This window comes from Lynx rufus, unplaced genomic scaffold, assembly GCF_022079265.1.
Source record: "Lynx rufus isolate CCGP_SWC_20201006 ecotype Redwood Valley unplaced genomic scaffold, mLynRuf1.p SCAF_22, whole genome shotgun sequence".
Taxonomy (NCBI): Eukaryota; Metazoa; Chordata; class Mammalia; order Carnivora; family Felidae; genus Lynx; species Lynx rufus.
In genome coordinates, this window is record NW_025814837.1 from 21,067,171 (window position 1) to 21,211,349 (window position 144,179).

Genomic DNA, 144,179 nt, shown 5'->3' on the forward strand with positions numbered 1-144,179 from the left:
CGCACTCTCCCCCTTTCTCTTTCTGTCTCTGTTCTCTCTCCACGAAAATGGCTTCCTACCGTCCACAATTTTTCTTTCCCCCAATTCACCTCTGTGCTGCATACCTACTGAATTTTGTGGCTCAAGTTATGCAGATTGTTGTGTTAATCCCCAGATCAATTTCTTAGGTGTTCAAAATGGTTTGGTGTTGATCTAGCTGCATTTCAGGGATGAGAAAAACTCAGGATCCCCATGCTGCTCTGCTGTCTTAACTCCTACCCCTGCAGAAGCTTTTTAGTTTAATGTAGGCCCACTTGTCTATATTTGTTTTTATTGCATATCGTTTTGGTATCATATTTGTGAAATCATTGCAAAGACAATGTCGAGAAGCTTTTTCCCTATGTTTTCTTCTAGACGTTTTGTAGTTTGATGTCTTACATTAAGTCTTTAATACATTATGAGTTGAATTTTGTGTATGCTGTAAGACAAACATCCAATTTCATTCTTCTGCATGTGGATATACGGTTTTTCTAACAGCATTTGTTGGGGGACTAATCTTTTTTCATTATGTATTTTTTGCAGCCTTGCCAAAGATTTGTTGACTATACATGCAGGGTTTTATTTTTGGACTATATATTCTGTTTCATTATTTAATTTTTTTAATGTTTATTTATTTTTGAGACAGAGAGAGACAGAGAATGAACAGGGGAGGGGCAGAGAGAGAGGGAGACACAGAATATGAAACAGGCTCCAGGCTCTGAGCTGTCAGCACACAGCCCGACGCGGGGCTTGAACTCACGGACCGTGAGATCATGACCTGAGCCGAAGTTGGACGCTTAACCGACTGAGCCACCCAGGCGCCCCTCATTATTTAATTTTTAAATTTTTATTTTTTTATTTTTAGAGAGGGAAGGGGAGGGGCAGAGAAAGAGAAGGAGAGAGAGAATCCCAAGCAGGCCTTGTGCTGTCAGCACAGAGCCCTATGCAGGGCTTGAGCTCATGAGCTGTGAGATCATGATCTGAGCCAAAATCAAGAGTGGGATGTTTAACTGACCAAGCCACCCAGTAGCCCCTCATTATCCATTTTTATGCCAACGCCATACTGTTTGGATTACTTTATGTTTACAATATAATTCGTAATCAGGATGTATAACACCTTCAGCTTTGTTCTTCTTTCTCATGATTGCTTTGGTTGTGCTAGCTCCTTTTTGAATGGTTTCATATGAATTTTAGAATTGTTTCTTCTATTTCTGGGAAAGTTTTATTGGAATTTGAATGGAGATTGCATTGAATCTATGGGTCACGTTGGGTAGTATGGACATTTAAACAATGTTAAATCTTGTAGTCTATGGGTGGTTGCTAGTCTTACCATTGGGCTTCAGAAATGAAGGTGTGGGAGGTGAGGAAAAGAATGTTTAGGACTGAAGATAGGTTCAAAAACTGAAAAAAGAGCAAGGATTAGGCAAAAGTGGGAACATTAAGAATGAGCCAATGATGCAAAGGATTGGCAACCTGAGAGATACTCATGTGGAGTAAGTGGGATAGTGAAGGACAGTTGAAGGCAGAATAGGGAAGATCTGAAGCTAGTGTGGGACAAACCCATGAATTGAGAGAAGGCTAAAGCCTCTCTGCTCACATCTACATTTTGAGAATTGACCAAAAACAGAGCCAACAAGTTTTGATTATTTCCAGTAAAAAAGAAGAAAATCTAAATAACCAATTATATATTTTAGATAAAATTAAAAATATAGTTTTGCAAAGTCTCAAGTTATAGGTATTTTTCAAGTTTATATTTAACCTTCGTTTATAGATTACTGAAAAAGAACCTGGTTTAAAACAGCATGGAGGGAAAGATCAGATTCTATTTAATAAAGAAGGAGGTGAATACATAATGCAATATATGGTTCCTAAAGGAAATATTATCAGTGGAAAAATAATCACATTTTTGTTTAAAATAAGTTGAAGAGTTCCCCCCACCTCCCAGCTCCCTTTGAGTTCTCTATTGAAAAGACATTAATAAGTAGAGTGGGATTCTCCTATAAGTTGGTCAGGAATTAATAAAACAAATCAGCCGAAAGCATTCAAAACTATCCTGGTCCAGATGGAGGTGTCAGTGGGTTCTGTAGTAGTTTATCCATGATAATTTGCATGTAGAAGGGGAGAACATTGCTGTTTTACATCTCCCAAGAATCAAAAGGGATAATGTAAATGTTCTTTCAGTTAGGATAATCTTGCCATAGTAAAATAAACAAACTATTGATCAACATCCTCACTGGGCTAATAAGTAAGAAATTTTCTTCCTAGCATATGAAGAATACACTTTATTAAAAAGCTCAAAAAAGAAAGTAGAGACTATCACCAAAAACCTGTTGGGATTTGTATGCTGGCAAGACCAAAGGGTCAGCCAAAATTCAAAGAAATTTTAACTGCATGTTTTTTAGATGAAGTGGATATTGGATTGTGATTAAATTAGAGAGCAACTGAGTTGCTTGCTGATTCATTATTTTAAAAAATTAAATCTGTAACACATAATAAATGATTTGATTAATAATTAGTAGTGACTAATAATTGTGGATATGCTTTTTTGCTCATTTCAGTGAAGAATCACTTTTTAAAGTTTTTATTCTTATTAGTGAACTTATGGCCTCATAGTGGTATTAGATACTATAAGAATAATAGTAATTGATAAATAATAAAAAGAAGAAATAAAACTAGATGTATTTGAGATCCCAAAGCAATCATCAATCAACCAACCAATCAGTTAATTGATCTTTTATTTGTTTAAATAAGATTTGTACATATTTGAGGTCAACAACATGATGATGTGATACGTATACCTAATGGAATGATAATGACAGTCAAGCTAATTAACGTACCCACTTGGGGAATTTGGGCTTCTTATCCCTGCAACTCTTGGCATTGTGTATCTGGAAGTCCTGGTTCCCAGAGGCAAAAACCTTCTGTCCTGGTGCAAGAGTGCTATTTTATGTAAGCTTAAATCTCATAAATTGATGCCTGGTCAGTTTGAGCTCCTGTGGCCAAGGGATCCATGGGCAAGGGAAAGATTCCCCATTTTAAGAAGGTAACTAACCTTGATATCAGGAGGAGGTAGGACTGCTGTACATAACACAGGCTAGCACTGGGCTATCTTTTGACATTCCTTGGCCAGTTTTGGCGGTAAATGGACAAGTGCCCTAGACAAGGCCTGAGAAAGGCATGATGACGTGGGGTTTAGATCTTTCAGGTTTGAGGGTCTAGTTTAGTAGATGTGCTGGCTAAAGATAAGGAGGATCTATAAAGAATTGTTGAGGTGGGTAGTGTGTGTCAATTGTGGCTTTGAGTCCAGCTTCAGTAGTAGCGACCACAGTTTGTTTTAATAACCTTCCTCTTGTACGTTTCCTCAAGGATAGTGAACAACCAAAATGCCAGAGAGCTCATCTCTCAGGGGTGGACTTGCTCTGTAAGGCACATGGATTGGCGTGGCACACAGGGTGGGCTGTAGTGAAGGCTGTGGTCCTCTCTCCAGCACAGAGACTTACTTTATCATCTGTGTAGAAGACTGGCTGCTGACAGCCCACATCTGAGTGCCTGTCTTAGAATTGTCCTTGGCTCATGGGAACTGTCTTGTCTGATATCCATTCCCCTCCCCAGGGCAGTTTATGTCCAGTGACTAGTGAATTTGTATAACAAAGGGGCTCCTGATCTCAGTTTGGTATCATGTGAAAGGTCCATCCAAGATTTAGATCTCTCAACTACATTGCTCTTTCATTCTCCACTCCACCAATCTGCTTCCCTCACTCTCTTACAGGTATTGTTTCAGAGAACAAACCAGTAAATCTTCTGTATGGAAATTTTCATCTCAGAGTCTGTTTTCCAGAAAATCAGATTTGAGACAGTAGATATGTAAATGGATTGTATATCCATAGAAATAGCTCAGATTTTACCAAGACTTGTCTTGGGTGATAGGACTTTGGAAACTTTTAAGTTTCTACTTTATACTGTTCTACTTTCATAAGTGTTTCTACATTGGCCATATATTGTTGTCATAATTAGAATAAAGCAATAATTGTTACAAAGTAAAACAAACTAAGAAAGAATACTGTATTTGAAGCCAGAAAATTTGGGTTCCATGGCTAAAATACTGGCTGTGTGGCTTTTGTCAATTCAGTTAGCACTTTTTCTTCTGTAATTCAGTTTTGTCTTCTGCAAGATGTGGATGGTCATTATTATACTGCCTGGATTTGTTTTGAAGAGGTACATAATGAATATGAAACACTTAGAAAAACTGTAATGTACCTAGAGATATTATTTGTTTGTGATTTTATTATCTCTTAGAACTGTTTCCTACTGTTTTTACTTTCATAGGTTTGTGCCAAGTGAGAGTGATACTGGGTTAAATGACTAAGAGGATCACTATTTACTTTTTATTTGCCTTTTAAGTAGAGATTAGGGCTGGGCCAGTTCCCTTAATCAGACTTTCCCCTGATCAGACATCCTTTATAGGGTAAAGGAAATCAATATCTTGTTTGAGTTCTGCAACAATTCTGCATATCAGGTCTATGGTTACCTCTGAGACTCAAAGCCAGAACACTCAATGCCTCCAAAATCATTGCCAAGGTATTTCTTTAACTCTTAGGAAATAATAAGTGAATGCTCTTTGAAGAATACTGCTTTTAGTCAACTTCCAGAAAGAATTCTACTTGCTGTAAGATCTAGTAAGATTGGGACACTTTGGATCTCATTTAAAGGAGTGTTTAAATTGTCCCTAGGCAGCAGTACAGGTACATGCAGTTATGACAATCCTGTCTGCCTCTAATGTGGAAAGCAGCTGTTCACCACTGTTGAGGAATCCTTTGCAAATGAAATTTACGGTAATCACCTGTAAAGTCAACAATCTTCTGTAGCTAAATTAGTCTGGTTTTGGTCAAAACTAATTTTAAAAGATAGCATGCATTTATATATCTAGTACTTGACTAAATAGTTTTCCCCTCTGTGGTAAGTAATAAAAGAAGAGAGCATATCTAATAAAAGGCTTAATTGTGACTAAAGCTGATGAGGCTCTATCTTTATACTAGTTAGTCATTACATGCAGTTGGGATTTGTGTTCACTGAGAACTATGACAAATTTAGAAGAAGCATTACCCTTGTATAAGCACATGTTTTGAGCAAGTGTGCAGTGTCCAAAAGTCTATATCTTAGGAATTACTACTGGGAAAAATTTCACGTAGAGAAAGCTAAGTAAGAATTCTTAGACAAAAGAAGTTATAGCTTTGTTGCTGGAGTTTTCTTCTTAGGGAAACTTTTAGAATGGGAAAAACAAATATCCCTTCTCAGATTGGCAAACAGTCAAGGCAAAGATGCTAAGAAACAACCTTTGTGGGTTTGTATTATTCTAAAATTAAATAGAGATGTAATGGCTCAACACAATGGAGTCATGGCTTTTAGGGTGTGGCCCTAGGACTCCTGGGAATTGCTGAGACCCTTTGAGAAGTCTATGAGGTCAAAATTAGTTTTCTATTGATACTAAAGACATTATTCATATTTCTCAATCTCATCCTTTCAAGAGTTACAGAGTTTTACAGAGAGTACATAAAATATGCTGTTACAACAGATTGAATGCAGAAGTAGATAGAGGAATCCAGCTATCTTCTATTAAACCAGACTTAAAGAGATTTGCAAAAATGTGTAAATTGTACTCAATAATTTTGGGGGGAAAATTACTTTTCCTAAAAATTTGAAATTAATGTTAACATGTAATTGGTTTATTATTGTTTTTTATATGACTTAATTCTTATTCTTAAATTTTTTAATGAAAATGTCCAATATGGTAAATATTGACAAAGTACATATAAACAAAAACTCTTCAGGGTTTTCAATACTTTTTAAGAGTGCAAAGGGAATGTGAGATCAAAGAGCTGGTGAAACATTGCAATGGAGGCTTTTTAGCACTCAGATAACAATCTTAGGTGGATTTTTCTGGTTAGTGGGTAGCTTTTATCTATGAAATCATTCAGCAACCCAAGCTTCTTTCCTGTTGTAGCTTCTATATGCTCTAGGGCCTCCTCATGGCATATATCTAGCCAGAAAAATGAGAAAGAAATATTAGGGGACAATTCTTAAAAGTCTTGTCAGGAAAGTAATAAACACTATTTTTACTCACATTCTGTTGTTAAGAATTTAATATGTGACCCACTCAGGTGCAAGTGGGCTGAGTCTGGCGAATGTAGTATCTAGAGGGGCAGCCATTTCCCTGGTACAGAGGTATTTTATGGAAGAGGAAAATGGATTTTGGTGAATCAGTAGCAGGGTTGTGGCTTAAATAGTACTATTTTATATTATTTTATTGAATAGAAAATCCAACCTGTGAAATTTATTGAACATTTTAATGGCAGAGGTAATGAGTTATTCATCTTTCAATCTCCTAAATGCCTTACTTGGTAGAGTAGGTGCTAATGATGTTTGTGAAATGAGTGACTGACCCACTGATGGATGAAAGGATTAAAAGAGGCTAACTTTATTGCAATACAACTTATAAAAAGATAGTATGAGTAAACTTTCTTTTCGACATTTCTTCCCTCTGGAGAAGTATCTTCAAACTAGAAAGTGTTAAATTTTTGGATGATAAAATTGGGAACAAAAGGTAAGATACTGAATAATATCTTTTCCCCAAAATTGGAAGGAAAATTTGATGAATTGAATTTATCCCATGAAATTGATAAGCTATTCAATCAAAACCCATAAAATCTTGCTTTTGTGTTTGAACAACTTAACTGCAAAGAGAGTAAAGAGACAAATTTTAACACTGGTTCCAGAAAAATTTACTTAGCTAAATTAGTCTGTCACAAGTCCAGTTTGAGTTGAGGTATGAAATGGTTGATAAAAGAGATACTACAGGTGTAGGTGGTGTTATTATAGGCAAAGGTCAAACTAGGAAATAAGTGGTTCTCTACATGGTGTAATTTCTGACTCCTTCTGCTGCATTAAGTGTTTCTGGGCCCAAAATGTAAAGAGCAAATGTGACAAATAGAACAGGTTGGTTGACAGGTACAAAAGGAAATAATGCTCCTAGGAGGGACAGTTTTAGAGTGGGGAATATTTATCACTGAAAAGTGAAGACACAGGATGAAACAAGATAACTTTAACAAATATTTGAAAGGTGTTGATGAGAAGAGGGATTAGATTTATTCTCTAGGTAGATTTTTAGGGTGGATCAGAATTTTTAACCTCTGCACTATACACATTTTTGCCTGGATAATCCTTTGATGTTGGGAGTGCTCTCCTGTGCCTTGCAAGATGTTTAGCAGCATCTCTGACTTGTGTCCACGGAGTGCTGATAACACCTCTGGACAACCAAAAATATGTCCAGAATTGCCAAATGTTTCCTGGTAGGCAAATCTATCCTCTTCCAGCTCAGGTTAAGAACCAGTGGGCTGGAGTAACGAATAAATATCCATGTGTGGCCTTAAGTATTAGTTTATCGTCAATGTACAGAAGAACTTTTTCTGAATTAGAACTCTCCATAATGGCATTCTCTGTCTTGGTAGCAGTTGAGCATCTCTTTACTGGATCCGTTTTAGCAGAAGCCTCTTGATTATGTATCAAGTATATCATTGAGAGAATTTATATATATATATATAATTATATAATATATAATAATTATAATATTAAATATTATTAAATATGTATTAAATGTTAAATATATATCAAATATTAGATATACTACTGTATTTTTTTTTTAACGTTTATTTATTTTTGGGACAGAGAGAGACAGAGCATGAACGGGGGAGGGGCAGAGAGAGAGGGAGACACAGAATCGGAAACAGGCTCCAGGCTCTGAGCCATCAGCCCAGAGCCTGACGCGGGGCTCGAACTCACGGACTGCGAGATGGTGACCTGGCTGAAGTCGGACGCTTAACCGACTGCGCCACCCAGGCGCCCCACTACTGTATTTTTTTTAATGTTTATTTCTGAGACAGAGAAAGAGCACGAGTGTGAGTGGGGGAGGGGGCAGAGAGAGAGTGGCACAGAGGATCCAAAGTGGGCTCTGTGCTGACAGAAGAGAGCCCAATACAGGGCTTGAACTCAGAAACTGTGAGATCATGACCTGAACCGAAGTTGGACGCTTAACTGACTGAGCCACACAGGCACCCTGAGGGATTTTATATATTTGATGTGGCATTGGATTAATTTAATTAAAAGTTCCCATTCAACTCTAGAGTCTGTGATTTCATGACTCAGTATAGATTATTATCTGCCTCTTGGATATTTCCCACTGGTTATCATACTTTGGATTTAGTATCACATATAGATGCTGAATATCTTTAAGTATTTTAAGAAAATCATAACCATTACATTTTATTCTATATAAAAAACATGGAATAAATATAAAAGTGTGGAGTCAGAGGACCCTTGAATTGTGAGAGTTTGTATTTTGTCCTGCTTCTGTGACCCTGGGCATTTTCCTCCACTCTCAGTGTCTGAATTCCTCATTATTACATAGGAAAATAGTGTAGGTCCTCAGTACTTGTCAATCTTTTTTTGAGAGTTAAGTGAGATAACATATGTGAAAACACTTGGAGACACTTTCAGTGGTGTATAAAATCATTAAAATGATTCCATTGCTTCTGTTATTTTGCTCAATACTTATTTGAAATTTTTACTTCTGAGTAATAAATGTCAGAGAGAATCAGAAACTATTCTATTTCTATTTATATGAAACTAAAATAGTTTTCATATACATTTAAAAATGATTATTCTAATACACAATATTGTGCTATAGTGAACCTATTATTCATGAATTGAGTAAGACGGAAATTGGAGATTCTGAGGACACTGTTAATGGTCCCTGGGCTTATTACATCCTGCAGATTTGCACCCATTTACTTTGTTGCCACCCAGGTCTAAGGAAATGCATGGCAGTGTCAGCCCTAGGAAGGCCAGATGGCACACAGGTGTTTACATTGACAATCTAATTGCGTTGGCCTTGAGGTGGTCAGCATGTTCCAGACCTTGATCTTAACTGACCTCTGGGAAAGAACATTCTTGTTCTGTCTGGTTACAAATTTTTCCATTGGTTAAAAATCACTGCTATTGTGCAAGAAAAAATAGGCTTTCTTATTTGGCTCTGCCTGTCCTTTCCCTTACTGATCTTTATGTTTGAGAGACATGTAGAATTTTATTGGGGTAAAGACAGGAACTACAGATAGATAAGTTGTTAGGGTTAGTATATAAAAATGCTTGCAGAGGTCTGACTGATAATATCTTCTAGCCCAAGCCATGTTCTTCAGTAAATTGTCTAGAATTTACATGTGAAAGATCTCTTTGAGATCAGTTTTCCATCCATGACCTGACAGCTTGTAGATGAACATTTAGTGTTTTTAAAGAGCCATCATTTTACATTTGACACATGTGTATGTCAAATGAAAGCACAACCTTTTCATTCTCTAATCTCCTGTAAGCTCTCCTTACGAATGGATAATTATAGGAGTTCTTTGTGGCATCTGCTGTGTAAGAGGGGTGATGTTCATTACTGAAGATCACTTAAAAGACTTTGCCATTTGTTGATTATTTACTTAACAATTGTAGTATTTATTAGGTATGTGTGGGTGTCTGTCCCTCTGTCTCTTTGTATCTCATCTTCAAGTTTCTCCATAATCCTTCTGTCTGAAGGGTGTATGATTTTTGCCTGTACTAGGAAGTAAATAAGCATTTTTGAATTGTGGAGATAGGACAATTCATTTTATATTCGGTTCTTTTGGACATAGCAGTTCATACTGTGAATTTATTTTGTTGTTATTATTTGGGGTAATCATCAGTTTGAACTTCTTTTAGAAATGGTAAAAATGTAATACTCTAAGTTTAACATTCTCCAAGAAAATATACTTGATAGATTTATTTCATTGTTAATGTTTTAATTAATGTCTTTTGAACTCATCATAAAAAATTCTTTTAAAAGCTTATGTTTCTGAGGTTTGCAATTTTTACATTCATTTTGTCACTAATCCATTATATTCTTTGCTTGTTTTACAAAACTTTCATGTGTTCACATTAAAGTCAATTTTTAAAAGAAAAACATCTCACAATTTTAATAATGGAACACAACTTTTAAAAAATATTATTTCTAGGGCCATCTGGGTGGCTCAGTCTGTTAAGTGTCTGACTTCAGCTCAGGTCATGATCTCACAGTTGGTGAGTTCAAGCCTGGCATTAGGCTGTCTGCTGTCAGTGCAGAGCCCGCTTTGGATTCTCTGTCTCCTTCTCCCTGTCCCTCCCCACTCATGCTTGCTCGCATTCTCTCTCTCTCTCAAAAAAAAAAAATTAAAAAAATAAATTATTCTTTCTAGTCTTTTTTTTGTGAATATACTTTTACAATTATGAATTTGCATTTTTAAAAATATTCCTACATTTAAAAAAAGTATATTTATTTAAGGGTGCCTGGGTGGTTTAGTTGGTTAAACATCCAACCTCCGCTCAGGTCATGATCTTGCGGTTCACAGGTTGGGGCCCGCGTTGGGCTCTGTGCTGACAGCTCAGAGCCTGGAGCTTGCTTCAGATTCTGTGTCTCCCTCTTTCTTCCCCTCCACCACTCACACTCTGTCTTTCCCTCAAAAATAAATAAACATTTAAAAAAAATAAAAATAAAGTTTATTTATTTATTTTGTGTATGTGAGAGAGAGAGTGATGAAGGAGGAGAGAGTATCCTAAGCAGTCTCCATGCTATCAACACAGAGCCCGATGTAGAGCTCAAACCCTGAGATCATGACCTGAGCCAAAACCAAGAGTCCCACGCTCAACTGACTGAGCCACCGAGGTGCTCCTCCTACATCAAGTATTTTTAACGTTTCTACAATTATTGTCAATAACTGCATACTGTTCTGTTAGATATTTCACTGTGAATTTATTTAACTATTTCTTTTCATCCTTTTATTGATTTTTTTTTTTTTACTATTTCTGATAATGCTGTAATGAATATTTCTGCTAGGATAGCTATTCTTTCTCTGCTGAATTAATTACTTATGAATATTTTATGACTTTTGAATATTATTATCATTTTGCAGCCAGGAACAGGCAGGGACACAATTGTACAGTTTTACAATTGTATAAAAATATATTAGTTTTACCACATCTGCAAAATTTGGTGTTAATAATTTAATTTTTGTCATTTCAACAGATATAATAGACATAACAGATTTTGATTTCTTTGTATCAAACTTAGACAAGATTCTTCAAAATTTTGGAAACTTTTGTATTCTTTCTTTTGTGAATTGTCTCTGGGATCTTGGATGTTCTTGGGGCATTTACATAGACTATTTTGTGTATGTGTTGATACTTTGTCATACTTAATCAAGTACTTTCTAAAACTGGTTTTCTCTGGTATTTTATTTTTCTTATTTTCGAATATTGTATGGATGTTTTGGTAGCCAAATGTGTCAGTCTTCCCTTTGTGATACTGTTATCGCAAAGCACTTTTACATTTTAGAAATGAATTTTCTATGGTAGATCTTAGAGCAGAGAATAAATTCACATTAAAAAGTTCCAACTCCTTGTCTATGCAGTTAGAATCAAATTTATTCAGGATGGCTTCCATCAATGAACTGGCAATTTTGGAAACAGAATAATCTATTTTGTGATGGATATTTATGAGCTATTTGAGGAAAGTCAGAGCTATTCTTGGGATGGGTGTTTTGTTTTTTGTTTTTGTTTTGTTTGTTTTTTTGGTTAAAAGCGGTAGAAATTGATTCATTTACCTAAATAAAAGGTAAATTACTGGAAACATATGAAAGGCTCACTGAATGGAAGAGAAGTCAGAGGCCCCAGATTAGAAATTGCTTAGGAACAAGGGAGACAGCACCAGGCACCACTGCTGAGTTCAACCACCATAACAGTCTGGTCCACTGCTGCTATGAGAGTATGGGTGAGGTCTTCCTGATGAGAACTGACTCCAGACTACATAACACGAAGAATTTCCCAAGGTGGAGATCAGAATGCCTAGAGGAAGGGAGCTTTGGATGTTGGATGGTGCTGAAAAAGTGTTTACAATAGCACTTTTGCTGATTCAGCTCTGCCTATCCCTAGATTCCAGCTTATTGCTCTAGAAAGTTCTCTTCAACTGAAATCCACTAATGAAATGCCACAGAAGCCAGGTTTTTCTCTCCATTCCTATATTTTCCATACATTTTGAATAAAATGTAAAAACAGCTTAAGAATGCTGACCAGGCATCTATTCCACGTCTTCCCTTTTATATCAACATATTACTCCAAATAACTATTAGATGTTTAGTCTGGTGCAGTTGGTATTAAGAGAAAATGGAAGATAATGATTTTAGGGGTCATTTTATTCTGTTCCCATTAACACTTGGAACTTTATTGTTTTTTACTCGTTTTGTATTTTTATTCAGAGGTTGCACCTTGCCTGTTGTAAGCTTTTTTTTTTAAGTTTCACGTAAGGTGTCTCTTTTATTTGCTCATAGAACTATAGGCTTATGCTGAGATGGTTTCCTTTTTTGAACTATGCCAGGTTTAACATTTATTTTGTTTTTGAGGCAATGAATAATTGGAATTTTTGAATTTTGTTGTTCACTTAGTTTAGCTAAAATTTGTGTGACTTTTTAATTGATAGTCATACCACTTCAGTATATTAATTTCAAGTTAGGCCTAAGAATTATTAGGAATTTGTATGGGTATACAATTTTTAGCAATATTACAGTTGTTTGAATATCATTAAATTATTAGAATTATTACTTTTAAGAGAGTATATAAGTATGTCAAGCGTTTTCAACAAAGTTATACAATCTAAACATTAAACAGTGCTTTTTTTAACCATAAAAATATACTCCTGGGAAAATGTGCTAAAGAAGGAACAGGTAATAATTGTTTCATACTTTGCATATCTTTGTACAGGTTCAGGTACCACTATTATCCAGGTATCAGGAGCCACTATAATTTCAAGGCCCAATCAAGCTAAACCAAGTAAAATCTGCATCTAGCCCTATTTTGTCAATTAATCCTTTAAACACTATTTCTTATACGTTTACCATGAACCAGACACTATGACAGACAATTGGTATTTACAGAATGGACATTATCAAGAAGTTTATAGTCAAGAAGTTTACAGCTCAAAATGCTATTAGTATAATAAATTCAGCAATTTATAACCTCTGCACTGCCTATTTTTGCCATAGAAAACCTAGATTATGGTTGTAATGCCTGTCCTGTAGTACTGCTTAGTCACTGATGCACATTACCATTATTATGCCACTACATTTGCACCCCAAATATAGTGGCATAATAAACAGTTATAAATAGTTGTTTGTCATTATTATCTGTCAGTTGTCTGGGACTGGACTGATCTCAGCTAGACAGCCCTCACTGGGGTTCTTTTCTTTAGTGGCTCTCAGATGGGGCTGGGGCTGGAGTCATCTTAGAGACTTCATCACCTATATGTCTGTTAGTTAATGCTTGTTAGTAGATAGGACCTCAGTTGTGGCTGTTGGCCAGAATACATCCATGTGGCCTCTCTATGTAGGTTGGCTTCCTTACAGCATAGAGGCTGAGTTCTAAGAGCAAGCATCCTGAGAGAGAGAGAGAGGGGGAGAGCGCACCAGGTGGAAGCTATATCACCTTGTAAGACCAAGACTTTGACATCAATAGTGTCACTTCCACTGTACTCTGTTGGTTGGGGCAATCACAACACATCATGTAGTAACAAGAACAATTTGGAGATATTGTTACAAGCCATCTTTGAAAAATAACAACTACCATAACTATTTAATTAGTTTAATTAATATCTATGGTATAGGCTGACAGTGAATTTACAGAGATTAATTTGGTAGCCACACATTAGATTAATAGGAAATAGAAATGGGCAGGAGGGCACCCTGGTGTCTCAGTTGGTTAAGCCTCTGACTCTTGATTTTGGGAGCCTGCTTAAGATTCCCTCTCTCCCTCTCCTTCTGCCTCTCCCCTGCTTGTGTGCACACATGTGCGTGCATGCTCTCTCTCTCTCTCAAAAACAAAAAAAAACAAAAACAAAGAAAAAAGAAAAGAAAAGAAAGGAAAAGAAAAGAAAGGGGGAATGAAAGACTAGAAAACAATTTAGGAATAAGTGAATGATAAAAGGGAATTGAAAGCTTGTATCTAAGAAACATTTTGTTAGGAAAATAAGCAGAAGAGGGCTGCCTGGGTGGCTCAGTTGGTTAAGCCTACAACTTCAGTTCAGGTCATGATCTCACAGTCTGTGAGTTTGAGCCCCACGTCAGGCTCTGTGCTGACAGCTCAGAGCCTGGAGCCTACTTCAGATTCTGTGTCTCCCTCTCTCTCTCTCTCTCTCTCTCTCTGCCCCTCCCCTGCTCGTACTCTGTCTCTCTCTCAAAAATAAAATAAAAAAAACCATAAAAACATTAAAAAAAGAAAAACACGCAGAACTTAAACACTATTAAATACAAATTAGAATATGTAAAAATACTCTGGAACACCTGGGTGCCTTAGTCGGTTAGGCATCTGACTTTGGCTGAGGTCATGAGCTTGTGGTCCTTGGGTTTGAGTCCTACATTGGCCTCTCTGCTAGCACTTCAGAGCCTGGAATCTGCTTCAGATTCTGTCTCCCTCTCTCTCTGCCTCTCTCCCACTCACACTCTGTCTGTCTCTCTCTATCAAAAATGAAAAAATTTAAAAAATTGCTAAAATATTCTAAGACATTAATTCTAGCTTACTGTAATAATAATTGTGACAATAACATAAGTGGGAATATTAAAAAGTGCATATAGTTTTATGGGATTCACATAGGCATTCATTTCACATACTTGAAGTTTGGCATGATGTTTGAGCTTTTAAATATAGATGTCTTGTATAACATTGAAATACAGGGTGAACATAGCATAACATCAAAATGCCCTGGATGAAATATATAGGGGATGGAAGTATATATTTGAGATTATGGGTATAGGAAGGAGAATTAAAACCATAAAATAGAATATTTTATCTGAGGGAATAATACAAAAAGACATGACTCAGCCTATGGACTAAATCAGGGACTTTCTGTAGTTAGATGTGCAGATAAATAGTTTGTGTTTCATTGGAAAACTATGCACTGTCTGTGGCATGCACTCTCAGGGAATCAGATTCTAGCCCTCCCTGTTCACTCTCTTTGAGGTATTTTGCAACTGTTCATAAGTTGTAGATAAGTGGTAGATATGTAAATGCTAACCTGTGATTTTAACTTACCCTCTTGATTATGGGCATATCAATTTTGTCTTCATTTGCAATTCATTTCAACATTCCTTTATAAAAATTTGTACTGTTTGACTTTCCCTTTGAATCTGTTATATCATCGACCTTGGGCCTTCATATCATATGAGTAAAAAAATTCCTTAAAATGTGTTCATGTTTATATTTGTATGTTATTAAAGACAAAATTATTCTGACACTTGTTAAAACAGGTGTCAAGACTATCACAATAGGAGAGAGAGATGAGGCCCAACTTGAAAACAAGGAAAAGCAGGGATCTGTAGCTAAGGAGCGGGTTGAAAGGGCTAAGTGTATAGAAAATTCCTAATAGGAGATATCAAGGGTAGGGAAAATTCTTGTTAAATTGGCCTATCAGAGTTCTTGCTGAAGCCAGGGCCAGGGTGACCAGATAACACATGGGGGATGGTGTGGGATGAAGAATTTGATCAGATGTTATAGATGATCCAATATCATAGGTGGGGGATTCTCTCTAAACTGGCTTAGCAGGATTTTTGCCACAACAGGGCCAGGCAGACTTGAGAGCAAAGCCCAAGGCCCAGAGCTAGTTGAGAATAGTGCTCAGAGGCACCCAACTTATTTGCTCAAGGAGAGAGTCTCTGTCAATGTGTATCATAATTTCACATTGTTCTGAAAATTATCTTGGCAAATGGTAGAAGGATAATCTGAGTGGCAAAAGAAAACCCTAAAATTGTAGTGTAATAGTGAGCAAGTTGGGTCTGGAGTGAAACAAAGAAAAAGCCAGAACATAAAACAGTTCATGCATGTCCTGACTCAACAATTTATAATTCTCTCAGCCCCTGCTTCTTATTAGTTGGGTTAGGAGGTAATAATAATGCCTACTTTACAAGGCCATATGCAGCTTCATTTGTTAGTTATAATGTGGGAGATACTGTTTCCTAAATCAGTGTGGGTTCTGCTAGCATGAAGCTATGACTACATTCCAGAAGTCCAGGAGTAGAATATTTCATAAAGAGCTGTGGAGTAGGAACATGGCAGAGGTTTCTAGCTCCCTCCTAATAACCATTTTGTCTTTTCTCTGTTGTAGAACTTTCGCTTTTAGCTGAATGAATTATTGCCCACTCATAGTCTACATCTCCCAGCATCTTTGATCACCTAATTTGGCTGTGGGATTGAGTTATGTTCATAAGAATTGAGCAGAACAAGTGTGGGGTATGGTTTTACGTGTTTTCTTCCAAACCTCATCTAGAAGCTGAACTTATTTTGTAGTTCAGCTACTTTTGTCAAAAGTGCTCTGTATTCACATAAACTATGCGTTTCAGATTTTTTCTCCCAGTACAGGTTGTTATTGAAAATTTCATAGCTGTTTTTTCTTGGTTTGTACTTCTGATTTTTGTTTCACATTTCTGTTATCAATTGGCCTGTCTCCTGTAACCAGGGATGTTTGAAAGAACATGCAATGTCAAGGGAAGAAAAACAGAGGATTTTATCTTGGAGTCACAATTTGCTCTAAAATCCTGAAATTTGCTCTAAAATCTTTAAATTTTGAGATAACATGGCAAAACTGCACAAAAATTAATTTTCAACTTTGTTACTTTAACATGCTTCTGTAAAAGGTCCTGAACTTTATTTATTTATTATTTTTTAGATTTTTTCTTTTCTTTTTTATTTTTTTAATTCTATTTTTTTAAATTTACATCCAAATTAGTTATCATATAGTGCAACAATGATTTCAGGAGTAGATTCCTTAATGCCCCTTGCCCATTTAGCCCATCCCCCTTCCCACAATCCCTCTAATAACCCTCTGTTCTCCAGATTTAAGAGTCTCTTATGTTTTGTCCCCCCTCCATGTTTTTATATTATTTTTCTTCCCTTCACTTCCCTTATGTTTATGTGTTCTGTTTCTTAAAGTCCTCATATGAGTGAAGTCATATGATATTTGTCTTTCTCTGACTGACTAATTTCGCTTAGTATAATACCCTCTAGTTCCATCCATGTAGTTGCAAATAGCAAGGTTTTATTCTTTTGGATTGCCGAGTAATACTCCATTGTATACACCACATCTTCTTTATCCATTCATCCATCGATGGACATTTGGACTCTTTCCATACTTTGGCTATTGTTCATAGTGCTGCTATAAACATTGGGATGCCTGTGCCCCTTCAAAACAGCATAACTGTACCCCTTGGATAAATACCTAGTAGTGCAATTGCTGGGTGGTAGGGTAGTTCTATTTTTAATTTTTTGAGGAACCTCCATACTGTTTTCCAGAGTGGCTGCTCCAGTTTGCATTCCCACCAGCAGTGCAAAAGAGATCCTCTTTCTCCATCTCCTTGCCAACATCTGTTGTTGCCTGAGTTGTTAATGTTAGCCATACTGACAGGTGTGAGGTGGTATCTCATTGTGGTTTTGACTTGTATTTCCCTGATGATGAGCGATGTTGAGCATTTTTTCATGTGTCGGTTGGCCATCTGGATGTCTTCTTTGGAGAAGTGTCTATTCATGTCTTTTGCCCATGTCTTCACTGGATTATTTGTTTTTTTGGGTGTTGAGTTTGATAATTCTTTCTAGATTTTGGATCCTAACCCTTTATCTGATATGTCATTGGCTAATATCTTCTCCCATTCTGTCGGTTGTTTTAGTTTTGCTGATTGTTTCCTTTGTTGTGCAGAAGCTTTTTATTATGATGAAGTCCCAATAGTTCATTTTTGCTTTTGTTTCCCTTGCCTCTGGAGACGTGTTGAGTAAGAAGTTGCTGCGGCCAAGATCACAGAGGTTTTTGCCTTCTTTCTCCTCAAGGATTTTGATGGTTTCCTGCCTTACATTTAGGTCTTTCCTCCATTTTGAGTTTATATTTGTGTATGATGTAGGAAAGTGGTCCAGGTTCATTCTTTTGCATGTTGCTGTCCAGTTTTCCCAGCACCACTTGCTGAAGAGACTGTCTTTATTCTAGTGGATATTCTTTCCTGCTTTGTCAAAGATTAGTTGGCCATACGTTTGTGGGTCCGTTTCTGGGTTCTCTATTCTGTTCCATCGATCTGGGTGTCTGTTTTTGTGCCAGTACCATACTGTCCTGATGATTACAGCTTTGTAGTATAGCTTAAAGTCCGGGATTGTGATGCCTCTTGCTTTGGTTTTCTTTTTCAGGATTGCTTTGGCTATTTGGGGTCTTTTCTGGTTCCATAAAAATTTTAGGATTGTTTGTTCTAGCTCTGTGAAGAGTGCTGGTGTTATTTTGATAGGGATTGCATTGAATATGTATAGTGCTTTGGATAGTATCGACATTTTAACAATATTTGTTCTTCCTATCTAGGACCATGGAATATTTTTCTGTTTCTTTGTGTCTTCTTCAATTTCTTTCATAAGCTTTCTATAGTTTTCAGTGTATAGATTTTTCACCTCTTTGGTTACATTCATTCCTAGGTATTTTATGGTTTTTGCTGCAACTGTAAATGGGATCAATTCCTTGATTTCTCTTTCTGTCGCTTTATTGTTGATGTATAGGAATGAAACTGATTGATGTGCGTTGATTTTCTATCCTGCAACTTTGCTGAATTCATGGATCAGTTCTAGCAGTTTTTTTGGTGGAATCTTTTGGGTTTTCCATATAGAGTACCATGTCATCTGCAAAGAGCAAGAGTTTGACCTCCTCCTGGCCGATTTGGATACCTTTTATTTCTTTGTGTTGTCTGATTGCAGAGGCTAAGACTTCCAATACTATGTTGGATAACAGTGGCAAGAGTGGACATCCCTGTCTTGTTCCTGCCGTTCAGGAGAAAGCTGTCGGTTTTTCCCCATTGAAGATGATATTAACGTTGGGTCTTTCATGTAGGGCTTTTATGATCTCGAGGTATGCTCTTTCTTATCCCTACTTTCTTGAGGATTTTTGTCAAGACAGGATGCTGTATTTTATCAAATGCTTTCTCTGCACCTGTTGGGAGGATCATATGGCTCTTGTCCCTTCTTTTATTGATGTGATGAATCACGTTAATTGTTTTGCGTATATTGAACCAGCCCTGCATCCCAGGTATAAATCCCACTTGGTCGTGGTGAATAATTTTTTTAATGTATTGCTGGATCCGGTTGGCTAAAATCTTGTTGAGGATTTTTGCATCCATGTTCATGAGGGAAATTGGTCTATAGTTCTCCTTTTTAGTGGGGTCTCTGTCTGGTTTTGGAATCAAGGTAACGCTGGCTTCATAGAAAGAGTTTGGAAGTGTTCCTTCCATTTCTATTTTTGGGAACAGTTTCAAGAGAATAGGTGTTAACACTTCGTTAAATGTTTCATAGAATTTCCTTGGAAAGCCATCTGACCTTGGACTCTTTTGGGGAGATTTTTGATTGCTAATTCGATTTCTTTACTGGTTATGGGTCTGTTCAAGTTTCTATTTCTTCCTGTTTCAGTTTTGGTAGTGTATTTGTTTCTAGGAATTTGTCCATTTCTTCCAGATTGCCCATTTTATTGGCATATAATTGCTCATACTATTCTCTTATTATTGTTTTTATTTCTGCTGTGCTGGTTGTGATCTCTCCTCTTTCATTCTTGATTTTATTTATTTGGGTTCTTTCTTTTTTCTTTGTGCTCAAACTGGCTAGTGGTTTATCAATTTTGTTAATTCTTTCAAAGAACCAGCTCCTGGTTTCATTGATCTCTTCTGCTGTTGGTTTTTTTTGTTTGTTTGTTTTTGGTTTTTTTTTTTTTTTTTGGTTTCAATAGCATTCACTTCTGCTCTTTGTTATTGCCTGTCTTGTGCTGGTTTTGGGTTTTATTTGCGGTTTTTTTTCCAGCTCTTTAAGGTGTAAGGTTAGGTTGTGTATCTGAGATCTTTCTTCCTTCTTTAGGAAGTCTGGATTGCTAAATACTTTCCTCTTAGGACCACTTTTTCTGTGTCCCAGAGGTTTTAGGTTTTGGTGTTATAATTTTCATTGGTTTCCATGAACTTTATAATTTTCTCTTTAACTTCTTGGTTAGCCCATTCATTCTTTAGTAGGATGTTCTTTAGTCTCCAAGTATTTGTTACCTTTCCAAACTTTTTCCTGTGGTTGGTTTCAAGTTTTATAGCATTGTGCTCTGAAAATATGCACGGTATGATCTCAATCTTTTTGTACTTGTTGAGGGCTGATTTGTGTCCCAGTATGTAGTCTATTCTGGACAACGTTCCATGTGCCCAGGAGAATAATGTATATTGTGTTGTTTTAGGATGAAATGTTCTGAATATATCTGTTAAGGTCCCCCTGATCCAGTGTGTCATTCAAAGCCATTGTTTCCTTGTTGAATTTTTGATTAGATGATCTGTTCACTGCTGTGAGTGGGGCATTGAAGTCCCCTACTATTATGGTATTAGTACCAATGAGTTTCTTTATGTTTGTGATTAATTGATTTGTATATTTGGGTGCTCAGGCATTTGGCACATAAATGTTTACAATTGTTAGGTATTCTTGGTGGATAGACCCCTTGATTATGGTATAATGCCCTTCTGCATCTCTTGATGCAGTCTTTATTTTAATGTCTAGATTGTCTGATATAAGTATGTCTACTCTGGCTTTCTCTTGTTGACCATTAGTATGATAGATGATTCTACATCCCCTTACTTTCAATCTGAAGGTGTCTTTAGGTCTAAAGTGGGTGTCTTGTAAACAGCATCTAGATGGATCTTGTTTTCTTATCCATTCTGTTACCCTATGTCTTTTGATTAGAGCATTGAGTCCATTGATATTTAGAGTGAGTACTGAAAGATATGAATTTATTGCCATTACGATGCTTGTAGAGTTGGAGTTTCTGGTGGTGTTCTCTGGTCCTTTCAAGTCTTTGTTGATTTTGGTATGTATATATGTACGTATGTACTTATTTTCATCTTTTCTCCCTTCAGAGAGTCCCCCTTAAAATTTCTTGCAGGGCTGGTTTAGTGGTCACAAACTCCTCTAATTTTTGTTTGTCTGGGAAACTTTTTATCTCTCCTTCTATTTTGAATGACAGCCTTGCTTCATAAAGAATTCTTGGCTGCATATATTTCTGATTCATCATAGTGAATATATCCTGCCTCTCCTTTCTGGCCTGCCAAGTTTCTGTGGATAGGTCTGCTGCAAACCTTATCTGTTTTCCCTTGTAGGTTAAGGACTTTTTTCCCTTGCTGCTTTGTGATTCTCTCCCTGCCTGAGTATTTTGTGAATTTGACTTCCATATGCCTTGTTGATGGTCGGTTTTTGTTGAATCTAATGGGAGTCCTCTGTGCTTCCTGGATTTTGATGTCTATGTCTTTCCCCAGGTTAGGAAAGTTTTCTGCTATGATTTGCTCACATAACCCTTCTACTCCTATTTCTCTCTCTTCCTCTTCTGTGACCCCTATGATTCTGATATTGTTCCTTTTTAATGAGTCACTGATTTCTCGTGCTCTTTTGTCTCAAACTCCCTCTTTTTTTCTGCTTAATTATTCTCCATAAGTTTGTCCTCTATATCACTGATTTTTTGTTCTGTCTCATCTATCCTTTCTCCCATGGCATCCTTTCGAGATTGCAGCTCAGTTACCATATTTTTTATTTCATCCTGGCTAGATTTTACTTCTTTTATCTCCACAGAAAGGGATTGTAATCTATTTTTGACTCCACAGTATTCTTATTATCATGATTCAAAATTTTGGTTCAGACATCTTGCCTGTATCTGTGTTGGTTAAGTCCCTGCCTGTTGTTTCTTCCTGTTGTTTCTTCCTGCTCTGTCTTTTGGGTTGGATTCCTTCGTTTTGTCATTTTGAAGAGATAAAAGGAATTAATGAGGTAAAAAAATTAAAATTAAAAAAAATATTAAAATTAAAATATTAAAAACAAACACACACACACACAATCAAATAAATGAAGCTAGATTCTATGTGTGTTTTGGTCTGGGTGTTGAAAGGGGCTTGATAGATTAGAGAAAAAAGGGGAAAGAAAAAAAAGGAAATCATTTGAAAATTTGAAAAAATGAATACACTGAAGTAGACTAAAATGAAATGATGGAAGTTGAAAAATAGAATTTAAAAAAACTTACACAAAAGTCAAAAATATTATAGAAAAAAATTAAAGAAAAATATTTTTAATAAAAATAGAAAATAAAAATCAATGTGTTTTCTTTCTCTATTCAAGAAAAAGAAAAGTAACAAAAAAGAAAAAAGGAAAAAGAAAAAAAAAGAAAGAAAAAAATTCAATAGATGAACTGGCAAACAGACTGAAATATGACTGAAATTCTTCGTTTTCCCCTAAAAGTCAAACTATGAAGTGCTCTATAGTCCATCAAATAAACTGGCGGAGAGACTTATGTTCCTGAAAAGCGAGGTTGGCCCAGTTGAGCGGTGCTTAGTGTAATGACTCCGTTCTCCACTCGATGGTGCTGCTTAACTTACTGGGGTGGATTGTTGTGGTGCTTGTAGGTGCATATGCGCATGCATGGGAGTGGTGAAAACAGCGTCACCCAGCTCCCCAGTCTCTAGTATGGGAACCCTGTTCTCCCTGATCAGTAATCGCACACCTGTCCTTTGTCTTCAGTTTCTGTCCACTCCCCACTTTTAGACAGTCCGTGACCAAGCCCCAGGCAGCACCTCCCTCCTACGTTTTGTCTCAGATGCAGCTCTTTTTCCTGACCCCTTACTTCTGAGGGACTGCAGCTTTGACCCATTCTGCCCCTCTGTGGGAGGGTCTCACTGAGCAATGGCCAGGTGCTGGCCACACCCAGGAACATTTGCAGGACCATGCTGCTGCTGATTCCCAGAGACTGTGGCCAGGTGCCATCCCACCCCAGGAAAGTTTGCAACATAGTGTAGCAGCAGCGTTTCAGGGACTGTGGAAAATCACAACACACATCTGGCACCAGGCTTCACCCTTAACGACCTTGTTCCAGCACCAGGGAATGTGGTTGTTCTCCTGGGTCCACTGGGGCCTTGCCTTTGGGGGACTCACACAGCCTCTACCAGTTGTCCTCCCAGAAGGGGAACTACCTCTCCCCATGTGGCCTGAAGAACCCTGGGCTCCACTCTGCTTCTGGGGATTTGCCTTTCTTACCAGAACACCACCACGTATTGAGCTGTGAAGTTTCAGACTCTGCACTCCCCCTGTTTATAGTCTTAATGGAATTTAAACCCTATCCTTTCTCTTTTCTCATTTCTTCCTTTTTAGTTCAGTCCCTGTGGCTGTTTACACTTTTCCACTTTGTCTCCAGCTGCTTTTGGTGGGCTGCTTTTCCTGTATTCTTCCTCCTTCTCTATCCTGTCTCCGCATGCAAAAGTGGCTCCCTGCCCTCCGTGGCTTCTTTCTCCCCCAGTTCACCTCTCTGCTGTGTACCTGCTGAATTCTGTGGTTCAGGTTGTACAGATTGTTGTGTTAATCCTCAGATCAGTTTTCTAGGTGTGCAGGATGGTTTAGTTTTGGTCTGGCTGTATTTTATGGATGTGAGACACACAAAAAACTTCCATGTTGTTCTTCCATCTTGGTTCCTACTGAACTTTATTGTTAATTAGCTTGAACGTATCAGAGTGAATATGAGTAATGTCAGTGATTCAATCAAATCTCCATTTGGGGCCCAGAATTATCCACAGAGTTTTCATAAAGGCCCAGATAACAGTGCAATAACATACTCATTCATATTAGAGATTTTTAAAAAATCTTAAGGAAACAGGCCTTGGACCTTTCTTATAGACAAATGATTAAATCAAAACCATCTGGTTCCTTTCATTCTCTTAGCCATGGTTGAGAAAATTTTACTGAATCTTTCTACCCTTACCAAAGTAAATTTCTCCTCGAGATGCCTTAATTTTATAGATGTAGGTAGGTAGTATTATATTTATTTATTTATAAAATTTTTATCCTTTTGATATTTTTGTTTTTGCTGGTATATGCAAATTAAGAAAGAATCTCAGATTCTGTGTTTCCATGAAAAAGCCAGTGTTAAAATCACATGAAAGAGGAATTTGGTTGGTTTTTGTAACATTCTAATTAACTGAAATATATTTGATTTCTTCACCAGCACTTGCGTTTTACCTATAAATTCATTGAGACTTATCTTAAAAGGATTTTATTTTCCTTCTTCATAGTTGCTCTTCCTGAAAGGGATTATAGATGTCTGAGCCAGATACCACTTCTGAAAATGCTTCTGAAAATTTACTTTTAATACCCATTAGTATATAAACTCATTTCAACTCAGGGAATATATTAGAGGAAAGCAATATGGACTCATTTATAATATTTTCCTTGCTTTAGGAAATCATTAATTTTGGAAATAGTTCAATTAGGGTGACTGCATTTCTCTTTAAAAAAGGCAAGTTCGGGAGATTTTAGGGCTGGTTAAAAGATACTAGTTCCAAAGGGCAGAGGACACAAGTGGTTTAATATATTCATGATTAGATCATAAAACAGGAAGGGACTCAAAGCTAGTCATCCAAGGCTTTTTTCAGGTACCACAATGTGTTTTACTTGCACAAACACACAAATTTAAAAATCTGAGTTCTCACACTTTCTTCTAATTCTGACCAATTCCCTTGATTATGACATTGATTATGACATATTTGTGGTTTCTTCATGGACTTTTTGCTGCACTTCATTTACCTTCTTAGGAGATAGCACCTGTGAGTTGTCCTGGCCACCTGCTTATAATATAAGCAGGATTCTTTTCAAAATTCTAGTTGTCTTGTCAGCCTTGGTGAGCTGGACTGGGTAATATATAACAAGTGTTAAGGTGCCACGTGCACCAAACACCTTTAAAGGGAGGAAGTCCTAAGTAAGTCCCCCTGGTTTTTCTGTGCCAGTTTTGGCTTCTGTAGTGCCACTCGACCCTGGTCACGTGAGGTCAGTCACCCCAGGGATCAAAAGGCTCCCAAGTATTTGAAGCAATTTGTAGGATGGTCCCTAGTACAAAAGGTCATTAACCCTTGAATTCAGTGGCAGGAACGCTGCACTATGAGAAGTAATATTTTCAGGCAGTGCAGGCAGAAGAGGAAATTGTCTGCCAATTCTGTTCTATTTTTTCTACTTTCTAATGTTCGTTATGACTAAATTGTATGCTTCTTATTATTTTGCTTATTTGTCCATGAGTAGTTTGAGATGAGAGTAAGTGTATTTATTTGTTAGGCACCCACGTCAGAAGGAGAGCAGCAGAACTTGAGACTTTCTGAGTAGCCATACAGAACTAATGCAGAAGGTCATTATGGTAAGCACTCTGAAACATTCTACTTTGCATTGTGAAATTGTGGCTTTTCTGAGCTAGAGGTGGAGTTTATTTTACTACTAATTTGAATCTGGGCCAACTTTATGACTTACTTTAGCCAATAGAGTAGTAGAAATGACATTGTAGGGGCGCCTGGGTGGCGCAGTCGGTTAAGCGTCCGACTTCAGCCAGGTCACGATCTCGCAGTCCGTGAGTTCGAGCCCCGCGTCGGGCTCTGGGCTGATGGCTCAGAGCCTGGAGCCTGTTTCCGATTCTGTGTCTCCCTCTCTCTCTGCCCTTCCCCGTTCATGCTCTATCTCTCTCTGTCCCCAAAATAAATAAACGTTGAAAAAAAAATTAAAAAAAAAAAAAAAAGAAATGACATTGTATGAGTTCTAAAGCCTAGGCTGTCTGAAGCCTTGCGGCTTCTGCTCCTATCCCCTCTTGGAACCTCCCCATTATCAGAAAGCCTGGGTAGACTACTGAATGATGGGACTTGTGGTGAGAGGTCTCTAGCTGAGACCCAGCACCAAAGTCCCAGATGTGAAAATGAAGGTATTTTAGACCCTCTAGTCTCATTCTAGTAAACAATTATTGAAGATGCTTCAGTGACCAGGTGAGACCAACAGAAGAACCAACCAGCTGAGCCCAACTAATCCACAGAACTGTGAAACAAAATACAATGTTGTTTTGCAAGCCCTTGACTATAGAGGATATGTGTGCAATGCATCAGTAGATAACTGACACACTGGACCAGAGTTGACTGGGCTTAACAGAGATGGGACTGGAAGACAGTGTCATGAAGGTCTGGATGTATTTAGCAGGGACCCAATTTAGGCAAGAGCATTTGAGGTCAAGAATTTAGTCCCAGGAATGAGTTGGAGGCTGAAGAGGACAGATATGGAAGTAAAAAAGGGAGTTAAACACAGTGGTGGTAATAAAGATCTGGCTATTTAACCTGATATGTAAGGTGAGGATAAGAAGATTACTAATGTGAATTATTATTGATTTGAAGACATGCTGCATACTGGACTAGGTTCTTAATTTTCCAGGTCAAGATTACAATTGGTTTCAGACTCAGGTAGGCAGCACAGCCAAAATATCCAGTGGCTCTAAGACAGTGAACTCTTTTTTAAATATTGTTTTAGGAAAGATTTAATTACATCATTTTGTTAAGAAAAATAATGTAAGTAGTCTTCGTTATCTGGCAACTAGTCTTCATGTATTGATTTATCAAATGTTCCTTGAGAACAGACACAGGAGAAGGCTCCTTCTCTCCAGCAGCTTATGGTCTGATTGTAGGGATAGGAGTTAGTTATGGGGCAAGAAAGGCAGGATGCAGTTAAGGGATACATGTGTGACAGGATGGAGCTGAGTGGATTTGGGCATATGGGATCTCAGTGAGAGGAACTGAGAAGAAAAGAGGAAGTAATGTGGTGAGGACTATTTGATGAGCAAGTCTAGGAGGATGGGGGTAAGCCTTTGCTGGTCCAGGGCCAGAGAAGAGAGGATCTTGACTGGAAACACAAGGGAAGAGTGGGGAGGAGGAAGTAATTATGTCAGGTTACATAAGTCTGATGGACCTATTTCCCAGTTCTCACTCTAAACCAACCCACAGTACTGTCCCAAGGTGATAACACTAGCACAAAGTAAAATAAAGTTTGTTGTGAGCCACAGTCACCCAGAAGGAGGAACTGGGTGCTGGCTATTTCAGGGAGGAGATGGTCCATGCTGTGGTACCTGCTCTCTGACATTCCCGGAAGGCATATTTGTGATATGGCTCTATGAAGTTTCAGTTGCTGTGGTGGGTTTTAAATTGTGCCATGATATGAGATTTTTAAATAAGAGTTTTTGATGTAAGGTTCTTTTTTCAAGAAGAGTGAAATATAAATAAATTTGGCACTCGGTAGAAGTAAACAGTTAATAAAATGGTGGTATTTTAAAATGTCTTAATGAGTTAGTAGATACCAGCAGATATTTACCAGTAGGTAAAGTGAACTAAAAAGTTTCAGATTAGTGATTGTCTTAAACATAAAATGTAATGGGAGCCATACACTAACCTGACAAAAGAATCTGGCCCACATCATGTAAGTCTTTCTGTGTGTCTGTGAAAGGGTGTTTTCAATATTATGAACATAAATGGTAAAAGAGTTTATCTCCAAGGGATCAAAATAAAACTCAGAATATTCTTACATCAGTGTAACAAGCAGGACCAAATATTGTTTGGAGGATATAGGTAACTAAGCAAATGCCTGGCACCAAATCAAAGGCATTTTTTTTTTCAAATAGTTGATGGAGAATTAAAATAATTTAACCTACATTGTAACTTTATTAGTTATAAATGTACAGAGACAATAATTAGGAGACAATCCAAAGGTCAATAAGAAAGTCAGGATAAAGATTACTGCACTAATTTCATTTGCTTCAAAAGAAGTCAAGGGTGAGAGCTTTTATATCAGCTTCTAAAATAAAATATGAAAGACTAATATAAAACAGAAACTAGTGTGATGTTGTACATCATGGTTAAAATAAAGCCTAAATAAAGACTTATATGGAGATAATGTGGAATGGTGGTTCTGAGTGAATTACGTGTGATTACGTGTAATCATCACCCACCTATCTGGGTGTGTTTTATGAGGTTTACCGGGGATGGTATATCTAAAACTATGTGCACAAGAAATCATAGTAAATAGTCAAAATTATTAAAGAAAGATAATATATGATTCTGAAAATATGGTCCTTGGAGGCTAGCATAAATTCCATACAAGATAAACCCACAGTTTAGATGAGTTTGAACAAATGTATGCACTCATTAACCACAAACCCAGTCAAGTAAACATTTGCATCACTCCTCAATTTCCTTCATGCTCTTTTGGAGTTAGTTCCTCAACCCTTCCCTTGCCCATGACATCTGCTGATTTGCTTTCTGACACTGTAGTTTGATTTCAAATTTTTAAGAGTTCCGTTTAAAGTAGGATCATACACTGTGGATTTTTGTGTCTGGTTTCTTTCACTCCCCATATTTTTGTGACTCATCCGTTTTGTGTATCAGTGTTTTGTTCCCCTCTATTGCCAGGTTGTATTCCCTTTTATGAATATGCCAGTTTTTTCCCCTTTCCAATTAATGTCAGTGGGCATTTTAGTTGTTTCTATGTTACATTTTTTTGTAAACATATGTTTTCCCTTCTCTTGGTCAAAGGTCAAAAGATCAAGGGGTGGAATTTGTGGGTTTCACTTTATAGGAATGCTTCACTTGATAAGAAAAGTTTCATTTTTGGTCAAACTCTTTTTTTTCCCCATAATGTGTAATATCATTTTTCACTCCTACTATCAGTGTATGAAGGCCCCAGCTGCTCCATATCCTTGTGAGTCCTTGGTGTGGTCAGTTATTTTGATTCTAGTCATTCAACTGGGTATAGAGTGGTATCTCATTATGATCTTTTCTATTTCCCTGATGACTAATGATATTTAGTATATTTATCATATAATGATTTGCAAGCCATATATTTTTTTAGTACAGTGTCTATTTAAAAATTTTGTGCAGGATTCAAACCACATAACCCAGGGTCTGTAACTTGGCTTGACATGGTTTGGCTTCATTTGCCCCCTAGGTGAAACCATCTGTATTCTTCCATGATGGAGGGAATTTCTATAAAGAGTAACATGAAGCAAAGATAAATCTAAAGTCCCATCAATAAGTAGGAGCTTATCAAATTTTACTGATGCTGAGAACAGTGATTAAAGGCTAAACTATAATGGTATCTGGGAAAGATTTGACATTGATTCTTTTATAATGTCATGTTTGACTATGATAACACAAAATATAGACTTGGGGACTCCTTCATAAACACATTCTGTTGTAAAGTCTTGTGATTTTCTTTTTCTGTTTTAAAAGAAAATTTATTTTGAGAGAGAGAGAGAGAGAGAGAGAGAGAGAGAGAGAGAGAGAAAGAAAGAATCCCAAGCAGGCTCCAGCTCATCACAGAGCCTAACATCCGGCTTGATCTCATGAACCATGAGATTGTGACCTGAGCTGAAATCAAGAGTTGGACATTTAATCAACTGAGCCACCCAGGTGTCCCTAAAGTCTTGTGACTTTCACATGAGACCCGTGAGAAATTTTGGTCATGTAACTACCCACAGGAAGTGTCAGGATTAAATAGAACAAAGCTTGTGAGGAAAAAGAATCCATGGCTTACATTCTCTTCTCCCTCCATTCCTTCTATTTCCCCTGCAGCTCCTCCTCTTCATCCTCCTCCCTTCTCTTGACCTCCCTACTGAGGTGTGGTTAGGGAAAATCTATTAGAGCACTACAGTTAATGACTGACCTTCCCATTTTTCTCAACTGTGATTAACACAGGTTTTTTTGTTTTGCTTTTGGTTAGCTTTACATCCAAAGAGGCTATTTTTTAGTAGACAGTACTGTTTCCTGCGTGTGATAAAATTGACAAATGACAGCTGTGCAAAGCACTATATTGGCTGTTCTATTTCTGTGAAGGCATTAAAGCAAGTGCACGTATTTTCCTGGGAATGCTAAAATGTCAGCTCTGAGTGCTTTCTTCAGTATTTATGCTTACCCAGGTGTATCTGTGCCACAAAAAATGTGAGAAGAGATGCATGCATTGTTTTCAGTTTGATCATTACAACTGCTTTTGCATCTGAGGGAAAATATATTCTTTAGGTAGAAACTTAGCTACTTCTCACCTATGGTGGCCTCAGTTGTGGTGACGAGTGAAGTTAGAGCTAGTTAAAGGAGAACTAATTCTCATTATGTTACAGCTGCTCTGCTAAGTCAGAGACTGCTGAAGGGATGGGGTCACATGGGGGCTTTGTCACTGCTGCTTGGGCTGGGGGAGCTTGAGAACCACTGGTCCATTTGGAAACTTTAATTATGCAACAGTTAACTGGTCTAAAAATTACATTGACTAATTCTATCCCCAGAGAAATATATTCTGTATTAAACCACTTTTAACTGAGTCAAGCCTCATTCTCATCCTCCTCCCTAACAAATTCTAGTTACCTACTCCTGTGTTTGTTTTACTTTATATAAAAAATACTTATATAGGTAAATGAGTTAAAGTATTTGGCGTTTAAGTCTGACATACAAAGTATAGCTCAAGATCCTACTTAAAGGCTGATTTATAACATACGCAAGGATATCAAGAGAATATGAGGAAAATGAAAATACAGAAAATTACATGACATTTTCCATTGTCTTTGTCAGAAAAATTAAGTCCCAGTTGAAATTACCTATACAAAAACTGATTTTTGAAAATGGCTTTGGATACAGATTGGTTGTAATATGAATATGAAAAATATGAATAGAGGAATTTTAATATTTTATGAAAATAGAACCACAAAATATTCTAGGTTGAGTATGACTTTAAAACAAAGGGTCTAGAATTTTTTTATTGGCAACTTTATTTTGAATTGTTTTTCCTAAGAATTGAAGGTGTATTCTACTTGAGAGAGAAAAATCTGGTATGTGCTAGGGAGCTCATATTGACAGCTCTCCTGAAATGTTTTGGTTTTAACTATTTATGGGTTGGGGAAAAAAAAAAAAACCACTCTGCCAGAAATTGGTGTTATAATGGTGGAGAAGTAGCAGCTCATTTCCCTGTGAACTACGTCTCCTAGATTTTCAGGAGCTTTCTGGGTTTGCAGTTAGGAAGGAACGCTTGTTACTCATCTTCCTCAGTATGCCACTCATGTGTCTAAGTCTGGATTTGCTTTATTTTTGACCCCTGATTCCTGGCTATAATCTGTGTCTTTTCATCTCAATTGAAGATCAAGACATGGACAGGACAATGGCTGGCTCTTTACTTATTCATACCAGTTATATGACATGAATTGTATTTTGGGAAATAATATTTCAAATGCTAGCCATTCCTACATATCTGACAGATATTAGGCTTTTAGACAATTGGTGCTATTTGATGTTTTATAAAGGTTTTTATTTTGAACATACTTCAGAATTTTCAAGTGCAGGGCAGCCTGGGTGGCTCAGTCAGTTAAGCGTCAGACTCTTGGTTTTGGCTCAGGTCATGATTTTACAGTTTGTGGGTTCAAGTCCTGTGTCGGGCTATTCACTGGTAGCATGGAGCTCTCCCTCTCTCTTAAAATCAATAAACATTAAAAATAAAATAAAATAAAATAAAATTTTCAAGTTCAGTATTAGGCAAAATGATAGATGTCTGGGATTTACTTCAGAATACTGTACTTCAGTGTGCCAACAAAGGCTTGTTTGACTCTAATCTATTTTCCTACCTTCCCCAGGTTTTCTCTCTGTTAAGAAAGTACATTTCCCTGGCTCTCTTTAACTCTGGCTTCCAGGAAGGTTTGTTCAATATGGCATACTGGTGGAAGATGGGAAGATGAGAGGACAGGAGAAGCCAGGGCATTCTGCTCCAAATCATTCTGCCACTTCTTGTAACATCTCTGGCTGTGAATGATCTTGTCTGTAGCTCGAAGTCTGATGGAACAATTCCCACCATGATCCCAGAGGTGCATCTTCTGATGTTCTAGCTCTTACCAGAGAGCCCTGACATCTGGGCTCTGCTAACATCTCTTTCTACTGTCCTTGCAGTCCTAGGGGTGGCAGCAGCTTTTAGCTGTTGTCAATCTCTGTGTCAATTTGCCATCTCTCCCCGCACCCCCCCCCACCAGACCTTTCATCACCTGTGAAGCCAATCCACTTATATTTAAAGGCCTTGTGTTTGAAAAAAAAAAAAGAACCAAAACGGTTCTTATTTCTTGGCTGGACCTTACTAACATTTCCACAAACAGAAAGTTGGGAGGAGCATCCAGTTCTGGTTTGGTGGTCTCAGCCCATGTCAGCCAGATCCCTGATGACACATAGACACTCAGAACAAAATAAACAAAAAACAATATGAAAACTGAAAAATAATTTAAAGCAGAGTATTGTGGAGAGGGATCACAACTAGGAGAACCAAATGCTTGGGAGAAGGGTTTACTGCTTATTTTCCATTCACTGTTTTACCCCAAGGGCATGCCCCATCCATGGAGTTGCACAGTGGCACCTGCTGCTAAAACTGATAGAAATTTCATCTTTCTGAACAGAGGAATCAGAAAAGGAAGCCTCATTTGGTCAGAGAGTCTGGGGGAAATCCTGTAAGAGAAATAAAGCCGGAACAGGGTTCTCCTAATTCTACATAGTAACCGTAACTAGTCTCAGACTAAGTCCCTGAAAAATCCATGCATGGGACACAACGAAAGAATTCTAACTAAGGCTGAGGGAGATCAACTGAAATTTGAACACCTGAACAAGTCTCCTGACTAACACATGCATGAAACAGGGTCAAAGCAATGTAGCAAAGGTCTAAAGAGCTAAATGGAAATTTGAACTACCCTACGGGGGGTAAACAGACCTTAAGTTATGAACCTAATCAGGTTGAATAACTTCTAAAATAGAAACATCAACATTCTCAAGAGGATTATAATTGGACCTGGAGCCTATGCAGCATAAAATTCATAATGTTTAGAATGCAATCCAAAATTACCCAAAATGCAAAGATACACACACACACACACACACACACACACACACACCATGAGATGACCCAATGCTGCAAGTTTCAGACAATAATTTTAAAGCAGCTATTGTAACTATGCTCCATGAGGTAAAGGAAAGTACACTTGATATCACATAGTGATTGTACATAATTGGTATGGGAGCAGTGGCAATTATCAGGATTATAGTTTTGAGTTGCTGCTTTTTTATTGTGATAAAATATACCTCATGCAAAATTTACCATTGTAACTATGTGTAGACATACAGTTCTGTGTCATTAAGTACATTCACATTGCTGTGCAACCATTACTACTATCCATCTCCAAAACATTTTAATCAACCCAAACTGAAACTCTATACTTATTAAACAATAACTCCCCATTTCCACCTTCCTCCATCTTATGAAATTGTAGAAAACGGGTGGAGGTACACAACTGCAAGAGGAAGGGTAAACATAACAGCCATACTAGGCAGAAAGGCTGGAATGAAGAAAAAGATGCCTTGAATGGTAGAAAGCTATGATGTTAGCTTATACACCATGGAGGTTTTAGCAATGCGTAGATGGGCAGCTACAGTAAAGTATTTCTCTAGTTGTATAAAAATAGGGGTGCCTGGGTGGCTTAATCAGTTAAGCATCCAACTTCAGCTCTGTTCATGTTCTCATGGCTCATGGGTTCAAGCCCCACATAGGGCTCTGTGGCAGCTCAGAGCCTGGAGCCTGCTTCAAATGCTCTGTCTCCCTCTCTCTCTGCCCCTCCCCTGCCTACACTCTGTCTCTCTCTCAAAAATAAATAAACATTAAAAAAATTTTTTAAATAAAAAAATTAAAAAGCTGATAAGTAGAAGGTTGGTATCAACTCTTGCAATGGAAAACTGTGGCTCTTTATTCAATTTTCAAATCTAAGTTTACAGATGCTGAGCCCATTGATTTCAGGTGAGTTCTAGAAAAATAATTTTTCAATGCCATTAGAAGTATATAAAATACATACTCTTTTGATCCTCTATTAAACAGGCTTGAGGCCATTTACTGGGATTATTTTGTAGTGAGTAAACAGGATTGCTAGTAACAAAGTACGAATTTATATCAATACTAGGGCACCTAAAACACAATTTCACATTTTCACATTTCATAGCATACTGTACTGGTCTTTGGGTCCATTTTCAGTTACTTCCTTGGATCTTGAATGTGTAATTTGGATACATACAATTTTCAACTGGCAGGAACTTCTGACTTGTATGTGTTCTATGAAGTAATGGCCATTATAATCAAAGGGTTAGTTGAAGCCCGTGAAAATGTCCTTCACTGTCCTGACCATGATGGTTAATGTGAAGGGCTTGGGGAAAGGATTAGTCTTCCAAGCAGAATAAACAGCCAGTCTGAGGCTCTGAGAAGGGAATAAGATCAATATTTTTAAGAGACAAAAAGGAAGACATTGTGCCTGAAGGGTAAGGAGAAGAGAAAGTAGTAGAAAAAGGTAAAATTGTAAAAGAGTAAGATGATGCAAGGAGTTCTTGGACCCTAAAAGATAATGTGCATTTTATTTTCAGTGTTATTTATTAGTAGACAAAAGAAGTGCAAGGCACAGGTCGTTAATATGCGTGGCAGGGTTAAGATACAGTCAAGAAGTATTTAGGGGGCTAGTAAAATGCAAAAGCTCTGGATATTCATCGAATATGGTCCTGAAGGTGGAGGATCCTAAGATGATTATTGGATTCCTGGTTTGGATGACTGTGCTTTTGTCATGGTAATACCTGAAAAGAAAGGAGTAAGAACAAGTTTGAGGGGGACAGAGTAATAGCAAGATTTGAACATGCTGTATTTGAAGGGAATGTACAAGTGATATTTGACAGTAAATGTGAATATGTAAATATTTAACTGAAAATAACAGTGATTTAAACAAAACAGAAGTTATATCTTCTTTTTAAAAAATCTTTATTTAAATTCCAGTTAGTTAACAGACAGTGTAATATTAGTTTCAGGTGTACAATAATTCAGCACTTACATACCACTCCCGGTACTCATCACAGTGTACTCCTTAATCCACATCACCTATTTAACTCATCCCCACCCTCTGGTTCCTCTGGTAATAATCAGTTTGTTCTCTATAGTTAAGTCTGTTTCTTGATTTGCCTCTAGCTCATTTTTTCCTTTGGTCCTTTGTTTCATTTCTTAAATTCCACCCGTGAGTCAAATCATATATTTTATGATATTTGTCTTTCTCTGATTTATCTCACTCAGCATAATACTCTCTAGCTCCATCTGTGTTGTTGCAAATGGCAATATTTCATTCTTTTTTATGGCTGAATAATATTGCATTGTGTGTGTGTGTGGGGGGGGGCACATCTTCCTCATCCATTCATCAGTTGATGGACTCTTGGGCTGTTTCCATAATTTGGCCATTGTAGATAATGCTGCTATAAAGATTAGGATGCATGTATTCCTTTGATTAGTATTTCTGTATTCTTTGGGTAAATACCTAGTTGTGCAATCGCTTATCTTTTATATTAATAAAGTTTAGAGATAAAAGAGTCCAGGGCTGATTTGTGTGGGGGGTCTTAATTTATAAAGGTGATTGACAGGGAGAGGTGAATGCCATTGAAAGATAAGTTTATTGTTACTTACAGCTCCACTAGAAACGAGAGGCATGGCATGCTGTGCAGGGCCGCCTGGAAGCACCAACGTGGGTCAAGAGGCGAAAGCAGGAGTGAAAGTAAAGCATAGGTCACAGAGTTTTCTTGGGTTTCTGTGGCAAACACAATGCAGGGCTGCATTCACAGCTTAGGATCGGCTAGTTTTAATAAGTCTGGTGGGCTTTGGGACAAAGATGTCCTTCGTTATCTGGTACCTGTCCCTGGGGTCGATTTTGAGGAGAAAAATCAGTTTGCTGTGTACTTGAGGATGTGGGCTCTGCATTGGTTGATTTGCATATGAAATTCATGTCAGCAAGTTGTTTATTATTGCTAGGAATTAGTTAGCCCTGGGAGGTTCAGTCTTCTCAGCCAGCAAGTTCCCCTCAAGATGTCAAAATATTATAAAATAAACAGCATGATTAATACAAGGGTGGCAAGCAGCTACATTGTTATCAATGTCCTCCTATCTTGTTAATCCTCTCCTCCCAACTCATGGACCAGCCACAGGGGTCAAGATGGCTTAATGACCTCCAGATTTCACAGTTGGCTGGTGGCAAGGAGGTGAAGATGAACACATCCCAATCCTTTAAGGATGTTCCTGGAAGTATCATAAGCCAATTCTTTGTGTCCCATTGGTAAACATCTGAGGAAAAGTCTGTGAGAGAAAGCAGTCAGAATTGACCTGGAATAAGAGCTTAAGAGCGGGGGCATGGAAGCCAAGCAAGTGGAGACTTTAAGAAAGGAGCAAGGGATCAACAGTGCATAATATAGCAGAGAGTGCCCAGTGTTCTTTGAATAGTTCACGTGGGGGATGACTACCATCACTATAGCAATTTTAAGGGAGGAGTAAGAAGTGAATAAAAGAGAAGCAAAGACAGAGACAAGGCAGCAAGCATGGATTGCTCTTTCCTGAGGGTTGACTGATATGGAAATTGGAGGACACGTAGGATTTAAGGGATTTGTGTTGTAGTTGTTAGGTTGACAGTTGTTAATGTGATATACCTAGCAAAGGTAATAATGCATTTAGAAATAACAGAGATGGGCTGGTAAATAAAAGCAGAAATATTCAAATAGGTGAAAGCTGTTCTCGTGGAGGTGTATTGAAATGTATGGTAGCTTATAATGCCCTGGAATAAGCTCAAATACTGAATGGTTTACATGCACGTAATTGAAGGCTCACATTTATTTCTGCAGGCTAAGCTGACTGCTGGGTTGGTGTAAACCGAAAAGGAAGACTAAGTTATTTGCCTTAAATTTGGTCATAGAAACAACTACCTTTTTTCTTTTTTTAATGTTTTTATTTATCTTTGAGAGAGAAAGGGAGACAAAATGTGAGTGAGGGAGACACAGGGAGAGAGGGAGACACAGAATCCCAGGTAGGATCCAGGCTCCAAGCTGTCAGCACAGAGCCTGATGCAGGGCTGGAACCCACAAACCACGAGATCATGACTTGAGCCGAAGTTGGACACTTAACTGACTGAGCCACCCAGGCACCCCGACTACATTTTTTTCCTTAATGAGGTGGTTTTATAAATATCAATTTAGTGGGATGTTTTCCTGTACTTTGTGTGTTCTCCCAGGGGAAACATTTAACATGGGATTTTATTTAGAAAGGTAGTGAAAAATCAGGGTGATGTATTACGGAAGAGAGTGTGAGTGCCACCTCTAAATAAAAGTTTTTAAGGAAGGGTTCTTTGGGACTACTTTATTATGTAACCTGTGAGACAGTCTCAGTGCCAAATAGGCAGAGTTTAAAGACCATTAAGAGACTTAAATATTTATATGACTTTTCCTTTCATGGACAACCAGATTATTGGCATTCAACTAGCATTTCTTACTCCTTATCAGAAACAAACAAACAAACAAACAAACACACCCTCTCATTTTCCTTCCAATCCTCTACAGTGTTCTTAATTATGTCACTGATCTTGCTACAACAGCCATACCTGACATCTAATAAATCTGATGCTAAATTGGTTTGTAGTCGAATTTTGAAAAGGATCAATAGATTCATTTATGTTGATTCTAGCTGTGTTACCAAAACGTGCCTGTACATGCAAAGAATGAGATTATCAGATTTGATTCACAACCTCTTGGCTGTCTCAGAAACAGCAGTACACCTGGAATACTGTATAACAAATGAATTAAATTAGGAGGACTGATCAGTCCTGACATTGTCATCTGTGCTTAATCTACAGCAACAAGTAGATGAGAAGTTGATTTTTCCTACCAATAGAAAACACCCTTGTTTGGGTTTTCAAGCCTCAAAAATAAGCCCTTCACTACCACCATTGCCCATAATGGTAATAATATTGATTATGTCAAATCAAATGCCATGTTATTTACATGGTTGTAACTTCAAATGGGAAAAAACTATCAGAAGATTATCCTGTTCAATTTAGCTTGAATAACTTAAAGGGAAACTGATTAAGAAAATTATATGTCTATGGAACCCATTACAGATTTATTTGCTGTTTATTGGAGTGAATTATTATATTCAGTTAAAAGGTTATTGAAAGGATATACTATAGCATTGTGTGTTGTTTGGTGGTGGATAAAAATGCATATAGGATAGACTCGATTTTTCCAAGCAACTTCTAATTTAGTATATAGAAAAGAGGTGTGGTACAAGACAGAATAAAAGATTTGCTCTAATTAAAGTCCCAATACTCTACAATGATTTTACCAAGAAGGTACCATTTAATTCCAGAAGGGGATTTTGGAGTTGGCTTATATGCAGGTGGAGGATATTTAAGCTGTTTTTGAGGGACAGGTAAATGTCCAATAAGCAGAGAAAGTAGGATGGTGTCTTAAGATAAAGATATAATTATAATAAAAATATGTAACATGAAATGACATATCATGCTTGGGAAGAGCTCCAGCATACTGGAGTAAAATGTAGAAGATGAGGTGGGAAAGGGTGTAGTTAGATTGTGGGGACTTTTGGATGCCAAGACCGAAAATTGAATTTAACTTCAGGTGAACAGAATGCGAGGGCCAGAATTTTATGCAAAATAATCAGAATCAACATGATTAATTAATGACATAAATTAATATCAAATTGTTCTGAACATTGTCAAAGTTATTAGATAAACTTTATATTCTATATGAATCCAGTGTTAATATCACTGTACTTTTTGGTCCAAATCTCTGCAATCAGAAGACCCAAGTCCTACTTCTGGCTCTCCCAGTGATTAATCTTATGACTTGAGAAGTCATTTCACTTCTGAGTCTCAGCTTTCTTACATGGGAAGTGGAAATAGGAATTTCTGAGGATTATATGAGGTTATAAATAGCACCAGTTGTTTATATAAAAAAGCAGTAGGTGGGAATAAATACACCTCCAAAATTCAAGTGTATAAAAATAAATTTTTATAATGAAATATTTAATGTTTATCTATAAAATATAAAAATACATAAATAATAATATAAAATTTTATACATGTAAATAAAAATACAAATGTTTATGCATAGCTTAAAGAATAATAATAAAATGACTACCTACATCCTCACAACCAGACTTTAGAAACAGATAGCTGAGGTCCCCAATTATATCTCCTTGCTCACTTCTGGATAAAAGTCTTTCCTCTTAAAAAAAGTTTTTTATTTAAAAATTTTTGTTTCTGATCTTTATATAAGCTAAACCATGTTTTATCTATTCTTTTGATTTTTTTCTTGAGTATAATATTGCCCTCTTAAGATTCAGCCACATATTTAATTTTATTTCACTCAGTCTCTCATAAAATAGCTATTGAGCCCATTGTCTGCCAAGCCTATTGGTAGGTAATGGGAGTCAACAGTGAATGAGAAAGACAAAGGTTCTTGACCTTACTGAACTTATATTCAAGTGGGATGATATAGTAAATAAAAATCCTAAATGAATGAATGAATAAGTAAATAATCTGGTTTGGTAAGAATTGATATGATAAAAATAGAGCAGGATAAAGGAAAGCAAGAATGCTTAATAGGGAGTGCTGTAATTTTTAATTGAGTAGTCAGAGTAGGCAACACTGATAAAGAGCCATTCAAGCAAAAACTGAATGAGTTGGAAGTCTTAGCCACATGGGTAAACAGGAGAGAGTATTTGGGGAATAGAGAACAGCAAGAGGAAAAGCCCTCAGGTTCTCACATGTCTGACATATTTGAAGAACAGCATGGAGGCCAGTGTAATGGAAGAGGAGTCAGAGTGATGGTTAAAACTGGTAGAAGATGAAGTCAGAGAAGTAATGAAGTATGTAGGATCTTTGAAACAATTTTAAGGATTGTAGCTTTTATTTTTCAATGGGTAAAGACTGTAAGGTATTGAGTAAAGAAGAGATATGATCTGATTTAGCATTAAAAAACATCCATCTAGTTGCTATGGTGCCATAGGAGGCAACTGTGGAAGCAAAACGAAACAAAACCCAAGTTTGGAAGTTATTGCAGTAAAATTTCACAAAAATTATGGCAATATGTCTAAGGTGATAGCACTGGAGGTGATGAGAAGGGATGGATTTGTATATATATTCAACCCAAGTTGAATTGGGTGAGAGAGAATAACAGACATCAAAGATGTATCTAAGAATTTTCTCTGAACAACAGACAAGACGGAATCATCATTAACTGAGATGGGGAAGATTGGGAAGGGTGTAGATTTTTGTAGAATATCAGAAGTTTATTTCTGGATATTTAAATTTGAGCTGTCTCTCAGATATCCAATTGGAAGTATCAAATGAGAAGCTGGAGATGATCTGAGTCTGGAATTCAGGAGGGGGGGTGTCTCAGCTGAAGACATAAGTTTAGATAAGTTGATGTATTGATGGCATCTAAAGTAATGAGACTGGATAATATCACCAATGAAGAGAAGAAATGGTAGCCAAATACTGAGCCCTAGAATATTCCAACATTAAGATTTTGGAAGGAAGAGATCTCCACAGGAGACTGAGGAGAGACCAATGAGGCAGGAAGAAAACCAAGAGTGGTTATCTTTGGGGCCAAACAATGAAAGTATCAAGGAAGACAAAATAATCAACTGAGTAGCTCATTGGCAAAATAAGATGTAAATTGAGAACTAACACTGAATTTAGAAATACATACATCATAAATTACCTTGAAAAGGGTAGTTTTAAAGTAGTGATGGTGGGGAAGTGAGTATCTGATTAGAATGGATATAAAAGTGACTATGAGAAGAATTGGAGAAAGTCAGTATAACCAAATCTTCTGAGGGATTTTTCTGTAAAGGGAAGCAGAGAAACAGGGTGGTGGATATTGGAGGAGTCTAGGGAATTTCTAGGACAGGAGAGTTAACAGCATGTTCATATGTTGATGGAAATATTCCATCAGAGAAAGGAAAAATTGAGAATATAAGAGAGGCAAGCTTGCTTATGTGACATCCATGAGCAGATTAAAGGAAATGGAATTTAGCATATAAATAGTTTTATGAAGGTGTATGGGCAGTGTTTCTAAATAGGAAAGAAGGTAATGGAAAGAGCACTGATGCTGATAGCTAAATAGATGGGGTTGAGAAAATCTGTGGAAGCATTCCTCTGATGGCTTCAGTTTTCTTGGTGAAATAGATAGATCATCAACTAAGAGTGGGAATGAGGTGGGGTTATTGATTTCATGATAGAGGAGGAATTTATCTCAAAGAGTGTGGGAGATAATGGATAAAGGAAATATATAACTTGTGGGCAGCATTAAGTTTATGACTGTGAATTTAAGATCAAAGCTCTAGTATGGTTGTGTTTTCTCCTAGTTATGTTCATCTGGAAGAGTATTAAAAGATATGTTTTTAAAGCATAATTGTGATCATTCTGATCATTTAAAAACATAATTATGATCATAATTCTGATCATTGTAAGAGGTGAACTACCTCTTAAAATCCTTCAATGGTTTACCCATTGAATACCAATGAATAAAATCCAAATTCTTTTTTTAGACTAAAATACAAACTCTTATTTAAATGTTTATTTATGTATTTTTTTGAGAGAGAGAGAGTGAGGGAGGGGCAGAGAGAGGGGGAGACAGAGAATCCCAAGCAGGCTCTACACTGCCAGAACAGAGCCCAGAGCAGGGCTGGAACCCAGGACCCATGAGATCATGACCTGAGCCGAAATCAAGAGTCTGACGCTTAACCAACTGAGCCACCCAGGCACCCCCTAGAATAAAATACAAATTCTTTACTAGAGCCCTTAACTCTAATATCACTCTCCCCTTATTCACAATACTCTAGCCTTGGCCTTTTCCTAAACTGCTGCAATCCCATGTCTTCACCCCATCAATGGGACTTTTGATAAAATGTCAGTTCCCAGAGAGGCCTTCAATTATCATTCTGGCCACAATAGTCTTTTCCTAAACATTTTCTTTCTGTAATGTTTTGTTTTCTTCATAGCATTTATCACTGTTTGAAATGAACTTACATCTTTATGTGATTCTTTAAAAATCCCTTTTCTCTAGTTCAAATATAATGAGAGCATGGGTTGGATCTATATTTTTCCCAGCTGAATCCCCAGTAACCCTATATAGGTGCTCAGTAAATATTGGTTGAATGAATGATTTTTACCTGGATGCAACCTGGTGAAATGTCAGAAGAGTAAGGATGGAGATAATTCCTTAATATTAACAGGACAGAAAAAATAAAAATAATTTTTCACAAAACAATGAAATAGATACATAAAAATCAACCTAGAATGGATCAAAGACTTAAAGGTAAGACCTGAAACTCCAAAAACTCCTGGAAGAGGGGGAAAGCTGCTTGGTAGTGTTTTTGGCAATAAATCTTTGGATATGATAACAAAATTACAGAAAACAAAGGCAAAACTAAATAAGTGGAGCTACATCAAACTAAAAAGATTCTGCATAGGAAAGGAAACAATCAACAAATGAAAAGGCAACCTATGGAATGGAGAAAACATTTGCAACTCATATATCTTATAAGAGGTTAACATCTAAAATAGACAAGAAACTTATACAATTCAGTGAAAAAAACCAAATAACTCCATTAAAAGATACGTAAACGGCCTGAGGAGATAGTTTTTAAAGACGATATAAAAACAGTCAGCAGGTATCAGAAGAGATACTCAATATCACTAATCAACAGGCAAATGCAAATTACAACCATAATGAGATATCTCCTCAAATCTGTTAGAATGGCATATATATATATATATATATATATAGAGAGAGAGAGAGAGAGAGAGAGAGAGACAAGAGATAACAAATACTGTTGAGGGTGTGAAGAAAAGGGAGCTTAAAAAATTAAAAATAGAACTATCATAGGATCCAGCAATCTCACTTCTAGGTATATATCCAAAAGAAATAAAATCATTATCTTGAAGAGATATCTGCACTTCCACATTCATTGCAACATTATTTACAATAGCTGAGATATGGGATCAACCTAAGAGTACATCAGTGGGTAAGTGGATAAAGAAAATGTGATATATGATATTATATACATATATATGTATGTGTGTGTTTATATATATATATATATATATATATACATATGTACATATATAGACACACACATACATATATATGTAATTTTTTTTAGCCATGAAAAAGAAGGAAATCCTGATATTTGTAACAACATGGATAGACTGGGAAGTCATTATATTAAGCAAAATAAGCCATGGATAGAAGAATTTTTAATGTGGACTCTAGATAATAGAGATGATAGTACTTTTTTTTTGCTCAAAATTAGTATCTGTTAAGGTTCACTTGGGAACTTACCTTTTGGGAACTTATCACTTGGGAACTTATCACTTACTAAAATATTTAGTAATGACATATTATGCGCATGTAACTATTCTAGGTGTAGGGGATAGATACAGCAAAGACAATAGCTTGTCTCTGCCATGCTAGAGTACAGAGCCAGTCTTAAATATTTAATCTAAATGGTCTTCTTGCTGTCCAGCCTGATTGCACTATTTTGTTAGTTCTGTGCCTGGGGAAAGCAAATATTTGTGCAAGCAAAACAATCTGGAAAGTAAATCTTTCTCCCCAAATCTGAAAATGAATTCCAGAAAGCAAAGGGAACTTGTTTTTCTCTAGGGATATCTATAAATTTTCTCTGTTGTCATTAAAAGAGGTCGACACTGTGTTTACATGTGTGTCTGTGAGCCTGTGCGTACATATGCTCACCCCATCTGGGTGCATTTGTATGTATATTTCAGATATATAAAATTTTAATATAAGCACAACTGTTCAGGGATGAGTCAGTAAATAAGCTTAATCAAACTGAGCACTTTCCCATCTTGGCTTCTTTTGCTAGCTGTGGGGTACATGGCAATCTGCTTCCAGGCTTGCAGGGGGGAAGAAAATGCTCTTTCCAAGGTTCTTCTTCATTGAACTAAGCAAAGATGATTCATTCACTTGGAGCTGATGAACTTTGGGATGGATGACTGATGAAGACTCCCAATAAAAGTCCTTATGGCTACTATACAAAAGGCTTGTCTTTGGAACACACCTGGGTGAAGGGATTCCTTAATAGTTTCCAGGTATAACCTTTTTAAAAATTATTCTCCATGGGGATATTCAGATTTGGCCATCTTGATTATTCATTAAGTTCTAGGTGATAGGAAGTATTGTATTCTTTTTCTCAGTACTCACAACAGCTCTCTGAGGAGGGTACATTACTGCCCCAGTCGGATATGAGGAAACTGAGGTTCCAAGATGCTCAGTGATTAAGCTAAGTTGGTACAACCAGTAAATGGGGGAACCAGGTTTAGAATACAGATTTGGTTTGACCTGATGACTTATGATTTTGATGAATAACATTATCATATGGTCTTCCCAGTTATCTTCAACTCTTTATCTTTTATCTTCAGCTCTGTTTTGTTTTTCTTTTTTATTGCTATCATTTGCTAGTAGATACTAGAATAGTGATAAAAACTCCTTGGTCAGAAGCCTGATGAACTAAGCGATAGCTCTAAATATGACACGCAAGGTAATTTTAAGTTACTGTCTAATAAGATAACTTATTAATATTAATAATGATTTATTAAGACTTACTAATTAGATTTAAAAACCTATCTTGCATTGAGTCAAATAAAATCAACAGGAGGTAATGATTCATATTTCAAGCAATTTGCCTTCTAGATGGTAGATAAAGGACACGTGGTCGAATGGAAAGAGCACTGGAATAAGAATCAGAAGTCTTGGGTTTGAATTCATTTTAGCTAACAACCAGTCTGACAAATTAGAGCTTCTCAGAGGGACCAGTGTAATTTCATATGTAATTATATATATGTAACATGATATATAATATGTAATGATACTTAAAAATCAAATTAGGCTATCCATAACATTAATTGAAGTCTTTAAACAGCAGACTATGCAGTGAAGGGATTGAAATTGTAGATTTCATGTTGTTGCTGACTAAATTTATCCATAGGCTTCAATCTTAAAAGTTTTCAAGTTAGGTAATGGGTGAAAAAAAGTGGTGGTGGAGGTGAGGCTAATTGTTACTTCCAAAGATAATTCAGTTTCTGTGTTCTGAAACAGAGCATTTGCTCATGCACCATATTGCAGTGGATGAATGGAGAAGACTCTGGGCCAAACTGCTGTCAGGGCATCTGCGTCTCTTTCTGGAGTTAGTAGTAGAAGAGAACACTGGTACAAGAACATCATTTGGTTTTCCTACATTCTCCCTTCCAATTAAGTGGAACATGAGGGCTAGAGGATGTGTGTGGGATATGGAAATGCGTAGGGGAGGAAATAATTCAGATGCCAGAGCCTAGAATAGGAAATATATTCAAATCCTACACTTTAGGAAAGATAAAAATATATTAATACATAAATGTTGCTTCTATTCTTGATACTATCATTTTAATTCATTTTTATACAAATAGAAGAGGAAAACTTTGCTTCTATAATCTTAGCTCAGAATGGTATTTCTGCCAGGCTTAAAAAAAGTTTCTTTAAATCATATGACTTAGTGTGATGAATATATTCTGAAATAAAAATGAGTTACTGGATGAAGTCTGAATAGGACACACTGTGCTCAGATTTTATCATCTCACCAGTGGTGTAAATATTGTGAACTAAAGCCAGGAACATATGGCTTAAAACTCAATAATGCAGGCAATGAGGCAAAATATCCCTGTATCTATGTGCTACCCAAATTTAGAAGTTAGTTTTCTATCCTTCCCTGAAGAGAACATATTTCTGATGACTTTGATGAAATTTATGAGGAAATAGAGCTGATTTTTGGCGATTTTTACTTACAATGTATACATATACCTACTTTGTGAATTGAGCACATGTAGAGAGTGCAAAGGCAACAGGGATGTGGCTTCCTACATATGTCTTCTCAATAAAAGATATTTGCTGGAGCAAAAAGCAACTCTGTTTGTGCCAGAAGTCTGATGGAAAAAAATCACCCATGTTTCCTATGAGTTACTTTAACATTTACTCTCATGTTAGAAACATACATTTTTCTCCTCTATCAGTGGATAAAACATACCAAAGATTTGAATAAGTGATTCACAGAAAGAAAAAAAAAACAGGTTTTTATTTTATTTATATCAGCACAGTAGCCAAACTAAACAAAATTATGTACTTTAAATTAAAAAGTACATTTTTTTTAAGAAAGAAACTTTCTCTGTAAAGCTCAGGATTTGAATTGAGTTAAGAATTCCTTTTAGCATGAAATAGTGTTCCCATGGTCAAGCAAAACCAAAAGAAATCAGTATTTATTTCCTATGATTAAAAGAAAATTACTTCAAGAGCTCCTGGGTGGTTCAATTCTCTAAGTGTCTAACTCTTGATTTCAGCTCAGGTCATGATCTCCTGGTAATGGGATTGAGCCCCACATTGGGCTCTGCACTGACAGCACAGACCCTGCTTGGGATTCTCTCTCTCCCCCTCTCTCTGACCTTCTCCCACTTACATGCATGTATACATTCTCTCTCTCTCTCTCTCTCTCTCTCTCTCTCTCTCTCAAAATAAATAAATAAATAAACATTTAAAAAAGAAAGAAAGAAATTACTTCTTAAAGACCATCTTGTAGCATTCTTTCCTTAAAGATACTACCTGTGGGTGCTCTGTTAATGAAGTGGTTAGGATGTTCATTATGTTACAATCTAAATCACATTTATCTGTGAACAAAGGTGAAACACACAGACTAGAGAGAATTATACAGATGCACTGTAAGTCTGTTTCCTTTGCACCATCAGTCCCTACACATACTCTCTTTTTACCCTTTCAGCTTTCTTATCCTCTTTTCCATACTGCTTTTTCTTGCCATTCTTTTTCCTTTCTCTCCTGATTCTTTTTATCTTTTTCTGTATTTGCTTTTAGATTTTTATGCTTTCAACTCACCTCTTGACTCCTCATCCCTTTATATTTCCCATGTATCTTCTGTTCTTAATTTTTCTTGTTTGAAAATATCCCCTCCTAATTTTGTTTTATATTTTATTTCACTTCCTACCGAGTCTCATCAGTTCTTCCTCCATTAAGTTTTTCACTGTTCCTCCTCCCTTGGTGCCTCTGTCTCCCACTTTCTGCACTGAATAGTAGGAAGAAAAACATTTCTTTCCACAAGTTAATAGCCCTCTGCCCTAGTGTGATTGAGGTTTGCAACTGTGAACATATCTTCTTATTGGGTGTAACATTTCACTAGTTCTTCATAACTTGCCCCACCATGCCCACTCCCTCCTCTTCAATGAAAGAAACAAAACACCAAAATGTGTCTGGGTGTGTTAAATAGCATTCTGAATTTACTAACAGACTCATTAACTAGAGGTGAGAACAGTAACTGGGCCAGACCTACTACCCATTTAAAATTTAAGTTTGTATGCCACTTCTGTCAAAATGAAACACACTCAAGTGGTAAAGTCCCTACCTGTGCTGTAGTAGGTAATACTCAGGGCTTAAAAGAGATGTAAAGAAATGCTTGGAGGAAATCACTTTGGAAATAATTGCCTTCATATAAAAAACTAGAAACTAAGTGGCACATTTTTTCATATGTCGCTACTTAGTTGATATACTTTATTTTTTTTATTTTTATTTTTTTTAAATTTTTTTTTTTTTTACGTTTATTTATTTTTGAGACAGAGAGAGACAGAGCATGAGCGGGGGAGGGGCAGAGAGAGAGGGAGACACAGAATCGGAAGCAGGCTCCAGGCTCTGAGCCATCGGCCCAGAGCCTGACGCGGGGCTCGAACTCACAGACCGCGAGATCGTGACCTGGCTGAAGTCGGACGCTTAACCGACTGCGCCACCCAGGCGCCCCTAGTTGATATACTTTAAATAGTGATAAGCTCTTAAGTTTTTTTTATTACTTTGTTCTCTTTGTTTGACTTTCTGTAATCTTTCTGTAAGCTTTCAGTTAATAAATAAAATAACAATCAGACAATTAATTAAAATAAGATATGATATCAAACTTTATGAATGGTATATTGAAAAAAAGGCTTCCAAACATGGATCTCAAATCAGAATTAAAATAATCTATTCCTCACAAAGTTGCTAGCGAATTGGGACCCTCTATAACCTCTTCTATAGTTTGACAGTCAATACTACAGAAGAGGCAATTCATTTAATTTGGAATTAATTCAGTAATTTGTGTTAAATGAGACCGTTCATTCTGGTATCTTTGCTTAAAAATCTGGTTTCTCGCTATGTGAAATGTTTTGGTCTGCTGCCAAAAAGGAAGTAATCTTAAAACTGTAAATGTATAGGGGCGCCTGGGTGGCTCAGTCGGTTAAGCGTCTGACTTCAGCTCAGGTCATGATCTCGCGGTTCGTGAGTTCAAACCCCGCGTTGGGCTCTGTGCTGATGGCTCAGGGCCTGGAGCCTGTTTCAGGTTCTGTGTCTCCCTCTCTCTCTGACCCTCCCCCGTTCATGCTCTGTCTCTCTCTGTCTCAAAAATAAATACACGTTAAAAAAAATTTTAAAAAACCTGTAAATATATAAAAATGAAATCATAAAAAAATTAGAAGAAGAAAATGTGGATGAGCTTATAAATAGTCCTTAAATTGGTCTTTATTAGCATGGCATTAAAAATAAAAAGAAGAAGCAGTAAACTATTGACAAATTTAGCTGCAGAGAAATGGGAAATTCTTTAAAAAAAATTTTTTTTTTCAACATTTATTTATTTTTGGGACAGAGAGAGACAGAGCATGAACGGGGGAGGGGCAGAGAGAGAGGGAGACACAGAATCGGAAACAGGCTCCAGGCTCTGAGCCATCTGCCCAGAGCCCGACACGGGGCTCGAACTCACGGACTGCGAGATCCTGACCTGGCTGAAGTCGGACGCTTAACCGACTGCGCCACCCAGGCGCCCCTAGAAATGGGAAATTCTTTAAAGCAAGAAGGACAATAATCTAAGGTAAAAAAGCAAGACAAATCTTCTACATGATGACCTGGAGAAAATTACAAAATGCAGAACAGCCAAACTTATGGGGGTATTGGAAATAGTCATTATCGTGAATGTGATAATGGCCTCAGGGGTGTATATGTATGTTAAAACATTAAATTGTACACTTTTGAAATGAGAAGTATATTGTATGTCAATTGATTTTTCATTGGAAGACCATCATTAGGATCATCCACTTAAAAAAAAATTATTATCATCCCCCAATCTAAAATTTATATGCCTACCTCTGTTTATCAATATGGCATTTTACATATAAAAACTGTCCCACTGCAAAACATTTAGACCTGATGGATAAACTATAACAAATGTCCTTTAAAGTGAACAGCTGGAATAAGAAGAGTGAAGTGGAAATGCTCAGGGACCATATATACAGAGAAACAGAAAGCCAGTGTGGTAAGCAAGTGTTGCTGTCAAAGCTGTCCTGGGGGTATCTGTCAATTTCAGTACCCTAGAGCTTTGTGTTTGATGGCCATGTAGGGGTCATTAGAAGCAGATGGATGGGGAGTGAGGCTTCTGTTTAAACTAGAACCTTGGAAATCTACAAAGTTGATGAAAGGGCAGATTAGAAAAATTCCATGTACCAGCAAAAAAAGAAGACAAGGGAATTTGATAATCTTACCCTGACCTTTCAGTGATAACAAAATAAACAGAACAAAAAACTCTCCTCTAAGAATCTGTATTGACAAGCCTGTGCTCACATAGTTTGAGGATCCAGATGTGTACAAGTTGGGTGATCCAGAAAATCTTAATATAAGAATTTACCCTAAAGTGGCCTTTGTTTGGTAGTACCTTTGGGCACCTGGCTATAGCAAAAGAAAATCTCTTTCCAACAGAGGTACAAAGAAACCTCCCATATGTAAATTCCACATGAAGTTGATATTATAATTTATTTAAAAAAATTTTTTTAATGTTTATTTATATTTGACAGGGAGAGAGAGATAGAGCATGAGTGGGGGAGGGGTAGAGAGAGAGGGAGACACAGAATCCGAAGCTGTCAGCACAGAGCCCAACGCGGGCTCAAACTCACAGACCATGAGATCATGACCTGAGCCGAAGTCGAATGCTCAACCGACTGAGCTACCCAGGCGCCCCCTATAATTTAAAATGGTAAGACACAAACTACATAAATGATAAGAGCAAAAAAAAAACAAACAAACAAAAAAAAAAACACCAAAAAAAAACCCCTGAAGAATTAGACCCCCAAGGGCACCAGATAAAAGAATTATTGAATAAAGACATAAAACAAATTTGCTTAATATGTTTAAAAACAGAAAAGAATAAAAAACAGCACAAAATGAGATAGGGTTTTTAAATAAGGATTTGAGGAAAACTAAATATAGTTTCTAGATATAAACAATACAGACAGTGCTGTAAATACTGAAAGATTATTAAAATCAGAATACACAAAATTGAAGATAATTTGTAAGCTGAAGCATAGATTTGTAAAGTGAAGCAAAATATAATACAGAGAGATAAGGAATAGATATATGAGAGAGGTGAGGCAACTTGGAATTAAAGTGAGACTATCTAACCTACCTCTCTTGGTATTTCAGAAGAAGATAATTTAAAGAGTAGGGAAGAAGGGCTATTTGAAGAAATAATACTAGAGAACTTTTTGGAACTGATGAAAGACACAAGTTTTCAGATTCAGTAAACACAATAAAACACAAGCAGAAAAATAAAATGAAATTAATTTTTATTTTTTATTTTAATTTTTTTAATTTTTTTAATTCTTTTTTTTTCAACGTTTATTTATTTTTGGGACAGAGAGAGACAGAGCATGAACGGGGGAGGGGCAGAGAGAGAGGGAGACACAGAATCGGAAACAGGCTCCAGGCTCCGAGCCATCAGCCCAGAGCCTGACGCGGGGCTCGAACTCACGGACCGCGAGATCGTGACCTGGCTGAAGTCGGATGCTTAACCGACTGCGCCACCCGGGCGCCACTGAAATTAATTTTTAAATACAGTGTAGTGAAACTTTGGAAACTCAGAGAGAAAGAGGAGACTTAAAAGTAGCCAGAGAGAAGAGACAATTAAAAAATTAGTTTACTACAAAGAAGAAAGAGGAAAGAGGAAGAAGAAGAAAGTAGGAGAAGAAGAAAGAACCCCAACTTCTGAATAACAATGATAGGACCCTGACTGGTGGAGCAATGTCTTCAAAGTCTTGTGGGGGAAAAAAAGAACAAAACAACAAACAACTGTTCAACATAAAGAAATGGAAAGACATTCCATGCTCATTGATTGGAAGAACAAATATTGTTAAAATGTCTATACTACCAAAAGCAATCTACACATTTAATTCAATCCCTATCAAAATACTAACAGCATTAAGACACCTGGGTGGCTTAGTTGGTTGACTGTCTGACTTTGACTCAGGTCATGATCTCACAGTTCATGGGTTCAAGCCCTGCATCGGGCTCTCTGCTGTCAGAACAGAGCCTGCTTTGGATCCTCCGTCTCTCTTTATGTCTGCTCCTCCCCTGCTCATTCTCTCACTCTAAAAAATAAATAAATGTTAAAAAACATTTAAAAAATACCAACAGCATTTTTCACAGAACTAGTACAAACAATCCTAAAATTTTTAGGGAACCACAGAAGACCCTGAATAGCCAAAGCAATTTTGAAAAAGAAAAGCAAAGCTGGAGGCATCATGATTCCAGACTTCAAGTTACATTTCAAAGCCATAGTAATCAAAATAGTATGGTCCGGCATAAAAATAGACACAGATCAATAGAACAGAATAGAAAAATGAGAAATAAACCTGCAGTTATTTGGGCAATTTATCTTGGACAAAACAGGAAGGAATATCTAGTGCAAAAAAGTCAGTCTTTTCAACAAATATTTGGGAAAACTGGACAGGAAAATGAAAAAGAATAAAACTGGACTGCTTTCTTATACCATACATAAAAATAAATTCAAAATGGATTAAAGACCCGAATGTGAGATGTGAAACCATAAAAATCCTAGAAGAGAACACAGGTAGTAACTTCTTTGACGTTGGCTATACCAACTTCTTTCAAGGTATGTTTCCTGAGGCAAGAGAAACAAAAGCAAAAATAAACTATTGGGTATACATCAAAATAAAAACTTCTGCATTGTGAAGGAAACAATCTAAAGGATTTTTTTTAGGAGAAAAGCTAAAAGGCAACCCATGGAATGGGAGAAGATATTGGCAAATGATATATCAGATAAGGGGTTAATATCCAAAATATGCAAAGAACTTCTGAAACTCAACACCCAAAACCAAATAATGTAATTATACAATAGAAGACATGAGCAGATATTTCTCCAGAGAAGACATCCAGATGGCCAACAGATACACGAAAAGATGTTCAACATTAAAAAAAGGAAGAAATAAAGAAAAGAAAAAAAGGATGTTCAACATCACTCATCATTAGGGAAATGCAAATCAGAACTGCAATGAGATATCACCTCACACCTGTCAGAATGACTAACATAAAAAAACAACAACAACACAAGAAACAACAGTTGTTGATGAGGATGTGGAGAGAAAGGAATCCTCATGGACTCTTGGTGGGAATGAAAACTGATGCAGCAACTGTTAAAAACAGTATGAAGTTTCTCAAAAAGTTAAAAATAGAACTTCTCTATGATACAGCAGTCTCACTACTGGGTATTTACCTAAAGAATATAAAAACAGTAATTCAAAGGTGTACATGCACCCTAAGTTTGTAGAATTATTTATAATAGCCAATTATGGAAGCAGCCCAAGTGTCTATTGATTGACAAATGGATAAAGAGGTGGTTTATATATACAATGGAATACTATACTGTCATAAAAAATGAAATCTTTCCATTTGCACATGGAGGGAACTAGAGAGTATAATGCAAAGTCAGAGAATAAGTCAGTCAGAGAGAGACAAATACCATATGATTTCACGCATATGTGGAATTTAAGAAACCAAACAAGCAAAGGAGAAAAATGAGAAAGACAAAACAAGAACAGACTCTTCAGTACAGAGAGTAATCTGATGATAGCCAGAGGGGATGGGGTGGGGAGGGGTGGATTAAATAGGTGATGGGTATTAAGGAGTGTACTTGTCATGATGAGCATCAGGTGATATATGGAAGTGTTGAATCACTATATTGTACACCTGAAACTAAAATAACCCTGTATGTTAACTAACTGGAATTAAAATAAAAACTTAAAGAAGAAAAAAAAAACCCATTAATCTAGAATTGTATTCTCAGCATTTTGTAGGAGCAGAATTTATCTGACTTTGGAGGTCATTGTATACTGCCTATAAAAGATGAAGATATGCATACATTAAGAATATTAATAAAAGCACTTTATACAACAGGAAAAAGATGTACACAACTCATATTTCCATCAATAGAATGGATAAACAAATTATGGCATTTTTAGTACAATGGAATATTACAAACTGGTAAAAATGAAACAACTGGGATTGTAGGTCAATATGATTGAATTTTAAACACAACATTTTGTGCAAAAATAGAAGTTGATGAAGAATCAATGCCAGCTGACACCATTTATATAAAATGTAAAACCATAAAAATAATATTTATTTTTAGTGCCATGCAGTGAAAATATGACGTGTATTGAAATGACATAAAACATACTGATTTTCTCTCTTATGTAGAGGGGGATGCAAGAGTTATTGAAGGAGTTTATTAGGCAGGCATGGGTTTAGGGTTTCATTTTATTATACTTTATAAATTCTCTTATTAAATACTTTACAGTTGATATGAAAATGGTAAAGCATATGTATATTGACTTACTGACTCATTACTATGAATCTGTGCTTCAGCTATACTAGGAATATATATTTTTGTATACTGTGATACATTTCCTGGGACTTGCCATAGTCTTTACGTAGAGTCTTCCATCACATTGACCTCTGATACCATTAGGTCTATTGGATTATATCGCCTAAGTGGCATGATTGCTTGTACTGCATCTTGGGCCTGCTTAATGACCTTTTGTGGTCTAGGACCCACTCAAACCTGGCCTTCTCTGATACTCTTGAATGGGAACGGTATTCTCCAGTGTGGAAAATGCTGCTTTCAGAACCTGAAGAGGCCTACCAGTCTTCTTCAATTTTAGTGACAGGCAGTGCAAGATGCAATAATTGGTCTATGTTAGAGGGACGGTCCCAACATGCTCCATGCCACTGGACTCCTAAAAGCTTCAAAGATGTCCTGAGCAGCACAAATGGTTTATTTCCCAATGTTAACTTAGTTGCCTCTCTTTATTATCTGGTCTAATTAACATGATGCCGTTGATATAGTGGATCAATGAGATATTCTCCAGAATATCCAGACCACCCAGGTTTCAATCAGGGCTCTTATCTTGGAGTAGTAGATTTGCAGAAGTTGAGAATTCACTCTTCTCTTTCATCCTTGTAATTATGTAATTTTTCTGATCCTCAGCCTTTCCTGCCCTCTGCCTCCAGGGTAGGAAAACCTTTAGATGTTGCCTAGAAAGCCCTTTGGCTTTCATACTTTGCCTAAATTGGTGACTAATCTTAAATTTCCGTAGCTTACAATAAGATGATTCCAATCCCATAGTCCTTATAATTATGACTGCCTCCCAGCATCTCAAAGTCCCCCAGATACACTTCTTTCTACCAGTGCTTCATCTCAGTTCACCATTGCTGGAACTGACTCACTACTGATTATATCAGTTGACTACTTACCTCAGGAAGCCAGGAGCTGTCAAGACTTCACTTTTCACCAATGATGTCTTCATTGCTAGCCAATAAATGACCCTTTCCAGAATTCCACTTTAGAGTCTCTTTCTGTGGCTCACTTCAAGTATTAGTCTTTGTAATTTTGTTTCCCTAGGGAACAGATTGAAAATGAAAATTTACATGCTTGTGATTTACTGTGGATGTTCTCTCAGAAACGACACTGGTAAAGGAGTGAAGCAAGCTTAGGCAAAGGGCAAAGTTGAACTGTGATCCATTTGCAACAGACTTCAGATGTTCTTCCAGAATGCTCTGTAGGTGGGATGGCCATTCAGAGATAATGGACTGAGATAAGAACCTCTGGGCCTTCTTACCCTCTAGCCAGATTAAGCAGCCATTGGACATGGACTGCCCTTGGATAGGGGTTAAAATTTGGCAAGAAAATTCTCTTTGTCCAGGGCAGTTCCTGGGGAAGAACTCAGTTGTGAGCTCTCAGCATCCAAAACTCCAACAACTGGAGGAATGATTGCCTCAGTCTTAAAAAATGGCTTTGTAGACATACAATAGTATCCATTGTTGTACAGTAGAGAGAGTTTTTAATTTTTCTATCTATCTATCTATCTATCTATCAATCATCTATCATCTATGTAGTGTGTCCATCCATTTATCTACCTACCATCCTTCCATTTGTCTATCTGGCAAAGTAAGATTTAAATTTTTGGCAATATACATATTTTTAATTTATCTAAAAATTATATTGCAAAGCAAATGAAGAGAAATGAAGAGGAGAAAAGGGAAAGGAAAGAGGAGACTTTATTTTACTTAAATGATAATCTCAGGTACAAATGAAAGATGCCTTTGGCAAATAAGTTTGGCCATACTAGATGGTGGCCATCACTATTGCTGAAAACTTAACATTTAATTATGTCTGTAAATATGCACGTTTGATTGCTAATTAAAAAAAAAACTGTAAAAGTCAAAATCGTTTGAAATCACATGAAAATTGTGGCTTGTAAAGACCAATGGAGTGAACATAGGACATCAAACAAAAGCCAGCAGGAAGGAATACTGAAACACTCAGTAACTAACATTTATGACTGTTAACAAGACACTTTCTCTACATGAAGAAATCAAAGGTTTAAATGACAAATAGAAATATCTCTGTGTTATTTTTGATGCATGTGGTATTTTGTATGTATTAGTTACTGGAGATAACTTTGAAAAGCAGTGGAATAATTGGAAGAAGCAAACAAAAATATATAGTATAATCATAGAGGTTCTAAAATACATCAGCGACTTTAATAAGATAGCATTTTGTTTTCATTTGTGAAAGTGCCATTTTTCATGCTTAGTTTGACTTTCAGGGAGTTACCAAATCCAGAAACAACCATTTTTTTTAAACTAATAGGCTTAACATAGAAGAGAGAAATTTACACTATTATATAATTGTTAATATTTTGTTGTGACAGTTCATGCCAAAATAAGAATTATCAGAAAAGATAACTGAAAAATACTTTGAAAATCAATGGTATAAGACAAATTCCTTCATATTATTTTTTCCTAATCATTCCCATAACATTTCCGCTCCTTCCATTCTCTTTTTTTCCCTTTTTTTCTCATGAATGCATATATTTATTTATTTCTCAGTTATTCATCAATTCTTCATACATTAATGGAATTCTATGGTGGGTATAATTCAGTCATCAAACAGAAACCACTGTAGATATTTGATAAGAGAAGTATTTAATATAGATTATTAGGCTGGAAATTTGTTAGAAATACTGGAGGCACAAATGGGAGGAAAATGGCATTACTGAAAGGTCAGGAACTGAAATGGAGCTCTTGTACCCACTGGAGCCTCCTGTTGGCATGTGCCTCCTATTGCTGCACAGCTACAGAGAAGCCTCTCAATGCCTGGCCATGCTTCCCTTCTCCTGCATTACCACATGCTTCATGCATGCACACTAGACTACTGCTAGAGTCTGAAGAAAAATAATGATATCTAGCTCCATCTCCCTTCTAATCTCATGAAAGTGCTTCATTGGCTGACCCTATACTGGGAATTTGCTAACAATAGCACCTTTAGTCTCCTAGCACATGAAATGTAAGGAAAAGATTAGAAAGGAGGGGTGGTGCTAGGTATTAAAATGGGCAATATCTAGCACAATTGATCAATTAATCCCTGGTTGTTTAGCATTATCAAAAATCCAGAAATAGCAAAATAAAAATTACCAGGTCAGTAAAATAGTATTTAGTAAGATTTTATTGTGCATATAAGAACAGTTTGCAGGCTGGGAGCTTTCAAATCCCAAACTTATATGAAGCTGAGGGTATTGACATTGCAGGATGGGTTATAAACTAAAAATGAAGAAATGTGTAACACTTACAATGGTTGGTTAGTACAGTGGAGGTTTCTATGTAGCAGGGGGATTGGTTAAAAGTGATTATCTTATGCCATTTTTAAGAAGATGACTTGAATTTCTTTTATGATTATCAGAGGTATTTATAAGAAATTAAGTAAATTTCACTTATGTTCATGAAATGAGCTAGATTTAGTTTCGCTTATGTGGCTTATATGGTTTTGTTCACTCAGGGAATTTTCAAGTCTGATCCCATTTTCCATTTAATATTAAGAGCATCCACAGCTCTTTTATATTTTGCTCCTGACATTTGTGTGTTAGTTGCAACCATTCTTCTTATTGAAAAACAGTGGTCACAGTGTCTATAAAAGTGGAGCAGACACAAAGTCCCATCAGTCACTAAAGTAATATCTGATTTTGTTAAGTCTTCTTTTTAATAACAGTTTTACTTGTGACTAAATTGTGTAACCTAAAAACTGAATTATATAATTACACTAGGAAAGACAGATAGCAAGGACTGGATTTACCTCTTGCCTAAAAAAAAATTGGAGAAGAAACCAAATATATGAAACAATGTCTTTCATTATATTGGAAATGTACCAACAATATTAAGTGATCCTGGAAATAAAGGAGACAAATGAAGTGAGAGATAAAATTGCCTTAACTACTGCCTGGAGAAACTTTTTTTTTTTTAATATTATTTATTTATTTAGGAGAAACTTTTTAAGTTCATTTCATGAAGAGGATGAAATTAGGTATAGCCCAGTTGAAAAGACAGAGCCAAGAGTTTGGAAATTTCCTGGCAGAACAATGGAGGGGCAAAAGATGCACAGAGAGAGAACTTTGTATACCTTCAGAGAGTGCCCTCAAAGATTCAGCTTAGTCCCAAATGGTGCATGTGCTGAGGAAACTATTCAAGTTTGAGAAAAGAGGAAACAGTGCTTACTGCTGACATAAAGCCAGAAATAGTGTGCTTGCTCCAAATAATAATGGAAAACCTCAAAATTCACTGAGCATTTGGTAGAGTATTTTGCTTCAGTAGTGGGAAAAACTAGTCCTTGACTAAATGCTGGTATGGTTTGCCTAACAAAGCTTAAAAGCAAGACCCAAAAACATCATGCAGTTTCTAAATAACTTTTACTCATCCCAGAACAAACCTCAAGAATATTTGCAGGCCTACAAAAATATACAGAAACCAACAAGTTAACATTCATAATATTTAGCATCCAATTAAAAGTTCTAGTCAGGCAATGGAGCAGGAAAATACTACTCATAATTAGAAGAAAAATTTTTAAAAATATTAGAAGAAAAATTACTCACTTGAAACTAACCTAGAAATGATACATATGATAGAATTAGTAGACAAGGATATACAACAGTTATTATAATTGTGTTTCATGTTTAAAAAACTAGAAGAAAGAATATTAAGCAGAGACATAGAAGATTTAAAATAGACCAAACTGATAGCTATATATGAAAATTATAATTCCAAGATGTACACAACTGTATCTTGTCTACAAGAAACCCATTTTAAATATAAAGGAACATATATACTAAAAGTGAATGGATAAAGTAAGATATACCATGCTAACTTGACCAAAAGAAAGCAGAAGTAGGTATACTAATTTTAGACAGAGATGACTTCAGACAAGGAAAGTTATCAGAGATAAAGAGAGCATTACATAATGATAAAGGGATAAATTCTCCAAGTATACATAATAATCTTTAACATGTATACATCTAACAACAGAGTATCAAAATATGTGACACAAAAGTTGATAGAACTACTGGGAAACGTACATTAATTCACTATTATATTTGGCAAATTCAATGCCCTTGTATCAGAAATGGACAGATACAGCCCACAGTAAATCAATAAGGACACGAGGTCAAATAAAAATCTCAAAAGTTTAAAAATCTTTTGAACTAAATGAAAATTAAAACGTAAATTATCAAAACTTGTGGGATGCAGCAAAAGCAGTGCCTAGACAAAAAAATTATAACGTTGAACAAACATATAAGAAAAGAGGAAAGATCTAAAATCAACAATCTAAGCTTCCACCTTAGGAAACTAGAAAAATAAGAGCACATAAATCTGAAGTGAGAAGAAGAAAAGAGATTATAAAAATTAGAGCAGAAATCACTGACATTAGAAACAAGAAAATAATGGAGGAAACAAAAAACTGGTTCTTTGAAAATATTGATAAAATTGATAAGCCTCTAGCAAGGCTACTAAGAAGAAAAGAGAGAAGGCACACAAAATTACTACCAGAAATGAAAAAGAACATCACTACAGATGCTATAGACATTAAAAAGATAATAAAGGAATACTATGAACAACTTTATGACCATAAATTTCATAACCTAAAGAAATGGATCAATTTCTTGAAGACATAATCTTCCAGAATTCATAAAAGTTCAAATAGACAATCCGAACAAGCATATATCCATTAAAGAAATTGAATAAGTAATTAATAACCTTTCAAAACAGAAAGCACTAGGCCCAGATAGATTCACTGGTGATTTCTACCAGTTAAGGAAGTAATTATACCCATTCTCTACAATCTCTTGTAGAAAATAGAAGCAATGAATACTTCCTAACTAATTTTATGAGGCCAACATTACCTTAACTCTAAAAGCAGACAAATAAATTACAAGAAAACTGCAGACCAATATCTCTCATAAACATAGACACAAAAATTCTCAACAGAATAGTAGTAAATTGAATTTAACAATGTATATAAAAGTATTATAAGCCAGAGCCAAGTAGGGTTTATCTTAAGTATGAAAAGCTAGTTAACAGTCAAAAATCAATCAATGTAATCCATTATATCAACAGGCTAAAAAAGAAAAATCACATGATCATATCAATAGAGGCAGAAAAATCACTTAAAAAAATTCAACACTGCTGTTTAAGGTAAACACTCTTAGTAATGCAGGAATGGAAGGGAACTTCCTCAACTTGGTAAAAAAAAAATTTACACACCTACAGCTAGTATTGTACTTAATGGTGAAAAACTTGAAGGTTTCCCACTCAGATCAGGAACACAGCAGGGATGTCCCCTCTCAATATTCCTTTTCAGCATAATATTGAAAGTTCTAGAAATAAAACAAAAAAGGAAATTAAAAGTATGTACATTGAGAAGGAAATAAATAAAATTGTTCACAGATGACGAATGTTGAAAATCCAAAAATTGACAAAAAGAAATCTTGGAATTAATAACTGATTATGGCAATATTTCAGGATACAAGATTAATACACAAAAATGAATCACTATCCTATATATCAGCAATGAACAACTAGAATTTAAAATTAAAAAACGCCATTTACATTAGTACACCCCAAAATGAAATACTTAGGTATAAATCTTTAAAAAATATGTGCAAGATCTTCATGAAGAGAACTACAAAACTTTGATTAAAAAAAAAGCAAAGGACTAAAGAAAGGAAGAGATATTCCATATTCATGGAATGGAAGACTCAATATTGTCAAGATATCATTTCTTCCTAAATTATTGTATACATTCAACACAGTCCCACTAGAAATTCTAGAGAGTTGTTTTGTGGGTGTTGAAAAACTGATTCTAAAGTTCATATAGAGGGGTAAGAGACTCAGAATAGCCAACACAATATTGAAGGAGCAGGACAGAGTTGGAGGATTCACACTACTCAACTTCAAAATGCATTTATGAAGCTACAGTAATCAAGACAGTGTGATATTGGAAAGAAAGAAAATTGGAAGGCTGACACTCCAACTGAAGTAATTACATGAGTAAATGTATACTTTTTTCCTTTTTATTATAAATCTCTGTAATAGATAATCAACAAATGTGCACTCTTGACAAACTGGAGTAACTGGAACCAAATTTACTTTCCTATCTGAAACAAAAAGAAATGAAAAGGAAGCAAGGAAGGAAGGAAGGAAAGAATGAAGGGAGGGAGAACGTATTTTGGTAACATTGCTGGCCATGAGAAATAAGTGCAAGTATAAATGCCATCCAGAGTTAGGCATTAGTATTAGATAGTGATGAAGAAAATATAATTGAAAGAAGAAAGGAAGGAAAGAAGAAAGGAAGATTGGCTTTCAAATTACTGGACATCAAGTAACACAGGACAGTGGTAAATTCACTAGATACTTCAACTAAAAAGGTTATGTTTGCTAGACTTTATATAAACATGTTTTTAATATAAACACTGAAAGTAAAAGAAAAGGAATGCTATGCAAATACTCACAAATACCTCTGGGGTGGCCATTCTAATATTAGAAACAATGTAATTGAAGTAAGATGGGACACTTGGGTGGCTCAGTTCATTGAGCATCTGATTTCCGCTCAGGCCATGATCTCATAGTTCATGGGTTTGTGCACCATGCTGGGCTCTGTGCTGACAGCTGAGAGCCTGGAGTCTGCTTTGGATTTTGGGTCTCCCTGTCTCTTTTCCCCTACTCCACTCACTCTCTGTCTCTCAAAAATAAATAAAATGTTTTTTAAAAAAGTAAGATGAGAAGATGGCAATTCAAGAGGAAGATGGCGGCGTAGGAGGACGCTGGGCTCACTGTGCGTCCTGCTGATCACTTAGATTCCACCTACACCTGCCTAAATAACCCAGAAAACCGCCAGAGGATTAGCAGAACAGAGTCACCGGACCCAAGTGCAGACGAGAGGCCCACGGAAGAGGGTAGGAAGGGCGGCGAGGCGGTGCGCGCTCCACGGACTGGCGGGAGGGAGCCGGGATGGAGGGGCGGCTCGCCGGCCAAGCAGAGCCCCCGAGTCCGGCTTGCAAAAGCGGAGGGGCCTGACGGACTGTGTTCCGACAGCAAGCGCGACTTAGCGTCTGGGAGGTCATAAGTTAACAGCTCTGCTCGGAAAGCGGGAAGGCTGGAGGACAAAGGGAGGGTGAGCTGCGGAGCCCCCGGACGACAGAGCTCAGTTTGGCGGGGAACAAAGGCGCTCGCCAGCGCCATCTCCCCCGCCCATCCCCCAGCCAAAATCCCAAAGGGAACCGGCTCCGGCCAGGGAAATTGCTCGCTCCGCGCGAACACCCAACTCTGTGCTTCTGTGGAGCCAAACCTCCGGCAGCGATCTGACTCCCTCCGGCTGCCACAGGGCCCCTCCTGAAGTGGATCACCTAAGGAGAAGCTAGCTAAGCCTGCCCCCCCTGCCGCCGTGCACCTTGCCTTCCCACCCCACCTAATACGCCAGATCCCCAGCATCACAAGCCTGGCAGTGTGCAAGTAGCCCAGACGGGCCACGCCACCCCACAGTGAATCCCGCCCCTAGGAGAGGGGAAGAGAAGGCACACACCAGTCTGACAGTGGCCCCAGCGGTGGGCTGGGGGCAGACATCAGGTCGGACTGCGGCCCCGCCCACCAACTCCAGTTATACACCACAGCACAGGGGAAGTGCCCTGCAGGCCCTCACCACACCAGGGACTATCCAAAATGACCAAGCGGAAGAATTCCCCTCAGAAGAATCTCCAGGAAATAACAACAGCTAATGAGCTGATCAAAAAGGATTTAAATAATATAACAGAAAGTGAATTTAGAATAATAGTCATAAAATTAATCGCTGGGCTGGAAAACAGCATACAGGACAGCAGAGAATCTCTTGCTACAGACATCAGGGGACTAATGAACAGTCACGAGGAGCTGAAAAACGCTTTAAAGGAAATGGAAAACAAAATGCAAACCACCACGGCTCGGATGGAAGAGGCAGAGGAGAGAATAGGTGAACTAGAAGATAAAGTTACGGAAAAAGAGGAAGCTGAGAAAAAGAGAGATAAAAAAATCCAGGAGTATGAGGGGAAAATTAGAGAACTAAGTGATACACTAAAAAGAAATAATATACGCATAATTGGTATCCCAGAGGAGGAAGAGAGAGGGAAAGGTGCTGAAGGGGTACTTGAAGAAATCATAGCTGAGAACTTCCCTGAACTGGGGAAGGAAAAAGGCATTGAAATCCAAGAGGCACAGAGAACTCCCTTCAGACGTAACTTGAATCGATCTTCTGCACGACATATCATAGTGAAACTGGCAAAATACAAGGATAAAGAGAAAATTCTGAAAGCAGCAAGGGGTAAACGTGCCCTCACATATAAAGGGAGACCTATAAGACTCGTGACTGATCTCTCTTTTGAAACTTGGCAGGCCAGAAAGAATTGGCACGAGATTTTCAGGGTGCTAGACAGCAAAAATATGCAGCCGAGAATCCTTTATCCAGCAAGTCTGTCATTTAGAATAGAAGGAGAGATAAAGGTCTTCCCAAACAAACAAAAACTGAAGGAATTTGTCACCACTAAACCAGCCCTACAAGAGATCCTAAGGGGGACCCTGTGAGACAAAGTACCAGAGACATCACTACAAGCATAAAACATACAGACATCACAATGACTCTAAACCCGTATCTTTCTATAATAACACTGAATGTAAATGGATTAAATGGGCCAACCAAAAGACATAGGGTATCAGAATGGATAAAAAAACAAGACCCATCTATTTGCTGTCTACAAGAGACTCATTTTAGACCTGAGGACACCTTTAGATTCAGAGTGAGGGGATGGAGAACTATTTATCATGCTACTGGAAGCCAGAAGAAAGCTGGAGTAGCCATACTTATATCAGACAAACTAGACTTTAAATTAAAGGCTGTAACAAGAGATGAAGAAGGACATTATATAATAGTTACAGGGTCTATCCATCAAGAAGAGCTAACAATTATAAATGTCTATGTGCCGAATACCGGAGCCCCCAAATATATAAAACAATTACTCATAAACAGAAGCAACCTTATTGATAAGAATGTGGTAATTGCTGGGGACTTTAACACCCCACTTACAGAAATGGATAGATCATCTAGACTACACGGTCAATAAAGAAACAAGGGCCCTGAATGAGACACTGGATCAGATGGACTTGACAGATCTATTTAGAACTCTGCATCCCAAAGCAACAGAATATACTTTCTTCTCGAGTGCACATGGAACATTCTCCAAGATAGATCATATACTGGGTCACAAAACAGCCCTTCATAAGTTTACAAGAATTGAAATTATACCATGCATACTTTCAGACCACAATGCTATGAAGCTTGAAATCAACCACAGGAAAAAGTCTGGAAAACCTCCAAAAGCATGGAGGTTAAAGAACACCCTACTAACGAATGAGTGGGTCAACCAGGCAATTAGAGAAGAAATCAAAAAATATATGGAAACAAACGAAAATGAAAATACAACAATCCAAACGCTTTGGGACGCAGCGAAGGCAGTCCTGAGAGGAAAATACATTGCAATCCAGGCCTATCTCAAGAAACAAGAAAAATCCCAAATACAAAATCTAACAGCACACCTAAAGGAAATAGAAGCAGAACAGCAAAGGCAGCCTAAACCCAGCAGAAGAAGAGAAATAATAAAGATCAGAGCAGAAATAAACAATATAGAATCTAAAAAAACTGTAGAGCAGATCAACGAAACCAAGAGTTGGTTTTTTGAAAAAATAAACAAAATTGACAAACCTCTAGCCAGGCTTCTCAAAAAGAAAAGGGAGATGACCCAAATAGATAAAATCATGAATGAAAATGGAATGATTACAACCAATCCCTCAGAGATACAAACAATTATCAGGGAATACTATGAAAAATTATATGCCAACAAATTGGACAACCTGGAAGAAATGGACAAATTCCTGAACACCCACACTCTTCCAAAACTCAATCAGGAGGAAATAGAAAGCTTGAACAGACCCATAACCAGCGAAGAAATTGAATCGGTTATCAAAAATCTCCCAACAAATAACAGTCCAGGACCAGATGGCTTCCCAGGGGAGTTCTACCAGACGTTTAAAGCAGAGATAATACCTATCCTTCTCAAGCTATTCCAAGAAATAGAAAGGGAAGGAAAACTTCCAGACTCATTCTATGAAGCCAGTATTACTTTGATTCCTAAACCAGACAGAGACCCAGTAAAAAAAGAGAACTACAGGCCAATATCCCTGATGAATATGGATGCCAAAATTCTCAATAAGATACTAGCAAATCGAATTCAACAGCATATAAAAAGCATTATTCACCATGATCAAGTGGGATTCATTCCTGGGATGCAGGGCTGGTTCAACATTCGCAAATCAATCAACGTGATACATCACATTAACAAAAAAAAAGAGAAGAACCATATGATCCTGTCAATCGATGCAGAAAAGGCCTTTGATAAAATCCAGCACCCTTTCTTAATAAAAACCCTTGAGAAAGTCGGGATAGAAGGAACATACTTAAAGATCATAAAAGCCATTTATGAAAAGCCCACAGCTAACATCATCCTCAACGGGGAAAAACTGAGAGCTTTTTCCCTGAGATCAGGAACACGACAGGGATGCCCACTCTCACCGTTGTTGTTTAACATAGTGCTGGAAGTTCTAGCATCAGCAATCAGACAACAAAAGGAAATCAAAGGCATCAAAATTGGCAAAGATGAAGTCAAGCTCTCGCTTTTTGCAGATGACATGATATTATACATGGAAAATCCGATAGACTCCACCAAAAGTCTGCTAGAACTGATACATGAATTCAGCAAAGTTGCAGGATACAAAATCAATGTACAGAAATCAGTTGCATTCTTATACACTAACAATGAAGCAACAGAAAGACAAATAAAGAAACTGATCCCATTCACAATTGCACCAAAAAGCATAAAATACCTAGGAATAAATCTAACCAAAGATGTAAAGGATCTGTATGCTGAAAACTATAGAAAGCTTATGAAGGTAATTGAAGAAGATTTAAAGAAATGGAAAGACATTCCCTGCTCATGGATTGGAAAAATAAATATTGTCAAAATGTCAATACTACCCAAAGCTATCTACACATTCAATGCAATCCCAATCAAAATTGCACCAGCATTCTTCTCGAAACTAGAACAAGCAATCCTAAAATTCATATGGAACCACAAAAGGCCCCGAATAGCCAAAGGAATTTTGAAGAAGAAGACCAAAGCAGGAGGCATCACAATCCCAGACTTCAGCCTCTACTACAAAGCTGTCATCATCAAGACAGCATGGTATTGGCACAAAAACAGACACACAGACCAATGGAATAGAATAGAAACCCCAGAACTAGACCCACAAACATATGGCCAACTCATCTTTGACAAAGCAGGAAAGAACATCCAATGGAAAAAAGACAGCCTCTTTAACAAATGGTGCTGGGAGAACTGGACAGCAACATGCAGAAGGTTGAAACTAGACCACTTTCTCACACCATTTACAAAAATAAACTCAAAATGGATAAAGGACCTAAATGTGAGACAGGAAACCATCAGAACCTTAGAGGAGAAAGCAGGAAAAGACCTCTCTGACCTCAGCCGTAGCAATCTCTTCCTCGACACATCCCCAAAGGCAAGGGAATTAAAAGCAAAAGTGAATTACTGGGACCTTATGAAGATAAAAAGCTTCTGCACAGCAAAGGAAACAACCAACAAAACTAAAAGGCAACCAACGGAATGGGAAAAGATATTTGCAAATGACATATCGGACAAAGGGCTAGTATCTAAAATCTATAAAGAGCTCACCAAACTCCACACCCGAAAAACAAATAACCCAGTGAAGAAATGGGCAGAAAACATGAATAGACACTTCTCTAAAGAAGACATCCAGATGGCCAACAGGCACATGAAAAGATGTTCAGCGTCACTCCTTATCAGGGAAATACAAATCAAAACCACACTCAGGTATCACCTCACGCCAGTCAGAGTGGCCAAAATGAACAAATCAGGAGACTATAGATGCTGGAGAGGATGTGGAGAAACGGGAACCCTCTTGCACTGTTGGTGGGAATGCAAATTGGTGCAGCCACTCTGGAAAACAGTGTGGAGGTTCCTCAGAAAATTAAAAATAGACCTACCCTATGACCCAGCAATAGCACTGCTAGGAATCTACCCAAGGGATACAGGAGTACTGATGCATAGGGGCACTTGTACCCCAATGTTCATAGCAGCACTCTCAACAATAGCCAAATTATGGAAAGAGCCTAAATGTCCATCAACTGATGAATGGATAAAGAAATTGTGGTTTATATACACAATGGAATACTACGTGGCAATGAGAAAAAATGAAATATGGCCTTTTGTAGCAACGTGGATGGAACTGGAGAGTGTGATGCTAAGTGAAATAAGCCATACAGAGAAAGACAGATACCATATGGTTTCACTCTTATGTGGATCCTGAGAAACTTAACAGAAACCCATGGGGGAGGGGAAGGTAAAAAAAAAAAAAAAAAGGACGTTAGAGTGGGAGAGAGCCAAAGCATAAGAGACTGTTAAAAACTGAGAACAAACTGAGGGTTGATGGGGGGTGGGAGGGAGGGGCGGGTGGGTGATGGGTATTGAGGAGGGCACCTTTTGGGATGAGCACTGGGTGTTGTATGGAAACCAATTTGTCAATAAACTTCATATATATATAAAAAAAAAGTAAGATGAATTACTACATATAAAGAGGGGTATTTTTATAATAATAAAGAGGCATATGTACTTGGAAGATATCACAATATCTGTTCACACAATATTGTAACTTCGAAATATATCCTGCAAAGACTGAAAGAATTAAAGGAATAAGAAGATAAGTTCAATGTCAGAGAAAACTTTAACATTACTGTCCAAATGGCTAATAGAAAAAACAGACAAAAATTCTATAATGGTAGAGAATATTTACAAAACAGTCAACAAAATTTACCTAATTAACAAATATAAAATATAGTGTAATATAAAATAATACTAAATATTTGCAAAAAATTGGCCATGCACTAGAACATAAATAAAACCTCCAAAAATATCAAAGGATTTGATGGAATATATTCTGCTATCACAGTGGAACGTACTTATATATCAGTACTAAATAAAGTTAAGTTCATAAATAGTTGAACATTTATGAAATAATGTCTAAATAGTCCATGGGTTAAAAAAGAAATCACAGTGCAATAAGGAAACATTAAAACTGGATGATAATGAAGATACTTTTTCAAACTTGTGAGATGCAGGCAAAGTAGTCATTAGAATGAGATTTGCAACCTTATATATGTGTGTTAGAAAAGAAGAGAGAGAAAAAAAAAACAACTAGCAAAGGTTTAAAAACCTAGAAACTATTGGAAGAAAATTTAACAAAGAGAATTTAACGAAGTTAAAACGAAAATACATCCCATCAAAGAGGAATGTATTTCAGGCCTGCCAGAGTGACTTAACCATTTGCAAAGTAGTCAGCCTAATTCATCACATAAACATGAAAAGGAAGAAAAATTGTATGATTATATTGATAGATTTAGTTACTGTGCTTGATAAATAAAGACAGCATTCATAAAAAAATAAAAACTTAGCAAGGTAGAATGGAGAATTTTCTTAAATAATGAATTAAAAGAGACATCAGATTTAATAGTGAAATATTGAAAGATTTCTCTCTTTCTGAGAGCCACTGGGTGGCTCAGTTGGTTAAGTGTCCAACTTTGGCTCAGGTCATGATCTCACAGTTTGTGGGTTTGAGCTCCATGTCGGGCTCTGTGCTGACAGCCTGGAGCCTGCTTCAAATTCTGTGTGTCCTCCTCTCTGTGCCCCTCTCCTGCTCTCACTCTGTGTCTCTGTCTCTCAAAAATAAATAAACATTAAAAAAAAAGATTTCTCTCTGAGATTGCAAATGTGACAAAAATGCCTATTCCACTAGTTCTTTTCAACTTTTTTCTGAATACTTTACATAATGCAAGAAAGCAAATGAAAGAAGAGAAAAGATTAATGGTTGGAAAGGTAGGAACTAAACTCAGAAATAAGTCTGTGAATTAAAAAATTGCAGACTCTACAGATAAATTACTAAAATTAATAGAGTGGAATTAACATAATTATAGAATTCACTATGCAAAGACCAATTTAATAATTTAAATTAGAAACAAATGACTAGAAAATTAATTTTAAATTAATATGATTATCAATTATATTAAAAATTACCAAAGAAAGTCAAAGGACCTCTATAGTAAACATTACAAAACTATTGACAGAAATTTAAGATGATAAAATAAAGTAAGCAATACATTATGTTCATGGATTGAAAGACACAATATTATAAAATATATCTTTTTTAAGTTAGAAAGTGTAACAAACTGCCCAACATTTAGTGATTTAAAATAACAATCAGTTTTTTATTACTAATGAATCTACTGGTCACAGCACAGGTCTGTTGATCTAGGTCATGCTCAGCAGATCTTGACCTGTCTCACAATGCATCTGTGATTATCTGGCAGATCAATCTGAGTCTAGGTGGTCCTGAATAACTTCACTCACATACTGGGAGATTTCTGGCTTTAACATGGGCAAAGGTGTTATAGGGACATTTGTCTCCCATAATTAAGCACTCTATGCTAAGTTTGTTCATCATATTGGCAGCTTCCAATAGAGAATAAACACAAGGCTTCTTAAAACCTGACCATGACACTACTCAGTGTCATTTCCATTCTATTTTTTTTTTTCATCTAAAACAAGTCCTATGCCTTGCCCAGGTAGATTCCGGGGTTGGGCAAATAGACTTTATGTTTTGATAATATGAGTTGCACACTTTCATTGCAAAATAATGACTATAGATAAGGTTGGAAAATTGTACACACTTTTTTCTATAACAGGTGTTTGTTCTCTCCAAATTGTTTATAACTTTACTGCATCCCAATAAAAATCCTGTGTGTGTGTGTGTGTGTATAAATTGACAAGCTGATTCTAAAATTCATTTAGAAATGTAAATGGTTAACAATAGTCAAGGTGATCTTGGAAAAAAAAGGAACCAAGCTGGAGACCTACCCTAACAAATAAAAGGAACTATTATAGAATGTGGTAATTAAGGTAGTATATTATTGGTACAAGGATTCACATCACCTCATTTCTGATAAAGTTGATGTGCAAGGCAGCATGGAAACAGTCTTTTCAATACATTGTTTTGGGTCAATTGAATATTTATATTAAAAAAAAGAAAACTGATCCTAGACTGCAGGTATAAGTGAAAAAGATAAACAATAAAACTCTTTGAAAAACACATTTGGAAACATCTTTATGCTTTAGGAGCACACAGATAATATTCAGCAAGGCACTAAACATGCTCATCATCATTGAAAATGAGAATTTAGACTATTTTACGATTAAGAACTTCTATTCATCACATACGTAATTGGGAATGTGAAACTATAAACCACAAAAAAGGCAAAGAACTGCTGCAAATCAGTAATAGTAGACAAACAAGCAAAAAAAAAGTCTATTGTAATAGTCTTGAAGAAGGGCTTCATGAAAAGTAGATATCCAGATGGTTGATACACATGTAATGGGTACAGAAAACATTAGTTATCAGGTAAGTTTAAATTGAAACCACATTGGCCTAAACAGACACCAGAATGACTAAGAAAGAGAGAGAGAATACCACGTGTTGGAGAGGATGTGGAGCAGCCAAAACTCTTGTATAATGCCAGATGGGAATGTAAATTGTATGATCACTTTGGGAAACCATTTACTGATACGTACTGAAGAATCCCACTCCCAGGTAGTCCTCAACAGAAACACCTACATATAATTACCAAAATGCATATAAGAATGTAGATAAGAGCTTTATTCATAATAATCCCAAACTGATAACAGCACAAATATCCAAATATAATAGAATGGATAAATGATATTTGTATATTCACATAATGGAATGCTATACAGAAATAAGAATGTACAAAACATGAATGAAACTTAGAAACATAATGCTGAATCAAAGCAGCCAGAAAGAAAAGAGTAGGAACTATGATTCCACTTACTTAGAGATTAATAAAAAGCAAAATTAAAGTATAGTCTAAGAGTCAGAGTGTGGTTATTTTAAGGAGAACTGTGATGTGAGAAGGCCTTTGGTGGTGATGTTAATGATCAACTTACTCAGATGGGCTAGATTTTTAGAGGAGAAAGAGAAAGAAAAAATCCAATAATATTTAATCATACATAGAATATTTTGGAATGGGTGATAAAATAGTATAGACTTTGAATATATGATGAAGTTCTTTTTTTCAGATATGCTTTCCTAAACTGGTAAAGCTTTATATTATGCAGGCTCTTATGTAATCTTCTCATTTTAGCTTTTGTTCACTAGTCATTCGATAATAACCATATACTTGTCTGATCTTTAATCTTTGTTTATTATCCAAATTGTGTTTCTGCTGGGTTTGGCATCATCATTTTGTGTAATTATTTCAAAACAAACCTCATTAGACAATATTAAGCCCAAATTCCCAATTGGGGAAAGTACATTTTTTATTAATCAATTTATTTCATGATTTAATGGAAAAGTTTTGAATTTTTTCCCATTAGGAAAATATGCAGATGCATCTGTAGCAAAAATCCTTTTGTGCTGGAATACAAACATTCAAGTCTTTAAAACAAGAAACCTCAGAGCACCTGGCTCAAGGGCACTATCTTTCCCAGATCACCAAACAAGCAGTACATTTATAGGAGTTGAGATGGTAGCTGTGGAAGTGATTGATGGCACTGTGTTCTGTAGCTCCTTTTTTAAAAATCTTAACTCTGTAATTTGGAGACTAGTTAATTGCGTTAAACAGTGGAATACTTATTGTATTATTTTTCTTGTAAATTTGTCATTAAGGAAGCTATTTAAATTTGAGCAGGGCTGATTTCTGAGGGATTGGGAAGAAGGAAGTGCACATGCAACTCTATAAAGAAAGCATATGTGAATAGACATACATACATACACATATACAGATGCATAAATCCATCCATCCATCCACCCACCCACTGTTATCTACTGTCTGTCTGCGAAAAAGAGTGACCCTTCTATATTAGAGAATTACTGCTCTTGGTATTGTGAGATTTACATGTATGCCAGTGTGCTCCTACATATGAACTTGTATGCCCATTGGTTAGAATAGCACATAGTAGGCACTCAATAAAAGTTGTTAAGTCAATAAATTGTTTGTACTCCACTCCCTTCTATGAAGCAGTTCTAACTTTCTGACAGTCCCCAAGATGATGAAATCAGAAGCTGCACTGACAGCAACTTCCTTTTGTCAGTCCAGCTTCTTACTATTGCTAGGGAAACAAGATTTGGGAGTTCTCTTTTTATGGTCAGTCAAGTTAATTTTGACCCACTGAGCATTTAAAACCCAAATGTACTACCTGAATTCTAAACATCGCTGTGGCTCCTTTTGACTTTTTCATGGGGACAAAAAATAATAACAATATTTGTCATGGAATCTCCAGTGCACATGTTTATCTCTGCTTTCCTTTTCCTGACTCTATTGGTACACTGAAAATGCCTTTTGAAGCTCTTTGTACCATTGAAGGTAATCTAGTGGTTGTAATTTATGATTCCCAAATCTCAGTGGTTTAACAGAAATTCATTTTGTTCTCATAGAGTCCAAATGGTGGCTTGTGGGGGAGGGGAGAATAGAGAGGGTTGAAGGGGTATTATGCTGCTCCACAAGTGATTTAAGGACATGGACTCCTTACATCGCATTCTTTTCTAGGATCTTAGAGTCCTCACTAGATCTTCTGAATGTTAGTGGCAGAGAAAGGGAGTAAGGCTTACACATACCACTTTTTATGGTTCAGACAGGACATGGCATTCATCATATCTGCCCACACTCTTGGCCAGAGCTCATCCAGATGACAGTACCTAATGGCAAGTGATGCAGAAAACTGTCTTCCTGTGTGCCCAAGAGAAGAAAGCAAGTTTGCTGAGCAGCTAACCAATTTCTGTTAATGGAATTGTCTTTATAGTACCAAAGAGATAGAATTTTTATTTTATTATAACATCGAACACTCTGATAGACATTTGTTATTAACCATTTCTTGAAACTCCTCTTTGATTTTCATGATTTAAATTTTCATTTTTTCTCCCTCCTACTCTTTTTTTTGTAAGTTTTTATTTAAATTCCAATTAGTTAACATACAGTGTAATATTAGTTTCAAGTGTAAAATTTAGTGATTCATGAATTACATACAACATCTGGTACTCAACACAGCAATGGCACTCTCTAATCCCTATCACCTGTTTAACCCATCTTCCCACCCACCTCCCCTCTGGTAACCATTAGTTAAGAGTCTGTTTCTGGTTTGCCTTTCTCTTTCTTCCCTCCATGATCATTTGTTTTGTTTCTTAAATTCCACAAATGAATGAAATCATGTAATATTTGTCTTTCTCTAACTGACTGACTTTGCTTAGCATAATACTCTCTCGTTCCATCCATGTTGTTGCAAATGACAAAATTTCATTCTTTTTTTATGGCTGAGTAATATCACACCACCATATCTTCTTTATCCATTTATCAGTTGATGGACATTTGGGCTCTTTCCATATTTTGGCTATTGTAGATAGTGCCATTAATGGAAACAAAAGCAAAAATAAACTATTGGGACTTCATTAAAATAAAAAGCTTCTGCACAGCAAAGGAAACAAGCCACAAAACCTAAAAGCAACCTATTAAATAGGAGAATATATTTGTAAATGACATATCTGATAAAGGGTTAATATCCAAAATATATAAAGAATTTATAAAATTCAACATCCCAAAAAACAAAATAATCCCTTCTACTCTTATTAGCCATTCTTTTTGATCCTTTTTCAGAACTGTCCTTTCTCTGCTCAGTATTCAAAAGTTCAAGTCATAATTCCAAATGAATCTATTGTCATCTTTCTGAGCTTTTACTTTAAATTTAATTCCTACAATATCTCTTTAAAAAGTTTTAATTAATTTTTTTAGTGTAGTTGACACATAATGTTATATTTGTTTCAAGTGTGCAGCATAGTGATTCAACAAGTTTATACATTATGCTATGCTCACTACAAGTGCAGCTACCACCTGTCAACATGCAATGATTTTACAATATCATTGACTATATTCCTTGTGTAATTCCTACAATATCTTAAAAAAAAGATTATCCCAATGTTTGTTTTTTTACATTTTGGTTATTCTTTTTTTTTTTTTTTTTGATTCTAATCAAGCACCAGAGGACTCATTCTATTATTCTTTTTTTTTTTTTTTAAAGTTATTATGTGGATCCTGAGAAACTTAACAGGAACCCATGGGGGAGGGGAAGGAAAAAAAAAAAAAAAAGGACGTTAGAGTGGGAGAGAGCCAAAGCATAAGAGACTGTTAAAAACTGAGAACATTTTGGTTATTCTTAAAAGGTAATCAAGATTTCTGCTAAATTGCAGACCCATATTTCCAAGAGCCTGATAAACATTTCAATTTGGAAGCCCACAGGCTCCATGAATCAATCACTTTGAAAAATTAATCATTAGTTTCCACCAAACTCTTTCTGTATCATCTGTCTTGGTGAGTGGTAATACTCTTTGCCTTGTAATTTCATGGTCTTTATTTTCACATATGCGCTCCTCAGTGAATATCATTAACCCAGTTACCAAATTCTATAATTTCTAGATTTTAATATCTTTCATATCTGTCAGCTATTTTTCACTGCCTAAATTCAGGCTGTCATCAGATTTTTGCCTGGCCTTTAAAGCTTTGCTTACTAGCTGCTCTGCCATAATTGAGTATAGTCTTCCTTAACTCATTATCCACAGTGAGAGTCAGAAGGAAATGAGGGAGAGCTTTCAAGACAGAGTAGTTAGGAAGAAACAAACTAGAATGCACAATTGACAGAGTGGATTGGAGGACTCTGGAGAGACTAGAAATAGGGCAGGGCAGAGCCTAGGAAGAGAAGATGGATATCAGAGCCAAGTATTAAAGCCCTGCTCAGGGTTCATTATCTAAACACAGACAATGGTCAAGTTGGTGGGCTAGCTGACTGAACTTCCTGGACAGAGACCTGCAGCTGAGCAAAGCAGAGTCAGGAACACAGCCAAAAACAGCAATATTCAGACCATATGGTTGCTGATCAGAGTCACAAACAAATCAAAATAATTCAAAGGACAAGAATAAGAGTGGGCTGGGGTGTAAACTACAAAACAAATTTCTTAGATAAACTCTCAGCCAGTTCTGTGAAATGGCCAGAATGAGAATTAGTGGGTGGAAGTTTGAGAGAGACAGATTTCTGCTCATTCCATGAAACCTTTTAGTCATCAAAAGGTTGACTGTTAGAAAGATAGGCTATCTTATTAGTTAGTGAGTTCTCAGTGACTGAGATGATTCAGAGACTTCATGGATGCCTGTGAAGCTATTGTAGAGGCTATTTCTGATCACCATGAAACCTTTTAGTCATCAAAAGGTTGACTGTTAGAAAGATAGGCTATCTTATTAGTTAGTGAGTTCTCAGTGACTGAGATGATTCAGAGACTTCATGGATGCCTGTGAAGCTATTGTAGAGGCTATTTCTGATCACTTGGATGAGGGGATTAGGTAGTTGCTAAGCTCATTTATCACTCTCAAATATTACAAATTTTTATCTTAACCATCAATTTGTAAGTTATGATTTGGTTCCCAGCTGGGCTTTGAGATAATCATTCACATTCTCCTCCTATATAGCAGATACAAAATCGCAGGGATTCTCCTGTGATATTCTGCTTGTGTTGCACTGCCTATCCTCAAAGATGTGGTTTTCACTTTAGTCCCATCCATACTCAACAAATACACTGTTTAATTTGGTCTCCCTTATCCTCTTCTGATTGAATTGAGGTGCCAGTTAACCCGTTAATCCATTGAGATCTGGGATTTGACTGGGCCTTTTAGTTGAACAGGAAAGATGAAGGCAATCTGGAGCACAGCATCCAAATCATGGGATCCAGCTTTGGCAAACAGAGATGCCTGAAACTGACTGGGCCTTCATGTAGAGACCAAAGCCAAGGAGCGGTGACACAAGATCTAACTTGGGAAGCTTCTTGCTGAGAAGGCTGAGCTTCTTAGATTTGTTGTCAAACGTAACATTTGGAAGTGGGAAATCATTGCAGGAGCCCATGTGGTTGGCAACCACATTCCTGCCTGGGTTGCTGGCAGTACAAGCCGTGCATGGCTCCATAGTCTCATACAGTTCTGATGGGGACATGTGAGCCATCAGTGACTGATCATTTTGGGAAAATCTGACAGAGAACAGAAATTTTTCTTACTTTCTCTTGCTATAATGAAGTGAGCATAAGCTGAATGAAATAAAGTTGTCTCATTTATTATACAGATGACTCACATGCTTTCTGACTCATGCCAGTAAAATCACTCTGCCACTGGCAGAAATATGCCAGGGCCTAAGAAAAATTGTGCTCTGTGGACCCCCCCTCACCCTTTCCTGAGGACTAGGATATCATGATGCTGTTGAGAACTGCCCTTCTGCCTGGAGCTGGGGCAGTAAGTCATCTGGTTGCAGGATGACTTTTCTGGCTATAGATACACCCTTCAGGATAGGAACTGTTGATCAACCCTGTCCATGACATCATTGAATTACCAGCTCCTGCATATAAGTAACATATTATAGCTTTGTCATCCTCGTGGTTTAAAATGCTTCTGTTCTTTCATCCATCAGGTAAAACAAAGATACAGTGGAAACCTGTGTTTTCAGAACAGATGCCTCCATAATTGTGCTGTTCAAAAGAATGTGCTGTCATGCTCTGTACTATGTCTCCTTTCCATCTGCTTTTTGTCTGGTTGTGTTTGAGCAGAAGTCATTTTTTCCCCCTCTTATCTTATTTTCAAAACTTGATGTGATAAAGGTATTGCCAAGAGTCTGAATAAAAGCAGAATGTAGTTGTATGATGTCATTGTAATATTTCAGTCAGTTAAACACTCTGAGAATTTACTATCCTGGTCAAGAATAAAATTCATTTGGATTATCTTTCCAGAATATACGTTAGGTATAGTGTTTAGCTCACACTAAAGTCCTAAACTAATTTTGCAGTAGTGTTTAGTAATAAAAGTTGACTTTCTGGGAAAAAATAACATTTGGTTTGGATCTATTGGATTTCTTGAAGGGTAAAAATTTTCCACTTATCTTGAGCAGGTTATTCACTTTTACAGTTGGTTTTTAGTAAAAATGTCTGTGGAAATAATAACACCTAGGGCTTCAAACACTTCTACTTTGTCTTACCCATCCAGTTTCAATGTGAGAAGGTCTATGCTTTTCTGTAGTGCAGAGATCTAGGCACAGGAAAACGAAGATTCTAGAGAAGAAAACCTGACACTGAAACTCCTGGACCTCAGGGTCTCTGTTCTTATATTCTTTAAGCAGTGAAGTCTGTAAATCACTTTATTTTCACATATGACATTCATATGATGTTTATTCTTATAAAATGATTATTCATTGAGAAGAGTATTTTAGCCCTTTCTTGTGGGTTTTACATTCTCCTCCTAAGAATGTAAAAGAAGAAATTGAAATCATCTCTGTATAACATTTGTCAAAGCAGTCCTCTTTCCCCATTCACTGACCTTTTTTTTTTTTCTACACATCACATTTTATCTTCAATGGTGGGAGCCTGGCACAAAGATTCGTAAAAGAAGAGGAAAGTAGGAAGACATCTATTTAAACTGATGTTGTTTCTCTTGCAAACTCAAATTATATGTAAAGGGTCATTTTTAAATGTAAATTGAACTTAAAATTTTCTATGTAAAATTCTAAGATAAATTGATAAAAGTGTGGATTGGTTGATAGGGTAAATTACATATTACTACTTATTGACCCATTCTGAACCAATTAAATCGTATCTTATCTAGAACTTTAAAATATATTCTATTAGACTTGATTTTTGTGGATTTTTCTCATGAAATAAAATTTCATGCCAGATGATACATTTTCCTGAGAAATTTAGAATGCATATTTACATGGTAGAACATAGACAGGGATGTCACATAATCAAGAAGCTCTTTTTACTATGTTTAATTTTGTTACATACAACATTTTTTCCACTTGCCATACCTGTTGCCATGCCAAAGAGTGGGTATTCCATAGGACATTTATTAGGAATCTTTGAACTAAAATTTTCTTCTGGTAGGTAATGTAGAATAATTTAAAAAATACTACTGCCCAAAGTATGCAAGTTTTGATGAAACATTATATTTTCTGTTAGTTGAAATTATTGAGTAAATAATTGCCACCTTGGAAAAGAAACTTATCTGTGAGCTTCTTAAGACTACATACGATTTATTTTTGCATTCTTGTTCTAGCAAAGTGCCATTTATTGATGCTCAATCTTTGTTGAGTTATTAAATAAAAAGATACCTGAAGATTTTAGATTACCTTGTACACAGGAATGCTTATTTGAATGTTAGAAACTTAAAATCTGTTAAAATTAAAATCTGTTCCAATCATCCAAATGCTACATTTTCCTAGAATAGCTTATGTTTTCTTTTAAAAAACAATTTCAGTCTCCACTGGCTTCTCACTGAGAACAGATACATTCTATTTATATTTTTTAAGATAAATGAAAAATGCAGAGCCATTCAGTAGATGTTATAGGATGTTATAGCTGTCCCATAAAGAGACTAGCCAGTTTTAAAATTTTCTTTTTAAAAATATGACTGTTTTGGGGCACCTGGATGGCTCAGTCAGTTAAGTGTCTGACTCTTGGTTTCAGCTCAGGTCATGATCTAGAGGTTTTCGTGGGTTTGAAACCCCGCATTGAGTTCTGTGCTGGCAGCACAGAGCCTGCCTGGGATTCTCTCCCTCCCTCTCTCTCTCTGCCCCTCCCCCACTTATGCTGTCTCTCTCTCAAAATAAACAAAAAACCTTAAAAATTTTTAAATAAATAAATAAATAAACAAACAAACAAATAAATTTAAAAAATGACCATTTTCCAGGAGACAATAAGAAACAATATTCATTAAACCTGTATCTTTTTTTTTTCCGGTACTTTCAATATACAAGTCATAAGTTTATTGAAATTTCTATCACTTCAGTGGAAACAAATTTAAAATATTTTTTCATGGAGCTTTTATAGTTTTGTTTTTGTTTTTAATTTGAAGGTACTAGAAGTACTATGTATTATTGTCATGGTATTAGACATGCGGTTTGGCAAATCAGCAGCATGATGTGACGATAGCCAATGTAATGGTAGTTTGAGGTTAGTAATAATTTAGTGTTTGTAGTAATCCAGGACTAATTATCCTAATTGTTTCTGTGTTTTTCTCTTGATGTCTTAAGGCTTTTGCCTATTTTGTTATATGTTTTAACTTGAGGTGAATAAAATCACATCAAAGCAAGTATGGAGAAGGACTCTGAATAGACTAGTGGGCACTGGTATTGAAACTATCTAAAATTATGGTTTGACAACAGTCTCACTAGATTTGTAGGTTTTATGTATATATATACCTGACATTAATCTGGTGGATTAAAGCCATGTTCCTGACACAGGAAATATCACTACGTCTTTTAAAAAAAATTTTTTTTTAACGTTTATTTATTTTTGAGACAGAGAGAGACAGAGTATGAACGGGGGAGGGTCAGAGAGCGAGAGACACAGAATCCGAAACAGGCTCCAGTCTCTGAGCTGTCAGTACAAAGCCCAACGCGGGGCTCGAACTCACAGACCGTGAGATCATGACCTGAGCCGAAGTTGGCCGCCTAACCGACTGAGACACCCAGGCGCCCCATCACTATGTCTTAATACCAGAGAGAGAGAACTCCAGGCTAATGGAAACATCTTTCAAACTATTAACTGTACAAAAGATTATTGTGCTGCGTAGATCAGAGAAAGATTTTGATCCTTTGGACCTATATCTGGCCTTACTGAACTGTTTACTCTTCAGTGTTGACCTCCTTGTTATTTTTCTAGTAGTAGTTATTTAACTACAATGTCTAATAATTCCCCTGCTAAAGCCTTCTGGATTGTTACATTCTATTCCTACAATGTTTTATTCTTCTCAAGAAAACTTACCTCTTTCATTATCATTTAGCATCTGAAATTCTTGATCTTTCTTAAAAACAAAATTAGGAGAATTAACATTCTCCCCTCCTAGTCTCCTCATGCGCTTATTTCATTAAGTTAAATACCTTCATTCTATTATCTGTTTTATATTCTGAGTCTCTCTCTCTCTCTCTCTCTCTCTCTCTCCATATATATATATGGTTTTATTTTAAGCTCCTCAAATGACATGTTCCTTCTTTAGCCTGAATTTTGGAGAGTTTAATATATCAGGTGTATCAGATGATGCATTATAATATGACAAATACATAAGTACTCCATGTATATTGTAACTATCCTTAATGATTGTTGATTCAATGTTGATTATCTATATGATATTAAGCCAATTTATCTTCAGTTCTTCTATTTTCAAGAAGCCATAGGGAAGTTAAATGTAAGGATCTGTGATTCTGTTGTATCTGTTTATCATATGATTGGGTCATAGTATCTAGTAAAGCTGAATTGATATACTTTTCAGCATATGGCATATTAAGTCAGTAATGAGAGAAGGAAGAAGAATAATGGGAGAAGTACATTCAATTTAGTATAAAATTTTAATTATTTATGATACATGAATTGAATTATTCAAGAATTAAGTGAATATTGATTGTCTGCGCAGTGCCAGGCACTGAAGGGCTGCTGTGAACATTCCACGAAGACAAGATAGACATGATTACTTCCTTTGTGGAACTTACTGTCCATTTTTAATTCATAAATAGATATGTGATGAAATAACTATACATTAATATAGATCCTATAGAATGGTGGTAGATAGAGTATTCCAGGGAAAGCCAGCATCAGAGGCAAAGGCTGTGATTTAGGAAAAATCTTGGGGGCATATTCTAGAAATAAAAAAAGAAGGCTAGTAAGGTTAGAAGATAACAAGTAGGGGGAAATGGCATGGGATGAGGCAGAGGCTCAACCATGCAGATTCTTGGTCTATGAGGAAGAGTTGGGATTTTATTCTAGGTGTAATGGAAAAAAATGAAGAGTTTTCAAACAGAGGAGTGACATGATCAGATATATTATTTTAGGGTTTTATATTTGTCTGTAGAAAAAATGAACTGATGGGAATAATACCTAGAAGCAGGGGTAACTCTTATGTATTTTTCTTTTAAGTTATAGCCAGACATGTTGCTGGCTTGGTTAGGGTGGTAGCAATGGAAAAAGAAGTGTATGAAGTAGAGAGAGATTTTTGGAGATGATATGATAGGATTCATTGTTGATGAGATACAAAAAATAAAGGAAAGGACATAAATAAAAATGACAGTTTTCTGGATTTACTATATGATTGTCATTGCCATTTACTGAGAGGCAAACAGGTTTGGAGATTTGGATGATGTGAGCAAGTTCCATTTTGGACTTGCTACTTTGGACTTTCTAGATTGGAGGTTGTCTGTTACACATCTAAGTGGAGATGTGAATTCCTCTGTATCTATCTATCTATCTATCTATCTATCATCTATCTATCTATCATTTGCCTGCCTATATATCTATGTATGAGTGTGGGACTCAAGGACAAGTGTAGAGTAGAGATATAATCTGGAAGTCAATGTATAGATGATTCTGGAAGCTGCTAAGACATTCCTCTCTGGAGCTGTAATAAAGGAAGAGAAGCCAACCAAGGAACCTGGAAAGGAGTAGCCAGAGGGAAAACCAGGAAAAGAGTGGTCAGGAGGATAGGGAGAAAGCCAGGAAGTATGGTACCACTGACTCCAAGAACAAAGAATCTTCCAAGGAGTAATAAATGTCCATCTTTGCCAAATGCTGCTAAGTCAAATAGTATGAGGACAAATGTGTTCTCCAATTTAGCAAACTTGGGCCGTTGATAATCTTGGGAAGAAATGTTTCAGTGGAGTTGTGGGGATGCAACCCAGGTAAATATGTGCTGAAAAGTGAAAGCCAGATGAAGAGGAGACGCAGTGTGTGTATAATTCTTTTAATTTAAAAAATTTTTTTTTTGTAGAGGGAAGTAGATATATAAGATGGAAGCTGATGTGGAATATAGGAGCCAAGGGAAGTTTATTTGCAGTTAATGAAAACTATCCTGATATTTTATTTATTTATTTATTTATTTATTTATGTATGTATGTATGTATAATGTTTATTTGTTTTTGAGACAGAGAGAGACAGAGCATGAATGGGGGAGGGGCAGAGAGAGAGGGAGACACAGAATCTGAAGCAGGCTCCAGGCTCTGAGCTGTCAGCATAGAGCCCGACGTGGGGCTCGAACTCATCAACTGCGAGATCATGACCTGAGCCGGAGTCGGACGCTCAACCGACAGAGCCACACAGACACCCCATCCTGATATTTTAAAAACATGAGGCACTTGAATTCATACATTGTGGGACATTTCGTAACAACAAAGAATTTCAAGAAATAGTTAGAATTTAACTGCTAGTTGAGTAGTAGTCAAATATCTTTATTGATATAAGCCATCACCTATCTTTCCTTATCACTTCATACCTGATTATAAAATTATGTTACTGACAATGATGATTCAGTGAACAGCTAGTTTGAAATAGCTTCCTATTTTATACAGTTATGATGTCTGGAACAATCATAGAGAGCGGGAACACATCTTTTTTCTGAAGGCGACCTTTGTGAGTAGCAAATTTTAAAAAAAAAGACTGTAATGCCAATTCAATGGCTCCAGCTGCAACAGAAATGGAATATTTTTTGCCATATAAATTTCAACTTGTGTTTCTCTTTTGCTAGTGTTTATAAGGATGCTTTTGGAGCCTTTAACATCATTGTTGCCTCTGCCTTTTCAAGTTATTTTAAGATTGCCTTGTTAAAGCAAGAGGCAAACTCAAATATAAAATCAGTTTCTACCTGGGTAACAAACAGAACTCTGCAGTTCTTAGACATTTCAACACCAGGACAAGAGTGGTCGGAAAGATCTATGTTCACAGACTCTCTTTTCTGAGAGGTCTTGGCCAAGGGCCTCATCATCCACCACATGTGCCTTCTGTGACAGTCTCAGAGCAGAGTTTCCACTGGTGTGGTTAAGCCTTTCCAAAGAGGAAAAGACATCTAGGGCATCTGTTGTTCTGGTATTCTGCATATTATGTTGCCTTTACCAATGGACATGACAACACAGAGTTGTAGGGTAGAACCTTTTAAAAACATTCCTTGCCTTTGGGCACCTGGGTGGCTCAGTCAGTTAAGTGTCCAACTTCAGCTCAGGTCATGATCTCACAGCTCATGAGTTCAAGCCCTGCTTTGGGCTCTGTGCTGACAGCTCAGAGCCTGGAGCCTGATTCCAATTCTGTATCTCCCTTCTCTCTGCCCTTCTCCCGCTTGCACTCTGTCTCTCTCTCTCTCAAAAATAAATAAACATTAAAACATTTTTTAAATAAAAAAAATTCCTTGCCGTTTGAAATTCTCTGAACTCAGGACTAAAAGGGTGAATTTGCCCTTTTTTTCCCTTCAGTGATTAGTGTTTTGAGAGCTTCCACTTGGAATAGGAGTTAAAGTAAGGTCACAATTTACATATCAGGGTCCAGAGCTCAAAGAACTGTCAAATGCAGAGGGTCCTCTAGTGGACCAAGTCTTATCTAATGCTCAGGATATTTGGCTAGAAGAGTTTTCAGGTGACACATAATCCGATATGTTTTGATAGATGAGGATGTAGTTCTTGGTGAGGAGATCAGGTTCAGGAACCAAGTCAGCTACATGCCCAAGGGAGTTTCTTCTGTTGATGTTCTGAAGAACCTTCTCCTCAGTCCCAGATATTCCTGGCTGGCAGTAAAGACTGCTAGCTACTTGACCATTGCTGGGGAGTGTGTTTCCATTCCCCTTTGGCCTCCTCAAAGTATATTTGTCTATTTTTATCTATAGGGAAGTCATAACTTGTTACATAGTGAATTGCTTCCTCAAGATCGCTTCAGTAAAATCTTTAATGTAAAATCATGGCACATGCTTATTTGTCTCTAAACTAAAGGAAACTGTCAAATGGGGCATTTGGGAATGACAGACATCTAATCAACATGTTTGCTGCTGTTTTAGGATTCTCTGATTGTTAATACAGTGGTGCCTCTGCTGTTTCATAAAGGTCATGCTGTCACATAAATCTTGTCTGCAGAGGCTCATTCACCTAAAGGTGAGTGCTTGAAAAATAACAGGTAATACGACAGTTTCAGGAAGATGCATTTAGATGTATGCATTTGATGGGGAGTTGGGAATGAAACTTAGAAAGCATCAGTTGCATTGATTTTATTTTTCTTTGCTACAACACTGTTTTGTAAGCTGAACTTAACAGAAAACAAATAAATATAATTAAGCGATCTAATTTAGAAATGATGGCCTTTTAAGCTGATTCTTTTTTTTTAAATTTTTTTTTTTTCAACGTCTATTTATCTTTGGGACAGAGAGAGACAGAGCATGAACAGGGGAGAGGCAGAGAGAGAGGGAGACACAGAATCGGAAACAGGCTCCAGGCTCCGAGCCATCAGCCCAGAGCCTGACGCGGGGCTCGAACTCACGGACCGCGAGATCGTGACCTGGCTGAAGTCGGACGCCCAACCGACTGCGCCACCCAGGCGCCCCTTAAGCTGATTCTTGAATTTACCCTGATGCAAAAATTCCAAGTTTTTGGAATGTTAGCCACAATTCATTCTCTGTATGTGTATGTGTGTGTGCGCACACGTGTGCGTATCTGAATTGATTCAGAGCAAAAGGACAACACAATTTTAAAACAGAATAAACTGAGGGTTGATGGGGAATGGGAGGCAGGGGAGGGTAGGTGATGGGCGTTGAGGAGGGCACCTGTTGGGATGAGCACTGGATGTTGTATGGAAACCAATTTGACAATAAATTTCATATTTAAAAAAAAATGAAACATTCTTGGGGCACCTGGGTGGCTCAGTCAGTTAAGCGTCTGACTTCAGCTCGGGTCATGATCTCATGGTTTGTGGGTTTGAACCCCATGTCGGGCTCTGTGCTGACAACTCAGAACCCGGAGTCTGCTTTGGATTCTCCGTGTCTCTCTCTCTGCCCCTACCCTGCTCATGCTCTGTCTCTCTCTCTCAAAACTGAATAAATGGTAAAAAAAATTTTTTTTAAAAATAAATAAAATGAAACATTCTTTTTTTGTTCTGCAATAGCCCTATATGTATGATTTAAAAGTGAAAATAATATTTTGATGTTATTTTTAATTGTAAGTGGCAAAATGATTTGATCAGAGTAGAAAGTATTCATTGAATCAGGGTTTTTTTGTTTTGTTTATTTTTTTTGTTAACAGCAGAATGAGGCCAATCACTCACTTTCCACATCATGCAACAAACACTGCCCTTTAAGCCAGTTTGTCATACCCATGCATAGACCCATTGGCTGATAAAAGTCATCCAAGGATGAACTACAGTTATTTGTAGACATCACTCTGGATCCTCCTTATTTGTTCTAGACCTGCCTTCTCTGACCCTATTTCTGAATAATTAAAGCCCTGCTTTCTGTCTCCAGATATAATGTTGCCTCTAGATTACCTCTTAGACTTGAAGAGACTAGACACTGCAAATCTCCTTCCATAGCATTTGGTTCTCAACTCTGGTCATTTGTGGTTTGACTCTGGCTCTTGCCATCCCTAACTTCATGGGGTAGGATTGGGCATGAACACACCCTGTTTGGGGTCCTCTGAATCTAACCCCGACTCAAATACAGCCCTGATGTCTACAGAGGACATGCCGAGAGAGATCAGAATTTATTCTATGCCACCTCACTGCTTCAACATGATCAGTTAAACCCCATTGTTAATAGTCACTTGAATATAGCTGCAGGTGTCCATGTACTCACTGTAGTTTGATGGTGAACTAATAAATTCACCCTGAACTCACCACTATGGTCAGGGTCAGGCATTTGTATCTTGGAAGAATGACCAGAAGATATCAGAAGATCAACTTCAGCCCCATTACCCACATGATAATCTTGTAGAATATCTTCCTTTTTTTTTGGTCAGTAAGTTAAAAGCATTTATTAAGGCAAATAGCTAGGATAAGAACCATGCCTTTTTGATCAACTGTTCTCAAATTATCCTTTCAGAAGATTCATTGAATCAAATTCGTTTCAAAATAATCCTAAAACGTTACTGTCGCTCATTACTCTCATTCCCTCACAAGTACATGGTGGAGTTTTCTACTGGCTGCCTGATGTGATGATGCCATTGCTCTGCCACTAATGGAACATGTGCTTGTGTATTCTTGAATTTTAAACTTCCTTCAGTTATGATTTCTGATATGCTAAAGAAAATAACCTGTATAAATAAGTGCACTTTAGGATCTTCAATGATTTTTAACTTATAAAGAAATCCTGGGGCTAAACATTTTGAGAACTTCAGATATGGGTTATTGAAATTCATGCTTTGCAACTTTTATTATTAGAATCTACAAGATCAATTATTTTGCATTTTCTCAGCTCTCAAGGCTTTGCCATTTAAACCAATGAAAAGCTGCCTTGTTAAGAAATTTATCAAGGAAACAAAGAATTCTTAATGAGGCGAAATTAGATGAATTCTATGGCTTTTTTATACATATATAATTAAAAACAATTTGGGGGTAGCTTCAAATGTCAGACTGCTCAAAAGTAACCAGTTTTGTAAGTCACCAGTATCTTGTTTCACCTCTCTGTGCCTCAATTTCCTCATCTGTAAATGGAGATGATAACTACAGCTATATCACATAGTTGTTAAAGATAATTGAGATAAGCATATTTAAGGCACTAGAACACTGCTTAGCATATAGTAACACTCCACAAATATTAACAATTAGCTATGACCATTATTTCATTCCACTTGTGTAAAATTGAATGAGAACTTAAATTTAGAATTAGGGTCAACAGTCAACATTTCTTCTGAAGCTAATTATTTTAGAAATAACAATGAGGGGTGGTGCCTGGGTGGCTCAGTCAGTTAAGCATCAAACTCTTCTTGACTTTGGATCAGGTCATGATCTTACAGTTTGTGAGATTGAGTGACCCCCTCTGTCTGGCTCTGCACTGACAGCACAAAGCTTGTTTGGGATTTTCTCTCTCCCTCTCTCTCTGCCCCTCCCCCATTTATGCACTATCTCTCTCCCTCTCAAAATAAATAAAATTTAAAAAACTTTAAAAAAAGAAATAACAATGAAATCTCAAGAAGTTTAATTTTATATTTGTATATTTTCCTTACGTACAAATTTGGGGAATATTTTTCTTTCATTAAGTGTCTAGAATGAAACTTAAGACAGAGAGGGAGAGAGCACATGTGTGTGTGGGGGGGGATGGGTGGAGAGGCAGAGAGAGAGAGACAGAGAGAGAGAGAGAGAGAGAGAGAGAGAGAATCCCAAGCAGGCTCCATGATGTCTGTTTGGAGCTTGATCTCATGAACTATGAGATTATGACCTGAGCCAAGATCAAGACTTGGACACTTAACTGACTGAGGCACCCAGGTGCCCCAGTTTGGAGGTTTTTTTTAAGGCCAAAATGTGCTTCCAAATTCGGAACATTCAATTTTACTCCAATTTATAGTCCGAGTGTGAATGTTAAAATCAACAATTCCGACACGTGCCTTTCTGGTTTTAAGCCAAAGCTAGTTTGCTGAGGATAATGATTTGTGACATGAGCCTGTCGAGGCTGCTATAATTGACATGGTCCAAAGTAGCAATCTGATTATAGTACTCTCAATTGCAGCTTTCTTTTTAAACTCATTTTATCTTGAGCTTGGGAATGATATCATACTTTCTCACTATATACATCTTACATGTGTCCAAATAAAAAGCAATATCCACTGAAATTGTGCACGTAGAGATCTGAATGGACAATTTAGATGGCGTTTGTGTTCAAATAATACACAATTCAATTGGGAAAGTGGGAATTAGGGTTATACTCTGATGAAACTGGTTCACAGCCTTGGGACTACCTGAATTCCTTCTTCAACTTGTTTCCATAGAAGAAAAAACAAGTCAAAGTGTGTGGTATTCTTTACTGGGCATTGTCCAGTTCAAGGGAGTTTGGCAGCACCTTTGGATTACTTCTTTGCTTAGTCTATATAGGCTCTAGCACCAGAATGAAAGTCAGTCAAAATATCTATTTTGCCTAATCCCAGCCTGAGCTCCAACTGAAATCTTTGTTCTTATACAATTTATTCAAGGAATTACCAATCCAGAGTGCACTCATCACTTTAAAGCAGAAGGGAGCTCATAACTAAGGGAGTAACTTTGGCAGCCAGCCCATGCCTTTCTTATTTGATACACCTTTCCCAAGGCTCTGCCTTCAGCTGTGTCAGCTGGATGGGAGAAGACAGCACCACTCGAGGAGAAAGGAACCACAGAGAACAAGAACTGCTCTGCTGTCTGGCACCGCTAGTGCTTTGAATGGTAGGGAGGCCGGCTAACCTCATGCTTCTTCCTTGTACTTTCAAAACATGGGCTAATAAAATGTTCTCAAGGCAGCAAATACACAGCAGCATTTCTCCCTGGTGATAGACTGGAGGTGACAAAGGTGTGGGAAGGAAGGGGATGAAGGAAGTAGGGAGTTGACTTTTAACCAACAAATTTAACTCATTTTATTAAATAAGTGCTCTGGTTTACAATGCATCCAACTAGGATCATAGCATAAATTCGGTATAATAAGGCATAAGAAGAATACAGTCTCACCTGTGGCGGTTGCAAAATACAGTTGCCCTTTGAACAATGTGGGAGTTGGACACGGAGCCCTGTGCGGTCCAAAATCCATGTATAGCTTTTGGCTCCCCCAAAACTTAATTAGTAATAACCCATTTTTAATGTATGTTTTTTTTTTCAACGTTTATTCATTTTTTGGGACAGAGAGAGACAGAGCATGAACAGGGGAGGGGCAGAGAGAGAGGGAGACACAGAATCGGAAACAGGCTCCAGGCTCCGAGCCATCAGCCCAGAGCCCGACGCCGGGCTCGAACTCACAGACCGCGAGATCGTGACCTGGCTGAAGTCGGACGCCTAACCGACTGCGCCACCCAGGCGCCCCAGTAATAACCCATTTTTAATTAAAAGTTTACTGATAACATAAAGTTGATTAGCACATATTTTGTATGATATGTATTATCATATCTACATAAGCAAAATGTTATTAAGAAAATTATAAGAAAGAGAAAATATAGTTAGATACTGTACTATTAAAAATATCCATGTAGAAGTGGACCCATGCAGTTCAAACCCATTTTGCTTAAGGGTCAACTGTATTTGGAACTGTAATTCCAAATCCTTTTCCCTAGATGATCCTATCTATACTTTAGTCTTTTACTTTCACCTAATAATTGCAAAATATAAGTATCTTTTTTTTTTTTTGCACTCCAGATATATGTTGGACATATTTGTATTGAATCCATATGGATGTCACAAAGGCACCTGAAACTCAACTTTCCCAGGATTGACCTCATAATGTCTGTCTTCTGAACCCGCTGTCTATATTTTCTACCATCAATCCATTTTTTTGAAGCATACAGCTTTGAGGTTTTTCTAGATCCCCAGGTCTTTCATTTTCCTAAAGAAGTTGATTGCTATTTGGGATCCTGCCATTCTGCCTCTCTGATATCTACAATGTCCACATCTTCCTTTCCATTTCTAGTTTGAGTTCAAACATTCATTTTCTTTCATGCAAACAATCTCCCTCTCCTAAATACTGCTTCCCTCAAGACCATCCTCAAAAATGCTACCTGTCTAGTCAGATGCCATGTTATGATGATAAAAATTCTGCAATGATTTCCTTAGTGTTAGGAGGGAAAGATAAGTGAATTGACATTTACTGAGCACTTATAATACTTTAGGTACTATGTGTGAAATTGAAAATGTTGTGTTTTATTTAATTGTCACAAGAGTCCTGTGAGCAGGCATAACAATCCCAGCTTTTCAGGTGGGGATGGTGTTTTAGACAGGTAAAATAACTTGTGCTGTTTATAAGTGCAAGTGCCAGGATTTGAGCCTGTTTGGCTGGCTGTTTTCTTATCTGATTCTCTTTTATATCCCTTTTGCATGCACAAAGCCTATCAAGTTCTCTTATGACTCCAGCATTTAGAATCTGCTGTTCCCTTTGTTTTCAGGCTCCCCACTCACTCCTCAGCTCCATTTCTTTCCACTTTGTCCACAAACCTTCCTTTAATACAAATCACCTCTTCAAATCTCCCTCGATTCCCATGTCTCTACAGTACCTTGTGTATATCTTCATTATGGCAGATAAATGCCTTCTTGTAATCATTTTTTGTTTCATGTACCATAAATGCTTTCCCAACAGCCTGTGACCTTTCTAAGCATAAGGTCTGTCTCTTTTCAGCTTAGAGTGTCTGCAACATTGCACAGTGCCTAACACAAGGCAGTCACAGTGCACACTTGCCTGGATGAATGCATAACTGGCTAAATAGAGAAAAGTAATCACAGTCATTCATGATCTTACCAATTCTTTTTTTTAATTAAAAAAATTTTTTTAACGTTTATTCATTTTTGAGAGAGAGAGAGAGAGAGACAGAGTGTGAGTGGAGAAGGGGGTAGATAGAGAGGGAGACACAGAATCTGAAGCAGGCTCCAGGCTCTGAGCTGTCAACACAGAGCCGGATGCGGGGCTCCAGCTCATGGACCGCAAGATCGTGGCCTGAGCTGATGTCGGACATTTAACCAACTGAGCCACCCAGGCGCCCCTACCAATTCTTTAACGTGAACAGATATTTCTCACTAGAATGTAAGCTTTATAACAGCCAGAGTTTTAATTTTATTTGCTCATTGCTGTGTCGCCTGTAATTAGAGCTGTGCCAGACTCCTAAAAATCATTCAGTAATGATGTGCTGAATAAATTGCTTTCACCGTTTTACTAAGTCTTAGCATCTCATATGAGACAAGAATATTTTCTCCCAAGTCTAATTGATCCCTTTAGGTCAATTTTTGTTTTTTAAAATTTTTGAGTGTCAAATGTGTGCCCAGTACTGTGTTAGGTATTAGAAACATAAAAATGAATAAACTGTAAGGAGCTTAAAATTTAATAGGTGATTACTGATGATACCAATGTAATTATTTTTCTGAGATGCATGGATGGCTGAAATAGTTTCCTAGTATCACATAATATTTACGTTCACCAAATTCCTTCCAAACTCTATTGATCAAACTGTGGTCCTCCTCAGGGGTTATTTATGTGGCAGAATAATAATTAGCCAACACAGGAGGTGGTGGCCATTGCATTTTGGCAGTATTTGGCTCACAACTCCTGTCATTTCTGCATTCATAACAATTTCTGAAGACCTGAAGTTTTGAATAAGAACTTCAAGGGCTTTTTCTGTTAAATATGGAATATACGCATTCCCAGATCCTGGAAGATGACCATTATTATACTGTCCTGTTAATATATCTAAAATAAATTTTAAAAGTTAATAATCTAGAAAAAAATCAGTATTTTTCTTTTGTGTAGTCTCTGACTAAAGATTTCTGTTGTAGTTTCCAAAAAAACGAGAAAGTTGCCACTGTTACCTTCAAGGCATTTTATCTTAAGCATTACTTTTATAAATCAGGAAAACAGAATGACATGTTTGGCGTTAGTTAAAAGCTATAGTGAGGAATATATTATTAAGAATTGTTAAGAAAATCCAGTGACTTTCCACAAAAGGACTAGTTTTAAGGCAGAGAAGAGTCTTACCTCCTTTCCGCCTCTTCCCTCTCTCCCTCTCTTCCTTTCTTTCTCCTTCCCTTCCTTTCTCTCTCTTTCTTTCCCTTTTTCCTTCCTTCCTTCCTTCCTTCCTTCCTTCCTTCCTTCCTTTTTTCTTTCCTTTCCTTTCCTTTCCTTCTCTACCATCTTTATTTATTATGAGCTCTGGTACCTGGAGTAGATAGTTGGTTCCATTATAGCAGTGGTGAGTGTTGGATTTCAGAGAATTCTTCTGATGTTGCAGCATCTTAGTCTTGATTTCTCAAGCTTTGTGAACTGATACTAATGACCAGTATGCAAGAATATAGTGTAAGGATCCCAATCTCTGTGTGGTTTGTGATTTAACTAGTAGTGTGAGTTGTATCAAGTATTCACTTGAGCATTTATTTTTTTTTAAATCATATTTTGTAATTAGCACCACTGAATTGTAAACTACTTCTGGACAAGAGACCTGGCTGTTTGTAGGTACTCAGAAAATGTTGGTTGACTGCTGGTTTAATATTGAAATTAAATTCATGTTTTCAAGCCCTTTGAGCAAAATAGCACATTTCCAGGGTGCCAAGTTATTTGGAAAGTATGGATCTCAAACTTTCTTTTGTTCATTCTTCAAGCCCCTGCCTCAACAGGCATAGCCAGAACAAAAAGGTTGTAACCTACATTCCCAACCATAAAGCTGACAGTGATAACGGTTCACATGTATCAGCCTAACTTGTGAAAGTCCCAAATTGCTGGCAGTATTGTAGCCTTTACAATGAAAATCAATGAGTTAAATTGGCTAGAATAAATAAGGTGACAAAGGGTAATGATGAGTGGCAGACTGAGAGAGAAACCTACAATTTAGGAACCAATAAAGTCATTACACTTAGCTCAACACAACAACTTGATGAGACATATTAGATAGTTAATTATATGTTTTAAAAGTGGTAGCCAATGGTTTTATTGTTTTCTCTTGTGAAGTTAAAATAAGGGTTTCTTATTGAGTATTTTGTATGGATGAAAAATCAGGATCTCATTCAAATGAGAATTATAGAGGAAGCCATTTGCCAAAGATGTCAGGAGATTGAACAGGGTAATTGGAGCACTTCCAGGAATAGGTTTCATTTTTACCAGATTGCAAAACAAATCAATTGCTTATTAGCAGTGTAGCTCTGTGAACAAGGTGTTCTTGTTGATGTTTATGTCAGGAGTGTATTACGGATCTGATTTGATAAATAAAACCAAATATGATTCTTCACCATGGAGCCCTTACAGGAAAGAGCAAATTGTACAATCTTTACCCTCTGAGTCAATCTTTTAGTTAGAAGATTGTAAAGAGGTGTATGGGTATGAGGGGAAAATTTGGGGAGATAGGATTTTTCAAGACTTACATAAGGAGTTTCCTATCCTGAGCCAACTTGTGATATCAGAGATGCCAAACTTCATTGAACTTGATGGGAGTGAAATTAATGATTGATGTTTTCTGAGGCAAACCATCAGTTTTGCAGAGTTATGCTCACTATTACCTCTGAGTTTAAGTGTCAGATGTTGAAAAGTTCTATGATAAACTTATAACTGGTAAGAGAAGTTTATATGAACTATAATTCTGAGGGCCCCAGAAAATATTTCAGACTGCAAGATATCTAAACAACTATACCAGACCATACAGTTGCATTTCATCAAGTGACCGTGGCATTAGCATCCAGCCAATTTCCATGATGGCTGGATGCAAATCAGATTTCCAGAGAGAATCTGGAAGGGATGGGATGGGGAAGCTTGCCCCAGAATGTTGACTTGATGTCTCCCTTCTTTTCTTCTGGCTCCTAAAAGAACAGTGGATAGAAACGTAACTTACTGGTTCACCAGGCAGCAATATGGAAAGAGTAGTGACCTGAAGCGGGCAGTAAGAAAACCCCTTCTGCTGTGGAAACACCTGTGTTCACTGCAACCTTGGCATGTGGCTATGACCCAGGCCCACGCTAAACCAGACTAAGCTTCTGGGAGAGGCTCTACAAATGTCTTATATAGTCATGTGTTCTGGTAAATTTGCAAATATAAGGTATTTAAAGAGAATTTTAAACTGAAATTGTTTGAGACTCCTTTCTCTTTTCATTCTAACTTTCTCTTCCTCACACTTCCCTACCTGTCAGGGGACACTGGAGTGACTGGATATATTAGGGATCTGACTCCAGATACATTGACTTGAGGCGATATTTAGTTGCATTTTCGTGGGGCATACTTATATGACTCAGAGTTTCTTCTGGGTGGTGTTAAACAATAGTCAGGTGTATCACAGTGTTGCTTCTATGAAAGGTAAACATAAAGGGCTCCAAGCAGGACCAGCTACAGGGATGTGATCAGTAGAATCAGAAGGATCCTGCATTGGTTTAAATCATCTGCCATTACTTTCTTGAATTCTTTAATTAAAAAAATTTTTTTAATGTTTATTTATTTTTGTACAAGAGAGAGTGAAAATGGGGAAGGGGAAGGGGAAGAGAGAGTGGGAGACACGGAATTCAAAGAAGGCTCCAGGCTCTGAGCTGTCTGCCCAGAGCCCCATGTGTGGCTTGAACTCGAGATCATGATCTGAGCCCAAGTTGGACGCTTAACCAACTGAGCCACCCAGGTGCCCCGAATTCTTTACTTTTTGAACAAGAGGCTGGCAAATTAGTTAGCCAGTTCTGGCAGCAAGTACCCTGTACAAACACGAATAAGCATACAGAATTTGTGCCACATTCAACTCACCTTTAGCATCATTTATCATTGAAGACAAAAGGTAACTTTATAAGAGGTTGGTGAATTCAGCACTTTCCAATAACTACATTTTCTTTTTGAGTTTATCATGTGGATGGAATTCTTTGAATACTTGCTGTTCCCTCTGTTTTTCTTTACTATTTTCTACTCCACTTACAAGTCCCCACACCCGCCTCCCACACCCCTAGTTTCTGGTATTACTGCACCCCTCTTATTGTAGAGTAAGTAAGAGCCATCTCTATGCTGGGCCTTCCCTAAAAAAAACTTACTTAAATAGGCCCACGGTTATCATAGCTCCCTGTTTATTTCTTCCATAGCACTTATAAAATATGCAATTTGAAACTTATTTGTACTCTTCTTGTGTTTATTCACTCAGTAATTAGTTTTGGGTTACCGTTATGTGCCTGGTACTGCTCTAGGCATTGTTGTCAAAGTGAAAAAAAAATAGGTAAAATTCCTCATGAAGCTTGCATTCTGAAATGGGGAGATGACAAAAACAAAACTAAATGAGTAATTTATATAAGATATTAGAATGTTATTAACTTTGATTTAATTAAAAAAGAGAAAGGAGGGTAAAAGAATTGAAAGTTCCAAGTAACATTTCAAGGAAGACTTGAAGGAGGTAAGAGGTTGCCACTGTGTAGAGGAGGAGTATTCCAGGCAAAGGAAATCTCCAGTCAATAATCCTGATTCAGGAGAGTGCCTGCTGGGTTTGAGGATGAGCCAAGGGTTAGGGTGTCTGGAGGAAAGTGAGTGATGGGAAGAGTAGTGCATAAGATGAGAGGTGAAAGGGGACTTCCTGTGAGATTATTTAGGGCTTTGATGATCTTGGGTGGACTTTGGATTTTACTTTGAAGCAAATGGGGAACCACTGCAGGGTGTTGACCACAGAGGTGATGTGATCTGTCTTACAGTGTAGGAGAGACACTGTGGTGAATTGTTGAGAAAAAGAGGTTGGAGTTCCAGGGAGAAGTACTGAGCCCAGTTAGGAGGCTGTTGTGGTAACTTGGTTTGGATGAGTATTTGGAACAGGTGGTTAGCAGCGGAAGTACTGAGAATGAGTGGGATTCTGGATACAGTTTGAAGGTACAAGCAACAGAATTTCCCAATCAATTGGAAGTGATGCATGAATTAAAGAAACAAGTAAAAAATGAGTGTTTTTAATCTGAGCAAAGGAATTTTTGCCATCAACAGAAATGGAGAAGGTGATTTTAGGGAACAAGTTTGAAGGGGAGGATCAGCTGTTTCATTTTGGATATAATGAGTTTGAGAAGCCCCTTGACCATCCAAGAAGAGATGTCAAATTGACTATCAGAAATGAGTCTGGAATTTGGGGGATTGATCTGGACTGGAGGTATGATTATGGGAGTCATAGACTTACAAGTTGCATTTCAAGCTATGACACTTTATGAAATCAAAATAGTAATGGTACATGGAGTAAAGGAAAGGAAGGGAGAGCAAGCCTTGGGGCTTTTTAATGCATGGAGAAAAGAGCTGGAACTAGCAAAGGGGACTGAAAGAGAGGCTGAGATAAGATGAAAACTTAAGCTGATGGCAAAGTGAGGAAACTGTATTGAGGAGGTAGAAGTAGTGATCTTTGTCAAAAGTGTCTATTTTATTATTTTTTTTCATCATTAGACTGTCAGTTACAAGAAGACAAGACTCTTATTTCTCTTATAGTTATTGGATCCCTGATCTCTGGAAGTTCTTGGTACATATCAAGTGCTCAGTAAATATTTGGTGAATAAATTTAAAGATGATTAAACAAGAATCAAGCACAGAACAATAAATAGAGGCTTCCTCTGAAAATCAAGTACTCCTACAATTTGAAAACAAAGCAGAAAATATATACATAAAAGAAAATACATATTGGGGAAGTAAGCATAGGGATGTTGTGATAAAATTGATGAAATTCATATAGTGATAGTTTTTCCTAAAACTGGCAATTCTCAAAATATATTTCAAGCACAGACTCTTAAACTTTAGATGGATGCAGTTAATTGTCCACTAGGTATCTCTGCCTGGATGTCTAAGTGATTTTTGGAAGTCACCCCCAGCCACCCACACATCTCCCTCAGAGTAACAGCTGCCCCAAGCCTCACACAGCCTAAAAGGTCCTAATTCTGAGATCTGCTACCTCTCACCTGAGCCTACCACTCTCTCTCTTTCTCACTTCTCTCTAGCCATACTGGTATCCTGTTTCTTGAGAACCCCACCCCCTTCATACCTTGGCTTACATTGTAACCTTCTCAAGGAATGCTCTACTGATCATTCTGCACAAAAATGCAACTCATTCTACACCACCCATTATTCTCTGCTGCTCTTGATGTTGTTGTTATTTTTCCTAACCCTGACCTTATAACATTCTGTGTAATTCATTGTTTTTTTTTTCCTTTATGTTTATTATTCATCACCTCTTACTAGAATGAAAACTCCACTGCGGCAGAGAGGTTTTTCTCCTTATTTTTATCTCTGACCTATCTCAGGTACCTAGCATAGTGTATGGCACATATATTTGTTGAATGATGAATGCCTATAAAATTGGGATTAAGTCTACATTTGTTATGGAGGGCCTCAGTAACATATTAGAGACAGGAAGCCTAATTAGAGAGACAGTGGTATTACACTGAGATTTTTGAGATGTCTCATGAAGAAACAGTGTTATATGAAGCGATATCTGTATTATAGTTTAGTTCATGTTGCTCTGGAAAAAGATAAGACACAAAGCTTATGGAAAAAATATTATGTAGTGATAGATCTGAAGTAGGATGATGTTAGTAGGAAAAAAGAAGCACAAATGCAACAGATTAAAAATAAAGAACGGGTAGGACTTGAAGTCTGATTACTATTAAATTCAATTTTATATGACTAGGAAATTATCAGATGTGAAGGAAAAGCTATGATTTTTTTAGAGGAAGATGCAATATTTCAGTACAACATCCATTCATGATAAAAGCCCTCAACAAAGTGGGATTAAAGGGAACATACCTCTACACAATAAAGGCAATATATGAAAAACCCACACCAAACATACCCAGTGGTGAAAAACTGAGAGCATTTCTCTTGGGTCAGGAGACAGAGATGTCTACTCTCACTACTATTATTTAACAGTACTGGAAGTCTTAGCCACAGCAGTCAGATAAGATGAAGGAATAAAAGTCATCCAAATTGGTAAGGAAGATGTAAAACCTTCACTGTTTGCAGATGACATGATACTATATATAGAAAACCCTAAAGACTCCACCAAAAAAACTACTAGAATGGATAAATGGATTCAGTAAGGCTGCAGCATACAAAATCAACATACAATGCCACATCCATGGAATTTTTATACACTAATAATGAAGCAATGGAAAGAGAAATTAAGAAAGCAATCCCGTCTAAAATTGCACCAAGGTAATAAAATACAGATGAATAAACTTAACAAAGGAGGTGAAAGGCCTGTACTCTGAAAACTATAAAATGTTGATGAAAGATACTGAAGACGACATAAACAAGTGGAGAGATACTCCATGCTCATAGATTGGAAGAACAAATATTGTTAAAATATCCCTACTATCCATAGCAATCTACACATTTGATGCAATCCCTCTCAAAATACCAACATTTTTCACAGAACTAGACCAAAAAATCCTAAAATGTATATGGAACCACAGAAGACCCTGAATAGCCAAAACAATCTGGAAACAGAGAAACCAAGCTGGAGGTATCACATTTCCAGATTTCAAGTTATTGTACAAAGCTGTAGTAATGAAAACAGTATGGTACTGGCATAAAAACAGGCATATAGATCAATGTAATAGAGTATAGAGCCCAGAAATAAACCCATGTTCATATAATCAGTTAATCTTTGACCAAAGAAGAAAGAATATGCAATGGGGAAAGACAGCCCCTTCAACTAGGAGTGTTGGGAGAACTGGACAGCTATGTGCAAAAAAATGAAACTGGATCACTTTCTTACAGTATACTTAAAGATAAATTCAAAATGGATGAAAGACCTACATGTGAAACCTGGAACTATAAAAATCCTAGAAGAGAGTATAAGCAATAATTTCTCTTACATTGGATGTAGAAATTTTTTTTTTCCAGATATGTCTCCTGAGGGAAGGGGAAACAAAAGCAAGAATAAACTACTGGGACTACATCAAAATAAAAAGCTCTGTACAGCAAAGGAAATAATCAATAAAACTAAAAGGCAACCTACAGAATGGGAGAAGATATTTGCAAATGACATATCTTAAAAAGGATTAGTACACAAAGTATATAAAAAACTTATACAACTCGACACACAAAAAAGGAATAATCCAATTAAAAATGGGCAGAAGAGATGAGCATGCATTTCTCCAAAGAAGACATCCAAATGGACAACAGACACATGAAAAGATGCTCAACACCACTCATCAGGGAAATGCAAATCAAAACTACAATAAGATATCACCTCACACCTGTCAGAATAGCTAAGATCAAAAACACAAGAAACAAGTGTTGGCAAGGGTATGAGGAAAAGGGAACCCTCTTGCACTGTTGATGGGATTGCAAACTGGTGCAGACACTGTGGAAAACTGTATGGAGGTTCTCCAACAGTTAAAAACAGAGCTATACTACAATCAATAATTGCACTACTGAGTATTTACCCTCGAAATACAAAAACACTAATTCAAAAGGATACATGCATCGCTGTTTGTTGCAACATTATTTACAATAGCCAAACTATCGAAGCAGCCCAAGTGCCAATTTTTAGGTGAATGGATAAAGAAGATGTAGCATATGTACATGTGGAATATTATTCAGCCATAAAAAGAATGAAATCTTGTGTCATTTGCAACAACATGGATGGAATTAAAGAGTATAATGGTAAGCAAAATAGGCTAGTCAGAGAAAGACAAATATATGATTTCACTCATGTGAAATTTAAGAAACAAAATAAATGAGTGAAAGAAATGAAAATGAAGAGAGAGAGAGAGAGAGAGAGAGAGAAACCAAGAAACAGACTTTTAACTATAGAGAACAAAGTGATGGTTACCAGAGGTGATGTGGGTGAGAGGATGGGTTAAATAGGTGATGGGGATTAAGAGTACACTTATCATAATGAACACTGAGTAATATCTAGAAGTGTTGAATCACTATATTGTACACCTGAAATGAATATAACACTATATATTAACTACACTGGAATTAAAATAAAAATGTAATTTAATAAAAGATGCAATATTTCATTTTAGGCAAGGTAGGTTTGAGGTAATGCTGGAATGTCTAAGAAAATAACCCAGTGTTCAGTAATGCTGTGGACAAGCTTCAGACACTTATAAGATCTCTGAGTCACCTGCAGAAGGAAGAGTGCTGAGTCCACAGAGTTAGTGAGGTCTACAAGAAAGACACGGGAGGGCAAGAAAAGCAGACAGAGACAATGGAACTTGGGGCTGCTCAAAATTACAGAAAAAGTGACATCACTGAATTGTTAAAGAAATGGAGAAGTCAGAAGGATGGAAGGAGAATCACGGAGACAGAATCTGTTTACGGAAAATGAGCATGCAAAGAAAGATCTTGAACTTTAACAGAAGGCAATTTTAAAAGACTGTGCCAGTAACATGATTTCAGTAAAGTTAATTTCAAGGAATTGAAGATTAAAGGCTAAAAATGTAGACATTTGTAGGAATGGAAATTATAAGTGGATCTTTTTTTGTTTTTTTAATTCATCCTATAACTCTGCACGTTTATATGGAAGATAAAGAGCTAATGGAAAGAGTCTGATGCTCATAAGGCAAAATTCCTTCATTTGAAATAAATAAAATATCCATATCAGAAAGGAGAAAATTTCTAGAGGGGCTTACTTTGTCTTCTTGTTTTCCCAGTCTTTGTTTTATTTTGTTTTTTTAATATGAAATTTATTGTCAAATTGGTTTCCATACAACACCCAGTGCTCATCCCAACAGGTGCCCTCCACAATTCCCCTCACCCCTCCTCCCCCACTCCCACCCCCCATCAACCCTCAGTTTGTTCTCAGTTTTTAAGAGTCTTTTATGTTTTGGCTCCCTCCCTCTCTAACTTTTTTTTTTCCTTCCTCTCCCCCATGGTCTTCTGTTAAGTTTCTCAGGATCCACTTAGGAGTGAAAACATATGGTATCATCTTTCTCTGTCTTTGTTTCACCAAGAGATTGAGATTGGTAGGGACAGGGAGCTGGAGGGAATCTCATTCCTTTCCTTTCCTTTAGAGGGAGCTCTGTGTTTGGGAAAGCTCTAAATAGATTGGCCCAGCATGTGATGGGGAGCTGATACTGAGTGGGGATAAATCATGATAAATCATGCTGTAAGTCAAGAAAATTAAAAGGCTCAGAAGATATTGTTAAAATAGCAGAATATCTGGAATTATACTTCACTGAGACTGCCTGGAAACTAATTTCTGCTGGCACAATTGGATCTATTTGTGTGAGGAAAATGATCTGTGCTAATAACAGTTTCATCATAAGATCTCAAAGTATTTCAGAAACATTAAAATAAATTTTCTGTGGATTGTTTATGCAAATTCAGAAACTTTAAACCATGAAGAACAAGACTATTTTGCTTTCTCCTAGAATTCTTTTCTAACTGTTAAAAATAGTTGATATGTTGGAGAGAGAGTATGCACTTGGGACAAAGACTGGACTGGGTTTTAATATTATTTTTGTCACATCCTGGCTCATAGATAATGGTTAATTTACTTATCCATTTTATTTCTACACTCATAAAAATACAGGTAAAAATAATGTATATAAAATACCAACTATGGTTCTGGGCACATAGTAAGACCAACACTGATACATGCTGACATCCTATCATTCTATTTTCTACAGGAAGGATTTACTTTAAAATCTAAGGACCTCTGGAGCACCTGCGTGGCTTAGTTGGCTGAGCATCCAACTTGAGCTCAGGTCATGATCTCACAGTCTGTGAGTTCAAGCCCCGTGTCGGGCTCTGTGAACTCTGTCAGTTCACAACCTGAAGCCTTCCTCAGATTCTGTCTCCCTCTCTCTCTCGGCCCCTCCCCCACTCACACTCCGTCTCTCAAAATATGAATAAACGTTAAAAATTAAAAAAAAATCTAAGGACCTCTACTTTCTCCTACATTAACTCAATCTGAAAATTTATGGCCAAAATGCCTCCATAAAATCATGGTTTGATGCTTCCATCTTCCAGAGAAATACCAATAATGGATAAAACTGAGAAATGAAAACAGAAAAGACATGTGGCTTGATATGAAAGCTAGATAAACACTCTGAGGAGCAGAACCACACACAGTGAACAAGCCTGAAGCCATGACTATTTGGCGCTCTGGGTCTGTAAGTCAACAGGTGCAGCCAGAAGTGGATTATTTCTGTGGGAAAGGGAGAATGGAAATGCTTCATACAAATCCAAAGCTAACCCCATGACTGAAGCCAGAGTTCAGTGTTTACTGAAGCTCTCTCAAAAATGAAAGAAATTGAGTATCAAAATGTGCTGACCCCTGTCTTGGATAGAACTTTAAGCAAGCTATGGACTTAGGGAAGCATGAAGACACAAGCTCAGCCTTGCAGCCAGGAAATGCATCAAGTGTCTGCTGGCTCTGTGGTTTCCCAATAAATACCACAGAGAAGAAACTAAAAAAACTCACTGAAAGATCTGGTTCTGGAGTTGGAGGAACAGCTGGATAGAGGCAAATTCTAAACAACTACACCTATATATGCTGCTTTGTTGGGGATAGGGGAAACAAGCATATAAATTGTAAAACCCTTTACATGCATGCAGATACAGGCTAAAATCCAAGAATATGTAAATAAACCTAAAGTTGAGAAAAATAATCAATTAAATCCATAGTCAGACTCACTCCATATGTATTTATCATTAATTTGGGAAATTCTGATAAAAACTTTAATAAGAAAGCCTAGGGAACTCTAGAAGGTAAGAAAAAGACAGCCAGGTAGCCTGGATGTCCTGTCACGTCCTTCAGAAAAATCATATGGGCAAAAAAGAGAGCAAATCCATTTATCACAACCTATATCTGCAGCATTCTCAGGAAGACCACATGTTCCTTAATCAGTAAGTGGGAAATAAAGCCTGGAGGTGGACCCAGAGTCCACAGGAGTGTAGGGAGTATGATGAGAAAACAAAGACCAAGAAGAATGAACAACACCAGAAGTTCAAACAAACAAGCAGAATGGGAGGAGAAGGCATCATGTGCATGGGACCTGCTGAGAGCAGGTCTGAAACCTGGCCAATCAGAACACTGGCAACAAAGATGACAGAAAAGGCTTTCACTGTTTATGACCAAAGGGGACAGTCTCCAGAAGTCATTGCTCTGCAACAGTGTCACTTGGCAAAATTAGCTGATGGTGAAGGAAAGGAACACACTTCAGATGATAAAGGCTTTAATGAAACAAGATAGGATCAAAGATTAAGCGTGGAGTGGGACAAATTAGAAAGTAACACAGAATAGAAAACAAGAAACAAAACTTTCTACCAGATGAAACAAACCAGAAAAATCACACCAGAAAATTAAAAAGAATTATACATAATTTTAAAAAGCATTTGTAGATATTAACATGAAGGAACAGAAATGCAAAATTTCAGATAAGAAAAAGAAAAGGAACAGCGACTGACAAAATGCAGAAAGCAAATTGAGGAAAAAGGCAAAATTATCTTAGAAATGAAAATTATATTAGAAAATGCATAAAGGAGAATGATTACCATTAAAGGTATAGTAAGTGCTACTGAGGGTATAAATGAGAGAAGCCAAGAAAATGAAAGACAAAGAGATAGTTAATCCTAAAGAAAGATATATCCCAAATCATACATGCTTGTAATACACACATACACTGGATAAATATTAAAAAATGAGAAGATTGACCATCAATAAAAACAAAAACAACAGTAGCAATCTTAAGTTCAGACAACACAGAATTAAAGGCAAAACTTGTTAAGATGTGTAAAAAAGGGCTAACAATATTACAAAGAATAACTCTCCAAAATAATTTAGTAACCATGACCTTAAATGAACCTGCCAATATAATCTAGACCTGTAAGAAGCAAAAATTGGCATAAATTGATTTTTAACCTATTTTTATTTGGAAATGAGAGACCAATAGACCAAAATTAGAATATATTAATATTCACATTCATTTATTAATTTTCACATTCATATATTAATACATTTTATATAATATATATTATACATGTGAAATAGAGCCATATGGTTGTATAGTCATATAAGAATGATCATATGACCATGCAAAAAAAAAAAAACTCATAGTAAGTTTCAACATATTTTTAAAAATCTAGGTTATGCATACTGAAATCTTTAATCATAATATAGTTTAACTGCAAATCAACAGAAAATTTAATAATTCTTAAAAACTTAACAATTCAGTAGCAAATAATTCATGGGCAAAGGACAAGAATTATGATGAGTAGTATTGATATTTAGAACTGAATGGTAATTACCACACTATATCTGAAAAGTCACAGGTAGCCTACACATTGTTTTAGAATTAACTTTAATACTTAAGGGTATGTATTGAAGGATGGGTATAGTGGATATGGAACTCAGGAACTAGTGTCCTTCTGGACTGCAAAACCTAGAAAGATAACAATTGCAAACCACAGCCTCCTTTTCAGCTGGTATTTGATTAGATTCAGCTAATCAGATACCTTTGAGTAAGATGTAGATAGGAAGACATCAGTGGAGGCCAAATTTTGTTAACCCAATATTTGTGATGATGTGTATTATGGTAGCCAATTTGAAGAAAATTTGACAATATAGTAAAGCTGAAGATACATTTCTGGTTGTATAACCGGAACAGCAATTCTCAAATATTTTGGTATCAAGATTCCTTTATGCTTGAAAAAATTAGTGAGGACTGCAAGGAACCATATTTATGTGGATTATAATCAATTGATATTTACTGCATTGACAGTTACATACGTAAAAAATTTAAAACATAAGAGTATACAAGCACACATTCTTTTAGCTGTCAGAGTGATGACCTCACCCCTTAGCATTTAGTGTCTGGAAAACTCCCCTCTAACACTCAGGAGAGGATGAAAATGCAAAAAGGAAACCATACCTTAGTGTTAAGGAAATGGTTTTTTCTTGTTAGAGCTGCCTATAAATGGTCTCAGGACTCCAGGTATCCTCTGAACCATAATTTGAAAGGTTTTCTGTAAAGGTACTCTTTTCATGTATGTATAATATTTAAAATATGTTTATTCCAACATTTTTTTGGTAATACTAAAACTTGCAAGTCACTAGGACACAAGAATAGTGCATTGTGGTGTGTTCATACAGTGAGATAACATACATCAATAAAAATGAGTAAATTAGATGTATATTGATCAATACAGACAAATATAAAAAAAAATCAAATACCAAAGAAACAAACTACCAAACAACATATACAGTTTGGTTACATTTACATGCACTTAAAAAGCAATCTCTCATACTAATTATTTGTGTTCCCTTTTTATGTATGCATAAATTGTCTATAGTTTAATCATATGATAAGTAAATTCAAGATAATGAGAGAAAAGTGGGGGGAACATAATCAGTGAAGGTAATTTAGGGCTTTTTAGCAATCTCTATAAGTTTTATCACAAAAATTTTTGAGCTAATGTGTCAAAATGCTAAAATTGAGTGATGTGTGTACAGATTGCCTTTAATTTATTCTTTCTATATTTTTGTGTATCTGTGGGTCTGGACTCTTTATTCCTTTCCATTGACCTGTTTATCTTTCGTTGTATGGATGCATTACTGTTTTGATTATAATTGTGTTTTAATTAATCATGAAATCAAGTAAGGTAGTTCTTACAAGTTACTTGGTTTCTTTGAAGACTGTTTTTGGCTAATCTAGGAAATGCATAAATGTTAGGATTATCTGTTAAATTCTGCAAGGGGCGCCTGGGTGGCTCAGTCGGTTGAGCCTCTGACTTCAGCTTGGGTCATGATCTCACGGTCCATGAGTTCAAGCCCTGCATCGGGCTCTGTGCTGTCAGCTCAGAGCCTGGAGCCTGTGTCAGATTCTGTGTCTCCCTCTCTCTCTGACCCTCCCCCATTCATGCTCTGTCTCTCTCTGTCTCAAAAATAAATAAACATTAAAAAAAATTTTAAATTCTGCCAAAAATACTGTTGAGATTTTGATTGCAATGTTGAGTCTATAGATAAATTTAGACAAAGTTATCATTTTAATAATATCAAGTATTCTATCCCTATGAATATGGTGTGTGGGAGTGCATGCGTATCTTGTAAAAGTTGTCTTAGCAGTGTATATTAGTTTGCAGTGTAAACAGGCAAGGGAAACAAAAGCAAAAATGGACTATTGGAACCTCATCAAGATAAAAACCTTCTGCGCACAGCAAAGGAAACAATCAACAAAACTAAAAGGCAACCGACAGAATGGGAGAAGATATTTGCAAATGACGTATCAAATAAAGTGTTAGTATCCAAAATCTATGAAGAATTTATCAGACTCAACACCCCAAAACCAAATAATCCAGAGAAGAAATGGGAAAAAGGCACAATAGACACTTTTCCAAAGAAGACATCCAGATGGCTAACAGACACATGAAAAGATGCTCAACATCACTCATCACCGGGGAAATACAAATCAAAACCACAATGAGATACCACCTTACACCTGTTAGAATGGCTAAAATTAACAACTCAGGAAACAACAGATGTTGGAGAGGATGCAGAGAAAGGGGAACACTTTCTGGTGGGGATGCAAACTGGTGCAGCAACTCTGGAAAACAGTATGAAGGTTCCTAAAAAAATTAAAAATAGAACTACCCTACAACCCAGCAATTGCACTACTAGGTATTTATCCAAAGGATACAAAAATTCTGAATCTAAGGGGCATGTACATCCCAGTATTTATAGCAGCACTATTGACAATAGCTAAAATATGGAAAGAGCCCAAATGTCCATCGACTGATGAATGGATAAATAAGATGTATATATATAGACACACACACACACACACATACATACATACATATACATATACATACATATATACACATACATATACATATATATGCATATATACATATATACATACATATATACATACATATATACATATATATACACATACATATATATACAAAATATCTGTATGTAATATTAAAGAGGTATTATACACACACACACACACACACACACACACACAATGGAATATTACTCAGCAATCAAAAAGAATGAAATCTTGCCACTTGCAACAACATGGATGGAACTAGAGTGTATTATGTTAATTGAAATAAGTCAGTCAGAGAAAGACAAATATCATATGATTTCACTCATATGTGGACTTTAAGAAACAAAACAGATGAACACAAGGGAAAGGAAGCAAAAATAAGGTAGAAACAGAGAGGAAGGCAAACCATAAGACACTCTTAAATACAGAGAACGAACTGAGGGTTGCTGGAGGGGTGTTGGGTGGGGGGATGGGCTAAATGGGTGATGGGTATTAAGAAGGGCACTTGTTGGGATGAGCACTCGGTGTTATATGTAAGGGATGAATCACTAAATTCTACTCCTGAAATCCGTATTACACTATATGTTAACTAACTTGGATTTAAATTTAAAAAATTAAAAAATTAAAAAAAATTATCATTACTTGGTTAAATTTATTGTAAATATTTTAGGTTTTTGTAGTATTCTAAACATTTAACTTATGAATGATTTTAGGTTCAATAGTGGCTCCCCTAAAAATATGTCTAAGTCTTAATCCCTGGAAACTGTGAAGGTGAATTTATTTAGAAAAAGGGTCTGTGCAGATGTAAACATGAGATGAGATCATCCTGGATTTAGCATGCCCTTATAAAAGGTAGTGGGGGAGAAGACACAGAGGGAAGAAGCCATGTGAATATGGAAACAGAATGGATTTATGTTCCCACAAACCAAAGAATGCCACCAGAATAGGAAAGGGGACAGAAAGGCTTTTCGTCTAGTCTTAGGAGAGAGTATGACCCTGCTGAACCTTGATTTTGGACTTTTGGCTTCTAGAACTATGAAGGAATAAGTTTCTGTTGAAATTAGCCCCCAAGTTTATAGTAATTATTATAATAACCTCATAAACAAATCCACAATAGTTTGTTGTTAGTATATAGAAATTCAAATGATTGGTTTATATTAAGTTAGTATCCTATAACCTTGCTCAATTTACTTAGAAATTCTAGTGGTTTTAAAAATTAAGTTTTTTAGGATTTTTACATAAACCATTCTGTCACGTGTATATAAAAACAGATTTAAATAAAGTGTGGTACATCCATAGCATGTAATAATACTCAGTAATAGAAAACTATTGCTACACAGAACAACCTGAATGAATTTCTAGAAAATTATGCTGAGTGAAAAATACCAATCGCCAAAAATAAATAACGTGTGATTTTATTTATAATAGATATTAAAGAGAAAAAAATCATAGAAATGGAGAACAGATTAGTAATCATCAGAGGTTAAGGAAGGAGAATGGGTAAGAAGGAGGTGGCGGTTGTCTATGAAAGTAAAATACGAGGGATCTTTGTGGTGGTGAATATGTTCTGTAATTTTGCTGTATTAATAACAATACCCTAGTTGTGGTATTGTGCTAAAGGTTTCAGGATATTACCCACTGGGTAGAAACTGGGTGAAGGGTATAGGATTCTCTCTGCATTATTTTTCACAAAACATGTAAATCTATAATTACTTCAAAATAAAAATTTCATTTAAAATATTAGTTCATTAATCTCCACCTTCTTATTTTTTAAATTTTACTTCTGCATATGTGATACTCTTTAATGCATTGTTATTCATTTTGCTTTATGTAATTATAGAACACAATATCTGTATATAATATTAAAGAGGTATTTTATATTTACTTTCATAATTATTGATTCTTGTGACCTTCTTTATTTTCAGTATATCCCAGTTGCTGACTGGAATCATTCTACTGCAGCTGAAAGCTTTCCTTTAATATTTCTTATACTGTAGGTTTGCTGCAAATATATGCTCTCAACTTTTATTCATCACAAAGTGAACACATTTTACCTTCATTTTTGTCAGATATTTTCACTGGATATAGAATTCTATGTTAATCAGGTTTTTTAAGCTTTTTTAAAAAAAGTTTTTTATTTATTTTATAAGAGAGGGATAGAGGGACAGAGAGAAAGAGAGGAGCTGAGAGAGAGGGAGAGAGAGAATCTCAAACAGGCTCTGCCATGGCAGCTCTGAGCCCAAAGCTGGGCTGGAACTCATGAACTGGGAAATCATGACCTGAGCCAAGATCAAGACTGACTAACTCACTGAGCCACCCAGGTGCCCCTCATTATTGGTTTTTAATTTAAGGACTGTAAAAAATTTCTTTTCTTTTCTTCTGGCTTCTGTTCCTATAGAAAATTCAAATGTCATTCATATATATATATATATATATATATATATATATATATATATAGTTTCTTTGTATGCAATGTGTCTTTTTTTCCTAATTTTTAAAGTAGATTTACTCTTATCTTTATTTTTATCATTTCGACCATGATGCTCCTTATTATTATTTATTTTTCTTAGTGTTTATTGAACTTCCTGAATCAATGTTGAACATCTTGATACTGTCCCATCCATTGCTCCTTTGTTAGTTTTTACTTTTTTTCTCTCTTTGCTTAGGTTTTGAAGATTTCTCTTAATTAATCTTTTCATTCACCAATGTTTTCTTATGATGTGTTCAATCTGACAGTAATCTCATTCAGTAAATTTTTTATTCAGAATATTCTGTTTTGTATCTTTATTGTTTTCATGTGTTTTAAAATTATTCCTAATTTTTCACCCTATTAAATTAATCTGTTACCATAGATTCTTGATTTAAAAACTTGTTCTAGTTTTTCCAACATCTGGGTAACCTGTGGATCTGTTGATATTTAATTATTTTTCTCTCCTGACTATAGGTCACATTTTCTTGCATCTTTGCTTGTCTCACTCATTTTGATTGTTTGTCAGAATGAACTCATAATCTTAGGCAGTTTAGGTAAGAAATGATTCCTTTGATTCAATTAATATTTTAGTTCATTTGGTGTGAACTTATTTGGGCTTTAGTTTCTCTTCCATGGCCTCGGAATTGAGCAACAGTTGTATTAAGATTTGTCATTGCTTCTTGGTCCAGTCCTGAAATTTTTGTGCCATCATGGGGCCAATATCTTTTTTCCTTTAGCTTTATTGAAATATGATTAACAAATGAAAATTGTATGTATTTAAGTTGTGCAATGTGATTTTTTAAAGTATAAAATGTGATGATTTGATATATAAGATTTATATATATACACTGTGAAATTATTGCCATAGTCAAGCTACTTAACACATTTATCATCTCAAATAGTTATCTTTGTGTGTGTGTGATGAAAACTCTTAAGATATATTCTCTTATCCAATTTTAAGAATACAATACAGTAAAGTCCACTATAATAATTGTGCTATACATTAGATTCCCAAAAGCTTGTACCTTTTGACCAACATCTCCCGCCCCCCTAGTTCCTGACAACCACCATTCTACTCTGGTTCTGAGTTTGGCTTTTTTAGAATCCACATATAGGTAAGGTCCTATTTGTCTTTCTGTATCTGCTTATTTCATTTAGCATAATGTCCTTTAGGTTCATCCATGTTGTCATAAGTGGCAGGATTTCCTTCTCTTTCATGACTGAATAATATTCCACTGTATATCTATACCACATTTTCTTTATCCATGTATCTGTTGACAGATACTTAGCTTGTTTCCATATTTTAGGAATTGTGACTAAGGCTGTAATGAATGTAGGAGTGCACATATCCTTTTGAGATAGTGATTTTATTTCCTTTGGACATATACCCAGAAGTGGCATTTTCTGGACCATATGGTATTTCTATTTTTAGTTTCTGAGAAACATCTATACTATTTTTCATAATGGCTTTACCAATTTATATTCCTACCAACAGTATAAAAGTATACTAACATCTTTTGTCTTTTCAAAATTTGAATTGGGTAGATATTTGGTAAAATGGCAGAGGTTCAGATCTCATCTTCCAGTAGGGCTTTGGGACCAAATGCAAAAAAAAATCTGGGTGACCTCAAGTCTGACAGATCTTATCACAGTTTAAAGGCTTTACAGAATGGCGTTCTGTGAAGCTTAAGACTTGGATAGTAAAAGATTTGGAAACTCCCTACCTGTGAGACACTGAAACTGTCAGACTGTGAGAGTGCATTTCTGTAAGATTTCAATGTGTTTTTGCAGTAGGGTTCCTCTAGGTTCTATATTCCGACATGTGCTCATAAATTGGTCAAAAGCTTAGCTTTTTCTCCTTCTTTGAGCAAAAGCTATCCTTTTGCAAGGCTTTAATAACTGGCTCCAGGTATTCAAACTATCCTTGTTTTTGCCTACTTAGAAAGGCTCATGCTTCTGAAGTTCATTTCTTTTTGATTTCATACTTTCTTAGATTTTTTTCACTGGCTTTCAAAAAAGAATTTTGGGGGGCATCTGGGTGGTTCAGTTGGTTAAGCATTCAACTCCTGATCTTGGCTCAGGTCATGCTCTCATGGTTCCTGAGACTGAGCCCCACCTCAGGCTCTGCTGACAATGTGGAGCCTTTGGGATTCTCTCTCTTCCTCTCTCTCTGCCTTTCCCCTGCTCTCTCTCTCTCTCCCAAAATAAATAAATAAAAATATTTTTTTAAAAAATATGGGGCACCTGTGTGGCTCAGTTGGTTAAACATCTGACTTTGGCTCAGGTCATGATCTCATGGTTCAAGGGTTTGAGTCCCACATCGGGCACTGTGCTGACAGCTCAGAACCTAGAGCCTTCTTTGGATTCTGTCTCCCTCTCTCTCTCTGCCCCTCCCTGCTTGCACTCTGTTTCTCTCTCTCAAAAATAAATACAAAATTAAAAATTAAAAAAAATAGTATTTTTTGGAAGGGTGGTGAGTGGAGGGGGAAGGATTAAATAGGTGATAGGTATTAAGGAGGGTGCCTGTTGTGATGAGAACTGGGTGTTGTATGTGAGTGATAATCACTAAATTCTACACCTGAAACTAATATTTCTCTTAAGTTAGGTAGCTGGAATTTAAACAAAAACTTAGGGGAAAAAGTATTTTTGTTTGTTTCACTGGTAATATCTTGTTTTGATGGGAACAAAAGTCTTTTAAAATCTTATATGTCCTATGAGTTATTAATCATTTTAACTAAATATATTTCAGTGTTTCACAAACATGTTTTAAAAAGGAAGCAATTAGGAACTCAGGCAATACATAATAAGGCATCATGGCTTCATTGAAGTTGGAGATCCTTTGCTGAAATTCTAGTTCAGCAGAAACTTTATTAATAGAAATGGCAAGTCACCAAATGTTCAGGTAATAGAATACAAGAAGGCAGAGAAAAGTGTGAGAATTTCCAGAACTCTTTAAGGATAGGCAATCAGGGCAGATAAACATCAGAAAGAGAAAAGTCATAGAGATACTATGTCTGACAACACAGTATCATAAAGATTTCTGGTGTGTTGGCAGTTACAGACAAGTATTTGGAAGGTTAGCAAATGACAGCACACAGTGAGGGTTGATAGCACTTAATTCATAATGGAGCTAGCCCCTCTCCCAAGAAATCGAGCCAGTTGGCACTAAGAAATTGTTGGAGCATAGAGGTTGAAGCAGAGAGTGAACATGTCTGGAATAGAATGGTGAAGTGGGTAACAAACTAATAAATTAAAGTGGTCTGTTTGAGGTGAGGCATATGAAAAGTCGATCAAGATATGAAATGGTGGGGACAGAGAAGAGGGTATATAACATAAGAAGGAAATGGATGTGTAGACTCCTAGTGAAAACTTGAGGCACTGGGAAACAAGAATCCCAGCAGGAAGCAAGTTAAGGTAGAATGGCCAGAAGATTGGGGAATAGAATGGGCTGCCTTGGCCTCATAGCAGCATGAATATTCCAGAGGTTAAATCCACCACTTCTACATTAAGTGTAGGTGCAGCTTACTAATTGCAGAATTTTATTGACATATGGAAAGGTACTATCCCATATACTATCTGGTTTGTCTCTCAATAACATACATACTGAATGAAGTGGAAATTGTAGATTTTACTGTTATTGGCAATTGTGTAAGGGTGAGAAGAGCTGAGCAGTAGACCAGAAATCCTGGATAGGACATTACAAAAGTGCTTAAGTTCTCTTTTGGACAACTTTCTAAAAAAGGAGTATCATTGTCACTAGAAATTAATGTGCTATAAGCACAAAGCCAAACCAAACCAAAATTATCCTTTAAATAAAAAAAAAACACTTTGTATTTACTTTTATCTATAATATATAAAGTATATGGATCCTTTTTTCCACTAAATGAACACAAAGCAACTTGGGAACCTTATTTTATTGCTTAGAATATTTTAACTTCATTTTCAAGTTTCTGAAAATCTATGGTATTTTGAGATTTGTCTATACTATCATTTTACAAAATGTGATAAATATTTTATTAATAATTTTAATTTTTCATGTAAAACTAACAAATTGTGACAAATAATTGAAAGTTATATAAATTGGTCACTGTAAAATTAAAGTCTAGTGTATTTTTACTTTTTTATTCAGTGCTGGAACATTTTATGTGACTCAGTAATATTAAAAATTTAATGAAAATTCTGGTATTATTGTATATGTTATTTTCCATTGCTTTTTATTTAAGGAGTTTTCCTACAAGTAAGAGATATAGGAAATAAATCTTTTTTTTAAAGTGGGTACTATATTTAATTTTTGTAAAATACATTGAAGTGATTTATCATACATAGGTGAAAGTGAATAATTGGGATGGGCCAAGGGCAGAAATAGAACACCAGAATATATCATGCATGGCATCTGCTTTCTAAATTTTGTTGACATGATTCCAGAAATTCTCCTTGTGGACCATGAGATAGGCTATTATCATGGAATATCAATTCTTTCCTTTGCACAGTGCAAATATAGCATAGGATGATGTAAGCTATTTTAAAATCAGAGAACAAGGTTCTGGATTATACAGATATAGGACCAAATCCAAATTCTTGGGTTTAGCCCTATAATCTTGGGTGAGTTCCTTAATTGCTTTAAGTATGGTAGCCATTCTAAAACATGACGATACTATGAATATTCATCTTCTATAGTATGATTTGAGTATTAATTGAAATAACTGATATCAGATTTTCTGACATATAGAAAGTGACATGCATATTAGACATTATTATTATTAATTATATCACCATCATCACCAAATATTAAGGTATTTTTCTGACACCAAATACTAGTCATAAAATAATTAATTCCTTATTTGATGTTTGTGTATATTTTCAAGTATTCACTCACACTTTACTAAACTCATTAGTGATTAAAATAAGAAATTTTAATATACTACATTGTAGGCCAAATTAAAAAAAAATTTAAGCCATATATTTTTATTAAGTGCATATGCCTTTGATGATAATCAAAGAGATCAGAAGAAGATCTAGACTTTGGGTCTAATTTGCGCCTCTACTTCAAGTGTGGGATAACATAATGCGCATTATTGTATCTGACCTTGTTAGCATGATATCTGAGCTCTCTTCCTTCCATACATGATTTTTGATTTTTGCTCCAATGTCATATCAGTCTTATATGACTGCAATGAAACTGGATTCCTCCTTGAAGTCTTCTAAGTAATTTTTCAAACCAATATATAATTAAAAGGCATAGTATAATAATTTGTGAAAGATTCTAATCACCAAAAGGAGTTAATTAACTTTTCCAAGTACCCTTAGAGAAGTTCCCATGAGTTTATCATGGGATTCCCATGGTTTATTGTAGATGTACTTACTAGAACATAAACTTTTTGGAAATGAAGACACGTACTCTCATTTTGTGCCTTCTGTTACAAATAGCCTGGGCCATATGCACACAGCTTGCTTATCACTCCTAGTTGTAGGGAAGTTGGACTCTAGAGACACTAAAGAGGACAAAAAAACCCCACAATTCCCCAACATCCTCACCACATACCACACTCTCCCCACACATTGCCAAGCTGTGACCAGTCAGGAAGTGAATGCGGGAAATAAAGCCCCTGATGTCTTTCTTCTGCCCTCTGACCTGTTGGAATCTACCACGGGCTGAACTCTACACAAAGCCAGACAGACATCAAGGGACAAGGTGGTCTACTCCACTGAGGTCATTTTCTCAGGATATAGAGCAGGGTAGAGAAAATAGGGGAATGAGCACGAATGGTCAAATGGAAATAAATCTATATATTATGAGGACCTAGCATGATTTGGATTCTTCTCCTTTCACAGGGGATAGGGCTCTAATGTCCTGCCTGTGTTATTTTAATTCTCACACCTGAAATATCCTTGACTTTTTTTAAAAATCATACTCTTCATTGCACTAGAATCATCTGCCTATGGGGCTGAGAACAATGACTGATTTTGAGGTGATGAACATATCATAGTTACTTCCTTTCATCCTATCATGGTGTTTTATTTTTCTCAATTCAGCAAGTGGAATTTAAATGGAACATTCATTCATTCAACAAATATTTTCTAAGACTTACTATGGATCAGTCACAATTCTTGATGTAGATATCCATTATGAATAAAATAATGTCCCTTAGCTCATGGAACTTACATGTCAGTAGGGAACACATACATTTTGTCAGCAATTGCACATGAAATTGTTTAGTTGCAATAAAGATAATGCTAGCAATCTAAAGAAGAAGAATCTGTGAGCCTATATAAGAAGAGGTTCTGATATAATCTGGGGGTTTAGTAAGTGTTTCCTGGAAATGGGGACATTTGCGATGACCCTTCAAGGGTGTGTGTGGAAATTGAGTAGAAGTAGGGCAAGAAGAATAAGGAAAGAACATTCTTGACCAATGTGAATGCACTAGGGTGAGATGAGCAAGACTCATTGAAGATTCTGAATGCAGATGCAGTATCATGAATCATAGAATGTGAAAACTAAGGAAGATTTTTAGAATTATTTTTTGATTCGTTCCTAATGTTTTAGAGGTGATCACTAACAGTACTTGCTTATTACTGTACTAATGTCACCTGAATCTAATGTCAACAACCCTGATTAGGGTTATAATCAGTTGAATATTGGCACAAGCCCACTTGGACTTGTAGGTTGAAGGATTTGGCACTGAAAGTTCTTATCAATAAGCATGAGACATTATGTCAATACACTTATGTTCGTTTAAGTTTTCACTGATACCTATCCTAGATTCTGGGTCTAAAGTTCTTTCTTGTCTAGCAAGAAAGCTGGACACAGGATTAAAATGCAAGAGATGGCTAATGTCCGGGAAAAGACAAGAGCCCTGATTAAGGGTCCTTGCTCTGTTTTTGTTAGGATCAGAAGGCTTACAAACATGGTGATGGACATGCACAAAGAGAAAATGAATCTGTGAACATTAACTCATGGGCTTGAGGGAAAGGGGGTTTTGAAGATGTACGGTATTAGGGATTTAGATCAATATAAAACAAAATCCTGGCGCCGGGCAGATGGTTAAGGCAGACATGAGGCGTCTTGTCTATCTTAGCTAGCCTAGAGGATAATAGAGCTTGCTACCTCAGGGTCAAAAAGGCACCTTTCTTTTGCTAATTAGCTCTGCTCTGGTCAACTTCACCCCTCAGTGGTCTACAGCCCTATTGACCTGTTTACCTAATTTGGTCCTTTCTTCCTGTGAAAGCAGCTTTCTGCCATAGTACTAAATTGGGGGCATATCCGCCCTGAATGCCTAATCTTATTTACCTCATATACCTTTGTATCTGGGCCTTTGCCCGGCCCTCTTTAAAATGGGGCCTTGGCCCCACCCTCTCTATATCTATTTACGTAATCTTGTTTACCCAAACTTGGGTATGAGCATCCTATAGCTTTCTAATTCTTTATGCCTTGTTAACCCATCAGTGCAGGCTCAAGGAATTCCTAAGCTTATTCCCCACAGATATCTTTATTTTTCCCACTTTTTTCTAATTACCTAAAATCTTTTGTCACAAAATCCACATATTTCAATTTTCATAAGTTTAACTTCTTGATTAGCTTGTGGAATAACTTTAAGAGATGCTTCTATATATATCCTGTAATTAAAAAAAAATACATGTGCAGCAAGTAAACATATGAGTTTAGAGATAAGAAGTGAGGTGCTGAGATGAGAGGGGAGATGTCAGAGTTCTGGCTGACATATGGAAGATATTCCTGAGTATGGGTTGAAAGCCTTCTGGTGAGAGGGCTCTGTTTATGGTGGTCCTGAGAGCCATCATACACATTCAAAATGGTTTGGGTTAGAGCTATTTTATAACTGGAACAATCTCCCATGTAGTCTTCAACAACTATGCATTCTTTAGGATAGCTTGTTTTCTGCTTTTTATGTTTTTTTTTTTATTCTTTTTTTGTCTTTCCTCTTCTTATTGCCTAGTATGTACTACTGAATAAGTGTCATGTAAACTTTCTTAAGCATTCAGATTTTGTTACTTTTTTATCTCAGCTTTTACAACATTTAATTTATTATTCCACACTGTCACTCTTTGTCCCTATATTAGATATATGTTATATTGCTTATGGCACCTACTTGGCAGATAGCACACCCTCAGAAGATGTATATGAAATCAATGGAAACTCTCAGATGCAAGTTCACTGAAAGATTTATTCACAAAATCATGACAGCATTGTTGTGTTCAGGCCACAGAGGAAAATAAACCATGCTAGAGGAGACATATGCTGAATCCTGTGAAAGCCACATTGCCCATCCCAGCAGAATCTTAGTATTCAATGTCAACACTTTGTTTAAACATAAATCTTTTGACAAGGGTTTCTTTTCTTCTTTAGAAGGTAGAACTATCAGCATATTGATGCTGTGGCAGGAGATGGGAGGGAGGGGTGGGCCAGCAGTAACATGGGAATCCCAAACTGGATAATCTATACTATTTCCATTTGACCTTTGGTTGTATTTTTAGGAAATCCTGCCCTTAATTTCAGTATCAGTTGGAAAGGATCACAGATTCAATGACTGGGACTCTTATACTACTTCTGGCAACCAGGAATATATTCTAAGTCTTCAGGAAGCTGAAGGCATTCTTTATTCACTTTCCAGACGGCCTTCTCATCAATTCAGGGATCTATTCACCTTGAATTTTCTCTCTCCTTTATTTTCTCTCTCTCTTCCCTGCAGCTCAGTCTGACCTTTCCGTCAATTCCTGTGTATTATGGATTGTCGCATTCTGTAGACTGGAGCATCTACTTTTTAAGACCATTTGTCATTCACAGCAATAGTCTGATAACTTTATTATGCCCACATGTCTCCTCCTCAAAAGTAATGAGGATGACATGAGTAAAGAGGAGCAAAGTGGGCAAGAGATACTCTCTTGCCATATGTTGTTTCATTTGAATATGAATGTCCATGATATTTGCAATTTTACAATGGTCTCATTCTAGTTACCATGTTACCTGTTACATGTAAGAGATTCATGGTTGAATTGAGCTCTTAAAAAACATTTCTTACCCCAAATTAATAACATAGCAATTATTTCTTATTTACAATTATACTTTTATTAATCCTCTTTAGAAAAGGAAGACAATAAACATACATTGATTGCCTACTAACTGCCAAGCACTGTAGGTACTTCATCTCAATTATAGAGATAAGAATAGTATTGGCTCAGATATATTAATTAACTTGTTTAAGATAATGTAAGTAGATGGGGCCCCAGGGTAGCTCAGTTGGTTAAACTTCCAACTCTTGATTTTGGCTCAGGTCATGATTTCACGGTTCATGAATTTGAGCCCCACATAGGGCTCTGCACTGGCACATGTGAAGCTTGCTTAGGATTCTCTCTCTCTCTCTCTCTCTTTCTGCCCCTCCTGCACACTCTCACTCTCTAAATACATAAATAAATAAACTTAAAAAAAATAAAGGATAACATAAGTAGAAAGGATAGATTAAGACTTGAAATGTATTTCCTTCATTGGAATATACTTCCTTTCCTACCTATTCACATACCTTGTACCCCTCCAGGACAGTTCTTCCCTATCCCAGAAGACCTTCTTCAACTATCAGGAGACTTAGTGCACTTTCTCTTTTCTAAATTCCTGTAGCAGTTATGCTATGCACCACAAATACTTGTTATTGTTTCTTTACTCGTTGATATTCATGATTTCACCTCTGCAGCTGGATTTTATGTCCCTTGAAGTTAGTGACTTTATGAAGAATCTGTAGCACACACAAAAGTCAATAAAGTGCTCATTAAGTTTATGGTTCTCAGGACTAGTCCAAGGATGTGGAAAGAAGATAGGATTTTTGCAGACTTTTACCAACAAATTAATGAAGGAGGCATAGGACTGCTTAAAAAACAAGGGTGTGCAGGGGTGCCTGGATGGCTCAGTTGGTTGGGCGTCCGACTTTGACTCTGGTCACGATCTCATGGCTCCTGTGTTCAAGACCTGCATTGGGCTCTGTGCTGACAGCTAAGAGCCTGGAACCTGCTTCGGATTCTGTCTCCATCTCTCTCTGCCCCTCCCCCACCCCCACACTTTTTCTCTTAAGAATAAATAAATATTAAAAAAAAAAACAAGGGTGTGCAGCTCTGAGACTTGAAATTTTAGTTTGAAGAAAATATAGCAAGATGACATTTAGATATAACATACACATAGTTGTAAGAATGGAGTTAGTATTTGTAGGGAGAAGATGAGCATTAAGATCAAGTGGGATTTAAACAAAGGCCATCCCTTCTAAACCCCTATGCCTAATATTTTTGCAAGGTTTCTCTGTATGGACAATTTCTCTGGAATTATTCATGAAGGACAGAATTTCTGATGCCCAGGCCATGTGACTTATAATGTGTTAATATGCTCTGGTCCTTCTAAAACTCTGTCTCTGTCTCTGTCTCTGTCTGTCTGTATATCTGTTTCTCTCTCTCTCTCTCTCTCTCTCTCTCTGTCTCCCTCTCTCTGTCTCTCATGCACAGCAGTTTCTTAGCGAAATAAATTCAATTGTTATATGTAGAGTAAACTTAGAAATACCTATGTCCAATATTGCTCTAGCCCTATTATCAAAGAAAGAAGTGATTGTCAAATTCAATATCTGCTTCTTCTTATTTTCTCCTAGTATGAATTACTTATTTACAGTTTGGACAATCATCATTATCATCATAAATTGGTATGAAAACAGGAAAATGAAAATCAGAGACCATGTTGTTTGGGAAGCCTACTTATTGCTGGACATGACTTATTTCAATTATAAAATTACTTGTGGTACAATTCATAGGATGCAATTAATGCCATTATACAGTAAGAATAAACTTTGTAGCCATATCTCTGCTTAGGTTGAAGTTTTCACTCTGTTTTCATTCTGCTCACATTAAAAGGAGAACACAGAGCAGGACACAAAGTGGCTTGTTTAGATCATATAAAACTCAGAGTAGAGAAGGAAACATAGAGTTACAGCTCAGAAGCCATTACAAGAATATTAAGTAAAACAGTCAACCATCATTTCATGGAGCGTATTGTAGAGAAGAACAATTTTCTTTGTAATGTAACAGGGCATTTGGAACCAAGAATCATTTTTAAGTAAGAGATTGAGGCTTTTCTGCAAAAAACAATATTTCCCTGGCATAAAAAAATTTACTTCCCTGTGTAGCCCAGGATTAGAATACTCAAAAGAGTAGTAGAACTCTAACATTTGAAAAGAAGATGAATGAAGCATATAAACAATGACTACAATACCTTATTACAGTAACTCAAGATTATTGACTATTGGAAACCCACATATAAAGGGATACTTATATTAAAATGTGAAACATGGGATCCATTTATCTTGAACAATATTTTTCAAATTGCAGCTTGCCACTCATTAGGGTATCATTAATAAGTCATGAAAACAATTAAAAATGAAATACACTACACCTGAATAAAATACATAGAAGATGGAGTACCTGTAGTAAAGATAAGTATTTGCTTTGTAAACAATGGTTTAATTTATCTATCATCTATCTATCCATCTGTCCATTCAGGGCTTATGTGTGGGTCATAGCCAAAAACTGTTTCAAAGATAATTGCCTTTTATGATAGGAAATCATAGAAGGCATTACAGCGGTGGTGAAATTTGGCTGATTATTAATAAAGGAGTAGAAGTTTTTAAGACAAAAAAAAGGTAGATAGGAGGCAAAAGAAATAGCATTTGAAAAGGAAAAAATAGTACTTGCCAAAATTATGACTCTAGGGATGTTAGTGAGATTGTGTATAAAATGTCTGGCTCAGGTCATGATCCCAGCATCGTGGGACTAAGCCCTGCATTAGGCTCTACACTGAGCACGGAGCCTGCTTAAGATTCATTCTCTCTCTCTCTCTCTCTCTCTCTCTCTCTCTCCGTCTCTTGCTCTGTTTCTCTCTGCCCCTCTCCCCCGCTCACATTCTCTCTCTAAAGAAAGGAAAAATATGTCTGAAAACGTTTTTTTGAGTCGCACCTTTACTGAGATATGATTCACATTAAGGCAATTCACTTAAAGTGTACAAATTATTGGCTTCTAGTATACTCACCAGAGTTGTGCAATCACTACCACAATAAATTTCAGAACATCTTCATTACCCAAAAAAGGAACACCATACCCTGCAGTAGTCACATCCATCCTGCCTCATCCCTCAGGAACTGCCTGTCTACATTCTGTGTTTATAGATTTTCCTACTTGGGACATTTCATGTAAATAGATTGTATGATGTATTAATTGATTTTCAGATGTTAAACCTACCTTGCATTCCTAGAACAAATCCCACTTCATCATGGTGTAGAATCCTTTTGAATATGTTGCTAGATTCTGTTGAGGATTTTTGCATCTACATTCATAAGAGATGGTAGTCTGCGTTTGTCTTTTCTTGTGGTGTTGTTTTGTTTTGGTTTTGGTCTGGTGAAAAGATTTCTTTCACTGAAGGACTTCTTGAATTTTTAACATGCTTATAGTCATTGTGAGTCTTTATGTAAGTTCAAGCATTTCTTAAGTTATTTAAAAATGAAATCCTTTTATTCTTGGGTATCAGAAGAAACAAGTGTTCCATGGAAACTGCTTAGGGAAATACTATAATAGAGTAACAAATGAGCATGCTGTATTTTGAGGCCTAGAATAATTTGGTATTTATAGGTTTTTTTTATAAGTTTTTTGGTGAGAAGAGAAAGGGATATTAAATTTTTTTTCTTAACGTTTATTTATTATTGAGAGACAGAGAGAGACAGAGCATGAGCATGAGAGGGGCAGACACAGAATCTGAAGTAGGCTCTAGGTTCTGAGCTGTCAGCACAGAGCCCGACGCAGGGCTCGAACTCACAAATCACGAGATCATGACTTGAGCCGAAGTTGGATGCTCAACCGACTGAGCCACCCAGGTGCCCCGAGAAAGGGATATTAAAATTAATATGAGAAACTCTCTCTCCAGTTTCTGAAGTTGGTGGTAGGGCCCAAGGTAATTATATAGAAAGTGAGTATATACCTCTCATTCCATAATTTAAATTCAGGAATTCTCAACTAGTCTTTACATTATCTTCATGAAATCTGGAAACTATTCTCTCTTCCACATGCTGTTATCTGGAGTGGGTGGAATATCCATACTGATCATGTAAAGATTCTGAAGCCAGCCAGAAGATAGTTGGTACAAACTGCAACCATTTTGGAATGCTACTTTGAAAGATTTATTTCTGGGGGTGCCTGGGTGGCTCAGTTGGTTAAGTGCCTGACTCTTGACTTTGTCTCAGGTCATGATTGCATGGTTCATGAATTCAAATCCTGCATTGGGCTCTGCCCTGACAGCCTGGAGCCTGCTTGGGATTCTGTCTCCTCTCTCTCTGCCCCTCCCTTGCTTGCTCTATATCTCTCTCTCAAAATAAATACAAATAAACTTGAAAAAAAGATTTATTTGTCTGAAGTATAATCTCTCAAGAGGATGTCTTTGGTTTCACAGTGACTAGTTATAATAGGTTTCTAGTTTGTGCCTATATTTTTTACCCCCTCTACTCAAGTCTACTAGAAACTTTTTCTTTCTTTCTTTCTTTCTTTCTTTCTTTCTTTCTTTCTTTCTTTCTTTTTCTTTCTTTCTTCTTTCTTTCTTTCTTTCTTTCTTTCTTTCTTTCTTTCTTTCTTTCTCCTTCCTTCCTTCCTTCCTTCCTTCCTTCCTTCCTTCCTTCCTTCCTTTTGCCAGATTTATTTTGCGTGTTACCTTTTTCCTTTCCCTGCTTCCATTTTCCCTGTGGCTTCATGGCAGGGTGTACATACCTTTGGTACATTGTCAGCCACCCATGTGTCCTCAGAGCATTTGTGATGGTTATTAGGCTAACAAGCATATGTGCTATGGTGTTGAGTGCTATAAAAATAATCAGTGGAATGTCACCCGTCTTGTTACTTTTCTAGCCCAGGCACCAACTGCCTAAGTGAAGGGTAAGACACAATTTGTTCCTCCTGAGTTATTACAAAACTAAGAGTGCTTCCTTTGCAAGGACACTGCAGGGAAATGTGCATAGACACAACCATTGGGTTAGTGACAGATCCTCTGTCATCTTGTCAGATGGAGCTGAATGTTCTTCCTGTTTGACTCCCAGAAGTTATATTTCACTTAAATTGTATCCATATTAAAAAAAAAGTCTGTAATCACTTCACAGTAACTTGATTCTGAGTTGGTAGGCAGAAGGTAGCCCTTTTAGTAGTCTTCCATTAAAACAGAGACACTGTTTTCTCATAGCCTGGTCCTAGAACATTTGTGCCCACACAAGCTTTCTTATGGAACTTTGTAGAATGTTAGTAGCAAACTTTTATGCCCTATATTATTCTTTAAGTCCTGTATTTGTCACCTCCCACCCTCTGTGCTTTTCCAGTGATAATTGTTGACCTCATCCGGAGAGATAGGTGCCCAGCTTGGATACGCCAATGTAGTATGTTCCTTCGATAAATGTATTGAGTTCCACAACCTATTAGAGAACAAGTGATAAACCACCACCATATTCAGAAAGAAAGAAGAAAAAAGCAAGAGTTACAGGAAAAATGGAAACTTTTCGCTCTCATTTCTACTTTATCTCTTTTTGTGACTCACTTGCTGTTATGCTCATTAGATGAGTCCCTCTCCTTCCTGTCTTTCAGGTTTGGTTTCAGGCCAGCAAATTAAGAATCATCTGAGACTGGGTTCGCTTGGTTTCAAACCTTCAGGAAATGATAACAATAAGGAAGTTCAGGTGGCATGGGTGACTAAGAACACCACCTGCAGGAGGACCTAATGGAATGTCTGGCTAAAGGGTTTCTCTTTGCTCCCTCCAGAGTTTGTAGTTCCCATTGCTAAAGAATTGTGTGCATTTCATTTCTTTCACTTGCAAAAACAGAGACAAATATTAACCTGCTTTCCAGGATTTATGCCTTCATAAATAATAAATCCAAGATCTCAGAGTTTCATATGAATCCAAGTAGACTTTTTTCCTTTCTTTCTCTCTCTGGCATATATTTGAATTGACATTAAAATTTCAAGAGGAAGACTATATTGGCCAGGTAGAAACTACCAACAGAAATGCAGATTTAAAAAAATTCATCAATATTGAAAGCATGTTCACTTTGATCTGATAATTTATCCTATATGTATACCTCCTTTCTGCTTACCTCAGTTTCCATGAGTTGAGTCTGCACCTGACTCACTGAGGAAACAAGGAAGAATTGTTTGAGTTCTGCATGAATTGTTTTCACAATTAGTGGGAAAAGGATAAATATATTCCTTCCTTTTGCTTCTATTTTCTGTGTAAGAAGCACAATGAAGGCACATAACACTAGTTTTCAAAATACTTGATCTTTCTATCAAAATTATAATTATTTCATTATTATTATTATTATTATTATTATCTCATCCTATGGACATTACTGGTTAGGCTAATTACTGTTAAACAGCCATTTGTCACCATTCAAGAGAAATAGCTTAACTCTCAGACTGACATACTTCTTAAAATCTTTTGTATTTCTTCAATTAAATAAATCTGAAGTTGTGTCAACAAGAAAAAAATTAGAATTTCATGAGCATTCCTAAAAAAAAAAAAAAAGTAAAGTGGCAGATTGGCAACTGGAGAACACCAGTAGCATAGTCCAAGGCAGGCAAATTCATCAGCAGATCACCTGCCCTTTCTTTTAGAATTCAATTCTGGCGATGGAGACAAAAGACTGACAGCACCACTTGGGAGGTAGGTGAGTTTCATTTGAAGACATTTAAACCCCCTGACTTGTTTGTAAATCTGGGTTGAATTTCTTTCTCTTGATTGTGGTGAGATAATTTCAGATGTCAAGAATCTCTTATTTAGAAATATTTATTGATTTGGTATTGAATTGTTCACTAGACTTGCTTCATTCAGTCTTATGAGAATGGGTTCTTTATTTACTTGCCTTAGAATTTTGAAATGAATTTAATTTCTATTTCCCTTCCTGGGGAAACAGCTAAAATATTTTGGTTACTACACCTTTCAAAAAGTTCCATTAAAATGCAAATGCTACCAACTAATTTAGATGAAAACCCCTCTCTAGTCAAACTATCCAATGAAATTAGAACTGGCAGCAGATGTCTTGGCTTCATCAAGATATTTCCTCTTATCCTTGTTTATTGTAGAAGCTCCTGGCTAATCAGTCATGGGCAGTACCTCATTTCTTCACAATTTCTATTGCAATCTTTTTATTCATTGTTTTCTAAATTAAGATTAGAAGATTAGATGGAAAGAAAAAAATTAGCCCACTACCTGTAAGATCCAGATGACTTTTTTTTCCTCAGGCAGTATTTTTCTTTTTATTGTTGTATTCTCCTTATGGTAGTTTCATTTTTAGCTATTATTTTAGTTACAGTGCTACTTAACTTCTTGCTTTCTTCCTTTGCTCACCTACTATTATAATTCCCCTAGATCCTTTAGTGTCTTGTTTGTTCAGACCTGCCATTTATGAGAAGTGCCCTGTATAGGACTTGAGTTACCTAATAAAAAAAGCTGCAGTGACTTACTGGGGATGATTGAGGCATATTTTTCCTTGAAAAATAATTTTAACAGCACATTGATGTGGGAATAGATATGGACTAGTCCCTCTTAAAGGCAAGAATCATGATATTACTGCTTTTATTTTCTTGTAGAATCTAGTATGCTAAAAGACATAGCAGGAGCCTAACAAAACTTTAGTGAATTGAATTGAACATTCCTAGTAATGTTGCTGATATTTGAACTGACAATGGATTTTCTGCCTCTCCTCAATGTGATAGGCAGCCTCAAGACAAGCTTTGGATATACACAGCAACTACTGGGATACTTTAATGGTTTATGACAAACAATGGTGCAGCCTATTCAAATAATGATACAAGATTAGCACATTCAAGGGAGCCATATGTACTCTGCAGACATTTACTAAACATTGTATCAGATACAATGATGACCAAGATACTATGCCTGCCTCCAAGGAGCTCACAGTCTAATGCCCTTAGCCAGCAACAGGCACACTTTTAGAGACGAAGGGTTGTTGTCAAGAGGTAAAAATTCTGGAAACGATGTTTTTAATGTGGTCGAACATATATTTTTTTCACTTCAAAATTTTAAGGCAATGAGCAATGTTAAATTGATGTCTTTACTGTATTTTTCAGAGTACTAGTAATGTTGACTTTTTTTATTTGGTCAGCCAATTTCTTCATTTCCTATGATAATAAGTATAAATGGAACTCTCAGGTACCTTGAATACCTAAGTATTTATTCTTATTTCATATTAAACTTTTTAATGTGACTATCTAAAATAACATTTCCTTTTCTTGGCAATTACTTCTCAGCTTATGTTATTGCTGAAATACACTATGATTGCCCTGATACTTGGAAGTACAGAAAGTGCTGTTGATTTGGCCTCTAGGTTCTAGAGGTTAATGATAGCTTTCAGATAATAACAACATTATTTTAATAGACTTGCATCACCTTTAACAAATCTATTAGTATATTTTAAAATCTGTTTTCATTTGTCCTAACACTGCATAAGACAGAAAAGAGATGTGCATTAACATGGCAAATCCATTTTCCGTATGAGATACTGATGCCCTATAAGTTTAAATGACTTGTAGTTATCCAAAACCATTAACATCTTAAGTACGAATATTGTGTATGGGCACTTGGTGAACACTCCATACTTCATTATATATGAAATGTTAAGTGGAAGAATTAGAAATGGAACTAGAATTCACATATCCTTTTATAAGTACACCAAACTGATAGAATCTGATGGGATTAAGGTCCTACTCCTCATGATTTTACCTAACCCTAATTACCTCCTAAAGTTCCCACCTCCAGATAACATCACATTGGGGGTTAAGGCTTCAACATATGAATTTCGGGGACACAATTGTTCAGTCGATAACAGTGTGCAATATCAACAAAATCTTTGAATGTCAAGATAATTTTTTATAGAAATAAAGATTTCTTTATTACCAGTCTCATTTATTTGAGAATTCTAGTTACAAAGTCAGTGGTTTGCTGTTTTATATTGGAGAGATGACCATTAATTATCCATGGACTGTGAGCTACAAGATTTGAAGAGAATCCAACATGCTGAAAATCAGGGCTATGCTATTTGCTATCAGTTGTCCTACAGCTGCCCTTGCCAAACCTCTAGGCGGTTCTAGCTCCTGATTAACAAAGTAGAGGTCAAAGAGCCTCAATGGCAATTGGGAGGCAGTTTCAAGTGTTGTTAGATGACTAGAAACTGTTTCCATTTTAAGATATTTTTTCCAGCTTTAATGAGATATCACTGACATATAACATTGCATAGGTTTACGATGTTAATATGTTTTTTTTTTTTTTGGTGTAATATGTTAATTTGGTAACCTTATATATTGCAAAATGATGACACCATAGTGTTAGCTAACACTTCCATTACATCATGTATCTACCATTTCTGTTCTGTGGTGAGAACATTTAAGACCTACTCTCTTAGCCACTGTTTATATATAGAGGGGTGCCTGGATGGCTCAGTTGGTTAAGCCTCCGACTTTGGCTTAGGTCATGATCTCATGGTTCATGGATTCAAGTCCCATGTTGGGTTTTGTGCTGACAGCTCAGAGCCTGGAGCCTGCTTTGGTCTCCCTCTCTCTCTGTCCCTCCCCCCCCTCGCACTCTGTCTCTCTCTCTCTCTGAAAAATAAATAAACATTGAAAAATTTAAGTGTATACTAGAGAATTATTAACTATAATCATTGTGCTGTACCTTAGATCTCCAGAATTTATCTTAAAACTGGAATATTCTACTCTTAGACCAACTTGATACCAGCTAAACATTGAATTGTAGTATCATTTTTTAAACATTTGGGAAATATCATTGAGATAAAATTACAGTCTACTTGGAGGCAGCTGTCTCTTATGACCTGTAAGTTGTAAATACTCAAATTATATCCTAGATACAGCACAGAGTAGGGTGATATAAAACTAAAGAAATAAGTTAATATATTGACACAGATTAAACAATGATCCCATTTTACCTGCCCTGAGAATAAGACTTCTATTTCTTACTACATATCTCATTGTAGTATCAATCTTTTCTTGAGAAAATTAATCTTAGGTCTTTCATTTTGAAATTTTGGTCTGCTTCCTCTCCCTCCCTTCCCCCTGTCCTGGATATATCTGCAACATAGGTCTATTTAATACAGCTAATTAAGTGCTTATGACAATACTGTGTTATTTTTCTGTCAGGTGGAAACACCATGGTGCAGAGCAGCTTAGGAGGACTTAGCCATAGCTAAATGTGCAAGTTGTCAGAAACTTGCAGAGCCATCTAGGTTTATTCTCCAACCTAACACAATCTGAGAGCACTCCTCAGTGGCGAATTCTCCAGTCTTCAATTTTAGTAACTCAATTCTTCTATAAGAGTGAATGGTGGAAGATATAAAATAAAATGATTTGCATTATTTGCTTTGTTGATTTGCATTCTGAACCCATTCACTTGACAATAATATAGATATGTAAAATGTATTGTGGGTTTTTTAAGCTGAATTATTTTTATTTTTAACACTAGAAACTCTTAAAAATGTTTTCATGAAGGAAAAAGGATATATTTGGACAGTTAATAAACCATTTCTGAAATCCTAGGGTGGTACTTCTTGATTTAAATGTATATGTGAATCACTAAGGGATCTTATCTTGTTAAAATGCCTATTTGGATTCATTGGTCTAGGGATGGGCCTAAGAATATACATTTCTGTTGAACTCCTAGAGGATACCAATGTTGCCGGTCTGTGGACTACATTTGAGTAGCAAAGCTATACACATACACACACACACACATATACATACATATACACACACATATGATTTTCCAAATCACCAATGGAGTAAAGAAATTAAGTAGTGTTTGTCCCAGAAACTTTTCAGTATTTCCCTAGAAAGATTGCCTTTCTTACATTTATTAAAACTTTATTTATTTATTTTTAATTTTTTTAATGTTTTATTATTTATTTTTGAGAGAGAGAGAGAGAGAGAGTGCCAGTGGGAGAGGGACAGAGAGAGGGAGACATAGAATCAAAAGCAGGCTCCAGGCTCTGAGCTGTCAGCATAGAGTCCAACGCAGGGCTTGAACTCACAAACTGTGAGATAATGACCTGAGCCAAAGTCAGACGCTTAACAGATTGAGCCACCCAGGCACCCCTTTTAAAAATTTAGAAAGGCTTCTTTCGTGAATGCTAGAGTGAATGGATAAGAGAGGTTGCTATTATCCATCAGATAAATCCAAAGTAATTGCCATTAGTTTGCTAACTGTGAGTGAAAGCAACATAACAAAGATTTTTAGGTGGCAGATTTTCTGCTTAATTTGAAGTGAAATATTATAAATTCCATCTATCTCTTTTGTTCTCCTCCCCCTTGTTTGTTAAAATATTTACTGGAGCTATTTTTCAATCTTCCTTAGGTGATGTTTTTGGAGAGGATGATTATTCCAAGATTTCAGTAATAGGGAGAGGGGTCAGTAATAGAGCCCCTTTCCAGCCCCCTTTCCTTCTGCCTACCTTAAGAAACTATCCTGTTCTCTCTTTGTATTGCACACCATGGGCATCTGTAAGATTTGTGTATCATTTGTATTCTCCATGCATAAATGAAAATGTAGCATCTGGACTTGTTCCCTTCAAACTCTTCTTCCTGCAATTAATGTGAATGTATTCGCTTTTTGGATAAAGGAGAAAGAAGGACAATTTCAGTGTCAAGTCCAAACTAATTCTCTCCCTCTAACCAAACTATGGGTTACTGTACTTTGGGAAATAGAACAATTGCCTTTTGTTTTCTTTGTCTACTTTATCAAATGGTTACAACAGTACTTGGGGAGAAATAGTGGTAAATATTCTTATTTAAACTCCCTAATACTTACCTTTTTCAGCACATTTTCTCTGTATTTCTTGCTCCTCATCATAAACTGTTATCTCCTCAGCTTCTCTTCTTTGGAAAGGCACCAAACCTCTCTTCCCTCAAAATTTTTAGAAAAGACTGAAAAAAAAAAGAAAAAGAAAAAAAGTAAGCAAATGCAAACTTTTACTAGACAAGAAGTAAATGACTTCTGTTGTACATTATGAAGTACCTGGATAAAATCCTTTAGAACATTTCCAAAAATATACCAAAATTTATGGAAGGATGGGAGAAAGTAATAATACAAATGTACTACAGATTCAAATGAGATTGTTATAGAGACAGATGTTTACATATATGGATATAACTGAGATAGATGGGAAGCTGCTATTAAAATAACATGGGATTATTCCAGCAAAAATAAATTCTACATTATTGTTTAGCATCTAAAAAAATAAAAAATAAAATAAAAGTTTTAGAGTTCTTTTTGACCTATATATTGAGGTTACATATAAGAAAATATGTCTTTGTTCTTGAATGACACTTAAAAACGAGGAAAAGAATTATCCCAGTTGGGTTAATTACAGAAGAGGGTGCCTGGGTGAGTCAGTCAGTTAAGGGTCTGGCTCTTGAGATCATGATCTCAGGGTTTATTGAGCTGGAGCCCTGCTTTGGGCTTTGTGCACTGACCCTGTGAGCCTGCTTGGGATTCTCCCTCTCCCATCTCCCACAATTGAGCTCTCTCTGTCTCTCTCAAAATAAATAAATAAATAAATAAATAAATAAATAAATAAAGTTAAATAAATAAAGTTAAAAAAAAGAGAATACACAGAAGGAAAAAGATTGATTCATATTGACTCACATAGTTGAAATAATGCAACAATGTTGGGAAGAGTTTGGTGCAGGTAGCTATTTCTCAAAGGGTAAATGGTTTAGTCCTTAGTTAAGTTAAAACTTAGGTTCAGCTAGCTACATGCTAATGACCATGTGGCAAAGCTCTCCAAGAAAGCTACCTCAAAATTCCAGAGTTCAACCTGGACATCCTGTTAGGAAAAATGCAATAGAAATAGTATATTACAAATTAAGAAGTCATTTAGCAAATGATACACCTAGGAATACTTTTTCTGAATAGTCAGAAGTCACTCACTCTGCATCCTTTAAATAACCTGTTTTATAAATTTTTCTGGAATTATTGCTAATCTTGTCATTTTAATTTATTTGACCCCTGTGTTTCTCCCCATTTAACCATCTAGATACATTTTGTCTGTTTCTGGGCCTCTCCTATTTTCTATGATTTCAGATATTTCTTATAATTATTTACTATATTCACCTATTATCTGATAAATTTGGAATATATTTTGTCTAGGTCAAGAGAGAAAGTATGATTATAAGGTTAAGATTTAAAACTAAATATAAAATATCTTTATCATGGAGCTATATTTAAATTAGGTACAGAATTAATATAGCTATAGAATTAATATATAGACTGCCATATAGAAATTCAATTAGTGAAAATATAAGGGGGTTTTATTTTGTCTATATACTTATCCAATGTTGACATTTTAGAGACAGTAGAGAGTACCCTTATTTATCCTTGGGGGGGGTGGTCAAAGGTAAAGCATAATAGAGATATTGGGAATGGCAGCACACAACGTAATTTTCTCAACTTCTCAGAAGGTAAAGTCTTTTGTTTGATGTTATCTTAAAAATAATAGAGCTTTCAAAAGTATATGCAAATGGCAGGACATAAGTCATTGTTCTATTTATTCACCTATAGTTTAAAAATTATAAATTTTCATTGAACATCATCAAGAAATTTTGAATTGAAATTCAAGGATGAAAATATTAACAAGTATCAAAAAGTAAGTGATGGCATGTGGTATGTGCAACTGATCTTGTTACTTTAACAATGCCGCTTCTAGCCACTGATCTTTTACCAAATGTCAGTATCTATGGTTGTGCACATGTGATACATACATTTCTTATTATGCTTTAGTGGTTGAATATTTAAGCTGTGTTTTATTGTGAGTTTTTTCTTTACTAAATATCAAATAATATTAAATTAAGGATTAAGATCATTTGCACATATTTATGACTTTACCAATTGAATCAACTGATTGTATCAGTTCAGGTTTTAATGTTGCACAACTGAATTTATCATCAGGTGCCAATAGAGACACACAAGATAATACATACAAGGCAGCTTTTACTAAAATTCTCCCTACATTATGATATTTCTAAGAAGTGATGAATTATGTAACCTAAACTTTAGCTTTAAGGTACAAACAGTTAAATTATAATAAGACAATGTATAAAATTATAGAAGTTGGATCTAACATTATAGCAAAGGTGAAATTCTATTAGGAATGCTATTTTTTCTGCCAACAGAAATACGATAAATTAAAATTGAGAGGGGCGCCTGGGTGGCGCAGTCGGTTAAGCGTCCGACTTCATCCAGGTCACGATCTCGCGGTCCGTGAGTTCGAGCCCCGAGTCAGGCTCAGGGCTGATGGCTCAGAGCCTGGAGCCTGTTTCCGATTCTGTGTCTCCCTCTCTCTCTGCCCCTCCCCCGTTCATGCTCTGTCTCTCTCTGTCCCAAAAATAAATAAACGTTGAAAAAAAAAAATTAAAATTGAGAGAGAAGGAATTTCTGGGGGGGGGGTGGAAAATTAAGAAAATGTGACATGTAGTGAAGTCAGTAATTTTGGAGATAATGTTGAATTTATGATATAATTATAAATAAAAAATTGTCAGTTTACTGAAAACAGTTTGAAGGATATAGAATATATATGAAATTTATCATTGAATATATACAGTCACAGTGTAGAGGGCATGATAAATTTATTACTTCTCTGATGATGCTTCTATGAGTTTTTGCATGTTATTGGGAATCAGAGATGAAACTGAGTGAAAGGACACATTTTAATTTTTGAGGTCATAGTTGGTTTCAATAAGTGTATGAGAATTCAGAAATCAATCATTGGAACAACAAAGATTTAAGTGTTGCAGAATGCAGTGATTGTTACCAATGTTTCCTCAACTTAATAATAAGACAACTGGTCATGAAATTCATAAAAGATGCCTTTAGAATAAATAAAAATCTATTTTAATAAAAAGGATTTTAAAATTTCATTGATGTTGAAGAGATGCTTAGGGCCAATTTACAAAGGATTAAAATAAGTTCACTGCTCAAAATTGGGTTAATGAAACACTGCACTAAAATAGCACTGCTGGAATAAATGTAAAACAGAGGGGCATGATAGCAAGGTTTGAGGCAAATGAGCCAGAGTTTTTGATACACATTGTCATGCATATCTTTTGGACATCATGATAATGAGGTTTAATGGTGAAGAGGTAGAACACTAAAACACTTCCAAAACTGTCAGTTCTTCATGAACTTCTAAACATGTAGATTTAAAATACTGGCAAATGTTCCAGATATTTTTAAATAAAAGGAAGCCTTAACAATGGGAACTCTATGGTTTTATCAAAAAGCACATTGAACTATGTTATTATGCACTATCAGTTGTGCTTCAGGAATTTCTCCAGAAGCCTCAAAAATTGGAGGTTGTATTAGGGGCACCTGGGTGGCTCAGTCGGTTAAGCATCTGACTCTGGGTTTTGGCTCAGGTCACGATCTTGTGGTTTGTGGGTTTGAGCCCCTATGTCAGGCTCTCAAAATGAATAAAATAAACTTAAAAAAATTGCAAGTTGTATTAAGTGATTCTTTAAATATGCATGTGATAGTGAATGGAACATTTGTTGATAATGATTTTCTTACTCGAATTTTTGCTTGGAATTTCTTTACTATTTTCCATTTGTTGGAGGAATTCTTCCTATAGACTTTTAATGTCAGAACTATAAACTGTGGTTTTACACACTGAGATACCATCTCACGCTAGTCAGAGTGGCTAAAATGAACAAATCAGGAGACTGTAGATGCTGGCGAGGATGTGGAGAAACGGGAACCCTCTTGCACTGTTGGTGGGAATGCAAACTGGTGCAGCCACTCTGGAAAGCAGTGTGGAGTTTCCTCAAAAAATTAAAAATAGATCTACCCTATGACCCAGCAATAGCACTGCTAGGAATTTACCCAAGGGATACAGGAGTGCTGATGCATAGGGGCACTTGTACCCCAATGTTTATAGCAGTACTTTCAACAATAGCCAAATTATGGAAAGAGCTTAAATGTCCATCAACTGATGAGTGGATACAGAAATTGTGATGTATATACACAATGGAATACTACTTGGCAATGAGAAAGAATGAAATATGGCCTTTTGTAGCAATGTGGATGGAACTGGAGAGTGTTATGCTAAGTGAAATAAGTCATACAGAGAAAGACAGATACCATATGTTTTCACTCTTTTAAAAAAATTTTTTTTAACATTTATTTATTTTTGAGACAGAGAGAGACAGAGCATGAACGGGGGAGGGTCAGAGAGAGAGGGAGACAAAGAATCTGAAACAGGCTCCAGGCTCTGAGCAGTCAGCACAAAGCCCGACACGGGGCTCGAACTCACATACCGCGAGATCGTGACCTGAGCCGAAGTCGGACGCTTAACCGACTGAGCCACGCAGGCGCCCCATGTTTTTACTCTTATGTGGATCCTGAGAAACTTAACAGAAACCCATGGGGGACGGGAAGGAAAAAAAAAAGAGGTTAGAGTGGGAGAGAGCCAAAGCATAAGAGACTCTTAAAAACTGAGAACGAACTGAGGGTTGATGGGGGGTGGGAGGGAGGGGGGGGGTGATGGATATTAAGGAGGGCACCTTTTGGGATGAGCACTGGGTGTTGTATGGAAACCAATTTGACAATAAACTTCATATATTGAAAAAAAATATAATAATATACTATCAATTATTTTAGGTGCACTGTATTAACACATTTGAGTGTATAATATTCAACTCTATATTAAATATTATTCAAATCCACAACTATGATTATTTTTTTGTACTAGATGAATGGGGGTAAATAGATTATTTAACTTTTTCCTGAGTCCAGCTTTTCCCCTCAGTGCTGTTCTGTTCTTGCTTAATGGAAATTGCTCCTGGGGTCAGGCAGATCGTATGTTACTGTCTTTGGTTTCTAGTACTATTAGCATTTTTCATCTCTGTGTTGTTTCTCAGATATTTTATTGAGCATATGTCAAAGATCAAATCAAGTTCTGTGAGCTAGTTTTCTCTCTCTTTTTTTTTTTTTTGTCTTTTTTTCCCCTTAAACTGTCTCCCAGGCTAAGCACAGTGCCTGACACATAGCCAATGCTCCAAAACATTTGTGGAATGAATTTCTCGAGGATTTCTCAATTCTCTTTTTTATTTTTAATGTAATATCAGTATTTACTGGCTTCATTCTCTCTCAATTTCTGTCTCAACCTGGATTATCCAAAAATACAAAATGATGCTTGTGGCAATTGTTTCCTAGCTTGACCTACCTAGCTTTAACTACATATATAAATATTCCTGAACCTGTTAAATTTATCCATATTTTGACCTTTATATAATTGATATGATGTGCATTATTCACATGCTTATTTCTTTTATTCAACCTTCTTTCTGAAATTTCCTATGAATACTCTTAGCCATAATTCATTATTTCTTGTTGTTGTCTTGTGCTTATTTTATAGTAAAATTTTTCTGTTCTACTACTGATGGATATTTGGTTATTTCCATTTGTAAGTATTTTGGAAAGGGTTACTAGGAGCTTTTGTATTCATATTTTTTGGTTGTACAAATGAAAGGGTTTTTCTAAAGGGGCCTGGGTGGCTCAGTTGGTTAAGCATCTGACTTCAGCTCAGGTCATGATCTCATGATCTCAGCGTTCATGGTTTCTGGCCCCTCATCAGGCCCCTCATCTGTGCTGACAGCTCAGAGCCTGGAGCTTGCTTCAGATTCTGTGTCTCCCTCTCTCTCTGCCCCTCCTCGACTCGTGCTGTTTCTCTCTGTCTCTCTCAAAAATAAATAAATAAAAACATTTTTTTTTTTAAATAAAAGAGTTTTTCTTGAGTGTATGGGTCAGAGTAGAATTACAGTGTTGTGTAGTTAAAGTTAAATGTATAATGTATTGCTAAACGGTTTCCCAAAATATTATGTGTGGCATTTTATATCACTATCAGCACTGTAATCTTATTCACATCACTTCCCATCCTTACCTACATTTGCTGTTTTTATTTTATTTTTAAATTTTTTTAATGTTTATTTATTTTTGAGAGAGAGAGAAAGAGAGAGAGAGGGACAGAGCGTGAGCAGGGGAGGAGCAGAGAGAAAGGGAGGCATAGAATCTGAAGCAGGCTCAAGGCTCTGAGCTGTCAGCACAGAGCCTGATGTGAGGCTCAAAACCATGAACTGTGAGGTCATGACCTGAGCTGAAGTTGGACACGTAACCCACTGAGCCACCCAGGAGCCCTAACATTTGCTGTTTTTAGACTTTAAATATTTTCTATTCTAACAAATGTGAGTTAATAATACATTTTCACACATTTTGGGGCCATTCATGTTTCCATTAATTTGAAATGCCTTTTCATGTCTTTTGCTCATTTTCTTTTCTACTGAGTCATTTGTGTTTGTCTTACTGATTCATAGGAAGTCTTTATATATTCTGGGTACTTTTTATAAGTCATATGTGTTGCATAAATATCTTAGATAGAAATTTTGGAATCAGAGTCTCATATTTATGACTCCAATTGAGATTTTCATTGAAACTATTACATAAGTAGACATATTTGAAAGCAGTTGATATATGTATGAATTTGAATCTTTCTATTCATGGACATGATGTTTCTCTATATTCTTTATGTCTTATTTATTGATTTCCAACCAAGTTTTGTCTTTAGTTCCATAAAAATCTTGTAAAAAGTTTGAAATTTGTTCTCTTAGGTGGCATAAATTTATGCTTACTGTAAATGATGTCTTTTAACAAAATAAGCATTTTTTTCCTAGTATGCAGAAATGTGATTCATTTTGTATAGAGATTTTGTATCAAACTAAAATAACTAACACTCTTTAAATTCATCAATATATCTGAGAGTTATTTTGGGTTTTTTACATTTAAAAAACAGTTATACCATTTATAAAAACAGGGTTTTGTTTCTTCCTTTATAATCCTTATACTTTTTATTCGTTTCTCTTCTCTTATTATTGTGAACATTCTAGTGGAAGTAAAATGAATAGGAATAAGAATTTTGGTATCTTTTGATTTGTTAAAGATTTTAAAGGGATTTTAAAAACACTTCCTATTTTATAGTGGGTAATCCACCTTATGGATAGCACATATTCTGTTTACTATTTGCTTAATGTCGATGGGCATTTGGTTTGTTTCTAGTATTTGACTTTTACAAAAAACAGTGTATATTAAATTCACAAGCAGGTCTTTATGTGGACTATTTTCACTTCCTTTGGAAAAATACCTAGGAGTAGAATGATTTGTACAATTCTACATTTCCACCAGCAGCATATGATTGTTCCAACCGCTCCAAAATATTTGATGTCCTCAGTTATTTTAGCCATTCTAGTGAGTATGTGGTGGTATCTCATCAAGGTATTACATGGTGTTGCCCTGGTATCTAATGTTGTTGAGCACCCCAGTTCACTAATTTTCTCTTCGTGTTAAAGTCATCTTTTAAGTCAATTATATTATTAATTTCTTATTTCTAACAGTTCTGCTTGGCTATTTTTCAAGTCAGACTCATTAAATCTGAGTCTTTTATTCCTTTGACCAAATTAATCCTCTCTTTCTTTTAATATATTAAACATTTAATCTTATAAATATATTTTAAAGTTATTTTATTTTGTTTCTATTAACTTTATTATCTACAGATATGAGTCTCCTTTTTCCATTTGGTTTCTATTTTTAGACTTGCTCATGTTCACTTATTTCCTCATGTATTTAGTAATTTTGTCCCCAGATTTGAACCCCTACCTCTTGAATGTTCTCTGTGAGAGTTCTAGACTTTGCTTTCGTCTTGCTAGGCTTCTGGAACACAAAGACCTGGAACAAGTCTAAGCAATATTATTTGCTGTATGTGGGGATGGTTTGGAACACACAAAGTTTTAGGGTCATATGAATGAGGACTTGTGTTTGAGAATTCTGAGTAAATTTTTTTTCTAATTAACTCCACACAAAACCAAAACCAAGGGAAATATATATTTATTTTCTCCCTCTATAGGGTATGATTTTTCTAGCTTATCTCCCAAGGTCCCAACTTTATGTGGATATTTCTTATGTGTATTAATCAGAGCTCTCCAGAGAAACAGAATCAGTAGGGTGTGAATAAGTTATAGGAATTGGCTTATGTGGTTATGAAGGCCAAGAAGTACCATGATCTGCCACATGCAAGCTGGAGAACCATGAAATCTAGTGTTGTAACTCAGAGTTTGAAGGCCTGAGTGTCAGAGGGTTAATGGTTTAAGTCCTGATCTGAGTCTGAGTGAACCAGGAGCTTTCATGTCCAAGGGAAGCTCAAGCAGAGAGAGTAAATTTTCTTGTTCTCCACCTTTTTCTTCTACTCGGATCCTCAACAGACTGGATGATGCCCATCCACATTGGAGAGGGTCATCTGCTTTACTCAGTTCACCCACTCGAATGTTAACCTCTTGTACAAACACCCTCACAGACATACCCACAAATAATGTTTTACCAGCTAACTGGATATCCTTTAGCCCAGTCAAGTTGGCACATAAAATTAACCTTCCAATCTGGTTGGATCTAGGCTTGTTAGTTTGCAAAACACCAAAGTTTCACCTAAGTAAGGATCGACAGATGTCCTCAGGGAAAATGGTATCACTTACTCTGGAGGCCAGTTACTTCTTTTGAAGGTTCTTTCAATTTGATTGTAGCCTTTTATATTTTTTATCAATAGTCAGCTAGGCTTTAAAATATATCACAGGGGTGCCTGGGTGGCTCAGTCGGTTAAGCGTCCGACTTCGGCTCAGGTCATGATCTCGCTGTCCGTGAGTTTGAGCCCCGCGTCGGGCTCTGTGCTGACAGCTCAGAGCCTGGAGCCTGTTTCCGATTCTGTGTCTCCCTCTCTCTCTGCCCCTCCCCTGTTCATGCTCTGTCTCTCTCTGTCTCAAAAATAAATAAACGTTAAAAAAAATTTAAAAAATAATAAAATATATCACAGATGTATCTTCCCCTGAGTGTTCTATATCAACAGGTGATTCTGTGAACATTTTCCCCACCATATTACTGGAAAATGAAATTCTTAATAATTTCTTAGAGATTTGTTATAATGAAGATGAAAATGTGTGCATTTGATGAAGACTTAACACACATTAAAATGAAAGTATTTGGTATTATAATTTTATATCTCTGCAGAGCCTGATAGGAGATTAGTATGGTAGATACATAATAGGTACTTGCTGAGTCAGTGGTCCCCTTGGGTATCTGGGCTGCTTTTGCTTTTGTTTTTTTTTTTTTGCTATAGCTACACATTCCTCCATTCACTTAACATACATTTATTAAATTCCTACTATATGCCAGAAACAATATGAGTTCGAGTTATATATTTATCTTCACATATTGAGTATCCTTTCATTTCTGGGAAAGTTGAATAACAGATTCACATTGAGTTAGTTGTTTCTGGTTTCTTCCTGGCCATCTGACTGATATTTTTAGTGACTAAAGAAATAATTTTTAAAATCTTGCATGTCCTTGTTTTCAGTTTGTAATTCTTTAATATTAAAGGCCATATTCTCTTTTATATTCACATTTATCAGAAGTTAGTTAAAAGCAAACATTAAGGACATGGTTTTCTATATTTTTTAACTCCTTTGTTAGCCTTAGTTTGTTTCAGTATTTTACATATCTTACAAAGGTGGTATAAGTCATTTTTGTCAAATAAATTGTGACTTTATTTTCCCTCAGAAAATATAAACTAAATTTTATGTGTATTTGAAACTCAAACCACAGTGTATTTTGTAGTGAAAAAGCTAGTCAGTGAGCCATGTTATGGTATTAAGCTATGTGAAGTTATTATAGTGATATAGTTATTGTGTCAAAAAGAATTACAGAAACTGAGTCAGTGAGTCCACTTAGTTCTTACCTGAATAATTGTTCACATGGTAGAAATGTACTATTGACCTCCACATTGAAGTCATATAACTACCAGCAATGACTTTATCTAAGTGCACTGAAAGTGGATAAAACTAAATCACAAAGGATAATTCTTTGAATTGAAGATGGATGTGACAGCCACTATACGAGAAACAAAAAGTAAATGTTTCATTGAGAATATATGAGTCAATGGAGACTAAATGATGAAGTATATCAGACTTCGGGTCACATTGATGCACACAGCTCTGGGAGCAGTGAACCTGCTAAACTCATAGTCCTACTTGGCGATAACAGTTGTACTGAGAAGACCTTATACTTGGCCTACATGACTGTCTTCTTTCCATCTTTCTCAGGCTCCTGCCTGATCATCATATGCTCTGTCCATATTTCCATTAAGCCACTCTGTCCAAAAGGCAGTGCTGAATCAATTTCATTTTAAGTACTGTCTAAAATAACCTTTATTATTAAATTTCAGTATTCTTTCTAATTTGAGTTTTTCTGCCCACTTCAGGCAATTCTTTCCTATATCCAAGATTCAGTAATCTTTTATTTATTAATTTACTTGTTTATTTATTTACTTGTTTATTTATTTAAGTTTATTTATTTTATTTTGAGAGAGAGAGAGAGAAAGGTGGAGAGTGAGGAAGAGAGAGAATACCTCAGTGCAGAGCCCAACATGGGGCTCAAACTCACAAACTGTGAGAAAATGACCTGAGCTGAAATCAAGAATCTGACAGTTAACCAACTGAGCAACTCAGGTGTCCCAGATTCAGTAATCTTTTAAAAACCCTCTATTATATTATTCAAAAGGATTTGCTGGTGCTTACACAATATATTTAAGGCTCCCGAGATGGATATTCAAGACCTCCCACACTCTTGCTCCTCAAGACTCTTCTTATCCCTAATACACCCTTCCATGTACCTAATGTTCCATATGAATACATTGTTTGCTCTCCCTGGCATACGCTTTGCACATGTTTGAGAAAGAAAGCTGTTACTTGAAGTGTAAAGAACTCCTGTTCATTGGAAAAAATCTGCTTGTGTCAAACTAGTTAGTATAAATCAAGCTTTCCTAAGTGATAGTCCAAAGAAGAGAAATTCATTTTTCTGAATCTGTACAACTGGTCATGGAGATTGCTTTCTTTGCTTTAGGATAATACATTCTTGTTTTTTTTTTTTTAAATCACAATGACAATGAATAAGTTCACTATTAGGTATTGTTGTGAGTCATGCTAATGCAACTGTCAGGCCAAACAAAATGGACATGTAGGTTAATAAATAAATGAATTAAATTGCATAAAATCAATTCTGCATGGTTTTGGTAAGTTTTCTTACATATGCATTTATGGTCTTCATGAAGTAGAAGGAAATAAAGACTTGTCTGGAAAAGAATTGGTTTCTAAGGACAATGGTCCGGCCCATAATATTTTACAGTTTTAATCTCTAATTTATTCTTGTTTGTATTTCAAATGGCAGCTAAAATTAAAACATTTCCATCTAAAGAATAAAGAATTAGACAAAGAGGATATTTTATGTTTGAAAAGATTTTAGATTTTATCATACGGTCTGTGGGGCCTATTAGAAGTTTAAAGTGGGATTTAAGATCATTGTTTCTATAGTTTAGACGAAGAACTGGTTCAAAGATGAAGGAGATGGGTTGAAGGTAAACAAGAGTACAGATGCTAATTAGTGCATATACAAATAATTTGATATGAACAAAGAAAATGGCAGAACAAACATAGAATGGGGGAGAGAGCTTAGAGCTACTTAGGAAGTGAAAGTGAAGGGACTAATTTATTGATTGAATGTGAAAGGGATTTGGCATAGTTAACTGAAATCCCTAGGTTGGATGACTGGGTGTCTGGAGATGCCATAAAATTAGACAAACATATGTTGATCGCATATTATATAGGGTGCTGTACAGCACTGAGGATTGGTTAAAATAAACAAGGAATGCTTTTTGTCCTGAAGTACTTTGCTGGGCTATAGCATAAGACAGTATGTTGAAAGTTTGAGGCCAACCAAGGTCTGTGTTTTGTTCATTGTTTATGACTTGACACATAATAGGTGCTCAATAAACACTTTTTGGTTGAACTAAGGCTGGGAAGGAGTGGAGGAAGGGGGGAAGGGGTGAAAGATCAAGACCTTTGCATTTGTCTTGCTCAAGAACTGATTTTCTCTGTTACAGTCTTCTTGACATGAGACACGCTTTTGAGACAATGCATCACTATTCACACAGAATGTCTGTCAGATGGCAAGCTTTATATATAATTTCCAGCAGTTCTTTTCAACTGCTTTATTGCCTGTTTCATGATTGACTTGAAGGTTTCTTTGCACTTTTTCTTTAGACAAGTGATCTCTGTCACACAAAAGCTACCCTCAAGCCTAAAGCAAATTCTTGATTTAACAATAAACTCTGAATTACTGCAGGTTTTCCAGCCACTGAGTGCCAGTGGTTCTTTTGAAGTTTCTTGCCCCTCTTCTTGTAAGGATCACAAAAAGATCAAAGCTGCTTCTGTCTGTGCACACGCACACAGATACACACACAGACACATTCAGACACACACAGACACACACACACACACACACACACACACACACACACACACCTGTGAGGCAGCAGCAAACAATGCTCAGTTGATGATATTGAATGATAAAAAAAGATAAGTGTTATTTCTTTCTTTCAATAAACTCCAGTCAAAGAAAATAAACCCACAGGCAATAAGAATTAGGAAATGTGTTGAAATGTTGTGGAATTTACTCCAGTAAAATATTCTTTTAAAAATAAAAGCTTTATAAAGGCTGCATTTAACGAAGCGCATTAGGCCACTTCCATATTAAATTGGTTTACAACATTTTTTTTTCTTGTGAATTTTAATGCCTCTAGCATTCTAAACCAAAATCAATCATTTATCAAAGTTAGTCTGTATATATATATGTATATGTGTCTGCCAATACTATTGATAAAATATTCTCATAAATCTCTTGTGAAGCAATGGAAAAACACTGAACAAATTGTATTCATTGTCTAGAGAATGAGATTTAACCACAAGTGTATGAGCAAAATGGCACACAAGTAGGACAATAAGAGTATTTTGATTGCTTTTGCTAATAAACTTTTCCATTTCCTTAAAACAAAAGGATTTCTGGTTCATTTTAATGTGGCAATTCTGATGCTTTATGTGCTTTTAGAAGAAAAAAAACTTAAAATATAGATGTGTGCAATGCCCCACTTTATTTCATGCTTACAATTTCCAGATCTCAAAGAAAATAGACTGACTTAGAATTGCATTATAACATCTTCTTAAAGAGATTAGACATATAGCAAATATATAACATTCGCAATTAATAAATAAAATATAAATTTAAAATTTATTTAAAATATTTACTTCAATTTAAAAATATTTACTTCAACACTACATACATTAAAGTACTAGTTTTATTTTATTTAGTGCTGACTCTTGCTCGGTTTTCTTCTAAATGGTTTCAGTTGTATTTAGTATTATAAGGTCCTGATTGGAAATCTCCATACTATAATGAATCAATAATAAATATAAAGAATAACTGAATTTTGAAATAACTGGAACTAATGGGATAACAATAGGAAAACTGCATTTGTTATTTCTATACTATAAAAGCTGCTCATAGAAAGTGGACTATAGATAAACATAGTGAAGTGAATTTATGCAAGGTTTAGAATTATACCAGTTATGGGGCACCTGGATGGCTCAGTTGGTTAAGTGTCCAATTTTGGCTCAGGTCATGATCTCACGGTTCATGAGTTCAAGCCCCACATCAGTCTCTGTGCTGACAGTTCAGAGCCTGGAGCCTGCTTCAGATTCTGTGTCTCCCTCTCTCTCTGCCCATCCTCTACTTGCACTCTGTCTCTCTCTCTCTCAAAAATAAACAAACATTAAAAAAAAAAAAAGAATTATAGTACCCAACCAGGGATTGATTGCAGTTCTTGGCTGGAACTGAACGTGTGTGTCAGTGTGTGTGTGTGTGTGTGTGTGTGTGTGTGTGTACTTTAATAACTTCTTAGGAAATTAATGAGAATGGCTAGTTTAGGGAACAACTGTATTGGGCTATGTATCAGTTTCTCAACGTGTATTCTGTTCCTCACAAGTTGTGTGAAAACAGTATTTATTTACTGTGGCATTTTCCAAAAATATTTCACCACAAGATCCTTTGTGTATGCGAAGTTCTCAGCAACTCAGAATTACTTTACAACATTGAGAACTCCTTGTTAAATTCTGGTCTAGTCCATAGTTCCAGACTGTTGGAGGTTTTTCATAAATTAAAGAAAAAGTTTTAGCCTGGAGATTAAGAGCATAGTCTCTAGAGACAGACTGCTTGGCTAAAAACTACTGGCTCTACAATTTGGTACTCTGTGATCTCTGGCAGGTGACCTAACTTCTTGTCTTGGCTTTCTCTTAAGATTAGGATAACAAATATAATGACATCCTAGGAATCTTGTGAGGTTTGAGTGAGTTAGTATATGGAAAGCACTCAGAACAGTGCCTGGTACATTGTATGCACCTTAAAAGCATTTGCTACTATTATGTTTAGTAGTAGCGATAGTATGGTATTGCCCTGCTATTTAGTGACAGTGGCACAAAGTTCTAATTCTGTTCTACTAATAGCAATATACTGTTGGAAATTCAGTATCTTCCTTCTGAAATTATGTTTTAAAAATGAATTTAAAAT